At 43.0% G+C, this 111761-nt stretch overlaps 1 protein-coding gene across 2 annotated transcripts; it reads right to left on the bottom strand.

Moving 5' to 3' along the window:
- Nucleotides 1–18672: 18672 nt before the first annotated feature.
- SHC2 (SHC adaptor protein 2) lies at nt 18673–66917 on the bottom strand. Of its 2 annotated transcripts, none has more exons than XM_082262092.1 (13): nt 66225–66917; nt 50794–50864; nt 50145–50205; nt 48306–48425; nt 47925–47978; nt 47789–47840; nt 36072–36198; nt 35341–35527; nt 34581–34647; nt 32366–32530; nt 29502–29794; nt 26927–27061; nt 18673–18992 (listed from the first exon to the last, which is right to left on the bottom strand). In XM_082262092.1, exons 1-12 carry the CDS (start codon nt 66897–66899, stop codon nt 26927–26929), a joined length of 2007 nt encoding a protein of 668 aa, XP_082118218.1. In that variant the 5' UTR covers nt 66900–66917; the 3' UTR covers nt 18673–18992. The 2 variants fall into 2 exon arrangements, with proteins under 2 accessions (XP_082118218.1, XP_082118219.1); XM_082262093.1 differs by lacking the exon at nt 36072–36198 and adding an exon at nt 36470–36551 and having other exon boundaries at nt 66225–66909.
- Between the last annotated feature and the right edge of the window lie 44844 nt (nt 66918–111761).

A 111761-nucleotide genomic window follows, 5' to 3' on the forward strand; every position in this document is an offset into this window, starting at 1 on the left:
TCTGAGTATACTTTTACAAGTGTATTTGTGTCCTGCAACAATATTGCCTCTTTTGCTGTGTTAACTCTGCTACACACAGTGCCAAACTCACTGGCAAATTTTTTGAACAACTGGTGTGATAGACCAGTGCCCCCCCCCAATACCACATATTGAAGTGGGGTGTTATCTGAGTACACTTTCATAAGTGTATTTGTGTCCGTCAACAATATTGCCTCTTTTTCTGCGTTACGTCTGATACACACAGTGCCAAACTCACTGGCCAATTTTTTGAACAACTGGTGTGATAAACCTGTGGCCCCCCAATACCACATATTGAAGTGGGGTGTTATCTGAATATACTTTCATAAGTGTATTTGTGTCCTGCAACAATATTGCCTCTTTTGCTGCGTTAACTCTGATACACACAGTGCCAAACTCACTGGCCAATTTCTTGAACAACTGGTGTGATAAACCAGTGGCCCCCAATACCACATATTGAAGTGGGGTGTTATTTAACATTATACTTTTCTAAGAGTGTATTTTAGTCCTGCAAAAATGTGGCCTCTTTTGCTGTTTTAACTGTGCTACACACAGTGACAACAGTTACTGGCCAATTATTTTTAGAACTGGTGTAATAAACCTGTGGCCCCCAATACCACAGATTGAAGTGGGGTGTTATCTGAGTATACTTTTACAAGTGTATTTGTGTCCTGCAACAATATTGCCACTTTTGCTGTGTTAACTCTGCTACACACAGTGCCAAACTCACTGCCCAATTTTTTGAGCAACTGGTGTGATAGACCAGTGGCCCCCCAATACCACATATTGAAGTGGGGTGTTATTTAACAGTATACTTTTCTAAGAGTGTATTTTAGTCCTGCAAACATTTGGCCTCTTTTGCCGTGTGAACTCTGCTACACACAGTTACAACAGTTACTGGCCAATTATTTTTAGAACTGGTGTAATAAACCTGTGGCCCCCCCAATACCACAGATTGAAGGGGGTGTTATCTGAGTATACTTTCTTAAGTGTATTTGTGTCCTGCAACATTATTGCCTATTTTGCTGCATTAACTCTGATACACACAGTGCCAAACTCCCTGGCCAATTTTTTGAACAACTGGTGTTAAAGACCAGTGCCCCCCCCCCCAATACCACATATTGAAGTGGGGTGTTATCTGAGTATACTTTTACAAGTGTATTTGCGTCCTGCAACAATATTGCCTCTTTTGCTGTGTTATTTCTGCTACACACAGTGCCAAACTCACTGGCAAATTTTTTGAACAACTGGTGTGATAGACCAGTGCCCCCCCCCCCCAATACCACATATTGAAGTGGGGTGTTATCCGAGTATACTTTTACAAGTGTATTTGTGTCCTGCAACAATATTTCCTCTTTTGCAGCATTAAGTCTGATACACACAGTGCCAAACTCACTGGCCAATTTTTTGAACAACTGGGGTGATAAACCAGTGGCCGCCCAATACCACATATTAAAGTGGGGTGTTATCTGAGTATACTTTCATAAGTGTATTTGTGTCCGTCAACAATATTGCCTCTTTTGCTGCTTTAAGTCTGATACACACACAGTGTCAAACTCACTGGGCAATTTCTTGAACAACTGGTGTGATAAACCAGTGGCCCCCAATACCACATATTGAAGTGGGGTGTTATTTAACATTATACTTTTCTAAGAGTGTATTTTAGTCCTGCAAAAAATTGGCCTCTTTTGCTGTTTTAACTGTGCTACACACAGTGACAACAGTTACTGGCCAATTATTTGTACAACTGGTGTGATAAAACTGTGCCCCCCCCCCCCCATATCACATATTGAAGTGGGGTGTTATTTTACAGTATACTTTTCTAAGATTTAATTTTAGTCCTGCAAAAATGTGGCCTCTTTTGCTGTGTTAACTGTGCTACACACAGTGACAACAGTTACTGGCCAATTATTTGTAGAACTGGTGTAATAAACCTGTGGCCCCCCAATACCACAGATTGAAGCGGGGTGTTATATACCCTTTTCCAGATATACTGCGATTCTCTAGAGACTTTTGTCACAGGGTAATTTAAAAACATGACAGGCAGAGGAAGAGGCAGACACTTACGCAGGGGTGGTAGGGGTAGGGCAGGAGCAGTAGGCCGGAGCCAAAGTGTGAAGTTTCAGAAGGTGCGTTCGATTATGTCAAAGGACGCACCAGACTTGGTTGAGTGGCTCACTCAGCCTTCCTCTTCTGCACCCTCCTCATCCTCTCTATCTACCCCTTCTTCACTCTGTGATGTGTGCACCCCCAAAGACACCACCACATACCCTCCGCTTGAGCCACTGGAATTATTTTCCGGTCCATCACAAGACATTTGAGATGTGCAGCCATTCTTGGCATCGGATCAGGAAGAGAAGGTAGCAACAGCCACCACTCAGCAGTCTAACGACAGCACCCAGATCAGCCCAAGGAGGTTGGTCCCCGCTGTTGCTGCCCACTCCGAGATCTCGAATGTTAGTGGTGGGGAAGGTGACGTGGATGATGACGTGTCTATGGACGTCACGTGGGTGGCCACAAGAGAGGAAGAGGAGTGGAGTTCAGAGCGAGAGACGGACCGGCATAGATAGGGAGGAGAGGCAGGCAGAACTTGCATTGCACAAGAGGTACAAAGCAGACTGCAAACATATCAAGAGCGAGCCATCAACCATGTACAGTCACATCTGGCGCTCCCAGGACGCCGGCACATGGCTCCGCAGTGTGGGCTTTTTTCAATGTGTCCGTTGCTGACAACAGTGTTGCCATCTGCAGCCTTTGCAGTCAACGCATCACAGCACTCACCTAGGGACAACCGCCTTAAGAAGGTACCTGAACTCCCATCACCGAGCCCAGTGGGAGCAATACCGTCAGAACCCACAAAGCCACACTCCAGGCTCTCACCATCCATCCTCTTCTCCTTCTCCTCTCTCCTCACAATTGTCCTCCACTCCACCTTCCATCATGCCGTTGTCACGTTGTTCTGGAAAAAGGCAGGCTTCTGTGGCCCAAATGTTGGAGCGGAAAAAAATGATGACGCCGGATAACCCTCTTGCCCAACGTTTGACTGCTGGCTTTTTGGAACTGATAGCCCGCCAACTACTGCCATATCAACTGGTGGACTCTGAGGTCTTTCGTAAATTTGTGGCAATTGGAACACCCCAATGGAAGGTCCCAGGCAGGAAATATTTCTCGCAGAAGGGCATTCCAGAGCTGTATGGCCATGTTCAGCGGCAAGTGAATATATCTCTGGCACACAGTGTTGCTGCCAAGATACCACAGACACATGGTCTAGCAAACATGGGCAGGGAAGGTATATCACTTTTACTGCCCACTGAGTGAACCTTCTGACGGCCGTCAAGCATGTAACCCATGGCACCCGTGTAGATTTGGTTGTACTACCGCGGATTGCATGCAGGCCTGCCTCTTCTGGTCCTGCACTCCTTTCAACTTTGCGTTCACAGGCAGATCAGTGGCTGACACCGCTCAATTTGACAGTTGGTAAAGTGGCGTGCGCCAACTGTGCCAATCTGCTAAGCGCGCTGAAACAGGGCAAAATAACACACGTGCCATGCATGGCACACGTCCTGAAATTGGTCGTGCAGCGATTCGTTGCCAAATACCCTGGGGTCCAGGACGTCTTGCGACAGGCCAGGAAAATCTCGGGCCATCTCAAAAGATCTTACCAAGCCATGGCTCGCTTGGCTGACATTCAGCGGCGATACAACATGCCCGTCAGGCGTCTTATTTGTAAAAGTCCGACGCGATGGAACTCAATGTTGCATGACTACCTGTACAAACTGCGCGGCAGGACAGGTTCTGGGGAGCTTGGGTTTTTTTCACCTCGCCAGTGGCTGCTCATGCGCAATGCATGCAGACTTCTGCGGCCATTCGATGAGATCACCAAACTGGTCAGTCACAGCCAGGGTGCCATCAGTGACATCGTACCTTACGCCTTCTTTCTGGAGCGTGCATTGCGTTGTGTCATTGATCAAGCCGTCGAGAAGCAGGAGCAGGAAGATGAGGAAGTCGCAATGCTGGATGAATTCCCAGTGGGTGCTACTCCATCTGAGACAAGTCAACAACAGGAGTCTGAAGAGGAGTCAGAGCAGGATGGTGCCGGGGGGATGAGGAGGAGCAAGAAGAGCATGCTTTAAACCTTTCTGGGATCCCTGATGTTATCCGTGGATGGGGGGAGGATAAAAAGGATGACATTATCCTGGATGATGAGCTGGAAGCAGGCCACTACACCGCTTCCAGTTTAGTGCGAATGGGGGCCTTCATGCTGCAGTGTTTTAAGGGGGACCCCCGTATAAAAAGCATAAAGGCCAAGGACCAGTACTGGGTGGCAACGTACTTAGACCCCCGGTACAAACAAAAAATGGCGGAAATGTTAGCACAATCACAGAGGGCGGTCAGAATGTAGCACTTCCAGGCCTTGCTGCGGGAAATGCTGCATTCTGCTTTTGCGTGCGCTGGCAGAGGAATTTCCAGTCATAGAAAGACAGTTGCGGGTAGCAATCCAACAGCGCCTGCAAGAAGAGGGTGGTTTGAAGATGTCTTGGTCACTTCAGATATGAGATCCTTCTTTCAGCTGAACCATCGACAGCTGTACTCCGGATCCAGCATCAGGGAACGCCTAGACCGACAGATTTCCGACTGCATCAGGTTAACGGCCGATGTGGATGCTCTGAGGAGTGATGAACCCCTGAACTACTGGGTGGGCAGGCTTGACCTCTGGCCAGAGCTCGCACAATTTGCAATGGAACTGTTGGCTTGCCCCCCATCCAGTGTCCTGTCCGAAAGGACGTTCAGCGCAGCAGGGGGATCGTGACCGTTAAGCACACTCGCCTAGCTCATGACAGTGTAGACTACCTCACATTTATAAAAATGAATGAGCCATGGATCTCTGAGGAATTCAACACATGTGACCAGTAGACCATGTTTCATTGAAATTCCTCATGACAGGCCACAAATATCCTCCAGACCGCCATCCACCCACAACAATTCCTGGTCCTTGTCTTCGCTAAATACAGCGGCATAAAAGGCATTTCATGTCCATGGAATGCCAAATTGTTGGGGCCTTTCATGGCCGACAATTATTTTTTCTGTGAATGCCTAATGTACCTCCAGCCACCAAATACTACGTTCTTAGCTGTCAGGTAAACCCACGTGGGCTAATTTTTGGGGCCTATACTGGCCGACACTTACTTTTTTATCCTGTGAATGCCTAATGTACCTCCAGCCACCAAATATTACGTTCTTAGCTGTCAGGTAAACCCATGTGGGCTAATTTTTGGGGCCTATACTGGCGGACACTTACTTCTTTATCCTGTGAATGCCTAATGTACCTCCAGCCACCAAATAATTCGTTCTTTGCTGTCATGTAAACCCATGTGGTCTAATTTTTTAGGCCTATACTGGCTGACACATACTTCTGTATCCTGTGAATGCCTAATGTATCTCCAGCTACCAAATACTACGTTCTTTGCTGTCAGGTAAACCCATGAGGGCTAATTTTTGGGGCCTATACTGGCCGACACTTACTTCTGTATACGGTGAATGCCTAATGTACCTCCAGCCACCAAATACTGCGTTCTTTGCTGACAGGTAAACTCATGTGGTCTAATTTTTGGGGCCTATACTGGCCGAAACTTACTTCTGTATCCTGTGAATGCCTAATGTATCTCCAGCCACCAAATACTACGTTCTTTGCTGTCAGGTAAACCCATGTGGGCTCATTTTTGGGGCCTATACTGGCCGACACTTTCTTCTGTATCCTGTGAATGCCTAATGTACCTCCAGCCACCAAATACTACGTTCTTAGCTGTCAGGTAAACCCATGTGGGCTAATTTTTGGGGCCTATACTGGCCAACATTAACTTCTTTTTCCTGTGAATGCCTAATGTACCTCCAGCCACCAAATACTACATTCTTAGCTGTCAGGTAAACCCATGTGGGCTAATTTTTGGGGCCTATACTGGCCGACACTTACTTCTTTATCCTGTGAATGCCTAATGTACCTCCAGCCACCAAATACTACGTTCTTAGCTGTCAGGTAAACCCATGTGGGATAGTTTTTGGTGCCTATACTGGCCGACACTTACTTCTGTATCCTGTGAATGCCTAATGTACCTCCAGCCACCAAATACTACATTCTTAGCTGTCAGTTAAACCCATGTGAGCAAATTTTTGGGGCCTATACTGGCCGACACTTACTTCTGTATCCTGTGAATGCCTAATGTACCTCCAGCCACCAAATACTACGTTCTTTGCTGTCAGGTAAACCCATGTGGGCTCATTTTTGGGGCCTGGAATGGGCAACACTTGCTTCTGTATCTTGTGAATGCCTAATGTACCTCCAGCCACTAAATACTACGTTCTTAGCTGTCAGGTAAACCCATGTGGGATAGTTTTTGGTGCCTATACTGGCCGACACTTACTTCTTTATCCTGTGAATGCCTAATGTACCTCCAGCCACCAAATACTACGTTATTTGCTGTCAGGTAAACCCATGTGGTCTAATGTTTGGGGCCTATACTGGTCGACACTTACTTCTGTATCCTGTGAATGCCTAATGTACCTCCAGCCACCAAATACTACGTTCTTAGCTGTCAGGTAAACCCATGTGGGCTAATTTTTGGGGCCTATACTGGCCGACACTTACTTCTTTATCCTGTGAATGCCTAATGTACCTCCAGCCACCAAATACTACGTTCTTAGCTGTCAGGTAAACCCATGTGAGCTAATTTTTGGGGCCTATATTGGCCGACACTTACTTCTGTGTCCTGTGAATGCCTAATGTACCTCCAGCCACCAAATACTACGTTCTTTGCTGTCAGGTAAACGCATGTGGGCTAATTTTTGGGGCCTGGAATGGGCGACACTTGCTTCTGTATCTTGTGAATGCCTAATGTACCTCCAGCCACTAAATACTACATTCTTTGCTGTCAGGTAAACCCACGTGGTCTAATTTTTGGGGCCTATACTGGCCGACACTTACTTCTGTATCCTGTGAATGCCTAATGTACCCTCCAGCCATCAAATACTATGTTCTTAGCTGTCAGGCAAACCCATGTGGGCTAATGTTTGGGGCCTTTCATGACCGACACTTACTTCTGTATCCTGTGAATGCCTAATGTATCTTCAGCCACTGAATAAAATGTTCTTAGCTGTCAGGTAAACACATGTGGGCTAATTTTTGGGGCCTGAAATGGCCGACACTTACTTCTTTATCCTGTGAATGCCTAATTTTTCAGACTGGAATTGAAAATCAATGGGTCTGTAAAGGTTCCACCAAATTGTGGAATGGATGCGGACCCATTTTACAGATGTGTGAATGGACCCTATATGTATTTGACAAGTATTTACCGGCTGCTGTCAGTTCTGGCTGATTTATGAAAAAAAGACTATTTGTGCACAGCTAGTAAGTCTTTTGTGGCTGCAAATATGACCTAAAGGTTTTTAAAGTTCGTCTCCCATTAAAGTCAATGGGGCCCGTGGCGAACTTGCGGTTCGCAGACTTTTGAGAACATTTGCGGCTGACGTTCGCGAACCGCCCCCGCCGATGTTCGTCCATCACTATAGAGGAGTAGCACATGGTGTGTCCTCTGCCTACATATGCTAAAAAGTGTCCTTCTTTGAGATGTATAATTTCACTTGTGTTTTACATGCATTTTTAGACTGTTTTGAAATATTTTCCAGTTCTGCTGCTTCTCAAGTCTTTATTAGAAATGCATGTAAAATTCACTTACAAGCATTTTCATACATTTTACAATCATTTTAAATTATAGCCTTTTAGATTAAAAATTATTTTGAGAGTATAGAATGCCTTAAAGGTGAAGTAGGGTCAAAGCTCTTTTGGCCATGCTTCTCCTGGGGTTCACAGAAGTGCTGTTCCTTCTGCACTCCTGTGACCAGGGTCGGGACAAGGGGTGGGCAGCAGGGGGTGGTTGCCCTGGGCGCAATAGTTTATTGCAGAGATGGGGGGTGCCTTAACCCTAAACCTAAGGGAAGGGGGCGCAGTTTGGCATCCTTGCCCTGGGCACTGGATGACCTTGTCCCGGCACTGCCTGTGACCTGTATTCAGTCGACAGCGGGCTAAAACCTGCTGTCGGCCGACATTTCTCAGCCAATCTAGGCCATGGAGAGGTCCTGACTTTATGTCAAGATCCACCCAGATGCCTAACTGGCAGCTGGCTCAGCCTCTCAGTGTGCCGATGAGCATCTGAGCCAGCTGATAAATAGCTTTTATTTGAATATTTACAGACATAAAGGTAAATAAATTAATTTTGTTATTAGGGTTTAGCCTCAGCACATGAAAAAAACATACCTGCGCTATTTTTGGCTAAAGCAGTGCACCACAATGTACAGTGCGATTGGCATCACACAATATTTACAGAACAATTAGCAATTTATATGTACCGCATGTACTATTTCTTGCGCATGAGCATGTATCATAACTGATGCACAAACACTTGCATTGGTGTAAAGCCACACCTAAATATTAGGTAGGGTGGGTAGGCATGAAGAGAAAATGTACTTTATTTCAGTTAACCAGTTTGCCGTTCCCGTGGCAATCTGATTTGGTTCAGAACTGATCAGTCATCAGGTCCAGGTCAATGATTTATGGCCTGGACCTGGTGATCGGTTCTGACCAATTGCAGAACGTCCTGTGCCTGTGTAATGTAAACACAGGCACAGGAAATTATGCAATCTCCTCTCCTTGAGCCCTTTTCGGTTCCAGTGTGAGAGGGGAAAGCATCACAGTGAGTACACAAGCACTACACTAGCACCAGAACACATAGGCACATATTTAACCCCCTGATCACCCCCCCCCCCATTAACCCTTTCACTCACTGTCACAATGTCAATATATACAGTATACAGATAATTTACTGATCACTGTATTAGTGTCACTGGTGACGCCAGTTAGCACCAGCGGAAGTTAGCGGTAGTTATTGTGAGTCCCAGATAGGTTTAGGGTACCAGCCATAAATCCCCTAATAAAGGTTTAACCCCTTAATCACCCCCAGTTAACCCCTTCACTGCCCTGTCACAGTATCACTATATACAGTGACAGATAAGTTACTGATCACTGTATTAGAACAAACAACAAAAGTACCTCTATGTAGAGCGCTGGGGGATGTGAGTATGTCTAGGCCAATCATAGTCAATGTGCTCACACTTGCTGGCTGTTACAAGTGGGCTGTTAATTGTAGTTCCACAAAATGTAAACAGTCACCATGAATGATAATGATAAAAATAAAAGATTTATTGTAAGTCAAATAGAAATGAGAGTTCCAAAGAAGCTGTGAACAGCTGTAGGCAATATATAGCAAAAAAACAATTGCATAAACCATCACCATGAACAATGATCCCCGTAGGACTACACATATCAGAAACCCAAACACTGAATGGAAGGCAGGAAGTGATCTGCCCGGGAAGAAACAGACCTGTTTCCACAATGTGGATGCTGTGTCACAGTGAGCTGGAAAAGATGATAAAAACCAGAAAGGGGGAGAGCAGCTGTACTTCCCTGGCTGAATGTCCCGCTTAGCTCAAAGCGCTGTCTTTATCATTATCATCCATGGTGACTGTTTCCATTTTGTGGAACTACACTTAACAGCCCACTTATAACAGCCAGTAAGTGTGAGCACATGTACTATGATTGGACTGGACATACTCACATCCCCCAGAACTCCACATAAAGGTTCTTTTGTTGTTTGTTCTGAGTATTGGGACCGTTAAGGTACCCAGGTGTTCCTCTCAGTTGCGGGTGGATACTCAGTGAATGCTTTTTATGGTCCACTAGAAAGTGCAATAATCATTTGTTTTTTGTATTTGATCACTGTATTAGTGTCACGGGTGACGCTAGTTAGCATCAGAGTCAGTCTAGTATAGCGTCAGGGTCCCGCCACATATTTTCTAATAAAATTTTAACCCCCTGATCCCCCCCCCCAGTTAACCCTTTCACAGTGTCACTAGTAAAGTGTGCAGATCTTTTTTCTGATCACAATATTAGTGTCACGGGTGACACCAGTTAGCGTCAGCATCAGTGTCAGTTAGGGTCAATCCCATATAGTGTCAGATTTTAACCCTTTGATTGCCAGTAACACACAAACACTATACACCCCTATTACTAGTATATTGTCTGATCAGAACTATACTAGCGTCCCCAATAGTTTAGTATTCCCAAAAACGTGGCGTTAGCAGGATCAGCCCTGACACCTGCCAGCACCTGTGTTTAGCCCCTCCGCCTAGCCCCCAAGAAGTGCAGTATCACTAGATCACTGTTAATTCCAATACACAGCACACAAAACCGCAGCGTTAGCAGAGTCAGGCCTGATCTCTGCTAGCACTAGCAGTTTATTTTTGTTTCGTAGTGGTCTCAACAGTCCTCGACAACCAGGTGCTTTTTTTACCTGTGAGTCACACTAGGTACCTGTAAATTTAGTGGCCAAAATTTCAAACGAAAGGTACACTAGTGAAGAGGCCTACAGGATACTGAGCATGACAGATGAGAACGATGGGGAGTCCTCACTGTCAGAATCAGACTCAGTATACGAGTAGAGAGCAGCGGCACCCTGACAGATAGCTCTGATGACGGAGTAGTGGTACCTGCTAAGGTCAGGTGTACCCGACCCCGTTCTTCTGATGCTGAGGTGCAACAACTGCATGATTCTCGTATGCAGCAGAGTGTTGGTACTAGTGTCACTGGTGAACTGGCGAGCACCGGCGGCCTAGTACACCCTGGTCAATAGACAAACTAGCACTGCAGTATCACTTGGTGACGTGGCGAGTCCCATAAGTGCAGTTCAAGCTGGTGCAGTGGCTAGCACAAGTAGTGACAAGCAGCCACCAAGAATGCAGACCCGTAGAGCCCATATTGCCCTTCCTGATGCACTTGCAAATTCTGAGTGGCAGCCCACAGATTCTGCAGCGCCCCTACTTCCCCCATTCACTAGCCAATTTACTCCCCTTGATTTTTTTTTAGCTGTTTTTCATGGAAGATCTGTATGGATCTATTGTGGACCAAAGCAATTTGTATGCAAATCAAATTATTGCCGCAAACCCAAATTTGACCCTTGCCAGGCGATTTGGCTGGAAACCTATAACGGTTCCCGAATTTAAATCCTTTCTGGGCCTATCCCTCATCATGGGCATTACTAAAAAGAGTGAGTTGTGGTCACATTGGTCCACTGACCCAATTCATCATATGCCCGTGTTCTCTGCTGCCATGGCCAGGGCTCGATGTAAGCAAATATTGCGATTCATGCACTTCAGTGATAATGAACACTGTTGTCCTCGGGGTAATCCTGAATATGACCGGCTCCACATAATTGGCCCCTCGTAAACCACTTCCAGCGAAAATTAGCAGCCTTGTTTATCCCCCAACATGTCTTCGTTGACGAGTCCCTGATTGGCCGCCTTGCTTTTAGTTTCTCCCCAGCAAGTGTGCCAGATATGGGGTCAATATGTATAAGCTCTGTGACAGGGCAACAGGCTATAAATGTAGTTTTCTGGTTTACAAGGGAAAATATAGCAGCGTGGAGCCCCCCAACTGCCCAGACTACATAGGGAGCAGCGGCTAGATTGTGTGGGACTTGGTGTCACCCTTATTCGGAAAGGGGTACCATTTATACGTGGACAACTTCTATACAAGCATGCCACTTTTTAGACACCTCTTTCAATTAGGAATTGGCACATGTGGCACCATGCGATCGGCTTGTAAATGCCCCACATAGTCAGGGGGAGAGAGCCTTCTTTAGGAGCAATGAATTGCCTTCAAGTGGTGTCGACGGACAAAAGGAACGTTTTCGTTCTGTTTTCCATTCACACAGATACGGCAGTCCAAATTACAATGGCGACTGGTGTTGTTGAGAAGCCCCTCTGTCTCCACAACTACATCTGAAGTCCACCCCTCCCACTGCTTATACACCCCAAAATACATTCTGCTGCTGCTTCTCCTGAGTATGAGGATACCACATGTGTGAGACTTTTTAGCAGTCTAGCCGTGTACAGGACCCTGAAAACCAATCACTGTCTTCAGGCTTTCTAAGGGCGTTAATTGTTGATTTCACTCCTCACTACCTATCACAGCTTTTGGAGGCCATGAAATGCCAAGATAGCACAACCCCCCCCCCCATGACCCCTTTTCAGAAAGTTGACACCCCAAGGTATTTGCTAAGAGGCATGGTGAGTATTTTGCAGCTTTGTTTTTCATTTGTTTTGGAAAATTAAGCCGGAAAAATATTTTTTTTTTCCTTTTTATTAAATTTCAAAACTTTGTGACAAAAAACAAGATTTGCAAAATACTCCACATGCCTCTCAGCAAATAGCTTGGAGTTTTTACTTTCCAAAAAGGGGTCATTTGAGGGGATTTTGTGCTATCTTGGCATTTCATGGCCTCCTAAACTGTGATCGGTAGTGAGGAGGGAAATCAACAATTTATGCCCTTAGAAAGCCTGAAGGCGGTGATTGGTTTTCAGGGTCCTGTACGCGGCTAGACTGCCAAAATGTCTCAGACATGGGGTATCCCCATACTCAGGAGAAGCAGCAGAATGTATTTTGGTGTGTAATTTCACACATATCCATGGCATGTGTGAGCAATATAGCACTTAAATGACAACTTTGTGTAAAAAAAAAAAAAAAGAGAATTTTGTAATTTTCCCGAAACTTGTGGCAAAATATAAAATATTCCATGGACTCAACATGCCTCCCAGCAAATAGCTTGGAGTGTCTTCTTTCCATTAAGGGGTCATTTGGGGCGAGGGGGGGGGGTTGTGCTACCTTGGCATTTCATGGCCTCCAAAACTGTGATAGGTAGTGAGGAGTGAAATCAACAATTTACGCCCTTAGAAAGCCTGAAGGCGGTGATTGGTTTTCGGGGCTAGACTACCAAAAAGTCTCACACATGTGACCTGTACTCAGGAGAAGCAGCAGAATGTATTTTAGGGTGTCATTTCACATATACCCATGATATATGTAAAAAATATATAATTTAAACGACAACTTTGTGTAAAAAAAAATTATAATAATAATTTTAATTTGTCATTTTCACAAAACTTGTGTCAAAATATAAAATATTCCATGGATTCAACATCCCCTCAGCAAATAGGTTGGGGTGTCTACTTTCCAAAATTAGGTAATATACCTGTGGATGTTAATTTGTTACTTTATTTGGTGTGAATCCTGTTACTCTGCAGGTCTCTCCTATTTGAGATTCAGTCGGGTTCCGACTATAGTACATGTTTTTCAGCACTATTTATTGTACAATGAACTCATTATTCTTAGGTACTTTGTGATCACTATTTTATGGTTTTGTACCCAATAAACTCTTTTTGACTTTTATACTCTGTTTCCTGCTTTAGAAGTCCCATGGTGGAGTTCCTCTCTTGGTTTCTACACTATGCACATGTGGCTCTCTGGAACAACTTACACCATATTCAAATTTTAAAAGTTGTGCCTTGCAACTAATTCAGCATAGGACACTCTTCACTGCTTACGGTGTTCATGTCATTATCTTGTGAGTGTGTGAGTTACTTATTTATGTAATGCAGTTGCTACTATACAAATATCAGCCACTATCCTAAATGATTATGAAGCTAAGCTGCAGAAAGAAAAATGTTATAGCAATCCAGGTGTCAGAAAAATTTCTCCATGCTCCTTGGTGCTATTCTATTATGCTGTAATTGTGTTTCATCCCTCCTGTTTTTTCCACTTTTCTTACATCAGTTTTCTGTTCTTTTTTGCTGCCCCTCCTGCATTTGCTAATGTATCTATATTTTACTTACATATTTATATTTTCTGTCAATCATAGTTCCCCTTTTAAACAGATTGAATGCTTGCCTGTCTTCTATTCCATTGTAGTCTAAAAAACACAATTTTATCACACGAAAGGATGCCAAGATTTACACTCTCATTTAAATAACACCACATACTATTAGTCCTTTTTTTTTTTTTTTTTTCGGATAACCACATTATTTACTGTTCTCTTTCAATGAACGTGCTGGGATTGGTATATGGTACTGTCAAGACTGGCTAAATTCACCCAAGGCGCCTTGGAACACTGCTTCCAGGTATGTGGTTTGGCTGGCATTTTGGCACATGTGTTGTGGGACTGTCCGTGGATGAAAAGATTCTGGATGTACCAATTGATCTACATGTTTTTGGATACTAGTATCCATAAAATTTGGTATGAAGCATTATTCAATTTGAAATCTGATCGATGCACTGCAAACTGATATCCATTATTTTCACAGCCGCCACGCAAACTTTTGCTAGAATATGGAAAACAGGGGTTCCAACTATAGCACAGGTTAATACTAAGATGACATAGTACTTCATTAATGAAAAACTGCCTACTATCCTGCAAGACAAAGTCAAGAAATTTAAAATAATTTGGAACCCCTTGATCTCCAATTATTGGGGGGAGGACCCAAATGACCCATTGTGGTCGCTTTAACAGACATTGATCTACCATCAGGGGTTTGCCCTAGAGTGTGGGATCTTCCCAAGCCCTTTTCCGACCCCATCCCTTATTCCCCCCTTTCCCAACCTCTCCCCCCACTTTTTTTTCTTTTTCTACTTTCTACCTTCTCTTCTTCTCCTTTATCTCAATAGATCTTTTTCTCTTCTACCAAGTCTTCCATTTCACGTTACATTTCACAGGGTCCATTAATCAACATCAGTATTTTTCCACCCCTCCCTTTGAAAGGTGCTGGGAGCTTTGAAGTAGATAGTGCCCCTCTCTATACCCACAAACTCTTCGGGGGGATTAGTTCCACTCATGATGTGTGCCGTTCTTGATAAGGAACACACATCCTCGCTCTGCACCAGTCAGGGTTAAATAAAACTCTTGTAGCCCTCTGTACAGATTGCTTATCTTTGATGTAAAATCATGAACAATCTCTGCATTGTGAGTTATACTGTATATAAGCCATTGTGAACTGTTCTATTTCCTTGTTCACTGTATGACTACTTTTCTAAAAACCTTAATAAAAACTATTGAAACAGAAAATAATGTGATTATAGAGTTTCCTCACCAGCTACAAGAATTTGTAGAGCATTAATAAAAATGTTGTGTACTACTTGGTCCTTTCACGTCTTAGTTTTAGCAATTCTTTTTCAAGCTTTTTCCTATGGCTTGATTCCAGGCAAACATAAAAAAACAATACATCATGCATAATAAATTATGTTTTGCTTTAAAAATAATCAAATGTGTTTTACATACAACTAGCTCGAAGCTGAACTCCAACCTCCAGCTGACATCTTTGGGTTTAAATAAGGTATATAATTAAGATGGAAGGGACCTCTTTGTAATTTTTTTTTTTTTAGCATTTTGATGCGGGGGTAGGGAGGAACAGACAAAAGTAAAATATTAGCAGATTAAACTTCAGCTTTAGGTACCCGAATCTGACTTGATATCTGCTTCCGCTCACCCCTTACACAAGAGAACTCAGACTGGTGGAGGGAGAAAAAGCACTACCAATCAATCAGGCTATGCTGCATGCACATCTGATAACAAGGAACATATTTATAGGAGTGGAGTAAGAAGAGTGGATGACTTATCAGTTTTTGGCATTCCTACATTCTCCAATCAGCAGACTGGGGGTAAGGAAGTGACTCCATGAAATTCCTTAACTCAAACAGAGAAGGTATACATGTCACAAAAACAGCTGGACAGAATTAAAAACTATTTTGCACATAAGACAGTTCACATAAGTGTATTTCAATTGTGTTTTTTGTTTTTTGCCTAATGTAGCAATAGGTAAGAACATCGATAATTGAGATAATAAACTCTATATGTAGGTATGTATGACAGTGCCTGGCAGCCAAGGCCAATGGATGATTAAAAATCAGATGTCTCCTTGGCTTTGGTATTTGGCAAAAATAAATCGTCATCAGAGTGCATGATTAACCCAGACTGCAGTGAACACCATTAGGCTACGTTCACCCTGGCATTAAAAGCTGGCGTTTGAGGGACGTTAACGCCCCTTAAATGCCTATGCAAATGATACAATGGACAGCACACAGTGCTGTTCACATTATCGAAACATGAAGAATTAGCATTGTGTCAAAATTGAAGCCTTATGTAGAGTGTCAGAAGGCGTTTTAAGCCTTTCATCGCCTTCCATTCAAGTCTATTGTAAAGCGCCGCAACCGCACGCATACGGTTGCAGCACCTTAGTACAGTGTGAATTTTAGCTGGTTGTTAAGGAGCGGGCCGGGAAGCCAGCTGCGGCGTCCTTAACAACAGAGAGGTCATCAGCTGCCAGCCAATAACCAAGTTATGTTTGTTATAGTGGGCTACTAAACTTTCAACAATATGACTGCCCATTGCAACATTTATCATAATAATCCTTTTTTGTGTTTAAACTTCAGAGTGTTATTTTTAATTAAAAAAAAAGTATTGCCAATATTTAAAGTGCAGTAGTACTTCAATTATTGTAGGCAGAACAGTGAAAATTGATTACAGATTACCGACCTTCTTTTAGTGATTTTTTTGCCTTATTAAGTACAAACCCAAATCCAAAAAAGTTGGGACACTGTACAAATTGTGAATAAAAGCAGAATGCAATGATGTGGAAGTTTCAAATTTCAATATTTCATTCAGAACACAACATAGATGACACTTTAAATGTTTAAACTGAGAAAATGTATAATTTTAAGGGAACAATAAGTTGATTTTAAATTTCATGGCATCTAAACATCTCAAAAAAGTTGGGACAAGGCCATGTTTACCACTGTGTGGCATCCCCTCTTCTTTTTATAACAGTCTGCAAATGTCTGGGGACTGAGGAGACAAGTTGCTCAGGTTTAGGAATAGGAATTTTGTCCCATTCTTGTCTAATACAGGCTTCTAGTTGCTCAACTGTCTTAGGTCTTCTTTGTTGCATATTCCTCTTTATGATGCGCCTCTTTATTCCTCTTTATGATTCTATGGGTGAAAGATCTGGACTGCAGGCTGGCAATTTCAGTACACGGATCCTTCTTCTACGCAGCCATGATGTTGTAATTGATGCAGTATGGGGTCTGGCATTGTCATGTTGGAAAATGCAAGGTCTTCCCTGAAAGAGACGACGTCTGGATGGGAGCATATGTTGTTCTAGAACTTGGATATACCTTTCAGCATTGATGGTGCCTTTCCAGATGTGTAAGCTGCCCATGCCACACGCACTCATGCAACCCCATACTATCAGAGATGCAGGCTTCTGAACTGAGCGCTGATAACAACTTGGGTTGTCCTTGTCCTCTTTAGTCCGGATGACATGGCATCCCAGTTTTCCAAAAAGAACTTCAAATTTTGATCTGACCACAGAACAGTTTCCCACTTTGTAACGGTCCATTTTAAATGAGCCTTGGCCCAGCGAAAACGCCTGCACTTCTGGATCATGTTTAGATATGGCTTCTTTTTTGGCCTATCGAGTTTTAGTTGGCAATGGCGAATGGCACGGTGGATTGTGTTCACCAACAATGTTTTCTGGAAGTATTCCTGAGCCCATGTTGTGATTTCCATTACAGTAGCATTCCTGTATGTGATGCAGTGCCGTCTAAGGGCCCGAAGATCACGGGCATCCAGTATGGTTTTCCGGCCTTGACCCTTACGCACAGAGATTGTTCCAGATTCTCTGAATCTTTGGATGATATTATGCACTGTAGATGATGATAACTTCAAACTCTTTGCAATTTTTCTCTGAGAAACTCCTTTCTGATATTGCTCCACTATTTTTCGCCGCAGCATCGGGGGAATTGGTGATCCTCTGCCCATCTTGACTTCTGAGAGACACTGCCACTCTGAGAGGTTCTTTTTATACCCAATCATGTTGCCAATTGACCCAATGAGTTGCAAATTGGTCCTCTAGCTGTTCCTTATATGTACATTTACCTTTTCTGGCCTCTTATTGCTATCTGTCCCAGCTTTTTTGGAATGTGTAGCTCTCATGAAATCCAAAATGAGCCAATATTTGGCATGACATTTCAAAATCTCTTACTTTCAGCATTTGATATGTTATCTATATTATATTGTGAATAAAATATAAGTTTAGGAGATTTATAAATTAGTCCAATCCTTTTTTACTCACAATTTGTACAGTGTCCCAACTTTTTTGGAATCGGGTTGTAGACCAAAAAGCATTTTGATGGATTTTAATCAAAATGCTATAAAGGATAGGCCATTTCTGTATTTCATCCGAGAGTTAAGTAAGCTAAAGAGTTGTGGCAGCACTCCAAAATGCAAACAATTATTATGTGATATTTGAATGATTTTTTCTATAGTCATTAACCATGATGATTAGATGTGCAATTTATGTAACTTATTTTTCACAGACCTTCCAGCAATTCTGTCGGCCACCACTCTTTCTTTGTTTGGAAAAAAAAAACTATCCCATCTAATGGTTAACCTAATATACAGTATCAGAATAATTGAACTATTGTATATGAAAAAATAATCAAAGCAGCATCTTGTTGGTTTTTTTTTTTTGTTTTGTTTTTATGTTTTTTAAGAAATGTCTATAATACAGGTTATACTGCAAACATGTCAGCCATGCATGGAAGACACAAAGGGATACCTGAAAATGGTGGTGAAAAGGTATAAGCTTGTACAGCAAGATGAGAAACGAGACAGCAATAGATTGTTTTGACAGTTTAAAAAGAATTGCACATTTTTATACAGAGGTAACATTGTTTCTCTTGGTGGGGTCTAGAATGTATCTTTCATTTTGTTTCATAGTTATTTAACAGTGATGGTTTCCATGTCACATGCCACCAACAAGTGTTATTTGAAACGATCCACTTCTTGTAAACTCTTCTACTTTCTCTGGTGTAAGAAAAATAAAGCAGTAGAATAATCCAGTTGTGACTACACATAGTCTCAGGCAGAAAAGAAGAATAGAAGGCCACATGTATGGCGAGTTGTTAATATTCGTGACCTCATTTAGGTAAAGCTCCTGCGCACTTCCCTTTTTATTATTGTTCATCTCCAAGTGTAGGTAAGCCTGAAAGACATACAACTTACTAATAAATTGCCAGAAAAAACAGTTATCATCTAAATAACAATAGAAAACGCCCATATTTAGGCAAAACCAGATTTTTTCTTTATTTCTTTATTTGTAAAATCTGTTACTTTGTAAAATCTTGGAGTACAGTACAGAGTCTCAGACAACTGGGTTATTTGATCACGCCTTAAGGTAATTGGACACTGGTAAAGCAGAGCTGGCAGGACCTCCACATAACCCCTCCTACTTCCAGCAATCCCCAGCAAGAATTTAAAGGATACACAGACAGAGGGGAGGATCTTGTGTACTATATGCCATGAAAAAGATTTTTTTAGGTAAGTCAAAAATCCTGAGATGGCTGGGACAAGTAATAAAAAAACCAAGGGGTAAGGAACACAGCAAACAAACTCCAACAGGTCCACGGAACAGAATGGTCAAAGACTCCTTTTAGAACAATAGCCTGTAGCACCTTATGGCTGAATCTGGTGTAAGCAGATGGCCGGAGAATTCAAATGGTAAAAGTTTGAACAGAGGACTGAGAGGCATAGGCAGTCATGAAAATCTGTGAAACAAATGGCTGATGCTGAAAAGCTTAAGAGGCACCTGTGTGAAGTGGAGTGTTCCTTAACAGGAAAGGGTTGAACAATGACTTGCTAAATCCACTGTGCCATGATGGAGCAAAATCCAATTGTCCGTACTGGAGAGGTAAGCTCACACAGTAAAGACCATGCCCAAACAGTGAAGAGAACCTCCTTGGGACATTCCGGAGCCAGACAAAGGGCAGCAGGATAGATGTCTGGTTAAACAAGAATAAAGAGATCACCCTAAGAAAAAAGGTCTTAGGTCTCAGGTTGCTCCTTAAGGGTACTCAAGGATAAACGCTTATCCAGACCCCACTGTAATAAGGTCAGAATTTGTCCCAACTTCTTTTGTTTACACCAAGTAAAATAGGCTTTCCAGGTGCAACATTAGCCAATGCGAGAAGTCAACTTCCTAGCACAGAGGAGCATAGAAATGACCGAATCCAACAAGCCACGGACCCTCAAGATCTGGGCTTCAACAGCAAAGTAATTTAAGCTAGTGGCCAAGAAACAGTATGGAGGACCAGTCTTGTCACAGAAGGTCCGGGAAGTCCAAAAGCAGCAGCACGGTGTCTATCAGGAGTCAAATTACATCTAAGTATCACGCTTACTTGAGCCAATTTGGTGCCATGAGGATCACTGGAAAGCCCTTACCTAGAAAATATCTTTATGCAAAGAAAGGCATAGATAAGGGAGAACCAGAGTCACCAGAGTTTCTGCAGTGAAGGCTTGAGGGTCCCTGGACCTGAAAACAAATCTATCCAGTTTGGTGTTGAAACAGGATGTTAGGAGGCCAATGTCCACTTATCCCACCTGTGACAGAGGTCTTGCAACACCCTGGGGTGAAGAGACCACTCTCCCGACACCAGCCCTTTTCAGTTTAGGTATTGATTCATGAATGTGCACGCCAGTCAGGGATGGAAGATGCTGTGTTGCCTACGTCAGAATCAGATCTGCCTCAGTTTAAGCTGCGCAACTTCTGGTGCATTGTTGGTGGTTGACGAAGGCAGTGCTAAGTCTGACTTTACCCTCATTGGGAGACCCTAAAGCTTAGGAGCCTGACATTAAAGGGATAGCTGAATGGCAGTTCATTTCAGAATGCAGATGGGATGTTCAGTTTTGCTTTCCTGCTAGGTTTCTTGGAGTGAAATGGAAATAATAACCGTGCTAATGGAAAATTAAAATAAATAAGCTGCAACTTCAAGTGTGACCACACCCCAGTGAAACAAATTATAAATCAAGTCGCGCTAAAGCAATGAAAAATGGAACAACTAAAGTCCATATAAAGTCCATAAAAAAAGGTGCAATCCGTGATTCTCAAACCAGGCTCCTCATGGATATATGCCTACCAGAAAGGTAAAATTTTAATGCAGGTTCACTGTGATTTTCAGTGGTTAACACAGAAAAAGTGCTCAAAAATAGTGGAAATGGTGTAACCACCACCAATTTTACTGCTTACAAAACAAAAAATATTTTAAAAAATGTGTAAAAATTAGGCGTGCACTAAAAATTAATAAAGGAATGTGAATCCCATATAGAAAGGCACCTTAAGGTACTCCTTACCAAAGTAAATCAAGGCAATCACATATAACACCCAAATGACAGTGCTATCCTTCACCAGGTGAACTCGCCTCTTACCAAACAAAGGTAATAAAAACGCCTGCAGGTAGATCAAACTCCAAAGATGGGAACAATTGTGTCCAATACTTTTTGTTAAGGAAGGTTCCGACCCAGATTTCTCCAAGAAATGACCCCAAGCTTTTGTTGCTCTGAATAAAAAGATGATTGTTTGTCTGTGTCCGTGCACAAGAGAATCTGAATAGGAGTGACTTTCATTTTCAATCAGCTGGGTATCAGCAAGGTTTCTTGGACCATCAAGATCCTGAGGACTGCACCCCAGTGAGACAGGCTGACATCTGTTTGCAAGTTTCTTCCAGGTCAGAGGCAGGAACAACTTCCCTAATTCCAGTGCCAGGTTGGAGATCATGACAGAAACAATTTGGCACTGGGTGACTGGGTGACAAACCCAGTCCAGAGACGGGTTTGTTTTATTCTGTGTCTTCAGAATGCTGAGTTGTAGCAGTCTGGAGTGAAAAATGGGCAACATACATGGCCTTATAAGAGGCTACCATCAGCCCTAGTACGCTCATGCAAAAGGAAACAGAGGGACAACTTCTGGACTGAAGAGTTCACATCTAAAAGCAGAGGAACTAGATCTTATCTAGAGGAAGATCCAAGCCTAGTTTGTGTAAAAAAAACAGTCCAGGTATTCCAGGTAGTGAGTGGAATCCAACACAAATTTCTGAAATGTGAGGATCCAACCAAAGTTCTGCAACCCTCATACCACCCACTGCCCACTGGAAGCAAGAGCATGGACAGAATGATCCTAAAGCAGCAGATTGTCTAGATAGCCCACAAAGCCCTGTAAGTGAAACCAAGCCAGGATAGGGGAAAGCATTTCTGTGAAGACCCAAAAAGCTGGTGACAGGCCAAAGGGAAAAGTTGCTCGCCCACTGCAAAAAGCAAAAATCTCTGGTGTGGGGAAAAGATGGGGAAATGCAAATAGGAATCCTGAATGTCAATGAAAGCTAGGAGATTCCTCTGTAGAAAGGAAGCAATGACTGACCTGGCTGTTTTTATGCAAAGCTTCTGAACATGAAGGAAGAAACTCAGGGATTTTTGGGCCCAGGATGGGAATGTAGCCCTTGGTATTCGGAACTATAAACAGGTTGCAGTACAAACCCTGGAAAGTGCTCCTCCTTAGGAACTGGAATAATGACTCCTAAGGTAGGTAGCTGTTGCAGCGCAATTGGCAGATTTCCCAGCCTTTACAGGGAAGAAAACTGACTGGATGGCAAAAAACAGGGTGGAGGAAGAGAACGAACTCCAGCTTGTTCCACTAGAAGATGACTTTCTGAGCCTAAAGACCCAGGATGTCCCAGACCCAGAAAGCTGCAAAGGCTGATAGATGTCCCCCTGCATGAAGAAGTTGGGGCAACCTGCCACTGTTAGGGTGGCTTGGAGCTGGACTTAGCTGGCTTTAAAGTCTAGTGTTTGTGACAAGACTGGGTGCCAGAGACTGGACCAGAGACAGGACTTGGAAGCAAAGATCTGGGAGGGATGAAAGGAATCCTTCCCAAATATGAAGAATATGACCTCCTAATGAAAGAATCTAGCAGCTCACTCTGTAGAGAATTTCCCCTGTAAAGGACATTTGCTCCAAGTATAACATCTGTCTCCCACGCTGTCTACACAATACCACGAGGCACCTGGAAGAATTTACCAAATGCCACAGGACAGAAGAATCTGTCAGAATCTAACCCAGTTCCCAGGCTATGCACTTAGACCAGACTGCAAGTGTCTGCCACAGATTCTAAAGAGGACACTGCCACCTCTTTTTTCCCTTCTTTCCTCTTCCTCTTTCTCCTGTAGCAAGACATTAGCCAGGACAGAGTCTAAGACTGGGAAAATGAGTGGTGAAATAACAGCTACATTATTAAACACTCTGTGACAGGCGGAAACAGGATCTATAAATAGAGGATGGGTGGATGATTGAAAGGTCCATCGCCTCCAATTATAGATCATGTTTCACGTGTAGCAACAGCTTCTCTGAATGGAGGAGTTGGGCTGAAAAGCTTGGCATAGTTTAGCACTCTTGTTGAGAGCTTGACAGCTCCTCAGTTCTATAACGCCTGCTACACCAGAAGATTATTGTGGCAGAGGTGGGGAGTCATCAGAGGACAGAATATTTCTACTGAACTAGAAGATAGGGGATAGATCACAATAAGGCCTCTTGTACACAATACTCCTGTATGAGCATCTCCTTTTGGCCTCTTGCACACAATACTCCTGTTTGAGCATCTACTTTTTCCAGACCTTTTTTTTTTTTGTATGTATTTGCGAGTATTTACGAGTATTGGTGCGTATTTGCGTGCATTGAGGCTTAAATTACTGACCAAAAATGCAGATTTTTCTATTTTGTTCTTACTGAAGAATGCACAGCGCTTGTTTACACGCCTGTGTGCACAGGCACATTACAATTAATGGGCTGTATTTTAGCTCAGAAAAAAAAGCTGTACTGAGCTGTTTCAAGCTGCTCAAACAGGAGTATCGTGTGCAAGAGGCCTTTATGTAAGTAATGTCCCTTGTGCCTATTTTGTATTTTTTTAAGTAAACAGAGACTTTAAAATAGGTTTTCCTCCTTTTTCTACTTCCAATCCAGTGTTTTGTACTGGTTCTAATAAATAATGGGCACACCCTTCATCATAGGTGAACTTAATCACTGTTGCAGTGCTAAGGAACTAAAACTGGAAAAAAAAAAAAAAAAACCTTTTGGCCAGAGTGGAACTTTAGGAACTACAAATTTATCTTATCAGTAGGGATGATCGAACTTTTGAAAAGTTTGGTTCGACCAGAACACCCGAACTTCCCAAAAGTTCGGCCCGGATTTCAGAACCCCATTGAAATCAATGGGACCCAAACTTCGGTAATCAAAAAACACCATATTGAAGCCCTAAAACCCAATAAATGCCCCTAAAAAGTGCCTAGGGTTCTGGGTCATGCCCCAGGGACTATTAATCACACAAAAAAAAGTTCTTAAAAATTGTCATTTTTAATAGAGAGCCAATTATTGAAAGAATTATTGAAAAAAAAATGAGATTTCTTTGGATTTAGTGTCTGTGGGGTCTAAAAAGTGTACCTGTGAAGTTTCATCTCTGTAGCATGTCCAGAACCAGAAAAAAAAGGTTGTTTGTATTAGAATTAATATTGAACAGGGATATGGCTCCGCTATTTTCACACCTTGCCGGTTTTGTAGCAAGCGTTTTTTTGGGCATTTTTTCGGGGTTATTGGAGGCAGGCATAACATCAGAACTTCTGTGTAGGGGTATATATATACACACACACACTTATATGTATATATACACATACACATATATAGGTGTGAAAGTAGCAGAACACTATACTTGCGCTAATGAAATAATTAACACCAATATGTCTCCGCTCCTATCACACCTATATATGTGTATGTGTAAAATACATATAAGTGTGTGTGTATATATACCCCTATACAGAAGTTCAGATGTTTTGCCTGCCTCCAAAGACCCCCAAAAAAATGCCCAAAAAAAACCCCTGCAATAACACACCTGGGCGTTTTTTTTGGCTCAGGCGGTTTTTTTGGGCATTTTTTTGGGGTCTTTGGAGGCATGCAAAACATCTGAACTTCTGTATAGGGGTATATATACACACACATGTATGTATATATACACCTACACACATATAGGTGTGAAAGTAGCAGAACACTATACTTGCGCTAATGAAATAATTAACACCAATATGTCTCCGCTCCTATCACACCTATATATGTGTATGTGTAAAATACATATAAGTGTGTGTGTATATATACCCCTATACAAAAGTTCAGATGTTTTGCCTGCCTCCAAAGACCCCCAAAAAATGCCCAAAAAAAACCCCTGCAATAACACACCTGGGCGGTTTTTTTTTGTTGGCGCAGGCGTTTTTTTGGGCGTTTTTTGGGGTCTTTGGAGGCATGCAAAACATCTGAACTTCTGTATAGGGGTATATATACACACACATGTATGTATATATACACCTACACATATATAGGTGTGAAAGTAGCAGAACACTATACTTGCGCTAATGAAATAATTAACACCAATATGTCTCCGCTCCTATCACACCTATATATGTGTATGTGTAAAATACATATAAGTGTGTGTGTGTATATAAACCCCTATACAGAAGTTCAGATGTTTTGCCTGCCTCCAAAGATCCCAAAGAAATGCCCAAAAAAAAACCCTGCAATAACACACTTGTGCGGTTTTTTTTTTGGCGCAGGCGTTTTTTTGGGGTCTTTGGAGGCATGCAAAACATCTGAACTTCTGTATAAGGGTATATATACACACACACTTATATGTATATATACACATACACATATATAGGTGTTATAGGAGCGGAGACCTATGCCTGTTAATTATTTCATTAGCGCAAGCATAGTGTTCTGCTACTTTCACACCTATGTATGTGTAGGTGTATATATACATACATGTGTGTGTATATATACCCCTATACAGAAGTTCAGATGTCATGCCTGCCTCCAAAGACCCCAAAAAATGGCCAAAAAAAAAAGCCTGCAATAACACACCTGCGCGTTTTTTTTTTTTGGCGCAGGCATTTTTTTGGGCATTTTTTTGGGGGTCTTTGGAGGCAGGCAAAACATCTGAACTTCTGTATAGGGGTATATATACACACACACTTATATGTATATATACACATACACATATATAGGTGTGATATGAGCGGAGACATATGCCTGTTAATTATTTAATTAGCGCAAGTATAGTGTTCTGCTACTTTCACACCTATGTATGTGTAGGTGTATATATACATACATGTGTGTGTATATATACCCCTATACAGAAGTTCAGATGTCATGCCTGACTCCAAACATGTCCTCAAAAAAGCCCTATGAACGCCTGCAGCAAAAAGCAGGCTGACCAGCGAGAAGCCATATCGCTTTTCTATAAGTGACCTAAGAGAAACGATCTTTTCTCTATAGCGGTCACCCTGGCATGGAAGGGTTTTGTCACCCTGCCATAGCAGTCAGAGTCAGTTAACCCTACAACGGTCACCCTGGCACTTAACACTTTCCCTACAGAAACTAGATTATTAAAGCTAACTAAAGTGGAAAATAGCACCCTAACTACACTAGATATCCCTTTCCTCACATTAAAAATTGCTAAATAACACTTTGAAGCAGAAGTAACAGAACTGCTTCCACTCTCTTCCATGTCCCTGTATTACAATGCTAGGAATTTGGCGGGGCTATCTTATATACTGGGGGGCGTATTTACTAATGATTGGCCTCTGGACCCCCTAGTCACTCCAATCACATTCCTAGCATTCTCCTGCCCCCTCAATTGGCTTTTACTGATGGTTCTGGTCCAATCACGGGCTTTTAAAGCCCATTTCCTATCCCATTGCATTTTGGTCGGTTCTGGTTGCCGAATTCTGAACTTTTTCAGCAAAAAGTTCGGAATTCGGCCGAATTTCGAACAGCCAATGTTCGGGTCGAACCGATGGTCGACCCGAACCGTTCGATCATCCCTACTTATCAGGCACCGATAGTATCCGTTCCATTATATAAAATGCCATGCCAATTACTCAATTTCTCTGCACCAAAAACAACTGTTTCCTATATTTGGGTAAAGGTAGTTTATTATATCTTTTTTGCTGTTAGTAACATTTTAATATAAATGGATGCTATAATCTACCCCGCTATTATGTGTGACTTCTGTTTTCAGATTTTTTTTTTTTTTTGCTATGCTATTTTACCTAGGATGTTGTTCTCCGTGCTATCACCTCCCGTAAGTGCAGTTCGCTCTCAGCTGCCACAATCGGTTGTTGGTTATGTAAGTGGTAGGAAATTAAATGACTGATACTCTCAAAGAGCACATCTTTGGTCCGGACCTGCAAAAAGTCAGAAAATGTGTAAATTTCCAGTTCTTGACAAGTATTTTTGTGGGTTGTTAGGTTTCTCAGAGCTTTTAAGTATATATGTTTGCCAACATCCCTAGAGTTTATGTGGGGAGTTTCTGGTGCCTCAGACCAGGGGTAAGTGGGACTTTTTAGGCAAAGATTTAAATAAATTGTATATAGATAAAACAAATTTATTTATACAATTTGCTAGAACAATAGCCCTACACACACATGTGTATTGTTCTAGCAAATTGTATGAATACATTTTTTTATCTATATACAATTTATCTAAATCTTTGACTAAAAAATCCCACTTACTCCTGGTCTGAGGCACCAGAAACTCCCCACAGTTCTTGACAAGTGTGACAAAGTTCCAAGTACAAAAAAAAGTTACAATACATTGTAATTTTGTACTACACTATTAATGACCAAAAAACAATTTTTGGGGGAGATTTTTCAGCTCCCATGTCAGGATCAGGTGGAAGAGTGAGGTAGTACTGTAGTCTTTTTACCGCCACTCTTGTCACTCTCCTGTCAATCAAAAAAGTTTAATCAATCATAGTATTGCCAAGTACAATTGACAATAAAAGCAGATGGTCCGTTTTTATCCAGAAAAAAATGTGTACTGTGTGGTTGAATTACTAAATGTAAATATGTTTTTCATTTTGCAAGGGAGATTTCAATTATCTTAGTGAATGTAGTGAAAGTTTATTTTTCAAAGAATACCCAATGACATGCAAAGAAAAATACAGTATTTTGCTTGCACGTGATTGAAAGATGGATGTCAACCAATCAAACTCCATTTAAAAGTCATACAGTCAGGGCATAAGCTAAATGTCCAGTTTGGTTTATGTTTACATTGAAGTATTTACATATTCTGAGCAACCAGTGAAGATACTTTAAAATAAGCCTCATTCACATCTGTAGCTAGAGGCATTGTGGAGAAAATTATCTTTAAATCATAACTGAAGCACTTAAAACGTTAGCTTTTTTCCTATTACTGTGTACTGCACCACAATCTTGGCAGTTTGCCAGCCTTTAATGTAATCAAATTATAGGCTGACAGTCTTTGTTTTGATCTTTGTAGATTTTGAGAAGATTATGTAAAGAAATGTCCATAGTCTCGGCACAGCTGCACTTTAGGCAATATTTCTTAAGTAATGTTAACCTTAATAGCCAGGTAGATTCCATCTTGTAAAGGTCTGATTTCAGAGAGTGTAGAGTAGTTGCTATGGGTTACTGCACTTAAAAATTACTAATATGCATAAGAACCCTTTAATTTACTGAGGCAGACAAGTTAATGCATGCAACAGAAAATAGTAACAAAAAAACAAAAAATAAATAAATAAAAAAATAATACCTGGATAATAACAAATAATCAATGATTGTTCACAGCGGTAGTCACGTTTCCCTAAAATATCAGTTTTTAAAGAACTAACCCTTTAAAAATCACAGTATTGGTTTGTCTTGACTGTGGAATTGTGTCAGTCTACCAAATGATGCAGGCACCTTCCATCGCAAGACGTTAAGGCACCAATATAAAACCAATAAACGCAGTGAGTGAGGTTCCTTTTGCTATACATGTTTTCAATACACTAAAACACCGCAGTGACCAGTCAGTGTTGGACATCACAAAATGATAGACTTACCAAAGTATATGAATAGCATCAAACTGTTTCAGATGTTAGCAGTTTGATTAACCTCTTGGCGCTGACAGTACCCATATATGCGGCCTCTCGGTGCATAGGCCCTAATACTGAGCGGCCGCATATATGCAGCTGTGTGTAAACAACTTACCGTGCACACTCCCAGCACGGTCGCCGCTTGGGATCAGTAGGCTCCCAATGCATACTTGCGATCGGAGCTTTCTAATCATGTGACCTCTGTGACAGCCCATCACAGTGGTCATATGATCTGAATTCCCGCCTCCACTTCCCGGCTTTTAGAACTCCTTAAGGACCAATAGGCAGTCAGCGCCAAGGTGTTAAAAGCAACCAAAAAGTATGACTCCAAGTCGCAGTTAGACACATTAAAGTCAATGGGGTTGATTTACTAAAGGCAAATAGACTGTGCACTTTGCAAAGTGCAGTTGCACTCAGCAAGTGCACAAGCTCCAGAGCTGAGTAAATAAGCAGAAGCTCTGCTGACTTGCATCATCCAATCATGTGCAAGAAAAAATGCTGTTTTTTTATTTTTCCTTGCAAGTGATTGGGTATTCTTTGCAAAGTGAAGCTTTACCTCATTTACTCAGCTCTGGAGCGACTGCACTTTGAAAAGTGCACAGTCTATTTGCCTTTAGTAAATCAACCCCATTGTATATTAAAAAGGCCTCATATCTCAATGATAATAGTAATATTTAACTTTACAAAGAGCCTAGAAGCTTGGGAATAGTAGTTCCAAAATATGTTCTAATCTCAATAAAGGTTCTTACCACTCCCTCTGGATCCACCAAAAGCAGATGTTTGGGCTGTCCATTGTGCATTCCTGTTAACACATATTGTCCCGGGTTGGTGATGCTGTCCCTCACTAGAAAGTCTCCATCTTTTTGAAGACGTTTCTCTGCTTCCCTTCTGCTCATTTTTCCCTGGTACCATGGCTCTCCTTTGAGTTGCTCTTCTGTGGGTGCAACAGGAGCTCTTCTGGTTGGTGGACTTGGCCATTGATCCACTTTATGAGACACTGAGAGGTTGGACTCATGGAGTTTCAAAGCATCCTCAAATGGTCCTAACACCAAGTAAAAATAGGTAATTGCATACTGTCTGCATACTTATCTACAGACCAAATATCCCTATTCACACAGTACAAACCTTGCTGACACTATCACACATCACTATATCACACTACACCGCATCTGCCCTTGTACAGTAGCCCTTGTTTACTGATGTGTTTTACCATGATATAGGAAAAGAAGGGTAAAGAAACAGTGTTTCTCATGAGTAACTTGTACATGTTTTGTTGTTTTTGTGATATGCCTACACTGTGTTTATTTATGTTGTGTATGCACTAAGAAATTTAACATGAATGCAGATGGAAAAGAAAGTTGCCTGGAGAAAATGGGAAATTGGGCAAAACATTTTAAACAGTTGAAATCATTTTTATTCTAAAATTTGTGTTCCAGTGTTGTGCTGTAAATTGTCCCTGTATACTATTCATTTGCTTTACAAAGGCACTGAATTCATTTTCTGACAACTGTACTCTTTATGTGTACAAGTGCTTTTTCTCCTTTGTGTTTCCTGAACAACTCCCTAGGTATATACTGTATACAATGAGATATGTGGCTAATGCCGATAATGAATAAAGTTAATTGCACATTAACTAAGGATGCAGCTACATTATAAGATTATTGGCTGTTGCATTCTGTTTGTTTCAAAAGTAACACACGCACAGCACTATCATTTTCTAGATGCATGTTACAGGCCATGAAGCTGTATAGAGGTGTAACATTCAGAGCTATCATCTCAGTGCCCATATTTATCATTTCTAGATGTAATAATGTTCAGTGGAGGAAGCATCATATGAATAGAGTATAATAATATGCTGGGGGCTTCATCCCAGTACATATAACAAACAAAAGCAAAAAGGCCTACCAGGATATCATATGAAAAAACAAGCAAAAAAACGTTGCTAAATGTATATTGTGTTCATAACAAAAGCCATTATTTTTCTCATTAAAAATGCAGAGGGAATTATCCCTGAACAATTATAAACATTAAAAGAACATGTTTGAAGATATAACAGTATGCGTCTTGATATAAGAATATCACATTGTTCTTTGGTCTACACGTTTCGCAGACAATGCCGCTTCCTCAGGACCTTTAGACATTGCTGTCAGAAAAGTTTCCTCTATAAGAATAAACAGAACATTACACAGTTTCGCCAAATGTATATCATATATAAAAAAAAACAATAGAAAATGAACATCAATTCAACCGTAATAATAAAAACATAAAAAAAAAATCAAAAACAAATGAACCATAACGGTCCATAACATTAGGGCATATTTACTGGGAACAAAATGCACAACACAAACAAACCTGTGTACAAGCATACATAATGCTTCTAAGGTCCTGACGAAGAGGTGGCCACAAAATACGTAGATCAAAGAGCAATGCAATAATTTTATCAAGATGCATACAAATATACAATCTTGAAGCATGTTATTTTGATGTTTTAAATTGTTTAATGATAGAAATAATGGCCTTTTTAATAAAAACAATATACCTTTAGCAACAATTGTTTGCTTGTTTTCTCATATGATCTCCTGGTAGGCCTAATTTAAGTCCCGAATGTTTTGGTTTTGCTTTTGCTTGACATATTCCTCATTTATTTTTTTCTCTCCCAATATGAACATTTTGATGCACTTTTTTATTGTGTAGTTTGTATTATTGGAATTACTATAACAGCACACACGTCACACATAAGACAATGGGCAGCATTGCATTCTTTAACCTTTCAATTTTTGTAATGATCACAGTCAGATATACACTACCTTACCAAATGTATTTGGATGCCTGCCTTTACATGCACATGAACTTTAATGGCATCTCAGTCTTGGTCTGTAGGGTTCAATATTGAGTTGGCCCACCCTTTGCAGCTATAACAGCTTCAAATTCTGTGAAGGCTGTCCACAAGGTTTAGGACTGTGTCTATGGGAAAGTTTGACTATTCTTCCAGAAGCACATTTGTGAAGTCAGGCACTGATTGGGACAAGAAGGCTTTGCATCGCAGTCTCCGCTCTAACTTATCCCAAAGGTGTTCTATCGGGTTGAGGTCAGGACTCTCCAACATCAGTGCCTGATTGGACATTTAACACAGTTTGTACATGTGACATAGGATTCCCAAAACATTATAGACTTTATAAAAAGAAAGAGCAGTAGCTGTATACCTTCAAGCTGTATACCCTTAACTTAGTGTTAAGCTGTTTCTCACAAGGAAAGGGTGAGGGGGAGGTGTCTCTAATCTGATTATCTTTGTTTATAAATTTAGTCTTAAGCTACTGAGCTTCATAAACAGTAGCATTTTGTTAGCAAACATATTCAGTAAGTATAGTAAAAATGAACTGAAGGCTCCACTTGCAGACACTATTCATGTACAACATTTCATATTTACCTAGATGAAAACAATAAAATCATTTTGGAATTTGGAATTTTTAGCCCTGACCATGATAAATAAGAAAAATATACAAAGTCATTATACATACCCTTAAAACATGCGGTGATCAACAGACAGCTTTTATTTTTAACCTACATTTTTACAGTTATTGGCTAATAATTTAAATTTCATAAGTTCACCTACTCATGTCAAACAGATCTTTCTTTGGACTGTCCTCTGGGATCATATAGGGCTCTTTGTCTACAATGAGTCCTTCGAAACTCTGTGTATTGACATACATGTGTTCCTCATAGTCTCGAAGTCCCGGGGCACGTCCATTTGACCCTTGCAAAACATCATTAGCTGTTCCTGATACAGAAAAGCAATGTAAATCAGTAAATAAGTAACCCCTGCACCACAAGTTTTTATATATAAAATACATTATTCCTTAAAGAAAACCCCATGCCCTGAACAAGGAAATTCCAACCGCTTTTCCAAAGATAAAAATTTAACATAAATGCCTTGAAGATACTGTATACTGTTAAATCTTTTTGCTCCGAACTTTATTACAGAACCATGTGGGTCTGATTTCCTCCAGGAGAGCAAGGGGTATGTGAGAGTTGTCAATCACTGCCCACACTCCCTATATTCCATAACTGAACATTTCTGCTCTTCAATGCTAATAGATAATGAATTGCTTGTAAATTAGGACTCTGTTGCTAGACCATTCATTTGAATAACAATCCACTATTAACTTAAAACTGCAGCTATGACTGAAGATCTGGAGGTGGTAGTAGTGAAGCACAAATGTCACTCCTTCACCATTTGCATGACTACTGTTACAAACTACAATTCCCATAATTCATTCAATGGGAATTGTATCTACAATTGGCATAGGTGGGGGGGCAATGGGCGTAAATGTGGGAATAATTAAGTGGGTGGGTCAAAGTGTAAAATAATGCTGGGTGGGACAGATCAGGAGTTTCCAGGCCTGTCAATCAAACCACGCTAAGCTAGTTGGCACTAGACAGGTCAAACCATGAATCTGAGACTCCTGGGCTCTCCAAATACAATGGGCAGTGGTATAATTACGTTGCTGCTCATTTATGAATGAAAATACACAGAGGATGTTACAACACTGGTAACCAGGGAAGGAGGGGGCATAGCAGCCACCAGTATTAAGAAGTGGAAATAACAACGAATGACCCCTTTTTATGATTTAAGTTGGGATTTATCTATGGCTAGGTGACTACATAGAAATACATTAAGATGTTGCTTTAGGTTGAGAAATTATCTCTCCGAATATGGGGAAAAATTATGCCCAGGTTTCAGCTTTACTGTTTTTATGCATTAAATAAATGGTAACCGCGCTAGATAATAATCAGAACAAACCACAAATGTGAAAAGCAGCAACTTAAAATGTGACAAACATCCAAAAAGCGTAATAATAAAAAAGCTGCGCTATAATGAAAGGACTAATTGAATACAAAGTCCTAAAAAAGTCCCATAATCAAATCATAATTTAGATAAGAAATTAAGTGAAGTGTAAAGTCCATATGTGTTCAAATGATATATGGCTCTTCTAGAAGGATTGATTCTAGATGTATATACTACTTACCTGTTTTTATGCATGTCATTTTATCTGTAAAAGTATCCAATTTGTTGACATCCAAAAACCCAGAGACTACTGCTGGAATGTGAGGTCAACAGCCCCAGCAGATTGTCACTCTAGTGTTTATTAAAATATGGGTTAAGACCCTAACTGAGTGGTCGAAGTGTTTGTAAAGGGTGACCACTCAACTGTCTAGCCCAGCAAGTACATAAAAGGTAATGTAAGTAGGTGTGGTGAATGGTGGAGGAGCTGGGCTAGCACAGAGAGTATTTAGACACTAATATAGAGAAGAGTGCTCTTAATTTTTTAATAGAGAAGAGTGCTATTTTGCACAAAAAGGGAGGGGGCTATTCCATGCGAATTAACTTTTCCTAGGGTAGTCAGATTTTCTAGCAAGTTCAGTCACTGCAAGCAAGTATTTAAGATAATTTTTAAGTGCTTTTACCTGCAACTTGATGACAAGGTATCTTTAAGTAAACACAAAGTCAGATCAGTTCAATGTGCTCCCTTGACAAGTACTATTTAAATTCTGAAGCCTGTCAGGGAGATTGCAGAAGACTATAAGAAGATCAAAAAATATCCAGCATTACAGATAAAAGGGAAAGTGGGTGATGTTAGCAGGCTACGCAAACAGACTTGAACTGAAGTTGCTCTGGCTGAGAAATTCCATAGTGAATAACTTCCTTTGTTCCTGCGCCGTTTGAAATCAGGGAGTGTTTGTTTGAGATGTACTTTTGTGCTTGTTAAATAAATGAAATTAGTTTGGCCGCAGGTTCACTTTTGGCTAGAGACCTATATTATGCTTACCCTGATCTTCTAGCTCCCACTGGGATCCTGAATGAGATACTGGTGGCTTTCTGGCTGGAGACCCCACCTACAAAGCGTGAAATTAAAGTAATTTATAACATGGCAAAAAGTAAATATATGGAAATTTGTGTGGTTATATAGAAAAGTGTCTAGAATGAAAGCAATGACACCTAAAAGGTAACACCACTTACCTGAGTCCTAAAATTTATTGGGACCCCTAAATAATGCCAAAATTCCTTTCTTCTCCTACTTACCCCCTACTTAACCATTACCAGTTCACCTGACCCTTAACTTAAACCTAATTGTAACGTTTAACATTTTAGAAATCCCCTTAACAGTTAAACCTTTTAACCTAACTTAATTCACCCTAACTTTTAGCCTGAAGAATCCTAACCCTAAATGTAACTTTACCATATAACTTGACCCACATAGGCCCAATGCAAGGACAAGCTGAAATCCATTGTTTTATTAGCCCAGTTCACTTGAATAGGCTGTGTTGATGTTCACTGGGTGAAAATGGAACATGTTGCATTTAAACATAGAAAAATATACTGCAACATGCTACATTGAGTCACAGTGGGCTGCAGTGCAGGAAAACAAAATAACGTATTTTGGCTTTTGTGGTGGAAAAAAAGTTCATCAACACAACACTACACATTAAAATATAAACACTGTTAAGCCTGTGTCACAAGTATTAGCTCTGAATACCACCAGCCCCATGTTAAACATTATTGACACCAGGAGCCCAATAGTGTCTTACCTGTGCCCAATGTCCGTTGGCAACTGTTTGAGCGTTGACATGGTTTATTGTACTTGGATCTCTCACCCTGCAATCCTGTATCCCTCCAAGAGGAGGCTCTTTGCCTGGGATACTATTGTAATAGTTGTGTTCTGAGTTGTGATCATCCTCAGCACCCCACGTAAGTTCTTCACTCCCAATAACCACTCTGTTCGAAAATAAAGGCAGTGGGAAAAAATGTAGGTACACACAAACTGCGAACAAAATATATATTTACTTTACATGATCAGGGACTGAACAAGTAGTTTGTTACAAATTTAAGGTAATTAAAAAAAATGACATGCAAGTTATTTCTTAATGTGTAGTTGTGGTTTCTTAGCTATACTCTGGGAAGAATAAAATAAGATTGGAGGTGGAGGTCAGAAGCACCCTGCCAATACCTCCTTCATTTCTTACGCTACTTAAAAAATAACAGCTTGGATATGACTGCTTTGGGGAACACAGATGTGTCCTTTATTTATAATTCAGCCACAAATAATCCAAGCAATAATAGGTATCAGTGTAAAGTCAGAGCCTTACCTATTTTCTAAATATTCCATTTTTATATCTCCAGTACAAGTATACCACCAAGATAATGTGATATTACTTTATGCAGCATAAGAACTTATAACATTTTTAAAATTCACAACAATGTTTGGTTTAAAGGCCAACATTAAAAACAGTGAGTGGGTTAAGCTTTGTTCTCAGCATACCTGTCTGGGGGTGCTGCCACTTTGGGGGGGCTGTGCAGGAACTGTTTGAACCTCAACTCAAAGGCTTGTCCTACAGTGCTGATCACACTTTGGGCCAACCCATCACAGCACTCCAGAATGTGACAGGCTGCGGATGATTAAGGGACACCAGGGGACAGATGGGAAGACAAGGATGGTTCAAAGTAGGACAGCAAGGGGTATAGCAAGAGACAAAAACACACATTAACACAAGGATGAAATCCACAAATGGTTTGAAGAGTGAAAGAAGGAAAGGAATAATGGACAGACTTTTTAATGTTAACCATTATCATTTTTTTAGACCATATCAGATGAGCAGAATAACTGAAAATACCATTATTTTTTAACCCTCTCTTTCATGTCATTTGTTTTCTGAATACCTGTCAGTCTGTCCAGCTATCTCTTTACAGTTGGGGGGCAGGTAATTTCTTGTTTTTACATTTACGACTTCTAGAATATCATCTAAATTTCACTAAAAAATAATTTAAAAATAACATTTTTATGACAGCATTGCTAAATAAACAGGTTCAACAATCAAGGTGATAGAAAAGTATGTGAATCCTTGTATTAAGTACCTTGTGGAACTTTCCTTATTAGTAATAACCATAACTACTCCTCTGGATCAACCTCAGGATCACTATCCATGTCTCCTCAATATAATAGAGGCCCTGGTGGGGTTGCACCACAGGTGTTGCTGACCTTTGCAGGTCTTCTTGTTATGGTAAGAGGCCATCTTAACTTGGTGGAGGTACTTTACTTTGGGTGATGATAATCACACATTTGCGGGAGGAATACGTTTGAAGATATTTTTCACTTCAATAATGAAAATCTGCCACTTTACTGTTGTAGGAGGAACACACTTATCCTGTTAGAACCCCAGCTTTTCATAAAGCTAAGTCCCCTACCAACCACAGCCAAGACACAGCTTGCTCAACAGTTTATCAAGTAGTAATGTTCTTTGCTTTCTGTTCTGTTCCTAATGAACCATGAAATGGTGATGCTGCAGCTCAGCCTTTGACCAAACTAGTTGTTTCAATTAACTATGAATGAGATCATCTTGAAACTATTTTCTTAAAATGTAACTCCAACCCAAACCTTTTTTATCTAGTTTGGGATAGAATGTGGAAGGACTGGAAACTCTGTTGGTTATTTATGCTGTGGCCCCATTGGGAAGCATTCCCCCCTTACTTCCTGTACCAGTGACCCAACATAGAGTGAGAAAAAAATGGTCAAATTTGAGCTAATACCTTTCTGAGTTGTCATTGGAATGGTCACCAGGTCAGGAGATTTTACTGGCAAATGTTTCCCCAACTCTTAAGTTGACCACACACTGATTGAAATAAGGCTGGTCGTTGCTTAACCGGCCAAATCTCGATCAGTGTCCCTGCTGGACAGAAGTTGATTGTTAAAACAACTTATTTTGAACGGGCAAGTTAGAAAACCTTTGTTAGTCAACGGCTGATTAGTAAATTCTGCCGGGGGTACAGTGTCCTGGCATGGGGGGGGGGGGGGGTTCCTGGTGTGTATGAAGGAACCTGTTTGTATTTTTCATGGCTGAACAAAAAAAAAAAAAACTGTCCTTCGGCTGCTTTATTTTGAGACAATTTAGAGTTTTCCAGTCACAAAGGCAGGAAGTGAAAGTAAATCTTCACACTGGGGACACAGACAGTAATTAACTCCCAACAATGGTTTTAATGGTTTCCCATTTTACAGAATACTAGAAAATAAAGTTTTGCCTGTAGTTACACATTAACTATCATTTTTATGGATTCAAAGATATAAGGATTTATTTGCACATTGATCCAACTACAGCAAGGTAAAAAGTATTTGATCCCCTGCTGATTTTGGAAGTTTGCCCACTGACAAAGAAATGATCAGTATATATTTTTAATGGTAGGTTTATTTCACCAGTGATAAACAGAATAACAAAAAAATCCAGAAAAACGCATTTAAAAAAAGTTATAAATTGATTTGCATTTTAATGAGTTAAATAAGTATTTGATCCCCTATCAATCAAGATTTCTGGCTCCCAGGTGTCCTCTATACAGGTAACGGCCTGAGATTAGGAGCACTCTCTTAAAGGGCGTGCTCCTAATCTCAGCTTGTTACCTGTTTAAAAGACACCTGTCCACAGAAGCAATCAATCAATCAGATTCCAATATCTCCAACATGGCCAAGAACGAAGAGCTGTCCAAGGATGTCAGGGACAAGATTATAGACCTACACAAGGCTTGAATGGGCTCCAACACCATCGCCAAGTAGCTTGGTGAGAGGGTGACAACAGTTGGTGTGATTATTCACAAATAGAAGAAACACAAAATAGCTGTCAATCTCCCTCAGTCTGGGGCTCTATACAAGATCTCACCTTGTGGATTTTCAATAATCATGAGAACAGTGAGGAATCAGCCCAGAACTACGCGGGAGAATCTTGTCAATGATCTCAAGGCAGCTGGAACCATAGTCACCAAGAAAATAATTGGTAACACACTACGCCGTGAAGGACTGAAATCCTGCAGTGCCCGCAAGGTCCCCCTGCTCAAGTTAGCACATGTACAAGCCCATCTGAAGTTTGCTAATGAACATTTGAATGATTCAAAGGAGAACTAGGTAAGAGTGTTGTGGTCAGAGGAGACCAAAATCAAGCTCTTTGGCATCAACTCAACTTGTTTGGAGGAATGCTGCCTATGACCCCAAGAACACCATCCCCACCGTCAAACATGGAGGTGGAAACATTATGCTTAGGGGGTGTTTTTCTACTAAGGGGACAGGACAACTTCACCGCATCAAAGGGACAATGGACGGGGTCATGTACTGTCAAATCTTGGGTTAGACTCAAGAAGAAGCACATTAAGATCCTGGAGTGGCCTAGCCAGTCTCCAGACTTTAATCCAATAGAAAATATGTGGAGGGAGCTGAAGGTTCGAGTTACCAAATGTCAGCCTTGAAACCTTAATAACTTGGAGAGGATCTGAAAATAAGAGTGAGACAAAATCTTTCCTGAGATGTGTGAAAACCTGGTGGCCAGCTACAAGAAACCTCTGTAAATGCCAACAAGGGTTTTGCCAACAAAATACAAAGTCATGTTTTGTGAATAGGGATGATCGAACTTTTGAAAAGTTCGGTTCGACCAGAACACCCGAATTTCCCAAAAGTTCGGTTCGGATTTCAGAACCCCATTGAAATCAATGGGACCCGAACTTTGGTAATCAAAAAACACAATTTTTAAGCCCTAAAACCCAATAAATGCCCCTAAAAAGTGCCTAGGGTTCTGGGTCATGCCCCATTAACTATTAATCACACAAAAAAAAACGCTAGCGTCAAAAAAGCAAAAAATGCCAGCAAAAACAAACCTGGGCTAGCGTTTTTTTGGCATTTTTTTGGATTCTTTTGAGGCAGGCAAAACATCTGAACTCGTGTATAGTGGTATATATACACACATAATTATATGTATATAGACACCTAGCCATATATAGGTGTGATAGTAGCAGAAATATATTACTGTAAATGATTTCATTAGTGCAAGCATTTATTTCTGCTACTATCACACCTATATATGTCTAGGGGTATATATACACATATATGTGTATATATACCCCCTATACACATGTTCAGATGTCATGTCTGACATCAAACATGTCCTCAAAAAAGCACTGGCAGTGGAGCCCCTGCAGCATAAAAAATGTTTGACTGGTGAGAAGCCATATGGGTGTGCCGAAGCAATTCAGAGAAATGATCATTTCTCTATAGCGGTCACCCTGCTATGGAAGGGTTTTGTCACCCTGCCATAGCAGTCACTGCCAGTTAACCCTACACTACACTACGGTCCCCTTACACTTAACACTTTCCCTACAGAAACTAAATTTTTGAAGCTAACTTAAGTGTAAAGGAGCACTCTAACTACACTAGATATCCCTTTCCTCACACTAATAAATAGCTAAATGACACTTTTAAAGTAAAATTAACAGAACTGCTTCCACTCTCTTCCATGTCCATTATAACAATGCTAGGAATATGGCGGGGGCGATCTTATATACTGGGGGGCGTATTCACTAATGATTGGTCTAGGGACCCCCTAATCACTCCAATCACATTCCTAGCATTCTCCTGCCCCCTCAATTGGCTTTTGCTAATGGTTCTGGTCCAATCACGGGCTTTTAAAGCCCATTTCCTGAAGCATTGCATTTTGGGCGGTTCTGGTTGCCGAATTCCGAACTTTTTGGGCAAAAAGTTCTAAATTCGGCCGAACCTCGAACACCCAATGTTCGGGCCGAACCGATGGTCGACCCGAACCATTCGATCATCCCTATTTGTGAAGGGGGCAAATACTTATTTTACTAATTAAAATGCAAATTAATTTATAACTTTTTTGAAATGCATTTTTCTGGATTTATTTTTCTCTCACTGTTAAAATAAACTTACCATTAAAATTATAGAATGATCATTTCTTTGTCAGTGGGCAAATGTACAAAATGAGCAGGGGACCAAATACTTTTTTTCCCTCACTGTATGTGCTTGAGAGCATTTGTGGGCATCTTCAGTTAGAAAAAGGTCATTGTACACTGCTACTATAAATATACATGTGTTATACAGATATTCAGTGGCACAATATTTTAATGAAATTTATTATCTAAGGTAATGATGCATTTCTGGCAGCACAGACACTGGCCCTCTGGTTCTCCCTTGGCTGAGGCCCTCCCAGCTATAGAAAAGTAGTTTTTTCCACAAAAAAAATATTTTTTTTTTTGCATTTAGTTTTTATAAGACTTCAGGCAGAAAGTAACTAAAACATCTGTAATGTTATAATGCACATGTTACTAAGCAGGCATATTTGGTAGAATTGATATTTTCAGATGCAAAGGTATGAACTAGTACAATTAATATTCATGGATCTTTTTACTTTTTTTTTATCTGGTTACTTACAGTCTGATTTTGATCAGCATTAAAACTCAACAGTATAGGACAACAATCAGTCGTATACTGCACAAATCTGGCCTTTATGGAAGAATGGCAAGAAGAAAGCCAATTCTTAAAGATATCCATAAAAAGTGTCGTTTAAAGTTTGCCACAAGCCACCTGGGAGACACACCAAACATGTGGAAGAAGGTGCTCTGGTCAGATGAAACCAAAATCAAACTTTTTGGCAACAATGCAAAACGTTATTTTTGGCGTAAAAGCAACACAGCTCATCACCCTGAACACACCATCCCCACTGTCAAACATGGTGTTGGCAGTATCATGGTTTGGGCCTGCTTTTCTTCAGCAGGGACAGGGAAGATGGTAAAATTGATGGGAAGATGGATGGAGCCAAATACAGGACCATTCTGGAAGAAAACCTGATGGAGTCTGCAAAAGACCTGAGACTGGGACGGAGATTTGTCTTCCAACAAGACAATGATCCAAAACATAAAGCAAAATCTACAATGGAATGGTTCACAAATAAACATATCCAGGTGTTAGAATGGCCAAGTCAAAGTCCAGACCTGAATCCAATCGAGAATCTGTGGAAAGAACTGAAAACTGCTGTTCACAAACGCTCTCCATCCAACCTCGCTGAGCTTGAGCTGTTTTGCAAGGAGGAATGGGCAAAATTTTCAGTCTCTCGATGTGCAAAACTGATAGAGACATACCCCAAGCGACTTACAGCTGTAATCGCAGCAAAAGGTAGCGCTACAAAGTATTAACTTAAGGGGGCTGAATAATTTTGCACGCCCAATTTTTCAGTTTTTTATTTGTTAAGAAAGTTGGAAATATCCAATAAATTTCATTCCACTTCATGATTGTGTCCCACTTGTTGTTGATTCTTCGAAAAAAATTACAGTTTTATATCTTTATGTTTGAAGCCTGAAATGTGGCAAAAGGTCGCAAAGTTCAAGGGGGCCGAATACTTTCGCAAGGCACTGTATATATATATGTATATATATATATGTATATATATATATATATATTTCTACATATATTATATATATATATATATATATATATATATATATATATATATATATACATATATATATATATATACGTATATATATATATATATATATATATATATATATATATATGTATATGTATACATATATATATATGTATATATATATATATATATATATATACATAAAAAGTACAGTAAAACTGCAGGAAAGGGCACTGGGGGGCAAACTAATGTGATTTTTTTTTATTTTGAATAGTATCAGTGTGTTTGGTGTGTTTTACTATTTGAATTTGTCGCCGGTTCCACCCCCCTGTGAACGTCACGTCGCAGGAGACGGAAGCCGGGGGAAAAAGAGACGATCGGGAGGAAGAACCGCCGCTAAACACCGTCGGGACACATCGCTGGATCCCGGTGACAAGGTAAGTGACCCCGCTTTCAGGATCCAGCGATGTTTCTGGCGGTACCCCGAGTGTGGCTCGGGGTTACCGCTTTTGGCTCTGAAATTTAACCCCGAGCCACGCTCGGGAATACCGCTAAGAAGGTTAAATGAGAACTGTCTAAAAGGGATATCCCCTTTGATGGGATCTCCCCTTACGTCCTTTTTGTTTTTTTTTTTGTTTTTTTTTAAAGACAGTTTAGCTTAGATATACGTTAAACATTTTTCATCTTTTGCAATAGCCAAGGCTTTTAACAGGTTTACTTTACCATAGGGAAGAGTAAGGACCCTTTCCAAAGTTTTTATTTGAGGTATTTATGTAGCTCCAACAATTTATGCAGCACTTTACATTATGTACATTCACATCAGTCCCTGCCCTTGAAGATCTTACAGCCTAGCAGTGGTGGCTGGTGCTCCATGGGCCGGGGGGGGGCGTCAGACTGATCACACCATACCCCCCCGGACCACACCAGCCCACACACCATACCCCCCCCCCGGTCACCGGCTCACTCACCCTCAACATGTGGAGGGCAGACAGGCAGCGGCGGCGGCCTCTCCTCAGTCTACTGCGTCTCCTCCCCCCTCGGCCAATGGCATGGCTTTTCCTTTTTTTTGGCCAATCGGGAAACGGGTCTCAGGACCTGCTTCCTGATTGGCCAGGAGGAGGATTCGTGTGACAATAGCGAATATTCATTCGCTATTGTCACACAATAGGGTGGGCTCAGGGCGCAGTGCTCTTTTTTGAAGCCTATTAGAGCCTATGGCTCTAATCACGTACTTCAAAAAAAAAACCCCATTGGAATCCATGTGCCTGGCGCCCTGTATGTAGATTAGGGGGCCGGACGCACGGTGCCCCTGCTCCCCCAATGGACGGGCCACCACTGAAGCCTAGAGTCCCTATTTTGCAAAAATACACACACAGCCAATTTAGATGGGAGCCAATTAATCTTTTAGCATGTCTGTAGAGTGTGGGAGGAATCCAGAGTACCAGGAGGAAACCCACACAAGCACAGGGAGAACTCAGCACCCAGTGCTGCAAGGTAGAATTGCTAACCACTACACCACAATGTTGCTCAGTGGTCAGAGACTGCAGACACATTACAGGAGATGGTCAAGGATTGCAGACACATTACAGGAGATTGTAAGAGATTGCAGACATGATACAGGAGATGGTCAGAGATTGCTGACATGATATAGGAGATGCAGACATGGTGCAAGAGATGGTCTGAGATTGCAGACATGATACAGGAGATGGTCAGAGACTGTAGACACATTACAGGAGATGGTCAGAGACTGCAGACACATTACAGGAGATGGTCAGGCAGAGACTGCAGACACATTACAGGAGATAATCAGGGATTGCAGACACATTACAAAAGATGGTCAGAGATTGCAGACATGATACAGGAGATGGTCAGAGACTGCAGATATGATACAGAAGATGGTTAGAGACTACAGATATGATACAGAAGATGGTCAGAGACTGCAGGTATAATACAGGAGATGGGCAGAGACTGCATACGTAATACAGGAGATGGTCAGAGACTGCAGACATGATTCATACAGGAGATTGTCAGGGACTGCTTTTTTGGCTAAACCCAGTGTAAAATTGTATAGTATCGCAGGGCTGCTCCACTCTATTTAAACCAGCTCTGCAAGATCAAGTCAGTAATCGTCCTTTGAAAGTACAACCAAGTTACAGAAGACAGCAGCACATCCAATTTCCAAAATAAAAATGGTCTTACAAACAGTTAGCTACTCAAGATTAGTGGAGGACAGTAAACAGTTAATGGGTCTGTGAAGCTTCTAGCCTGAACCAGCAGTAAATCCTAAAAAAAAAAAAATTAAAAAACCCATGCAGCACACACAAAGCTCTGGCTAAATAGCTGAATATAAGCTGAAATGGTGAACAGCCATGTGTTCCTGGTCTCACAGAATGCTGCTGCAGTGTATTTAAGAGATCTTAATCAGTGTATTCAGGCAATGTGCAGGTTGTTAGGCAGATAAAAAAAAGAAAGTAAGGAGGTGAGACAAGAGGGAGAGGAGGCTGATCAGTAACCTGTACACTGCCTGAACACATAGACATTTGGAAAACACTCCAGCCCACCAGCATTACATGTGGCAGTCCTTCCGATGAATCTGTTGTTTCCATTCAGCTAGAGATGTGTTTGCTGCAGGATTAGTATTGCTGTAGTTGTGATCATACATTCTTCTATCTCCCTCCTGGCTCCGCTCCAGCACCTGTCTACAGTCAAATGTGGCGGGCTGGAGAGGGGTGGGGGGGGAGGAGGGTTATACTGCTTGCTGACTGGCTGTGGATGAAAGAGAGGAGGAGCTCCGCATATCGGCCCCGTCCATCCCAGACATCAGAGCTTCGATTTGACAGCTCTGCTTCACCCACTCTCACTGCGGCCGTATGCCCCCATCTTGCCCACCAATCCCTGCCTGTGCTGGATGGATGGTCACACTGCTGAAGTTCCTGCTAGGCTGTCAGCAATAGGTATGGGCACCGCCCCTGAATCCAGGGACATACTTGGTACGGGGACAGTGTCCTCAGTCCGGGGACGTCTGGTCACCCTAAGATAAGTGGGGAAAACGACCAGGAAGCGGCGGGAGGGGAGGGGGGCACCTCTCCCGACACCCATAAATCCACCACTGGGACCACTTTTATGTGAAAGACGTCCGCCGCCCTGTAAGAAAATCCCAGGGTTCTGGCAGCTATGTGCTGCCATAACACCGGTATTTAATGTCAAAGTACCGACGTGAAACTGAGGCGCACGGTCTGGAAGTGGCTAAAAACCAAAAACAAAAATTGATTGAATTTCAGCTTACCAGTTCTTAGAAATGGTAGCTGCATTCTTCTTTATGATTTTTTCCCCCTTTAATTTCACATAGTGATCCTGTGAGTATGTCTGTTACAATGAGTACAATGGTCAGCTTTTATTCATTTATGTAAAACCTTTATCCCAAAAGGAAACAAAACTGATTGCTGTAACTGCTTATAAAATGTTATGTGGAGTTTTGTTTAATTTTTTGTCAAGTCCTTATTAATCTGCTAGTGCATCTAACACTACCCTTTCCCATGATTGACAATGTTGCTGTTGGACACAGGTGTCTCCATTGTTTCCTACAGTATATCAAAAGTGGAGACACCCTAAGGGCTCTTTCACACGGTCGCTCCGATTTTTCATTCCGCTGCGGCACTTTTTTTTTTTTCTTTCACGGACACGGATGACACTTGTGTCATCCGCTCCGTATGTCCGCATATCATCCCATCCGTTTGCGGATGATATACGGACATAATGTATGTCTATGGGGATTGCGGATGTCAGCGGATGACACCGCTGACATCCGATTTTGCGTCCGTTCCGTTTTTCTAACGGAAGAAAAATAGGGCTCTGTTCCGTTCCAAAAAACGGAACAAAACTGAAAGGACGCAAATCGGATCTCAGCGGATGGTCATCCGCTGACATCCGCAATCCCATTGCCATGCATTATGTCCGTTTTTCATCCGCAAAAAATGGGATGAAATACGGACATGTGAAAGAGCCCTAAGACAAAAAAAACAAGACAGTGAAAAACAACAAAAACAAGCCTAAAATAGGAAACCTAACACAGCCACCCCATTTAAGGCTGCAATATATTAAAGTTTTGTTTTTTGGGTTTAATAGCACTTAGATCTAAATGCATCACGGAGCAACAATGCAATCAAATAACTACCATAAAAATAGTTTGACATAAATATGTACACAGAAAACATTAAATTATTGTTCAAGAACAGGAGAAAGCTTTGGATTGTCACTCATTCCAGTCATTGTTATAGTGTACAATCTATTATGTATGCTGTGCTACAGAGAAATGGGTAAAACCATTATATTCATTTGTACGTTTCTAAATTCTTCACATATTTTTTTCAACAGACTGGCTGGAAAACACAGTTAGGCAATGTCTGGATTTAATGAGAGAAGCAGAGAGCAGCAATCTCTTTCCTGTGGTTGTCTATTGATTTATTTTACTAAAGCAGGAGCTACTTTTGCTCCATATATTAGAACTGTCAGGAGCATCAGAGATAAACAGGTATATTCAATAGTATTAATCCAGCCTGTATTTCACACAAAAATAGGGCTTTTAAGAACAACATTCAGATAGACATAATGTTTGTACAAAAAAGGTTGAGAAAATTGGTCTAAATTTGGTCTAAATTTGGGGCTATGTCCAAAAAGCTTGTCTGAACAACAGAACATTCTAGAACATTTTATAAGCACAAGTTCAATTCAACACCAAATCTAGGAAATTACCAACATAAGTGGAGGATAAATGAAGGAACTGGTCTCACACCACCAGGAAATTTGATAGAGAAGAAGTTCATGGTAGTGAAGAAGCATGTTGAATTAGTGGGAAACGCGTCTACCAGTGGCGGCCCGTCCATTAGGGGCGCAGGGGCGCCGCCCCCTATCCATGCACCCACCCCCTTAATCTATATGCAGGGCGCAGGATGCATGGATTCCAATAGGGGATTTTTTTTTTTTTTTTTGAAGCACGTGATTAGAGCCAGAGGCTCTAATTGGCTTAAAAAAAGGGTGGGCTCGGGGCGCAGAGTACCCAGTTTTATGGCGATAGAGAATTAATATTCGCTATTGTCACACTGATTCTCCTCTCAGCCAATCAGAAACAGGGTTGTGAGACCCCTTTCCCGACTGGCCAAACGGAGAAGCGATCTTACTGGCCACTGGCCAGGAAGAGGGAGGAGACACATGGCAGGCGGCTCAGCCATCAAGCACTCCCCAGCTTGGACAGGAGGAGGTGAGGAAGCAGGCAGGCCGGCTGGCTGTACCGGGGGCACCCCGAATTACCCCCCGAATAACCCCAAATTGGTTTGCTGAACCCCCCCAATTTACCAAGCACCAGCCGCCAATGGCGTCTACCATATCCATTCTGCTGTACCTTGTACCTGTGTATGCACGAGTAAAGAACTTCTTCTCTATCAAATTTCCTGGTGATGTGTGACCAATTCCTTAATGAATTCTGTTTATTCTATTCTGGGGAGCCGGGTATCAGCACCCACCATGGATCGAGGATACAGACCCACCTGAGCGGTGTTACTCCTAATCACATAAGTGGAGGATAAACTATATAAGGAAGAGTAATAATTTACAGTTTTAGAGAAGAAATGTTAAGAATGTATGGACAGTTCCTTGCCAGTAATATTATTTCAAAATATTTTATATGTTTAGCAGAAGAATTCCTGTAGGATTCAGAGCTGGCTCTTGTCAAAGTTATCATCGATGCATAGTGCCTTATCTTAAGTAGGACAAAAATATAATTAATTACCTCTCTGGTTTATTGGGTCCTTGGCCACATATGCTACATAGTCTGTGGTGTCCTGTTAGAGAACAGAAAAGTATCACTGACACTGACCTTATTCATATTCAAACCTAGGAATGACCCAAACATATGTAAGCCTTACCACGTCCCCTCCTGATGCAAATGAGATAGCTTGCATGTGATGATTAGCGATAACCTGAACATAAAACATAACATACATATCGCAGTCATTTTACACAAATCTCAGTTACTTCAAGGATATTATAACCAGATCTGTGCTTTCAGGCATACAAAAAGATACGTTTTCAATGCCAGATTAAGATGAGATTTAAATAACATTTTTAGATTTTATTAGATTAGATTTGGAATAAATTGTATATAGCAAGACTAATAACATACATAATTGACAAATCTGTGCATGGTGACATTGCAAATGCAGAAACGAACTGCACTCTGGACATAAAAAATGAGTTACAGTTTGCTTGGGAAGAATGTATAGATTCATATTTTGGCTTATGCTTACTTGTCGGGTGGTTGGAATACTAAGATTGAGTCCTTCAATGGATATATTTACAGCGATACTAATCCCTGCAAAACGAAGGTTACTTCGACCCAAGATAGATGCTAAGGGTTTATTTGGTGCCTAGGAAAAAAAAAACTACAATAAATAGCAGGTTGTGGTACTGTAACTACAACGTATGTAGAAGGATGCATTCAGTAATCATAGTTCACTCAATGGCATTCTGATAATTAGTTTATATCTGATAGACTTGGTCCAGCGATGGCTTTTTCCTCCTGTACGAAGCTGCTGACACCGCAGCCAAGCATTGTCCTAAAGGGCTAGCACACATTTTGCTCTGCATTCAAGCAACATTTCAGTATGTTGGCTGCTAACCTCGTGTCTGCAGAGATCATCCCTTGTTCTTGTGAATCCTGCACCTGTGTGCTCCTAGTAAGTTCCCAGTGTTTCTTTCTGCTTTTCCTGTGTTCCTGTGAACCCAGCACCCCAGTGCTTCTAGTGAATCTTCTATGTACCAGTGTATCCAGCTCTGTAGTTTGTTGAGGCGAGTCAAAAGGCCGCAACCTGAGAGCATTCCTTCAATAAAGTCTATCATCCTTTGCAGGATGCTTTGGTAAAACCACTTGACTTCTTAAGCTCTGTGTTTTTGCACTTCTTAGGGTTGTGAGTAGGGCTGAGAGTGCAGGCACTTAGAGTCCTGTTCCCAAAAAGTCAGTGGAGTATCCTGTCTCCATTGTAGCCAATGTCACCCTGTGCCTCTCTGAGTCATATCAGCCCCTGCTGGCCTCTGTTTCTCCATTGCCTTCTACCAATCTATAGCCCTGGCCTCCAGTGTCCCCTTAGTGACCCTCATGGAACTAATATCTCTCGTTGTTTCTTCTGGGCCCTGAGCCATCTTGCAGCCTCAATTACAACCACCTTCCTGGTCAGACCTGTTCCTAGCAGATATGGACTTTTTTTAATCTGGCTGCACAATTTCTTTAAAATTTACCAACAACATTGTAATGCAAAGACCTGCCTGATTAGATATATTTTGAATGCAGGGGAGTAGAGTAACTATAGGGGGTCGCAACTGCAACCAAGCCCCATGCTCCAGGGGGCCCATGCGACTTCACTGTACACGTGGATGGGAGAGACGGCAGGGGCGGTAGATAGAGATAGCGGAACCGATCACCCCCCCCCCCATTTTCTTCCTGCAGCTGCTGAAAGCCTACTTCTCCTCCTCTCCCTCTCAGAGAAGGAAAATAGATGCAGCCATTGCTTCAGTTTGTGAATGAATAGTAAGCTTTGTACAGAGAAGTTCCTGTCCATTTGTTCTGTGCAGCTGAGGCTACAGAGATGGAGATTGAGGGTTTTGAGGGTTTTGTCCTCAATCACCTTTCTTTGTCTCAAACATGAAACATCAAAGGTCTGTTTAAACCCCTGATATTTCACCAAAGCCCAATGGGACTCCTACATTTTTTTTAAAAAGAAGAATAAAAAAATAAAATTGTAAAAAAATAAATAAATAAAAAAGCTAAAACTACCAGGATCAAAAAGGTCCCAACTGTGACCAGCCATGGCAATTCGTCACTGTGGGGGAGGGGGGGAAAGATGGTAGGAAGGGGGCCCGCTGCAGAACATGTGAAAGGGTCCTGTTGCAGGATCATAATAAAGGGCTCCCAGGCCCCCAGGCCTGGAGGGAAGGGCCCCAGCCAGGAATCGGGGGACCCTTCATGGTTTCTTGCACCAGTGCCCTAAAGGTTCTAGTTAAGCCTATGTTTGAATGGATAGTTTAGGTAGGTAAAGTATATTACATAGTTTGATATATAGTAAATGATGAGCTTTAGTCCCCTTCCTCACCTTTTTTTTCCAGGTTCCCCTTACTCCTGGGACAGCTTCATATAACCTGTTGATAGCCTCTCTGTTGCAAAAAAAGACAATTAGCATCAGCGTACTGCTGTGTTCTGTTACTTCTTCAACATTTAACATGCACTTGTGACAACCACTTAGACAATTCAGGATGGGTTTATTGGTTTACAACTTATTTATACACTAAACTAGTAAGGCAGCCCCATACATTATTCTTTTTTTTTTCTTTTATTTGCAATCAACCAGTCTGTCAAATGAAAAAAAAAAGATCCAATTCCTCCATCCACACACTTGATGTGGATGGGGGAACCACTCCCGCTATGCTATTGTATTCTGACCTTTCGGAGCCTTTCCTACCATCAGAATACAATTATCAGTGCTGCCAGCAATAGCCAGCAGCACTGATCGATCAGTAAAAAAACAGGCCAGGCTGAATCAGAAGATCTAGTTCTGTACAACCAGGGTGCCCATACATGGATCTAAAATTTGCCTGGTCCCTGCTGAACCAGACGAATTTGGATCCATACATGGCCGCCTTAGCTGAACACCTCCAATTCTTAATTAATTTTATATTGAGGAATATATGTAAATAGCAACCTATACCAAAAAACTGTACCCAAATGTAATACATGATACCCACCTTGTCACTTGTGTTCTTGTGTTAAAGTCTAGAGATCTCATGGAACGAAGAACCTCAATGCAGCCCATGTACTGACATGTGAAAAAGAGATCGAGAAAGCACAATACAATTTCAGAAACCAGTAACACCAAAAAGTATAGACAGTCTTGACATATCCATTACTTTCAATGAGAAAATTAAAAACTTGGCATAGTTGCCTGTAGTCTTAAGTAATTTTCAGCAATTATACCAGTGATTTCAAGCCTGATATGAGCTTTAAAAGGTATAGATAGCAATCATTCCATTTTAAGAGTTTTAAAATCCATTCCTTTAGCATCGCTCTAGTAGTGATTGGTGAGCTCTTACCAGCTACCTAATTCTACAGAAAGATCTACGAATGCAATGGTATCATGCTCGGAACTCTCCCCACAGCTTCAACCTTCTTTGTGGTGTGGCTAAGGTAGAGGGCTTCTAAATTGGTCTAAAAGCTGCAGTTGTGAGCTTCATCACTCATCATAGAGGCACACAGGTGGTGTAGCAGCTACAGTTCTTTTTCCATTAACCGGGACTAATAATTATCCCTTGTCTTCTTTTTAATAAAATATTTGTTGGTAGCTGCCAATGCTCTCTTTAACCTCACTGTGGCATGGAATTGCTGATTTGAACTGACATTCTTGATATACAAGAGCTATTTTTACTTTTCACTCTTGCCAAGATACTGTGGGTATAAGAAGGAAAATTCAGATGCCAACATTCTGTTACTTAACTTAGTATGACAGACACCAGAGGGCAAATGTACGTTAGACCTAGGTATGTCTCTGTGTATGAAAAGGTAAATAAAAAGGTATTAGACATACCTAAGTAAAGTAAAAATGTTACCTTACACCTCATCATTGTAGGATTAGCAGCTGAAGGATCCCAAAGAACAGTATTCATTTTTCTTAGGGCCAAATCCCACTCTATGTTCACCTTGCTCAGCCTGCTTCTGAAGGTTCCACCATATATGAAGTGAAAGTAAAAAAATATTTCTGCCTTTTCCATGTCACTTGCAGACTATTTTCACTGCAAAGAGTACTGAACATTCATTTTACATAATGCTATTTTGAATAGTAAAGGCTCATTTACACTTGTTTTGACTAACACACATTAAAGCGCCTATGCCCTATGGCAAATGCCAAGTGTCTGACTTTCTATTTGTTTTAAAGCGGCTCAGTAGAACCCCGAATCAGTAGTGCCCCCACTCATCAGATCCCAAGGATGTAGTACTCAGGTTGTCAAGATATGAAAATATATGAAGAGCATATCGTTATATAGTCAAAGAGTCCCCTTTAATATACTAAAAAAATATATTCTTCTTAATGCTTAGAATTCTAGTTGGTATGTTTTAAATACTATGTCTCACGTTGTCCCAGAGGATATGAAATGTTCTGCCAAAAATGATAAAGTTCCCGGAAAGAGATGTTTATGAAAATAAGCCCTTATTACCGTAAAATGTTATTTATCCTAACATATTCAATCTTTTTTAATTGTCAGACTAACCTGTCACTACGCCCTTGCTGGGTCAAGATGACCCGATGTGTAATTGGGATTTTCCACAAGGAATGTATTGTCATCCGCCTAGACTGTATTGTGAAATCTTGTGAAACCTTGTGTAATCTGTAACTTGGGATTGTGCCCGTTTATGTACTATAAAAGCTGTAACCAAAATGTAATCTGGGTCACACATCCATTGAAGGAGGATGTGAACCGTTGTACGGCCGCTGTATGGCGTATATTCTGAGTAAACATATGGAGACGAATGCAAACCTGTTTGGCGTACATGTCCGTTATTTCAAGGCTCAAACTTAACATTTGAACTCAACAAGGTCAAGAGCCCTCAGCCCTGATGCAGATAGTGAGCTGGCTTCTAACAGGATTGATGCAAGTATCAAAATGCCTTGATGAATAGTTGTTAGTCTGAAGTGTGCATTCCTAAACAAACTGTATTTGCATGTAGACTGCCCCATGGAACGTGCAAATGTGATGCTGAACCTCCATGATTGAAAGAACTGAAATCCAAAATAATTAAATGGGTGGGCCAGGGACAGTAAGCCTGGGAAGAAAGGGGCTAGATGATGCTGAATGTCTCCAGCCAGGAAAAAAGGAGGAATCTATTTAACTAGCTTCTAAGACACCATACAACACAGTCTCTTTGAGGAGATTACCAGTCCCATGTTTATTTGTAGGCACAGTTTATTTGGAGGCATAGCAATTCTGATATTAGTATAGGCCATAGTTACATAAATACATACTGTATAGTATGTGCATGGTGATTATAGCTTAAGCTGGCCTTAAATGGTTGGAATCTGGGTCGGTTCAGCAGGGACCAGCCGAGATTCAATCTATATATAGGCAGGCTGATTATACCCAAGTTGATCCAATGATCAACTTAGGCACAACCTGCATGTCAAATTTTTAGCATGTGATTATTGACAGTGGCTGTAGCGGCTTCCTGCCTCCTGACGGGGAAACACAGTAACTCCGCAGGAATTGACTGTGTTGATGAAGGATTTGAGCAATTTTCTTTCCTGCAACCCGTGGTTGCAAGAAAGAAAATCGCATAATCGCATATCAAATTAGATTGAATCAAAGGTTCCATCACAGCTCACCATGTCTGTATACAAGTTCAGTGTTGAGACTTGTGACTGAGCTAAGACTGGCCATGCACATGTTAATTGATGAATCTCCCACTGTGGCTATGCCACTGATGCCACTACCCAGTGACTACTTTTGATTGGATGCAGCTTCTATTTTCCGCTTGGCTCTCTCGGTTTTTCAATAGAAGCATGTCAGGCGGCAGGTTGCCAACAGGAACACCCACAAAGTGAAATTTAATCAGTGTATGGCCAGCTTTAGGGCAAACAGAAGCAGTTCCCACAGTTTGCTTTAGCTTTTAGATGAGTTCATTGTGGCTATACAGGGAAGGCCAATAGCAAATAGATATAATAGACTATCACTCTATGTTACAAAGATCAGTGTAATATATGGCAGCAAAAAAATCTACAGGTGTCTCTTGCAATCTCTTACATCATTGAGACTACCTTTCAGAAAACAGAAACCGATGTCCATGACAGGTTACCATGGAGTATGCTGTCTCTTCATATTTTCTGAGGACCTCTTGATCAACGGGAACACTGAAGCAATGTATGAACAGATAAGAATTTTTGGTTTCATTTTTTTTTTTTGTGAAAGCATGACATATTATGTTTGGGAAAAAGTACAGCACTAAAACCAAGTGTGAAGCATGGTAGAGAAAATGTATATAGATCTGGCATGCATGCAAAGTAATAAGTTCATTAATGCCTATCTGTCTATCTATCAGCATTGCTAATACATTCCTCAGTTTACAACTGCTTTCCCTAGACATTTCTATGCAAATATTGACTTGGATTGACTCCTAAAGTGGTAGTAAACTCTGCATACCAAATTGTACCTACAGGTAAGCTTTCAAAAGGGCTTACATGTAGGTACAATGAACATTTCCTAAACATGTACCATTTAGGAGCTATTCACATTGGCACTAGCCAATGAGGCTACCCTGCATGTGTCACTCTGCTCTGTATTCATAGCACACAGAGTGTGCCATGGAATGCAAATGCTGTGCTGCGGTTGTGACTCCAACACACGGATGCGCAGGAGTGACATCATCATGGGCCAGCCATTTAAATGACCGGAGCCCGTGAACCCGGAAGGAAGACCCGGTAAAGATGTGAGCCCCTGCAGCAGTGACTGTGTTCTGCTGGAGGGTTTTGTTTGAAACGTAAGTTTGTCATAATGTGCTAGTTTGAGGTGCATATCTTACTGCATTCATTGTATTAAGGTAAAAAAATGTTTAGGCATTGGTTTTGGCACCTCACTCTCCCTTTTACATACCTGAGCCCTCATTCGACCTAGCACTGTGTACGTCTGCAGCTCTTCTCTCCCCTCACTTCCATTTCTCACTGGCTTTGCTAGGGCACTGGGAGCCATTGGCTTCTGCTGCTGTCACTAAAAGCCAGTGATGAGGGAGCGGGTGGCAGGGCTGAGCCCCACTGTCTGTGTCAATGGACGCAGCAGCTGGGCTCAGTAGCAAGCACTGGACAGAGAGGAGGGGACCCGAAAAGAGGAGGTTGATGGCCGTTGTGCACAATTTAGAATATAGAGATGTTTGCTTTTTATTTATTTTTTTACGTTTTTTCCCTTAAATTCACTTGATGCTCTGTAGCCATCTTCTTCAGCTCTAATCTCTCTGCCAGCACAGCCTTCACCTTTGCACACATGATCCTCCCCATCCCTCCATTGTCCCCACCTGCTCAACTCTCAATAGCTGCTTGGCTACTGTGGTGTTTCTTGGCTCTACCTTTTTCCCAGTGACCAACACCAGCAGAACCAGCAAGGGGCATTGGTGTTATCTGGACACAAGGCTGAAGCTCAGCATGAGATACCCTCCCTTTCAGCCTGTATCACACTGTGAGCCAGCAGCTGTCCCTCCCATGGCTCTGGAAACCAAAAAGAAACAAATCACCGCTCTGAAAGCAGCCAGCTGAGGCGGATGGATCCCAAGTAACTGTGGCAGTCCTGCAGGAATGGGTGCTCACCAAGGTCCGCAACCTGAGAAGTCCATGTAAGTAGAAAAGAAAGTGGCATTTCCAGACCCAGGAACTTGGAAACTTGACTTTTATTCTTCAAATCAAAGGTACAACATTAGACAGGAACACAAGACAAACTGGACAGCAGACGCGTTTCACACCTTGGGCTTATTCATTGCTCCCATGCAGGGGCGTAACTACAGGGGTTGCAGGGGTTGCAATCGCTACCGGGCCCCATGCTCCAGGGGGCCCGGTAGCAAACCAGTGGGTGAACTTCTAGGATCTCGAAGGTCACACTTGCGACCGGGCCCTGGCATTTCACCACTGTGGGGAGGCCCCAAGATTGCAGGAAGGGGGCCCACTGCAGAACTTGTGAAAGGATCCTGATGCGGGACCATAATAAAAGGCCATGCAATGAGATTAAAGAGCCCCAGGATTAGTGGGAAGAGCCCCGGGCTTGAAGGGAAGGGCCCCGGCCAGGGGTCTGGGGGGCCCTTCATGGTTTCTTGCATCGGGGCCCTGAAGGTTCTAGTTACGCCTCTGCTCCCATGGCTCTGCTCTGCTGGTCAGTAAGCATTCTGTTTAGAGCTGGTGGTAGAAGAGCGCTGTCACCTATAACATAGAAGCCAGGTGTGCACAGGGCTACTGCCAGAGGTGGCAAAAAGCCCTGGCAGTATGAATATATGCAGCCCTGGCCTGTTCCAGGAAGCAGGGCCATTAAGGTTGCTGGGAGCCTGCATAAATTCTCTGAGCCACTGAGCTTCTGGGTCTTTTCTGGTAGAGGATCAGTCCAGCCTGGAGGGCTGCTGCCCTTTAGGGCAATGCTGCCATATGCTCACTGTTCCTGAGGCCTTAGGTGGGTGGCCTAAGGGGCCTGGATGCTGAAGCTACAGAGAACTGACTGAGGGCCTGTCTGCTGAATATCTAGTCTGGTATCACTGTTGTCACTTGGAAATTGGAAGGAGGCAACCAACTGTCCCTGGACATTTTGTGAGTACAAACTGAGAATGTGAGAGATCTTAGAGACCTTTGGGCTGCTCTCTTGTGCTAGAGAGTCAGCTGTGTGCTTATTCATCATTAGCTGGGGCATTGGCTGGAATCCTGAAGAGCTCAGTCTATCTGATTCTTTGTGAAGGGACTCTGCTCTTGGTGTTCTAAAGAAACAAGTCTGCGCTTAACTGTTTCCAGTACAAAGTCCACAGTTTGCTTCTTCAGCTTTTCAGAAAGGAGTTTATTATCCCTAAATCTGTACATAGTTCTGTTTTTGGAGTATCCCACTCAATTCCCTCAACCCTATCCAAGTTCTCCAAAAATAAAAACAACAAAAAGAAGAAAAGAGTATTTGGGAGCGTGTGCCTGGCTGCAGGGCAATCCACTGGGAAAGAATCTGGGCAATTTTCATTGGCTCCTTCAGGAGTAAGTGATATACTAGGAAATATAGCTCTCAGCCACCAACCCATGCTCTGTGGGGTGCAAAAGGGGATGAGCCTAATCTCCCTTAGTAAGAAGTGGCATTCTTGGGACCATATTATGACTAAGAACTACAGTATAGCAAACATTTTTTTTAACTTCTTCCCGCCCGCGCTATAGCCGAAAGACTGCTACAGCGCGGGCTCTAATTTCCAGGAGGCCGTCTTTATACGGGCTCCCCGCGCGCTCCCGCGAGCGCGAATCGGGGAAAATCTGTGTCGGCCGTGTCCCTTGGACACAGCCAATCACAGATCGTGGTGAATGGCCAATCACAGGGGCAATTTACCACGTGATCGGACCGTGCAATGAGAGATGATCTCAAATGTAAACATATGAGATCATCTCTCATCGCCAGCTCTCCTTCCTCACACAGAGACTGCGTGTGAGGAAGAGCAGAGCCGATCAGCGGTTAGGGGACACAGAAAAATGTAATCAGGGCACTGATCACCAGTGCCCCGATTACACAAGAGGTAAATAAAATACAATAACTGCCCACCATCAGTGCCCACAGTGCCCGCCATCAGTGCCCCCCATCAGTGCCCACAATCAGTGCCCATAGTGCTGCCAGTCAGTGCCCATCAGTGCCTGCTCATCTAGGCACTGATGGGCACTGACTAGCAGCACTATGGGCACTGAGTGTGGGCACTGATGGTGCTGCCCATCAGTGCTCATCAGTGCCGCCCATCAGTGCTCATCAGTGCCACCCGTCAGTGTCCATCAGTGCCACCCATCAGTGTCCAGCAGTGCCCATCAGTGCCGTCCGTCAGTGCCACCTCTCAGTGCCCAGCAGTGCCACCTCTCGGTGCCCAGCAGTGCCACCTATCAGTGTTCATCAGTGCGGCATATTAGTACCTCCTCATCAGTGCCACCTCATCAGTGCCCATAAGTGCCACCTCATCAGTGCCCATCAGTGCAGCCCATCAGTGCCGCCTCATCAGCGCACATCAGTGAAGGAGAAAAATGTATTTATTTTCAAAATTTACTCGCATAAAATAAGAAAAACTTTTTTTTTTCAAAATTTTCTGTCTTTTTTCTTTTTTTTGTAAGAAATAAAAAACCCAGAGGTGATTAAATACCACCAAAAGAAAGCTCTATTTGTGTGAAAAAAATGATAAAAATTTCATATGGGTATAGTGTAGCATGGTCGCGCAATTGTCATTCAAAGCATGAGAGCGCTGAAAGCTGAAAATTGGCCTGGGCAGGAAGGGGGTGAAAGTGCCCGGTAGGCAAGTGGTTAAATGAAATTTTTTCATGTATGAAATGTAATGGTTTTATGGAGGAGGGGATATCTAGCACAATCTCGTTATTTGCAGATGATACCAAACTAAGCATGCCAATATCTTCTATGCAGGATGTGGAAACCTTACAAGCGGACCTGAACAAAATAATAGGGTGGGCAACTACATGGCAGACGAGGTTTAATGCTGAAAAATGTAAAGTAATGCACTTGGGGGCCAGAAACACGAAAGCTACTCACTAGGAGGGAAACCTCTGGGTGAATCTAAGATGGAAAATTACCTGTGGACAACAGGCTTGGTAGTGGCATGCAATGCCAAGCCGCTGCAAGCAAAGTCAATAAAATACTGGGATGTATAAAAAAGGGGATTCACTCCAGAAATAAAGAAATTATTCTCCCACTCTACAAGACTCTGGTCCGGCCACATCTGGAGTATTCCGTCCAGTTATGGGCACCGGTCCTCAGAAACGATGTGCTGGAATTGGAGAAAGTCCAGAGAAGGGCAACGAAAATAATTAGGGGAATGGAGGACATCAGCTATGAGGAAAGACTACAAGCACTGAACTTATTCTCTCTGTAGAAGAGACGATTAAGGGGGGATATGATATCAATTTACAAATACTGTACTGGTGAGGACCCTAGCATAAGGAACAAACTATTCAGAGAAAGGGAATACAATAAGACACGTGGCCACTCACTAAAACTAGAGGAAAAACGGTTTAACCTTAAAATACGTAAGGAGTTCTTCACTGTAAGAGCAGTAAGGATGTGGAATTCTCTTCCACAAGCAGTAGTATCAGCAGGGAGCATCGATATTTTCAAAAAACTATTAGATGGGCACCTTAAAGACCACAACATACAGGGGTATACAATGTACGGTTAACAGAAAACACACACACACCATAGGTTGAACTGGATGGACGGATGTCTTTTTTCAACCTCACAAACTATGTAACTATGTAACTAAATATGTATGAAAAACATAAATTTTTTTGTGTGTTATTGGTAAAGCGATTATAAAGGCAGAAGTTTTTTTTATCCTATGATTTCTATGCATTAAGATAAAAAAAAACTTCTGTGTGTAGCAGCCCTCTTCAGCTCCCCTAATACTTACCTGAGCCCGTCTTTGCAGGAGTGTCTAAGTTGCCTAGGATTCAATCATTCAGGCAATCAGGAGAGAGAGGGGGCAGGTGAATGAACGCAGGGAGCTGTGACTCAGCTCAAGTGCCCCCACAGTAAGCTGCTTGCTGTGGGGGCACTCAACAAGAGGTAGGGGCTAGGAGAGTTGAAGAGGGACCCGAGAAGAGGAGGATCCAGGCTGCTCTGTGCAAAACTACTGCACAGAGCAGGTAAGTATAACAGTTTGTTATTTTATTTTTAAACAAGACTTTACAATCACTTTAAACAATTCTGTCTTTATGTATGATTCTGACCTGATTTTCAAGCTGTTCATGCATATTTCCAGGAAATGTAGTTTAGTGATAATAGGGGACCTTGTATTGTTTTTGGGTAAAGAGGTGGTACATGATGCCTATACCAACCACTCAAGTTCTTTACCCTGCATATATGTCAATTGTCCCAATTGTCCATGTTCTGAGGTTTGTTTTTAGAAATGTACCTGGTTTTAAAACTCATCAAAATTTACCTATTTTCAATTCCAGTTTCACTGCTGCATTCTGAACCTAAAGTGATATTAAAGGTTAAGTGGTCCCTTACCTTGTCTTTGGCACTGTCTGCTCCTTCTTCCTATGAGTGCCCCCTTAGCAAGCCATGTGCTAGCGCTCCTGTGCTGGGCTATGTGCGTCCACGACACAAACAGCTTTGATAAGCCACATCCCCGTTCCCTCTTCACAGTTTGACTGACAGCAGCAGGAGCCTATGGCTCCCACTGCCCTCAGTGTCTCCTGTGAGACTAGGAAGTGAGAGGACAGTGGTGCTGCAGCTGGAACAGCAGTGGATCGGTGAGTGGAGTCAAGTAAGACTCAGAGGCGGCTCTAGGCTTTGTGAAGCCTAAGGCAAAACTTGGACATGAGGCCCCACTCACGCCCATAATGGGAAAAATAATTCAAGTTATAAAAATTAACTGTATAAATTGCATATATTAGGAGCCTTAACCTTCGTACTATGAATTCACAGTTTCTAGAATTTTCTCTAATCAATTCTTCTTTAATCAAAGATCATTAAACATTGGGTAGGTATCTATATATATATGTCTGCTCTTACATCACAGTCCCCAGCATTTCCCTATAGGTCATGATTCCCTGAGTCCCTCCTTACATCAGAGTTCAGTGTCCCCCCTTACATAAGAGTTCTCCTTTAAATCAGATTCCCCCCAGCATCTCCTCCTTACATCAGAGTCCACAGAATTCCTCTTTACATTAGAGCCCCCCTCTTAAATCAAATTTCACAGAGCTTCCTTTACATCAGAGTCTCCAGAGTTTCCCCCTTACACTGTAAGAGGGAACTCTGCAGACTCTGATGTAAGAGGAGTTCTGGAAACCCTGATTTAGGAGGAATGTTGGAGACTCTGAAGTAAGGGGTGTTCTGGGAACCCCAATTTAAGGGGGGATGCTGGAGACTCTAATGTAAGGAGAGTTCTGGGCACCCTGATTTGAGGGGTAAAGCTGGGGACTCTGGTGTAAAAGGAAACTCTGTGGTCACCAAAGCTCCACCTTGCATCAGAGTTTCCAGAGACCCCCTTACACTTCCCTTCCTCAGTCCGCCACAGTCTAGGGCACGACAAGTCCCACTCAAGAAGGCTGCCATACCTGAGTCCCCACAGAGGGCACTGTAAACTCCAGTATAGGACACTGTAAACTCCAGTATAGTGCACTGCCATTCCTTCCTGAGGAATGGAAGCCTGCTATGCTTGGACTTGTACTGCTCTCTGTAGGGGACTGAGGAACTACTGCCTGCTATGCTAAGACTTGTAGTGCCCTCTGTGGGGACTAAGGCATGGCAGCCTGCTATTCTGGAACTTGTAGTGCCCTCTGTGAGGGACTGAGGATTCCTCAGTCCTCCACATTCTAGGGCACTATAAGTCCCAGCATAGTGGGCTGTCATTCCTCAGTCCCTCACAGCTGGGGGGAAAAACAACAGAGTTAAACATCTAAAGGACAACTCCAACCAAAACTACCAATAATGTACAGAGTCCATGTGCTATATAATGTCACAGCCTCGCTACCCCTCACCTCCCACCTCGGGTGCTGTCATTGTGTAGGGCAAAGGGCTCCAGCTCCACCATGTTTGGCTTTGATGTCAGATATGCAGGACTGGCTCTGCTCCACTCTCTTCCCTGGCAACTGACTCTGGCATCACGAGGGGGCCTCTCCTCCTCCTCCAGCCACCCAGGGGCCCTCTCCTTCTCCCCCAGCCACCCAGGGGCTCTCTCCTTCTTCCCCAGCCACCCAGGGGCCCCTCTCCTTTTCCTCCAGCCGCTCAGGGGCCCTCTCCTTCTTCTCCTCCAGCCACCCAGGGGCTCTCTCCTTCTCCTCCAGACACCCAGGGTCCCTCTCCTTCTCCTCCTCCAGCCACCCAGGGGCCCTCTCCTTCTCCCCCAGCCACCCAGGGTCCTTCTCCTTCTCCCCCAGCCACCCAGGGGCCCTCTCCTTCTCCCCCAGCCACCCAGGGGCACTCTCCCTCTCCCCCAGCCACCCAGGGGCTCTCTCCTTCTCTTCCAGCCACCCAAGGACCCTTTCCTTCTTCTCCTCCAGCCACCCAGGGGCCCTCTCCTTCTACCCCAGCCACCCAGGGGGCCTCTCCTTCTACCCCAGCCATGCAGGGGCCCTCTCCTTCTCCCCCAGCCACGCAGGGGCCCTCTCCTTCTCCCCCAGCCACCCAGGGGCCCTCTCCTTTTCCCTCATCCACCCAGGGGCCCTCTCCATCTCTCTCGGCCACCCAGGGGCCCTCTCCTTCTCCCTCAGCCACCCAGGGGCCCTCTCCTTTTTCTCTAGCCACCAAGGGACCCTCTCCTTCTCCCCAGCCACTCAGGAGCCCCCTCCTTCTCCCCCAGCCACCCAGGGGCCCTCTCCTCCCTCAGCCACCCAGGGGCCCTCTCTTTCAGCCACCCAGGGGCCCTCTCCTCTTCCCCTAGCCACCCAGGGGCCCTCTCCTTTTCCCCTAGCCACCCAGGGGCCCTCTCCTTTTCCCCTAGCCACCCAGGGGCCCTCTCCTTTTCCCCTAGGCACCCAGGGACCCTCTCCTTTTCCCCTAGCCACCAAGGGATCTTCTCCTTTTCCCATAGCCACCCAGCCAACCTCTCCTCCCCCCAGCCACCCAGGGCCTTCTTCTTCTCCTCCTCCTCCAACAACCATTCTAAGACTCCTCCAACTTCCCTGGGGCTACTCACCCCCTTTGCGTAGTAGACACCACAAATCTATGACCAGCCTGCAGAGTGACAAGTCGGCGCCTGGTTACCTGTATGTTCCTGGGCCAGGGCAGAGCTCTCCTCCCAGAGCAACAACCGATGATAGCAGAGTGAGCTGACCGGGCAGTCACTTCCTACTGATGCAGGTACACACCCACAGATTCCTCCACATCTTAGGTTTACATGATCAGACGGCCAATCCCCAGGCAGAGAAGGTGGGGGAAGTGTCAGTGGACAACAGACACCTGGCAGCCGCAGTGAAGGGACTGCAACACACTGCTGCAACTTTTATATCCGGGGATTTAAAAAAATCTTTTACTTAGGAGATTTCCCTGACTGCGCCCTTCTAAATGTTGTCGCTCCCCCACTGGACGCGAGGCCCCTGTAGGTGCGAGGCCTTAGGCGACCGCCTAATTTGCCTAATTAGAGAGCCGCCTATGTAAGTGTTTCAGGATGGGAGGTATAAGAAAGATAATAGGGAGTTTTTTATACCTTAAAGTGGTTCTGATTCAAAAACATTTTTTAACTGACTGCATTCCCTGCATTAATGTAAAGAATGTCCTAGTATCAGTATAGACCCCTTATTTCCCTCACCCCCCTTTAAACCCCTACCTGAGTTCTCCTTTAATCCAGCGCTGTGCAAGTCTGTAGCAGCACCCTCCTCTCCTTCTGCATTGCCTCCTGCTGCTGTCAAACAAATCCTGTAAGCAGAAAGTGGGGGGTGGGGCTGAGCTGTGCTGTGTGTGTGTCTATGGATGCACACAGCCTGGCGCAGGAGTGGATCTGCACTTCAGTGGTACTCACTACAGCAGGGATCCTCAAACTATGGCCCTCCAACTGTTGCAGAACTACACATCCCATGAGACATTGTAAAACTCTGACATTCACAGACATGACTAGGCATGATGGGATCTGTGATTTCTGAACAACTGGAGGGCCATAGTTTGAAGACCCCTGCACTACAGTGATTGCTGCTGGATTCTGAGTCATGTGCTGAATGGCTGCCTCACTGCTTAGTGAATGCAAGAGGACACAGTGTAAACATTTGCCAGGACACCACAGATTTTGAGGATAAGTCTGAAAGTTTTTTTGTTGCAAAAGGATCACATCACATACAAGAAAGTGCAACGTTTCGGATCTGCACAGGACCCCTTCATCAGATATGTGATTGCTCAGCACAGGCGCCATCCAAATATCATTTTGCATTTTCTCAATTAATACAAAGTGTGATTGGATGCGGTGGAAGATGGTAGGTGACATCACTATCTCCACCTTGTCCAATCAGAGAAGGCTTTGCATTAGTTGCAAGAAAGTGTTCTCTGAATAGCGCCTCGCTGAGCGAGCAACTCTTTGTTTTCACTAAGCAGCAGTGCAGCTGCTCAGCATGGGACCCAGATGCAAGTGGCAATCAGTATAGCAGTGATGCCAGGTATAGCACATGCATACATCATTGGTCCAGACTGGGTAATGTAACTGGAATTCACTTTTAGAGTAAACTTGGATCTAATTGGCTGCCAAAAGACAACACATCTACTTTTCATCTATCCAGGTTTCATATGAATATAAATTTAGAGGATAAAAACTGTAAGAGTGAGGATGAAAAATAAATTGATATTCTTCACAGAAAAAAATGTTGACCCTGACTTTACTGCTTGCATTTTATACCTAAACTACTGTATCTTCTAATAGGTGGATATACTCTCGTTCAACTGGAGGACATTTAGTAAGCAAGGCTTTGTCATCCTCAAGTCAGGAAAGTCAAGCCCCTCATGACAAAGTGAAACTAGAGCAAAGGGGTAAACGGAGTAAACTCTTCTAGCTCACATATTTATTAGCACTTTGTTGTGCCTTAAAAGTTAAAAATGCCTGACCCTTTCACTAATAAGCTTCGGTTAACTATGAAAAAACTATACCCAGTTAAAAGCAGACATGGAGTCCACCTGATATTTGCATCTTTAGCCTCTTGCATTTTGGGCCTTTGGGGCAGCTGATGAATATAAAGAAGGCATGTGCAGGTACATGATTTATCCTTATTGGGTCAGCTTTTATATAGGTTACATTTATGACAGTTTTCCAATCTGGAAACAATCGTTTGGTTGTGCAGACTTGTCAAAGTAAGCTTGAAAAAATAACTGACCACCAATTCACCATACATGTTCCTTGTAGGTTGTTATTGTTCCACTGATTTAGGCCAGCTCAAAGGGCATAATCATACGTGCTTGGCCAGCATGGTTATACATGTTTATGCCAGGACTGTGCAAAAGATTAATCTTGTGGCGGTTGGGTCTTCCAACCATCATATTATGTCTGTAATTACCTTCACTAGATTTCTCTGATGTTAGGACCTGACCTGAACTGCTTTTCATGGGGAGTGCTAGCCCTCTGTAATGTACCTATATGAAAACAATGACCTAATGCAATCTGTTGTAAGCTGTTTGTAATAAGGATACTGCAGGAAAACAACTCTTTCTATAAATTATAGATGTGCATACAATGATTAATGTAAAAGCAAAAGATGCAATTACCCTTATGTAACCATCTACATTTTTTTCTGACATTCTTGAATGCCTTAGGCATTGTCTGGCTAATGCTTTGTTCTATTTCCTTTTCTCCTTCTTCCTTGCTTCTTATAATTAAATGCACTTGAGTCACAACCAAAATATGCAACAGTCCAGAATGGATGACAGAAGGAGGCCACTCCTTGGCTCAGAGGATTACCCCTGGGAAAGGCAGGAGAAAATGCAGACCTACTTTACAGACATTGAATATTGCATAAAAATACAGCAGAGGAGGTAAGGCAATTAAGGGTAAGGAGGCTTTAGATCAGTTTCCACTTTAGATGTCAACCTAATTCTCTACTGAAGCAAGAGAGTATTAAGCCCTTGGCAAAATTTTGACACCTCCCCGTTACCTTTAGAAAATCTCTCTCTTGCTGTCTATTTCTCTTGACTTATCCATATATCTATATCTAACCCATCTATAGTAAAATTAGATAACCATACAGATTTTTACCTCCATGCAAAATTCACAGCTGTATAGAAATTAGGCAGCTATAGTTCCATAATGTATGCATTGGTTTTGCTAGAATGGTCCTATGTTTTAGACATATTTAAAGGATTGCTACATCCCAAACATACATTTTATTTTTACCCCCAAAACATTTGGATCAAAATGATATTCTTTCTTCATTTGGCAGTACTGGTGATACAGTTAATGGCCTTCTAAGACTCTTTAAGAACAACTATTCTAGAAGGTAATATGGTTACAGTATCATCAGCAAGCCCTTCCTTAGTTCCTTCAAAACAAAGAAGTCATTAGCCAATCAGTGCTCAGCAAAACAAAGAAGAAAAACATTGCATCAGCACTTTTACAAATCAGCACCAGACAAGAGAAAATAGCCAATCAGGTAACAGGACAGAACACCCTGCGCACTGCTCTTACTGCGCCGAGCCATTAGTTAAAGAGGCATGCACATAATTGTGGTAAGACGGGGTGTATCACTGAAAGTGTTATGAGCCAGGGTGAAAGGGGTTAATTTGATTTATTAGACAGCTGTTCGGAGCAGAAAGCTATTTATTTGTATTTGTTTTCTGCAATTTTTTGTGTTTAACATACCTAGTGCAAATTATATGCTCTTTTGCTTCCACCCATCATTTATTTTGGTATAATGCTGCATCTTTATTATTTGCAGAAAAGCTGCCCCACCCAAAATTCTTTCATTTTTTTAATTGCTGCACATGCTTCTATTGATTCTTGATGCAACATGACTTACCCTTACAATATAAGAAACCCCAGGACCATGAAGCCGGTCATCAGGATGAAGCCATCCCTGAGCTGGTTTACTGATAAAATTTCCTTTACGGGTCCATTCCTCTCCAGACAGTTTAAATGTCTCTGCTCTTGGAGTCTTTCTACCTCCGCCTGATGCTCCCCCTCGCAACCGGTTTATCACCTGCAGAGTACAAGGTGTGGAACAAACTGGATCACAAGCTCCGAACACTGATCCCAGTCCCCCAGAAGCCCCTGATTTCTCCAGTGAAAGCTCCTTGCTAGCTCCAGAAGGAGATCGGCTCAGGAAAGCAGCAGGACTCGAGAATTTCCACTGCCCCATCCGGGGTATCATCATGCAGAAGGTTGTAGCCACATCCTGTTCTTCTGGGCATTGCGATTCAGTAAATGGCTGACCCAGTGCCGGCGAGGTGGATGGGGAATTTGGGGCCACTTGTCCACTCATAGCTTCAGCTGCCAGAGGTATCTGCTCCTCTGCAGAAGTTATGGAGTCATTGCGAAAGCGATCATACTTGGAGTCAGCCAGCATGCCGTGTGCTGGGATCCATCCAGAGCTTTCAGAGTGATTGCTCCTTTCTCTCATCCCCTCCTCTTGCTTACCCCTTCTCCCTGGGGAGGATCCACTCTCACAAGATGATGTCATTCTCATATTACTCATGTACCCCCACCACGCACATCATCCCAGCTCAGGTCAGCAGAACCTGCCTCTTTATCAACACATCCCCCCAGCCCTCTAAATAAAGGCACAGGACGATTGTTTATAAAAGAGGTAGTTTAAGTTCAAGATCCTCTCGTGCCATAAAGTATTGGTCTTACATGCACGGCTTAAATTGAGGAACTGATTTATCTTTCTCCTGCGCTGTTTCTAAGCAACCACTTTAAAAGGATGCAAAGCTCTCCAGCCAAAAAAATAAGTAAAGTGGCTTATCTGAACAAGAAGCCTGCATCATGACATCAGGGAATTACAATACAAAACTGTATATTAGAGGCGTACATTTATCTGTATAATGAAGAGAAAATGTTTCCTAACTTGATTATTCAGACTGAAAAAAAAAATGCTTTAACATTACACAATTAGGAGATTGGTGTTAATGTATTTTAAGAGAATGTAATGCAAGGTATGTATTTCAGTGCCTGTGATTTCTTATTACTGTGTCAAAGGAATACAATAACATTGATATAGCTAAATATGTTATCTGAGGTATGTGTCTCGTCATTGTAATTGAAAGTGTCATGATGCTTGCAGAATAATAAGATGGATACTCTGCAGAAGGATGGGGAATAGTCTTCCCCCTCCACACTCACATCAAGGGTGGATGCAGGTCATATCACGCCGTATCTTTTTTTTGCGGAAAAACAAGGAATCCTGCATTGTGCTGAACTGTGACCTAGGATCCAGATGCATGACTGGGTTTGCTAATACTAATTTAAATGCAGGCTGCAGACACACAGAAACATAAGTGCAGAGCAAGAAACGGGAGCGTGCTCCATTTGAAGAGACCATGTGCTCGGTTAATTAGCACAACTGTGAAAAAAAAGTACATCTTTAGTGTTGGCAAAAGTATGGCAAAAGAAGATTAATCCACCATATAATTAGAAGCAAACGCCACACTCCAGGTTCAGTTTCAAACTTGTTTTTTACATTTGGATGCTCCGCACTTGGAGCCACCTAGGATGTTCATTCTTTTACGTTGGCCCAAAAAAGGCTCCATCTTACCCAAGGTGGATAGCTGACAATTAAAAATGGGCTTTGAAGTGGTATTGTACTATTGAAAGAAGCAACATGTCAGTATCCTTATTCAGACTGCCACAAACCTAAATGTATTCCCATTATGATCCGGTCATGTGCAAAGCATACAGAAACCATTACTTTTAATTAATTTACAGTATTTAGTGCTGACAAAATCAGCAATACTTCATCTTTTATGCTGTAGAGAGTAGGCAATGCCAGTGGAGTAATGGGCCCATCACGCTGGACATTGGTTGTGCTGTGCTAATCTGCCTTCGCTGTGTCAATCCTTTATGCTAGAAATGTGGTCATTAGTTTGCAGTTTGTTTTGAATACTTTTTTAACTGTAAAGTACCGGGATTTCATTCTGAATTTCTGTTAACTGTGTTGAGTGCAAACAGGAGGAAAGGGGCCAAGGAGCTGCCCCAAAATGGTTGTTAAGCCACTGATATAAAATCACCCCTACCCCCTGTAATATAAAAATAAGTGCCCCTGTGTCTGTTAAATAGAAAAAATATGCCGATCTGCACCTAAATCAGAGCGGCTCCCAGTGCTCAGCTGACTCCTTAGCTCACTCCTCTGCCAGGCTGACAGCTACAGTTACACTGCCGCTGACGTCAGCCGGGGAGGAGGGGAAGAGAGAAAGAGAGCCGAGCGGTCACGTGATCACCGGGAGCCGCTCTGATATAGGTACAGATCAGCATATTTTTTTCCATAGCACAATCACAGGGGCACTTGTTATTTTACAGAGAGGATGGGATGATTTTATATTAAATATGAGAGCAGCAGGAGGGAAGGGGGCAGGCACTGACACAAGCAGACAGGCAGGGAGGGGAGGGGGAGAGGAGGACAGAGAGGACAGAGAGGACAGAGCAGGGCTGCGGATGACGTAGGCACATAAACTGACCATTGTGTCCAGGCTAAGCAGCCATGATATACCATGGTCAGTTTACAGAAGGGGGGCAGAACCAGGCAGGATCAGCCAGGTATTTTAGGTGATACAGGGGTCCAAATTACACAGCACAAGCACTGTTTTTTTTTTAGGGTAACAAACCCTTTTAGCTTGTCACATACTTGTAGATTTACATTTGATGACTGGATGAATGTCTTCAAAGTTATGTTTGTTTTGAACATTAGATTTTGGAATGAATGTGATCTCCCAAACAAAAGATTCAAACAAACATTCACTGTTAGAAATTCATTAATTCGAGAAAAAAATGTCATCCTGCCCTTTAAATTTTCTCCTTTGAACATCAATTTGACCACACTAACAATTAAAAAAATTAAACAGGGGACGTGGTCTGGACATGGCCGTGTGAAGATGTACAGCACTTGTGCTCCCAACTCTCCCCCAGCCCTTGAACGATCTCAACATCCTACAACAGTGGCATGTTATCAGCTGAGAAGTGTAAGACCAAGACCCCTCACAAAGACATCTAAATCTAGTGGATCTAAGTCAGAGATCCAGCCCTTTTTCCCGCATGCACACAAACACATCTCCAGGACCAAGATGGCAGATCCACAAAGCCGCTCCATCGAAGCCGCCTCTTCTCAGGCACCTCTGGCCTCTCCTGCTTCCTCAATATGATCAGACACCTTCCCTTAGCATCAGATGGGCAGATCTCCCAACCGCACACTGGCTCCCCACCGTCCCGACCAGTTGATGAGGACTTACTGGCCCTTATTCAAGAACTCCCTACCAAGACAGACATTGAAGCCATTATCCACAGGGTGGAGGACGCCCAATGCAGGGAGCTACAGTTGGTCCAGACAAAGGTCCAGATGCTGGTGGATTGCCTCACGGCAGATGAGACCACAACCACCACCCTGGAGCAGAGGTTTGTGGCCCAAGAGACAGCTTGGGACTGCCAGGCAGAGGCTGCCTTTGCCCTACAGTTACACCTGGAATACCTGGAAGATCAGAGCCGCCAGAATAACCAGCGGCTCTATGGTCTTCCTGATGCCACGGGCCCAGAGAAACTGAATGATGTCCCACCTGCCAAAATGGAGTTGGATAGGGTTCACAGAGTGCTGGGTCCCAAATCAATCAAATCATCAGACCCGAACCATCCCCGAGATGTCGTCTGCCATCTCTACCACTACAAGCACAAGGAAGCCATACTCCGAACGTCTTGGGAGGCAGGCACGGTAGACTTTAATAGCGCCCAAATTAAAATTCTTCCAGATATATCAAGGGTCACGCTGCAGCGCAGAGCTCTCCTTCGGCCAATACTGGACCGGGCCTGTCAGCTGGGTCACACATACCCGGACGGGGCGGTTTCCCATCTCTGTCAAAGCTTGAAGGGTCCCTCCTCCTTCACACTTCGCTCCCAGTCTTACCTACTGGATCTCTTCTTCTTTCTAGAATCAGAGCCCTTGCCGGTCCCCAAATGGCTTCAGATGTTCCCACAGATTCCAGGTCGCACAGGAGTCATGCGACCCAGCATTCCCCCAGCCCGACCTGCCTTCATGAAAAACCAAGGCCCCCCCGCCAGTCCAGAGCCCTAACTCCTGATGGACCATGGGAGTCCTAATTTTCAATCTGATTGCAGCCCTGTACTGAAAGATGGGCTATTTCCTTGTCGCCTCACCTGACAAGTATACCCTACAGTCTTAACTATCAGTTGTATCTACCTGGTCCTGCTTTCCCATTTGCTGGACCCTTACCTTTCCTTCACTTGCTACAGATAGCGGATGATTTACAACCCACAATCCTTGTGGTCAGAGGGCTTTGCCCCTTCATTTTTTATACTTCCTACCGGAAGACATAGCCACCTGTAAGAAAGCCGTCAATCTTACGTACCACTTCAGTTCCGGTTTCTGGTTTCCGGTTTGCACGGGTGGAACGCACGGCCATGTTTGGCGTCCCGTACCAGGAAATCTAACTGCATGTGATCTTCTGAACGTTGTAAGTGCAACCTTTTTAGCTTTAAAATAAAGTTCAAATATACTGCATGATGAAGGCTTTTCTCTCTCTCTTTGTTAATCCCGGATGGGGAAATCGATCCTGGATGCTCTGAGCTGGAGATCGCTTTAAAAAATTATGGTGTATGGTGCTGCTATCGGGTGACAACCTGCGATCCAGACCAGTGAGGATTATAATACAAAGGCTGTTTTTCATTGTTTGTCTGGTGAGTAGTATGTTAGGCAGGGAGAGGATTGTGTTTTTTCAGGCAGGGAGAACAAAGTGTTTTGCAGTTTTTCAGACAGTTCAGTGTAGTCTAATTAGAGACATTGCTAGCAGTGAGTTAGGTAGGGAGAGAGATTTGTGCTTTTCACAAGTTAAGAGATCAGATTGTGAAGTATATTTAGTAGTGCATTATATATCATAGACCATATACCATACATTGATCTCTATATATAGTGCAATTGATTAGATCATATCAGGCGATGTTGTATCTATCGGTAAGTTGCGTATACCCTATATTTATCTCTGTCTATATATAGCGCTATTGATTAGATCATATCAGGCCATTGAGTATCTATCGGTCAGTTGCGTATACCCTATATTAATCTCTCTCTCTCTCTCTATATATATATATATATATATATATATATATATAGCAATTTGGTTAGATCATATCAGGCCATTGAGTATCTATCGGTCAGTTGTGTATACCCTATATTGATCTCTGTCTATGTACAGGGCTATTGATTAGATCATATCAGGCCATTGAGTATCTATCTGTCAGTTGCTTATACCCTATATTGATCTCTGTCTATATAAAGTGCTATTGATTAGATCATATCAGGCCATTGAATATCTATCGGTCAGTTGTGTATACCCTATATTGATCTCTATCTATATATAGGGCTATTGATTAGATCATATCAGGCCACTGAGTATCTATCGGTCAGTTGCGTATACCCTATATTGATCTCTATCTATATATAGGGCAATTGATTAGATCATATAAGACCATTGAGTATCTATCGGTCAGTTGCGTATACCCAATATTGATCTCTGTCGATATATAGGGCTATTGATTAGATCCTATTAGGCCATTGAGTATCTATCGGTCAGTTGCGAACACCCTATATTGATCTCTATCTATATATAGGGCTATTGATTAGATTATATCAGGCCATTGAGTATCTATCGGTCAGTTGCATATACCCTATATTGATCTCTATCCACATCATGTCCGAAAGGCCGACAAGGAGAGGCAGACGCTTACAGGCCACGAAAAGAGGGCAAGCAGCCTCCATGTCCACAGTGAAAAGTGGTGGTCACAGTCGACATGGTGCATCCTCTGCAGGTGGGGCACGCCCATCCTTTATTTCCAGTGCTGCCCGTGTTATTCAGCCACAACATGTGGAAGAGTTGGTGAAGTGGATAAATAAGCCATCCTCATCCTCCTCGTCCTCTGAAACCCACGCTCACAGTAGTTTGCCATCCAACACAGCTGCCAAAGCGGCCCGTTCCACAGGCTCCTTCTCCACAGCTACTCCTTCTGTTGCCCCACCATCATTCTATCATAGTGTCAGTGATATGCTGCTGGAAAATGCGCAGCAATTTGAAAGCTGTAATGTTGGTTTGCAGGTTGATGAAGAGAATAACGTGGGCCTAGAGAGAGGGGCTAACAATGATGGACAAGAAACTAGCAGTCATGTTGCCACAGCTGCAGCATACTACCAAGTTTGCTCCAGTGACGAGGAGGGAGGTGATGATGAGGTCACTGACTGTACTTGGTTGCCTGACAGGATAGAGGAGGAAAGTGAGGGGGGAGGAGGAGGAGGAGAAGGAGGCACAACTCCAACAAGGCAGGATGTGCTCCAGGGGCCGCCATAGGAGTAGCCAACCTATTGCATCACAGCACAGAGCGCCACAGTTGCAGGGTGCTGCAAACTCCCGCGTTCAAAAGTTCAATAGTGGGGGATTTTTTCAGCACATGTGCAGTAGACAGCAGCGTTGCTGTTTGCAACATCTGTCTGAAGCGGATCAAGCGTGGCCCGAACACCAGCCGCTTGGGCACCACATGCTTGACAAGGCATATGATGACCTGCAATGCAGTCCATTGGCAACAGCACCTGAAAGAGCCACAAGATCAAAACAAGAATACTGCACCTTGCTCCTCATCTGGGATCTCTAACCCTATACCTCATGTCTTCTCAAATACCTGCATTGAGAGGGATTATGGTATAGCAATGAGTGCCACAGAGACTTGCACCCAATCTGCTAGCAGTACACCACCGCTTGATTTGAGCAGCAGGCAAATTTCACTACCCCAGTTGCTGAACCATAGAAAGAAATACTGTTCCATCCATCCACATGCTCAGCATCTTAATGCTAGCTTTGCCAAATTGCTAGCATTACAATTGCTGCCTTTTCATCTGGTAGACTCTGCTCCCTTTCGCAAATTTGTGAAGTGCTGTACCACAGTGGCAGGTACCAAAAAGGCATTTATTTTTGCGTAAGGCCATTCCGGCTCTATACCGTCATGTGGAAGGTAGTGTTTTGGCCTCGTTGGACAGAGCAGTAAGCAGGAAGGGTCACATTACTGCGTTCTCTTGGTCCAGTAGGCATGGACAGGGACGTTACATTTCTTTCACGGCGCACTGGGTAACTCTGCTGGCAGCTGGGAAAGATGCAGGACAGGGTTCAGTGTTGCAACTTGTTTTTCCACCACGCCTCCAAAAAGCTGGTGCTGGTTCTCCCATATATGGCTACTCCACAACCTCTTCTTCTTCCATGTCCTCTTCTGCTCAATTGTCATCTGAAGCAGCAGTGCTCCCGAAGTGTTCAAGGGCCTACGCAAGCAGTCAGGCTCAAAGATGCATGCATGGTCCTGTCACAATTTGAGGAAGCCACAAGGATAGTGAGCCAGGATGATGCATGCATCAGTGACACTATCCCTCTAGTCTACCTGCTGGAACACACGCTTCGTGGAATCATGGACAGGGCACTTGAGGCAGAACAGCGGGAGGAAGAGGAGGACTTCCTTTCCTCACAAGGCATGATACAGTATCTGCATAAAGGGGGCCTTGTGAGGGCTTCCTTTCCTCACAAGGCCCCCTTTATGCAGATATCCTGCCTACAGGGACACAAAACACACAGGAGGAGGATTGTGGCAGCATGGATGTAGAGGATAGCATACAGAAGTCTTCAAGGGATGGTTTTGATTCCCAAGAAACCCCAGGAGTTGTACGTGGTTGGGGAGAGGTTGCTCCTGACAATGTCATCCTTAGTGTGACAGGAAGTCAGGTAAATCTGGGAATGTAGTCACTGAGAGGAGACACATTCCCACCTGCTTTGAAAAGTTCACTGATACTATAGGGTGTTGGCTGCAAAAAGAGCCAGCAGGAAGTTGAAAACCATTCAGCTGTTCAGAATGAGGAGATCAAGGCCTCTATAATTTGTCCAGAGAAAATCTATTGAGTGCTGCCTCCTGTCGCCGTGTGGGCTGGGAGAGGAAGGCAGACATACGTGTACCTCCCGACGCCGTGTGGGCATGGGAGAAGGACTGCTGCCTCCTGTCGCCGTGTGGGCTGGGAGAGGGGGACAGTCGGATGTGTGCCTCCCGACAAGCTGGTGAGCATGGGAGAAGACCCCCTACAGCGATGTGAAGCTAAGGAGGGTAACCACGAGTGAAGACGTCTCAAAGGTGAGAAGACAAAGTGTTCCATGTGAAGAGTGTGAAGAGTAAAGGGACCTGTTAAATGAACTGTGTTCAATGTGAAGAATCTGAAGAGTAAAGGATCCTGTTATAAATGAACATGTGCTGTGTGAAAGAAAACAAAGGGACATGTTCAATGGACAATGTTTGTGCTGTGTGAAAAGCAAACAAATGGACATTTGAGTGTCTGCTGTAGGATCAGCAGTGTCGGCCCAACAGTAGGTTGGAAAGACTTCTTAGGTAGGTTCCAGCGTGAGAAGGTAGCCGCCCACAGAGGCAAGGATTTATTTTGTCTTTTATTTTATTTTGGCTGTTTTGACGCTTGCAATTGTGTGAAGTAAATTGCATGAATAAATCAGTCTTGTTTTCAACCTCTGCTCGGCTATCTCTCTGTGAAAACGCACCCCCAAAGGGGTCATCCACGCCTACCACCGAGCTAATCCCTTACATTAGTGACCCAGAGGACTCAGAAGCTCATGCCTCCTCCAACTTACGTTGCATGGGCTCCCTGATTCTGCAAAGCCTGCGAAAGGACCCGAGGATTCGTGCCATCAAGGAGAGGGATAATTACTGGTTGGCAACCCTTCTTGATCCACGTTACAAGGGTAAATTTGCAGAGCTCATCCTGCCTTCGCAGAGGGAGCAGAGGATGAAACATCTTGAGGAGGCCTTGAAAATTAATTTGTGTACCACCTTTTCAGGAGGTTAACATTCTCTGGAAGTGTTTCTGCGGTATCGTTCAGCCAAAGGAGGAGTGGTGTAAACAGTTCTTTAGTCCTCAGTAGCACCCAGGGCTGTTATGTTTAAGCAACCATCGGCAGCGTCTCCATCATATCGTGCATGATTATATAGGCGCAAGAGCAGACTTGGAGACCTTTCCAGCTGAGCATCCACTGGGTTACTGGGTCTTGAGGATGGACCACTGGCCAGAACTTGCTCAATATGCAGTGGAGCTACTAGCCTGTCCTGCTTCCACCGTGCTTTCCGAACGGACATTCAGGGCTGCTGGAGGTTTTGTGACAGACAAAAGTGTGCGTCTGTCCACAGACTCTGTTGACCAGCTGACTTTTATCAAAATTAATCAGTTCTGGATCAATAACAGCTGATGTAACTGATTGAATTTGCTAGGGGTCTGCCATCCCTTGCCTATCCTATTCCTCAACCTTGATTCTGCTAGCTTCCAACAATGTTTTGGTTTAGGTCCCTACCAACCCCCAAGGCCTAATTTCTTTGCACTTGTATGACAGGTGCATACAATTTAAATTTTGTATGTAAATTTTTAACTGCAGGCCCTGTCCCTGTGCCCTGTGCCCAGCAAGAGTAATTGTGAGGGGTTATGGTGTTCAGGCACCACCGACAGCAAAGGCCCAATTTTTGGCACCTGTATGACAAGTACATGCGATTTCAGATTTGTATGGAATTCTTACCAGCAGGTCCCCGTTCCTGCGCCCAGCAAGAGTAACTGTGAGGGGTTGGTTATGGTGTTCAGGCACCACCAACACCAAAGGCCCAATTCTTTGCACCTGGATGACAAGTACATCCGATTTCAAATTTTTATGTCATTTTTACCAGTAGGTCCCATTCCTCTGCCCTGTCCCTGTGCCCTGTGCCCAGCAAGAGTAATTGTGAGGGGTTATGGTGTTCAGGCACCACCGACAGCAAAGGCCCAATTTTTGGCACCTGTATGACAAGTACATGCGATTTCAGATTTGTATGGAATTCTTACCAGCAGGTCCCCGTTCCTGCGCCCAGCAAGAGTAACTGTGAGTGGTTGTTTATGGTGTTCAGGCACCACAACACCAAAGGCCCAATTTCTGTTTCAGTTCCTGCCGATACTAACCTTCCAGGTCCCCATCACTCCAGCTGGTTTGCATAGCCGCCACCCAACCTTGGCCAGGTCAGATGACAGCACAGTGCTCCCACTAGATCATTGATAAGAACACATACAACACTTGATCTTTGCCAATTTCAAATTGGTATGGAATTTTTACCAGCAGGGCCCCTTCCTGCGCCCAGCAAGAGTAACTGCGAGGGGTTTGCAGCATTCAGGCACCACCAACACCCAAGGCCCAATTTTTATGCACCTCTATGACAAGTTCATGCGATTTCAGATGTGTATGGAATTCTACCAGCAGGTCCCGTTCCTGCACCCAGCAAGAGTAACTGAGGGGTTGGTTACGGTGTTCAGGCACCACAAACAGCAAAGGCCCAATTTTTGGCACCTGTATGACAAGTACATGCGATTTCAAATTTGTATGAAATTCTTAACAGCAGGTCCCATTCCTGCGCCCAGCAAGAGTAACTGTGAGGGGTCGGTTACGGTGTTCAGGCACCACCAACAGAAAAGGCACAATTTTTGGCACCTGTATGACAAGTACATGCGATTTCAAATTTGTATGGAATTCTTGCCAGCAGGTTTCCGTTCCTGCACCCAGCAAGAGTAACTGTGAGGGGATGTTTACAGTGTTCAGGCACCAGCAACACCAAAGGCCCAATTTTTGGCACCTGTGTGACAAGTACATGCAATTTCAAATTTGTATGGAATTCCTACCAGCAGGTCCCATTCCCATGCCCAGCAAGAGTAACTATGAGGGGTTACGGTGTTCAGGCACCACCAACACCAAAAGCCCAATATTTCTGCACCTGTATGACAAGTACATGCGATTTCAAAATTTGTATGGAATTTTTAGCAGCAGGGCCCGTTCTTGCATGCATTTGTATGTATATTTGTATATGACATTTTTTCCTTTAGAAATGTCAATACTGCCGCAGCAGGCTACATACATCGTAGAAATGCACTACTTTACAGGCACATTCAGGGGACCCCCCAGGCACGATATTTGAAGGAATTTTTCATTTTTATAGTTTCACTTTAAGCCTCATAATCAGTAAATGACTGCTCCTTTAAAAACGATCGCTTTTAAAAACTTTTTTTGCATTGGTACATGTTCCCCAGGTCAGTACCCAGACCCCCATACACCTTTTTAGGGCAATAACTTGCATTTAAGCCTTCAAAATGAGGCTGTTTGATTTTTGACGTTCGAGTCCTATAGACTTCAATGGAGTTTGTTTGTTCGAAAAAACGTTTCCTCTGTTCGCAGTGTTCTGGTGCGAACCGAACCCGGGGGGTGTTCGGCTCATCACTTATAGTGTCCCACAATGCTAAGGGACTGAATATGACCAAAAAGCAGTGTATACTTCTTTGCGACCTAAAGCGCTCATGTGCAGATATAGCATTCCTATGGGAAACACATTACCGCCTTCCCCTGCTTAGAAACTGATTTTAACCCTCAACTTATCATGCTACTAATACTACTGCTAAGTCTAAGGGAGTGTCTATTATGATTTCTGGTAAAGTTCCATGGACATACTGTAAGATCCTGGCACTCTCAGTGCCTTTCTATCTCCTCACTTCCGGGTTGCCTTCCACCACTCAGGTAGGTGGAACGCATATAGGTGTGTATTCCTTTAACAGTGCTGACGTCATCATCAGGCGCCGCACTGAGCGGCTATTTCAACTGACAGTCTGCACTCACACATTGTTTGTGCAACCGCTCCTGATACCTGCCTAACCTGACGCTGCCGAATCTTCCAGCTACATACCCTATACCTGGATTGACCGGAGCCTCGCTACCTTGTCCTGCACTCCCTCACTACTGGCTATTGATAAGTACCCCACAGGGGACCCCCTCTTATCAACAACACTTGCTAACTAATACCTGCATTACCGAACTAAGCTTAGCAACTCCTGTATATCTTGCTTGCTATTATCTATCACCTGTTGATTATACTAGATTGCTAGCTCTTGTGATTGCTATCTATCATCATCTACTATCATTCCTGTAACATCACTATCTGAGTGCTTATCATCATCTACTATCACTCCTCAGAGCCTATACCTTCAGTGTAACATCTCACTACTACTTGCATAATTACTATCACTCCTGCAACATCATTATCTGAGTGTTTGTATATGTGCATACTGAATCAGGCTGAACCACTATGATGAGTCAAGAGAGTTGGATCAGGTGATTTAACAAGATCTCTACAAGACTACTGAGTGGAATTCTGCAGCTGCAAATCCAGTATCCTTGAGCTAAAACCCAGAGCGTTACACATACTCAGGTACTCTTTTGGATGCTGGGGGTCAATACCTGTAGGTTTTATTTTGTATTCCTGTTTACCTCCCTCAGGGAGTATATTTATATTGTACTACTGTACCTAGGGATGATTGTCACCTGCTCTTATCTTGACACGGATAAAGAAGCTGTTTGTGTACTCTTGTTAATGTGCCACAAAATGAATATAATGTTATTCTTTAAATGAAAAAGAAGTACACAGCCCTATAGCCTAAGGTGGTAAAGGCTGTTCCTTCCTACCCTTTCGTCTGCCCCTTTTGTCCAAGATAACAGACTGACTGAAGACTGCACTGTCCACTGTTTACTTTTACTCCTGTGAAGACTGGACATTCAGGAAAGCAGGACTGAGAAAACAGAATCCAACAGCTTTGAGAGTTGCACATTACAAGTGCTAGAGAAAGAAGTTTACCAGTTTACAGGGGAATGATTATTTTATTGCGCTTAATGTGTTACTAAAAAATACTGAGGTTTTAATACTACATTAATGTCAGCCCTCCAAGATCTGGCAGAACCTAAAGCGATTATGATGATGCATTTCCAATATTACAACAATTTTTTTTCTCCTGTCTCAAACTTTTTTCAATGGAATTGGTTTCCGATATGCCTAATTTTCATTACAAGTCTGTTTTTAAAAACTGTTGGTTATGGGTATGGAGGTAACCTTTTAGTTTACAAAGAGACTAAGGCATTTATACTGTCCATTAGCCTATAAATAGTTAATGATACAACTCCCTAGTATTAATATTGCATACTGGGAACCTCTAATTAACCTGCTAATCACAAGTCCTCAGCTGTTAGCTCAGAACTCAGTATGAACTAATCAACGATTGAGCTGTACGGTATCAGCCATGCTATAATGTCAGAGAAACAATTAACCCATCTAATCTTCACTGTCAGCCAAGTCTATTCTTACACCCATTGCTGATTTCTCCATCACTGCTATGGATGGCTTGTAGCCAAAGCACAATGGAATGTAGTGACATTTGCATAATTAACCCATTTGGCTTCTGTCTTGTCTCAAGATGAGATACATGGAACATGGCAAGAGGTGCTGTTTTGGGTGAAATTGACTATCAGCTGTCAAAGCATCAGCACAGATACTTGAAATCTAATAATATTTCTAGTGAGACGTGAAGCTTTGGAAAATGTATTGGTAATGAGCAGAGGGAGGTAGAATCTTATGTAAATGGATGCATGGAAAGAGATGGTTTGGTGCTGAAGAGAACCAAGAATAGAGATCAGAGAAAGGATGGAAGATAAAGAAAGGTAAATAGCAAGATAATTAGAAGCAGAAGGGCAAGGAAGATAAAATACAGAGATGGACACATTGGCTGCCTGCCTTAATCCCATAGCAGGGAGCTAGAACCCTGTAGTCGATGATGAGTTTTGAAATAAACAAGATATGGTCATTTGTCTTAAAGAGGAACTTCGTTTTTAAGGAAAAATAAAATAAGAAGCTACAAATGCTGTAGCTGCTGACTTTTAAAAAATAGGTACTTTCCAATCACTGAAGTCCAGCACTGTTTCCCCAAATCACCTATGTAGAGCCACCATCTTGTATTTCAAAGCCAGTTGCGATGTCCTGAGGAATTACAGCTGGCTCCCCATTGTGCATGGGGGAGATTGTGCTTAACAGGTAGACTGGTCTTACAGCATCCTGGAATGTGTGATGGGTCCCAGTAGTCTGCTGTGGCAGGAAGGAGGAGGGAAAAATGAGGAAGTGACTGCAGGCACTCGTTCAACAAAGGTAGCAACTCCCCGTAAAAAGAAAAACATTTTTTATGGGCAGGGTTGGGAGAATAAACAGCACTTTCACTTTTGAGTGAATGTACAGTTTAATACCACCCAATTCCAGACCTCCACCTTCTTAACCACTTTACCACCGGAGGATTTGTCTGTCCTACGTCCAGGCCACTTTTCGCGATTCGGCACTGTGCGACTTTAACTGACAATTGCGCGGTCATGCAACGCCGTACCCAAACAAAATTTACGTCCTTTTTTCCCCACAAACAGAGCTTTATTTTGGTGGTATTTGATCACCTCTGTGCTTTTTATTTTTTTATTAATAAAAAAATGCGAAAATTTTGAAAAAATAATATTTTTCTACTTTGACAGTTAAAAAATATCCATTATATTCAATTTTTGTCATATATTTAGGCCAAAATGTATTTAGCTGCATGTCTTTGACAAAAAGACAAGACCGGAAGATTTTACCCCATTCCTGACCAGGCCATATTTTGTGATTTGGCACTGCGTTACTTTAACAGACAATTGCGCGGTCGTGCGATGCTATACCCAAATTAAATGTATGTCCTTTTTTTCCCCACAAATAGAGCTTTCTTTTTGTGGTATTTGATCACCTGTGCGATTTTTACTTTTTGCGCTATACACAAAAAAAGAGCGACAATTTTGAAATAATAACAATATTTTTCACATTTTTTTTATATGAAATTCCCCCAAAAAAATGTAAAAATTATTACTATATTAATGGTGATCAAGGGGTTAATGTATGCCTGGTGCTTACTAACGTCTGTGGGGGGAGGGGACTGAGTGACACAGGCACAGATAGCAGGCTCAGCTATGCTGAATCCTGCAATCTGTCCCTGCCTGTCACTTAGGAGATCCGCCCGCTTTGTTTACACACTCGATCCCCGACGATCGGGGAAGAGCGGCCTCTCTTCCCCTGGCCCGACTCCCGCTGTGACTGAAAACAGCGGTAGCGAGCCTCCAAGAGGAGGAGTCCAGCGACTTAGGTCTACGTCGCTGGACGATATTGAGCCACTTTGCCGCAGTACGGTCAACGTGACCGGTCGGCAAGTGGTTAAACTTGTAGCACCCTCCTAGTTAGGCTGCTATATACATTTGGTTTTTTGACTCCTACTGTAGCCAGAGGAGCAGTGATTATTTATTCTGGCCTGCCCAAGACTGCACTGGCTGGAAGTTTGATTGTTTCCCCCTGCCTCTAGAGGAGGTTTACTAGAGTTTATGGAGGGAGAATTTAGATGACCAGCCTGAATATTTATTAGGGCCCAGCCAATTCCTGAGGAGGTGTGCCCAGCTGGTGGATGGGGGAGCTGTTAAATAGTTTGCAGCCCTGAGAAATTAATCTTTTCTCCCCCTGAGGGGATAGATCAGTGAATTGAGAGGAGAGGGGCTGCTTGCCCCTGGGACTGGATGCCAAGGTACTTACAAGAGGCTGCACCTATGGACTGATCCTGTTCCATGTTTCTGTGAGCAGATCCCTCCTAGTTTACTTCATGGTCCCCAGCTATCAACCTATGGACTGTTCCAGTCTAGCCTACCTGTTCTACAAGCTGCTTCATGGTTCCCAGTCATGAACCTTTAGACTGTCCCAGTCTATCCTATCTGTTCTACAAGCTACTTCATGGTCCCCAGCCATGAACCTATAAATTAGTGTTTTTCAACCTTTTTTACTAGGGATGGGCGAACGATTCGGGCTCAGCACAAGTTCGGCCCAAACCATCTATCCAGCATGCACCGATCGGTGACATCACAAGGGGGCAGTGCCACCAGGTGATGTCACAACATGGCCCCGCCTCTTACCTATTTAAGAACTGTGAGATGGAGAAGCAGGCATTTGGCAGTTAGCCTTCATCGCACGTAGAGCGTTTTTTATTTCAGGTGTGGCGGTGTCGTAGTTGACGATGGATCTACATCGGGGGACATTGTTTTTTTTATTTTTTAATAAAGGAATTGTCAAAAACGTCCATACCATTAGGCCTTGTATGCATGACCCCACGCGGTTTTCTTAATTTTTTTGTTGTATTGCCAGAAATGGCTTGCAGCCACGAGTCGGTTTAAATGTCATTTTTTTTTCTTTACTAATGTCAGTTTTGCTGCAGCAGGTTCTATACACAGTACAGATGTGCCACTTTACAGGCAGACTAAGGGCCTATATACATATAGACCCCAGGCCCTATATTTAAAGGAATTTTTCATTTTTATTGTTTCACTTTAAGCATCATTAAAATCTCAGCTCCTGAATAAAGGATATTTTTTTAAAAAAAATTTGCATTTATACATGTCCCCCAGGGCAGTACCTGGGCCCCATACCCTTTTAATAGACAATAACTGGTATATAAGCCTTCAAAATGGGGACTTTTGATTTTTCATGATCCGGTCCCATAGACTTTAATAGAGTTTTCAGCTTGGGTCTTTTTTCACTGTTTTTCACTGTTTGGGACTGAGTTCTGGTGCAAACCGAAACAGGGGATGTTCAGCCCATCACTACTTTTTACCTTTGAGGAACCCCTGGCAAAAAGTTTAGGATCTCGAGGAACCCCTAAAATAACGTTCAGATCTACACGGAACATATGGTGTGATCAGCGAGCTGTGATATAACAACAATTATTTTAAGAAATAATATTCAATAATAGAAACAAATTTTAAAACTTACTTATTTTATGTGAAACTTGTGCTGTTTTTTCTCTTCTGCACAGATGCTCAATTGTGGATTTAACTTGAGATAAGCAGTGTACAGGGGGCAGCAGGGCAGAGTACAGGAGACCAGAGGGACACAATACAGGGGACAGCAGGGCACATTATGGGGCAAAATAGGGCACATTATATGGAGGGAGGGGCAGCAGGGCACATTATGGAGCACAATAGGGCACATTACAAGGGGGCAGTAGGACATATTATGGGGCGCACAGTACAGTATGGAGCACAGCACAGGGCACACAGGAGAATATGAGGCACACAGCAGAACATGGGCCACATCATGGGGCTCACAGTAGAACATGGAGGTCACAACAGAAAATGAGGCACATCATAGGGCTCACAGCAGAACATTTGGCACATCAAGGAGCACAAAGCAGAACATGGGGCACATCATGGGGCACACAGCAGGGCACATGGAACAATATGGGACTTACAGCAGGGCATGGGGCATACCATGGGGCTCACAGCAGAACATGGGAAACATTATGGGGCACACAACCGAACATGAGGCACACAGTAGAAAATGTGGCACATCATGGGGCTCACAGCAAAACATGGGGCACATCATAGGGCACACAGCAGAACATGGGGCACATTAAGGGGCACACAGCAGAATATGGTGCACATCATGAGGTACACAGCAGAAGGGGCATACCATGTGGCACACAGCAGAACAAGGGGCACTTAGCAGAATATGGGGCACATCATAGGGAACACAGCAGAACATAGGGCACATCAAAAGACACACAGCAGGGCACATCACGGGGTTTAAAGCAAGGCATGGGGCACACAGCAAGGCATGGGACACACAGCAGAACATGGGGCACACAGCAGGACACATCACGGGGCTCACAGCAGAACATAAGGCACACAGCAGCGTACAATGAAGTAGCAGTTTCCTTCAAATGCAGAGTAGCACGGAAAGCGTTTACATATGTGGCGTGGCCTATGTATGCGTTCACCGCTGTGCACACACAGGGACGCGGGCGCTTTAAAGATTTTTTTTTTTTATTTATTTTTTTACATTTTTTTCATTTTTACACTGTCCCTTTAAAAAAAAAAAAAAAGTTTTGATCACTTTTATTGCTAAGAGACCCCAAAACTCTCCTCTACCCTTAAAAGCAAAAGTATACATTTTTTTCAATCATTTGCTTTAAAAAATGAGAAGTGACGTCATTACTTCCCTCAAGTCCTCCTAGGCCATAGAGAGAAGCAGAGGCCATCTTTCCTTCGCTCATCTCTGTGCCTAGCCGTTGCCAGTGCCAGATTGGTTCCCTGAGCTACTGATCGCCCAGGTAAGCCCAGGAACCACCTGAAAGCAGTGGGGGGGGGGGTAGGGGGACCCCTCCCGCTGCTTCTAAAAGTGATCCAGCAGCAAATAAGCCACTCAGACCACTTTTACCAGAAAGACTGGCGCCCACAGGCATGCGCAGGGGATGTGCCGAGTGTGCCTGGGCATACTCTAATCACTCTGTGTGGTTCCGGTTCTCCCTATTGCCTAAGCTTCCTTCCTGTGTTGCGCGCCCCCCACCACAGTGCTGCTGACTTCCCTCCTCCCCTCTCCCCCCGGCTGCTGCTGGGGATGTTTCAGGATGCAGAGTGGGGGAAGAGGCTAATCAATATGTCATTTACCGGCTCCTTCCTTTTCTAAATGAACAGAAGAGGAAGCTGCTCAGCACAGAGCACTTCCCATTCATTCATTGTCCAGTGCAGCTGAGCCTGCAGAGAAAGGTGTGTGTGTTTTAGCTTTGAGGTGCACACCCTAATGCAAGAGGTTGCACACACCTATACCGGCGCATGCGGAAAAAAAATGATACCAGGGTTATGGCATCAAGCTGCTGTCATAACCCCGGTGTTAAACATCAAAGTAATGATGTATTTTCCCAGTTAGGTGGTTGGCAAGTAGTTAAAGCGGAGCTCCACCCAAAAGGTGAAACTCCACCTGTCTGCCTTATCCTCCCCTCCGCTGCCACATTTTGGCACCTTTTGCGGGGAGTGGGTACATGGTTTAGACAGCTACCCACTCCCACTTCCAGCTCAGTTAGCCACGGTGAGTGGAGAAGTTTGGCCCCCCTCCTTCCCCCCACAGCCGGCCCATTCAGAAAGCGCAGTGTATTTCGTGCATGCGCGGTAGGAAACTGGCTGTGAAGCTGCAAGGCTCCACTGCTGGTTTCCCTTAGCCAAGATGGTGGCACCAGCACCTGAGAGCTGACTCAAGAATCGGTTTGGGTGAGGGCACAGCTGGATGCCTGGACAGGAAAGTGCCCAAATAATAAAAGTCAGCAGCTACAGAATTTGTAGCTGCTGACTTTTATTTTGTTCCCGTTCATATATCATAGCTTTAAAAAATATGCTGCTCACTTTTTTATATGCTCTTTTCTGAAAATGACGAAACCACAAAATCGTAGCCACCGGTATGGGACCCGGATGCTCCTGGAGATCACTGTAGTAGTGGTACCTACTACAGCGATTTCCAGCTTCCAGTGGATACCACAAGTATGGTATATGCATAGTTACAAGTTGGTCCAAGCTGGACCAGTGTAATTATGGAAAATATCTATACCTGGGATTCTTAAAGATATTAAAGGGATTGTAAAGGTAGAAAGTTTTTTTTTTTTTTGCATTCTATGCAGTAAGATTAAAAAAAAAAAACTTCTGTATGGAGCAGTCCCCCCAAGCCCCCCTAATACTTACATGAGCCCATCTTTATCCAGCAATGTTGCAGGAGTTTCTCAGCTGCCTGGGACTCCCCTCCTCATTGGCTGAGACAGCATGGCTGTCAATCAAAGTCAGTCAGCCAATCAGGAGAGAGAGGGGAATGGGCTGGGTCACGGCTCCATGTCTGAATAGACACAGTGCACTTTAACTCGGCTCAGGTGCCCCCATAGCAAGCTGCTTGCTGTGGGGGCACTCAACAGGGGGAAGGAGCTAGGAGCAAAGAAGAGGGACCCGAGAAGAGGAGGATCCCGGCTGCTCTGTGCAAAACCAACTGCACAAAGCAGGTAAGTATAACATGTCTTTTATTTTATTTTTTTTAAACAAGACTTTATAATCACTTTTAGGCCTCAGGCACACTGGATGTTTTCAGAGCTGCTGTTTTTGGTGTCAGACGTTTTTTTCTGCAGCCAGTAAACTCCCCAGCATGTTATCCTATGTGTCCATGCACACACAGGCTGTTATCAGCAGTTTTTGGCAGGGGAGTTTTCTGGCTGGAAAAAAAAAACAGAACTAGACTTTTACAGCTGTAAAAACGCTCTTACTCTGATAAAAGCTGAAAAACACTAAAAAAAACACGTCTATTCGGGGTATGTCAACGTTTTTGAGCCATAAGCTTTTGTGTGAGTATAGTTTTGCTAAAAAAAGCAAAAATACAACTGAAAAAACGCTGAAAAACACTACTGCAAAAAAGCTGAAAAACTCCTACAGCTACAGCTTTCTACTAACGTTTTGATAACGTCCAGTGTGCATTAAGCCTAAGGCCCCGTACACGCGATCAGATTATCGGAAGACCTGTCGTCCGTTTTTTGTGGCATGCTAGTCTGATGTGGAAAGTGAAGAGGGTTTTTTCATACGAATTTTCCCGTACGACAGAATTCTACTTCAGAAGTGATGTCATGTGTCAGATTGCTTTGTATGTGTTCTTTCATCTCTGAGCATGCCTGTTCTTGCTCTTAAGATTTTTTTTCGTCGAAATCTGTACTAATGAGACAAAAATCGGACGTTGTATTACGGACAACAAAAATTTTATAGCCTGCACATCAGGATTTTGTCAGCCGAAAAATCGGAGTCGGCTGTCGAAAGCACCATACTAACAATCCGAAAATCGGTCGTCGGACAAAATTTCCCTTCAGATTTTCTTATCGTGTGTACGGGCCTTAAGGCTTGGGTTCAGCAATGTATGTTAATGCACTTTTAATCCATTCTGTCCCTGAAGTGTTCCTATATAAGTACATTACAAGTTACTCTGAACAATACAAAATGCCTATAGAGTTCTGTGTATAATCATGCATGAAAAAAAATCAATTGGAAAGGTAATAAATATTTTTTAATGATTCCTAGATATGCTGTATGAATTGGAGCACATCAGAAACATAAGGCGGGGGTTATCAAAATTTGGCTACAAAGGTGGAAACATAAATAGGGAAAAGAAAGAGAGAAATAACCGCGCTATAGGTGAAAAATAAACAAAAGCTGCATCTTCAAGTGTGACCACACCCTGAAGAATTCAAATATAACAAAAATCGCGCTGAATGAGATAGAACTAGTTAAAGTCCAAAAAATGTTCAATAATGTCCAATATTCCACAATATGAATGTTGTGAAATCGAAGAAAAGTGTTGTCAGTCCAAATTCCCTCTAGGTAATATGCTTACCAGAACATGGAATATCAAAGGCCCAGAATCCAAACCGGCAAACTTGATGACGTAGTAGATATCCTTTGATAAACCTCCGGATTTTGGATATATGAAATCATAAAAAATAGAAAAACGCCATAGCGTAAAATCCCACAAATAAATATATATATTATGTGCTGATAATTTGTGAATCACCATTGGTGTGTTGAACTGGAATAATAATGGTGAAAGGAAGAGTAAACGAATCCGCCACCAACATTAATACTGCTACTAATACATTTACTTCTGGTAAGCAGTAATTTTATCAGGAGGTTTATCAAAGGATATCTACTACGTCATCAAGTTTGCCGGTTTGGATTCTGGGCCTTTGATATTCCATGTTCTGGTAAGCATATTACCTAGAGGGAATTTGGACTGACAACACTTTTCTTCGATTTCACAACATTCATATTGTGGAATATTGGACATTATTGAAAATTTTTTGTACTTTAACTAGTTCTATCTCATTCAGCGCGATTTTTGTTATAAATAGGGAAAACACCACTCCAAGTGAGTAGGAAAAACCAATCCTGTCACTAATCCCTCCTGGCAGGTGCTGGCCCGGCTCGCCACCATGATGAACCAAAAGGATAGAAAGAGATAGCCACACACACTGCAATGGGATACTGTACAATGCTTTTTTATTACAAAAAATGACAGGTAATACAGCACAGGATTGCAAAAATGTTAACAAGTTTCACACAAAATAGTGCTTAATCATAAAAACCAAGGTAGAAATACACTAGTCCTTTCTAATAGTCCACTGGGCTAGCACTGGTATCCAATAAATCTATCTCCTCCAGCTTGCTCATCGCTGTTCACTGCTGTTGCTCTACTTTGCCTATTTCAAACACAGAGATCGTATATCATATTCCTCAGAGACACTTGTTTGCATAAAACGAAACTAGATTCTGCATAATTCATTTTCTTTACATAGCTGGGGGAAAGGCTGTGTGACGCAAGCAGTGGGGGAAGGTGGGAAAAAATGTGTTTGAGAAGAGTGCTGTACAGCTACAGTATCTGGGAAAACATACACTGATATAAAACAAGGCAATGCAAAGATTTAATGATGATGTGCAATAACTAAGAGCAACCAATAAAACATGAGTATACTGTAGTCTGGACTCCATTTTTTATAATTGCACTTCTGCACAAGTGCCTAGGGCAGCATTATCAGAGGGAGCAGCCACAAGTCTGCAAATGTAAAAATTATGATACTTTTTTTTTTTCCTTATTTTATTTCCCTCTTCTGTCCACTTCCAAAACATTTATGGCTAAATTCAGCAGGAGAAATGTATCTGTAAGGGATAGAGGGTGCGTTAAGGTGAGTTTCCCGGTTTCTTTTTTCGTTTATTTTTTCAGTGATCTTTACAGTTGAATACTATATATATTATATATACACACAGTAGGGATAGACCAATATGATTTTTCAGGGCCGATACCGATATATTGGTCACAACGTATCGGTGTCGGCCAATATGGGGTCCGAGACTAGTCCTCTCCTCCTCCATTAGGTGGTGATGCTCATGTAAGGGTAAAATTATGTCACATAGCATAATTCCATTTACAAATGTTATTGAATATGCCACTCACATATGTACAAAAGATATAAGCAATTCCACATTAGCAGATCTGCTGGCAGATCAGTATCTCTCACCCACTTGCCGTACGTAATACCCGGGTGATACCGCTCCATCCGGCACCCACTCGATACCGCTCCATCTCTCACCCACACCGCCTCTCACCCGCTTCATCTCCCACCCACCCAATACTGCTCCGTCTCTCACCCACTTGCTGTAAGTGACACCTCGGGTGATACCGCTCCATCCGGCATACGATCTCGGAGGTCACATGGTCACGCCATGACCACGTTACCTCTGAGATCATATGCCGGACAGAGCGGTATCACCCGGGTGTCACTTACGGCAAGTGGGTGAGAGACGTAGTGGTATCGGGTGAGTGGGAGATGGAGCGGGAGAGGGACGGAGTGGTATTGAGTGGATGCCGAACGGAGCGGTATCACCCGGGTAATATCGGCCCTCCTATAATCGGCTTTGCCGATGACCGGTTGATCCCTAATACACAGTATATAAAACAGTGTATCCGCAAAGTATTCACTTTGTTCACATGAATTCAATTCATTATTTTCTTCAAAATTCTACAAACAAAACTTCATAATGACAATTTGTTTGAAATCTTTGCAAATTTATTAACTATAAAAAATGAAAAAAACCACATGTACATATGTGTTTACAGCCTTTGCCATGACACTCAAAATTAAACTCCTGTTTCCACTGATCATCCTTGAGATGTTTCTGCAACTTGTGGTAGATTCAGTTGATTGGGCATGATTTGGAAAGGCACACACCTGTCTATATAAGGTCCAACAATTATCAGCGCATGTCAGAGCACAAACCAAGCCATGAAGTCCAAGGAATTGTTTTTAGACCTCCAAGACAGGAATCTATTGAGGGACAGCTCTGCGGAAGTGTACAGAAAAATATCTTCAGAATTGAAGGTTCCACTGAGCACAGTAGCCTCCATCATACATAAATAGAAGAAATTTGGAACCACCAGGACTCTTCCTAGAACAGGCCGCCCAGCTAAACTGATCGATCAGGGGAGAAGGGCCTTAGTCAGGGAAGGGACCAAGAACCGATGGTCACTCTGACGTAGCTTCATCATTTCTCTGTGGAGAGAACAGAAGAAGAACAACCATCTCTGCAGCAATCAGGCCTGTATGGTAGAGTGGCCAGACGGAAGCCACTCCTTTAGTAAAAAGCACATGACAGCCCACCTAGAGTTTGCCAAAAGGCAACCGAAGGACTCTCAGACAATGAGAAACAAAATTCTCTATTCTGATTAAACAAAGATTGAACTCTTTGACCAGAATGACAAAAGTCATGTCTGGAGGAAACCAGGCACTGCTCATCACCTGGCCAATACCATCCCTACAGTGAAGCATAGTGATGGCAGCACCCTGCTTTGGGGATGTTTTTCAGTGCCAGGAACCGAGATCGAGGGAAAGATGAATGCAGCAATGTACAGAGACATCCTTGATGAAAACCTGCTCCAGAGTGCTACGAACCTTTAGACAGGGGCGAAGGTTCATCTTCCAACAGGACAAGTACCCTAAGCATACAGCCAAGGTAACAAAGGAGTGGCTATGGGACAACTCTGTGAATGTCCTTGAGTGGTCCAGCAAGAGCCCAGACCTGAACCTAATTCAACATCTCTGGAGAGATCTCAAAATGGCTTTGCATCAATGCTCCCCATCCAACCTGATGGTACTTGAAAGGGCCTGCAAAGAAGAATGGGAGAAACTGCCCAAAATAAGATGTGCCAAGCTTGTAGCATCATACTCAAAAATACTTGAGGCTGTAATTGGCACCAAAGGTGCTTCAACAAAGTATTGAGCAAAGGCTGTGAATACTTATGTACAGGTGATTTTTTTTAGTTTTTTTTTTTTAACCACTTTAAGACCAGAAGAATTTGCCTCCTTAATGACCAGGCCACTTTTTTCAACTTGCGTGATTTTAACTGACAATTGCGTGGTTGTTCGACGCTGTACCCAAACAAAATGTAAGTCCTTTTTTTCCCACAAATAGAGCTTGCTTTTAGTGGTATTTGATCACCTGTGCGATTTTTATTTTTTGCGCTACACACAAAAAAAGTGCGACAATTCTGAAAAAAATCTATATTTTTCACATTCTGCTATATAACATTCCCATAAATTTTTTTTAAAAAATCTGTATTTTTTTAACATTTTAGGCCCATTTGTTTTCTGCTATGTATTTTTGGTAAAAAATATTGCAATAAGCATATTTTGATTGGTTTGCGCAAAAATTATTGTGTCTACTAACTACGGGAAAGATTTATGTCATTTTTTTTTCTTTTTTTAGTAGTAATGGCGGCGATCTGAGATTTTTCACGGGTGTACGACATTGCAGCGGACAGATTGGACCCCTAACTGACATTTTTTACACTTTTGGGGGACCAGTGACATTACTACAGTAATCAGTGCTGAAAATATGCACTGTTACTGTAATAATGACACTGGCAGGGAAGGGGTTAACATTGTGGGTAATCAAGGGGTTAAATGTGAGCCTAGGGTAGTGATTCTAACTGTGGGGGGGCATGGCTTGTGGAATGACCATAGAGACCTGTAATCCTATATAGAAGGATCACAGGGGCTCTATGATCATTCCAGGGAGAAGAGCGGTCAGCTGTGTTTACAACAGCTGACTGTTCTTCTTTCTCAGCGGGGAATGGTCGCGGGTGTCAGGCGGCAATCGGAGCTGCCAGCCCGCTGCATCGGCTTTGCCGCTGACGGGAGGATGCCGGCGGCGGCGCGCTCGCCTTCTGCTCGCGCCCGCCGTACATCTACGGCAATTTGCACAGGTGCGGCTGCCTGCTGCAGTACATCTGCGGCGGGCAGTCGAAAAAGAGGTTATTTAATAAATCTGCAAAACTTTCAAACAAACTTCTTTCATGTTGTCATTATAGGGCATTGTTTGTAGAGTTTTGAAAAAAATAATGAATTCAATCCATTTTGGAATTAAGCTGTAACATAGCAATATGTGGAAAAAGTGAAACGCTGTGCATACTCTCCAGATGCACAGTATATACTGCATATATATAGATATATATTTATATTGTGTACACATTTCCAGTTATAGTTACCGAATACATTAGAAGATTAGAAGAGATTCACCCAGAATGTGCTGACATCAAGTATGCTGTTGGTGGTCGAGACACTCAGAGGCCATGCAGAAGGAGAATTGTATTTATTATAAAAAAAACTTGGAAAGCAATTCACCCAGTGAAAGTGCATGTACACTCAATCTGTATAAAATGGGGTAAAAAAGGAATTTTAATAGGTTATTTTCTGCACAGCACAAATGCTTTTTTTTTTTTTTTTTTAAGTGGAAATACTTAATCTGGCCACTTGATGGAGTTAAGTATTATAGGAAATTCCTATAATCTAGTGCTCTCTTGTGGCCAAATGCAGTATTTTCTTTTTTAAAGCAATGAAAACATTTTGACAAACACATGAAAAAGCCAAATAATATTCATTGGTATACAGGTTCATCTTAAAAAATTAGAAATGCAAACAATACTACACCGACCTGAATCGATGGATCAGCGCTCACTGCAATCATATGTTAAAGGACTATACATAGTGTTGTGTTAAGCACATAGCCAATAAAATCCAAAAACCTGTCTGCAGATGTGGTGCTTCAGTGAGGTCTCCTGAGTAGAGAGATTGTAATGGTCTCTGTTGTGTATATAGGAGAAGGAGGCTCTCTGCCTCGGATGTGGCTGCGCTAGATGCTCCTCTAACGGAGGACGATATCTTTGCCGCTTTGAAATCCATGCAGAATGGTAAAGCTCCGGGGGCGGACGGTTTCCCCTCCTAGGTGTATGGCAGGTATGCTGAACAACTGGTTCCGCTCCTGCTGCGGGTTTATACGGAGGCGTTTCGCACTGGGAGCCTTCCGGCTTCTATGTGCGAAGCGATTGTGGTCCTACTGCTTAAACCCGGCAAGGACCCCTTATTGGCAGACTCGTATCGCCCCATCTCTCTCCTTACTGCTGATGTCAAAATTTTAGCCAAAATCCTAGCCACGAGACTGTCTCAAGTTATACAACAAATCATACATAGGGACCAATCGGGTTTCATCCCTACTCGCTCGACTGCGCTAAATCTTAGACGTCTTTATCTTAATCTTCAGGTTCCTGTGGATAATCCGGGTAATCGGGCAGTCTTTTCGTTGGATGCCGCTAAGGCATTCGACAGTGTCGAATGGACCTACCTGTGGGCGGTATTGCGGCGGTTTGGCGTGGGGGAGAATTTCCTGACCTGGGTCCAAGTACTTTACGCGAACCCGACGGCTAAACGACGCATTAATGGGGAACTGTCTGAGCCCTTTTGTCTACATAGGGGCACCAGACAGGGATGCCCACTCTCACCATTACTATTTGCTATGGCGTTAGAACCTTTGGCGGCGCAAATCCGCACCTCTCCTGAGATTGTGGGCTTTAGACGGGGTGCACGCATGGATGTGATCTCGCTTTACGCGGATGACACCTTGCTTTACCTCTGCGACACCCTGGGGTCCCTTCAAGCAGTTATGTCCCTCATTAATTTCTTTGGGTCTCTATCGGGATTTTCCATCAACTGGGACAAGTCGGTCCTGATGCCACTGGATCCGCTGCCTGCGCCTCTCCCTGAATGTGCCTCAGCGGTAGGGGTAGTTGAATCATTTAAATACCTGGGAATCGTTGTAACTCCGGATACCTCTGACTATATAGCCCTAAATTTAGTGCCTCTGTTGCATAACTTTCGTTCCAAGTGCGCAAGCTGGTGCAAGCTGCCGCTTTCTGTCGCAGGATGTGTGAATTTGATTAAGATGGTCTGGGCTCCTCAGCTCCTGTATGTCCTTCACAATTCCCCAGTGTGGATACCCAGGCGATGGTTTCATAAGATAGACTCCCAATTCCGGGACCTTATTTGGTGTAAAAAGGTTGCTCGCATTAAACTCTCTACGCTGCAGCTGGGAAAGGACTTTGGGGGTTTGGCGGTTCCGGATCCTAGGGTTTATTTCCTTGCCTACCAGGTTCAGCACATGGGGGGCTGGGATCTACTGGACCCCCTGGACCCCATTGGTTCCATTCTTATACCTCCGGACTCCCCCCACCCGGTACTGGTCCACCTGGAGGCAGGCTTCGCGAGTGTACGGTCGGGGCTTCCGACGATTAACCTGCTGCGGATGGTCTGGCGCTGTGTCAAGGGGATGCTTCGGATCGGGGGATTCCTTGCTAAGACCCCGATCTGGAACAACCGCAACTATAGGGAATTGCTTAGGCTGGAGGGCAGGGAACTATGGGAGGAATTTGGTGTTAGCTTCATGTCACAACTGTTTAGACATAACGTGTTGAGGTCTTTTCTGGAGCTCCAGACAGAGTTTGGTTTACCTAGGCATTTCTTTTTCAGATACTTGCAGCTACGGCATGCTATCTCAGCTCAATCTCAGCTCTCCACTCTACAATTCACTATGCACCGATTGATTGATGAGGTCTTCAGGACCTCGGACAGGAAAGGCATGATCTCTAATGTTTACACTATTTTGCTGAGCTCAATGCAGGATCCGGCCTCCTTGCCTGCTCGGGCTGGGTGGGAGGGAGACCTCGGCCCCATTGATGGTGAGACCTGGGACCTGTGTCTCTCTTCAATTCCGATGGTGTCGGTGTCTGCATCTCATAAGATCTCACACCTATTAATGTTTCATAGAGCCTATAGGGCACCGGTTCAGTTGTTCTGATGGGGCCGCAGGTCTTCCCCACTTTGCCCGAAATGCAATAGGGATCAGGGAACACTTATTCATATGATGTGGAGATGCCCCAAATTGTTTCAGTATTGGTCCACTATAATTGATACCATATCTAGGATATATAACTTTCAATTGCTGAGGGATCCGTTGGTCTGCCTACTTGGAGCCCTGGAGGTGGAGACCTTGTCTCCTAATGCACATGTAGCTGTCTTGCGATTGTTATACATCGCACGCAAACTCATTGCTCGATACTGGATATCCTCCCGGGTCCCGGGTGCGGGACAATGGGTCACTCAAGTCAACGCTTCTCTGGTTAGAGAAAAATTGACATATCAACACCGAAAGGCACATAAGAAGTTTTCATCACTGTGGCAGCCGTGGCTGGATGATCCGGCCTTGGCCCCGCCTCAATTGGTTATGGACAGGCTTTTAACAGGTTAAATACTTGTAGTGCTTATAGTGTTTGCTGGCGATACTGCAGTGGACTGCTCCTTCATGGGCATTGACATGCTACCTTCCAGTACCTTCCTTTCTTTGTTTCCCTCCTTTCCCCCCCCCCCTTTTTTTTTTTTCTCTTCTCTCTCTCCCCCCTTCTCCTTCTTTTGTTTCTGCCACTGTTCTTCCCCTTTAATTGACACTGTCCATCTTACTTTGGGTGCTGAGCTATAGGTCTTGGTAACGACGATATTTGTATGATGCACCGATTATTGTTTTTCTTTTTTATTCTCTTGCTGAGCACCTATGTCATGTGATTTCTGAAATGACTTTCATGTACCCCTTCTACCCTACTCCCCAGTTTAGTATTTGCGCCTCCTTTACAGATGTCTGGTTTGTCTGACGTTTACTTTGACATGGTATGACATGACTGCATTCAGTGATAATGTAAGGTTTATTTTTTATGCTGCTGGCTCACTGCACTAATGTTCAAGCTGAATAGTTTCTTCATGTACTGAATTATTTCTACCATGTAATGTTTATTCTTCAATAAAGAATTATTTTTTTCTGAAAAAAAAAAAAAAGTTGATCCAGGGAATATCCGATTGTCTCTATCAGGAAGGAATTTTTTCCCCTGCTGTGGCAACTTGGATCATGCTTTGCTGGGGCTTTTCTCCTTCCTCTGGATCAACTGTAGGTATAGGATTGTGTATATGGAATTGTATGGTTGTGGTTTTTTTTCTTTTCATGGTTGAGCTTGTGTCTTTTTTCAACCTGACTATCAATGTAACTAACTATGTAATCATGAGTATACAATTTTCTAATTTTCTACTTTCTAATTTTCACAATATTCTAATTTTCTGAGATGCAGATTGTAAGCCATATTCATCAAACTTAAAAGAAAGAAATGCTTGAAATATATCACTTACATGTGTGTAATGAATCTATATTTTTGAATTGAATTACTGAAATAAATTAACTTTAGGTATACTGGACAGCCACTGAAATATCTAGCGAATATTTAAAGGTATACAGACAGCCACTGAAATATCTAGTGAATATTTAAAATGAGCAGACACACCAAGAGCAGTTTTGATAAAAAGCATAAAAGAAAACTTTATTGGACATCAAAATACATAAAGCTTCTTACACATAAAAGTTACCATAAACATTACACAAAATACCACGACTTAAACTTACACTTCTATATCCCAAAATATCAATTAATACTTAGCTCTGGTAGTTGAATGAATGTCTGGATCACTGGGGGAACAGGACAATAAGAAACCCTGGCTGCATTTTTGGTCTTTCCACGGCTCCAAAAAACAGACTATTCCTCATGCTATGGACTCTTTTTATAGTCCTGTATTCCAGAGACCACACACAGGATGTAATCATTCCTCTTGACCACTCACAGGTCATTTTGCAGGTGAGGTCATCAGAACATGGTTGCACTTCCCCCAAAACCACATGGTCAATTGGATATGCGTCAGCCATCTTTAAATACACAACATAAAAAGCTCACAAAACCACCTGTGGGTGAGAGATATTATTATACATGTATAGGAACATTAGTCATGAATCAGTTAAAACTATCCACAGCTGATACAATCCACCTGTTGTTCCCATACATAGGCAATAATTACAATTCATACCTTTCTACATTTCATAGGGGTCTAGCTTTCCTCAATGCTTTTTTCCCTATATACATCACACACATTACAGAATTCATAGTTACAAAAAAATGCCTACAACATGCACAAGCTAATTATCTTCAAATAAGCATGTACAACGTGTATGCAATAAATATTGTAACCTGGGGTAGCTCTGGAATGACCACCAGCCAGTTTGGTAAAAGCAAAACAGTTCATTTATTTTAATCGCAGCAAAACAAAACACAGCTTACTTCAGCCAAAGTAAATAAACAGTCCAAATTCTGGTATTTCTAATAAAGCAGCTAGTCTTTGGTGCCATACAGGGGTCAGGCTCCTGCAAAGTAAGGGTGCCAGGCAGGCCACACAGGGGGGTTAGCAGCCCGTGTCTCACCTGGGACTTAAGTCCTTCGGGACCAAAGTGTAATGTTCCGGTACCTTTGGTACCCTAAATTACACTTTCCACAAGTGTATGCGCCCTACCATTTACTTTTGGAAAGGTGCGCATACACCTTTAAGACTGGAGCTGTCATCACTCAGCGCCGGACTAGATGGCTATTTAAGGCGTCGGCTCTCACTCACATGTGTTTGTTCAAACACCCTTATCTGGATGCTAACCTTGCTTGAAGCTTCCATGCTTGCAAGCTTACTTCGCTGACGGAACCTCGCTGCGCTGATCCCTGTATCCCGCTACTGGATCATCCGCCTCTCCTGAACCACCCTTCGGCTGTATCGCTAATAGTGCTAAGTACCCCGCAGGGGAATTCTCTATAAACTTATACTAAACTTACACTATCTAGCTCTGCATAGTAGAGACTGTTTATCACATCTGCATAAACTAGATTGCTAGCTCTTGAGACTACTGCTACTTTTCTGCACTGGGTTGATCTCTTTTGTATGTCCACCTGCTATTCTATCATCTGCTATCATACAACATTGTTAAACCTTCCTGCATCCATCTGCTACTGTCTCACCTTCAAGTGTCTATCACCTACCACCTCCACTCAACCTATCCCTCAAACCTTCATCATTGTGTTACCACATATATAAAGTCACTCTAGGAACCAGCTTGCTAATTGTGTGTATTTACTGGCTGAAATAAGACCTTCCACACATGATGAGTCATTGAGGTTGGGAATGGTATCTCAGCATATCTCTTACATGACAACTGACGTGGAACTATTTCTGCAGCTGAAAATCCACACCATATAAGAAACGCAGGAGCGTTACAGATTGAACGAACCTAAAAAATGGATTCAGCAGAAATAGCCACTCAGGTGACACAATTAAAACAGCAAGCATCTGCGTTAATACACGCACTTGCTGAATTAAAAGAAGACAATCAGGCTCTGTCGCAGCAGGTAATTAGACTGACACAACTTACCTCTGCTCAGTCCCCTGAACCCAAGATAAATCCCCCTTTGGTATTTACAGGCGATCGCAAAAAATTTCGCGAATTTAAAAACGCATGTGAGTTACTTTTTTTGCTAAAACCTCGTACCTACCTTACTGATCACATTAAGGTTTGTACTATTATTTCTTACCTATCAAGCGATCCTCGAGCCTGGGCAGATTCTCTTTTTTAGAAAAACGACCAGCTTCTCAACTCCTATGCCTTGTTCCTGGCAGAGCTCACTAGCCTATATGATGACCCCAATAGGCAGAGTACTGCTGATCTTCAGTTAAGATCCTTGAAACAAGGAAGGAGGCCTGTGGAAGACTTTGTCGCAGAGTTCAAGAGATGGACCCTTGATTCAGAATGGAATGATGCATCTCTGAAAACCCAATTTAGGCTTGGCCTATCAGAAGCCGTTAAGGACGAGCTCGCCCGAGCGGATCTGCCAAAAACCCTGGATGCATTAATACAACTCAGTATTACCATAGATAGAAGACTACGAGAAAGAAAGGCTGAAAAGATGGGAATGCCATTATCCGTTTCCTCTCGGAGTCTGGCCGTTGACCCCGTTCCTATGGAGATAGGAACCATACGCCCACCGCTATCAACTATGGAAAAAGCCAAAAGACGAAATGAAAATCTCTACTTGTACTGTGCATCCCCGGATCACAAGATAAACGTCTGTCCCCTAGTCAACAAAAAGAAGGGTGAGTGTTCACATGTCTCTCTAGGAGGATTGACAACTTCATTCACTAACCCCTACATTTCTGTTTTTTTGACATTACAGTGGGACCAGAACAGGATTACTACTAAGGCCATGATTGACACAGGATCTTGTGGAAATTATATGGATATATGTTTTGCTGCTTTAAATAAAATTCCTATTATTTCTAAACTCAAACCTGTCTCAGTAAGTCTTATTACCGGTGTTCCGTTATCCTCTGGTCCGATCACCGATCAGACACAAGCACTTCTAGTCACTATTAACGAGTCTCATAGGGAGACTTCTACCTTCGATTTAATACCATCACCCCACTTTCCCATTGTGTTGGGACTTCCCTGGTTGCACACACACCAACCAACCATAGATTGGAAGAAATGGTCCTTGACCTTCCCTTCTTGTTATTGCGAGGAAACGTGTAACCTCCCGTTTTCCGGGAAGATTCTGTCTGTGGTGACAGATGAGATTGCACCACTATGTTATCAGGATCTTTCTGAGGTTTTTCTTGAAAAAAATGCTCAAGCATTACCTCCTCATCGAGACTATGATTGTAGCATTGATCTACTCCCAAATAGCAAATTGCCGTTCGGTCATGTTTATCCTCTTTCACAGGATGAACTTGCCCATCTCAAAACCTATTTGGATGAGAACTTGGAAAAAGGTTTTATTAGACCTTCCACTTCTTCCACAGCAGCAGGACTCTTTTTTGTTCGCAATAAAGATTCAAGTCTCAGACCTATCATCGACTACAGGAAATTGAATGCTATCACAATAAAAGATCGCTATCCTCTACCACTTATCCCTGAGCTCATTGAGCAGGTGCGTGGAGCTACCTATTTTTCAAAATTAGACCTGAAAGGAGCATACAATCTCATTCGAATCCGTGATGGACACGAGTGGAAGACTGCGTTCAGAACTAGATACGGATTGTTCGAGTATCTTGTGATGCCATTCGGCCTATGATATGCCCCTACAGTTTTCCAACGATTTATAAACGATATTTTTAAAGACTTACTAGATGTCTGTGTTGTGGTATATCTGGACGATATACTTATATATTCACGGACCCTGTCTGAACACATAAGACATGTAAGACTTGTATTATCGAGATTGCTTGCACATAATCTTTATGTGAAGCTGAAGAAATGCTTGTTCCATAAAGATGAGGTACTCTTTCTAGGCTACATCATATCCAAAACAGGAATCGAGATGGACATGAGTAAAATATCCTGCATTCAGGATTGGCCTACACCAACTACACGCAAGGCGCTACAGCGATTCCTGGGATTTTCAAATTTCTACAGGAAGTTCATAAAAAACTTTTCTGCTATTGTGAGACCCCTCACACAGCTCACTAGCATAAAAATACCATTTAAATGGTCAGAAGAAGCAAATAAGGCTTTCCACTTGTTAAAGACAAGGTTTACTTCCGCTCCCATATTACGCCATCCAGACCCATCCCTCCAATACATTCTGGAGGTAGATGCGTCAAACCTGGCAGTAGGAGCAATACTCTCCCAACGACCTACCCCCACTTCACCACTTCATCCAGTCGCCTTTTTTTCTAAATCCCTGAGCAGTCCCGAGATAAATTACCCCGTGGGTGAGAAGGAACTGCTTGCTATAAAATTGGCTCTGGAGAATTGGCGACATTTACTCGAAGGCACCCAATTACCAATAATTATATACACGGACCATAAAAACCTCCAATATCTTCAGACTAGCAAAACTCTCTCGCATCGACAGGTACGATGGTCACTATTCTTTCTAAGGTTTAACTTCCTAGTGACCTACACACCTGCAGATAAGAACAAAAAGGCGGATGCACTATCACGACTAACTGAAGAAAATTACTTTGAAATTCCTTCCGTTCCTATAATACCTCACAAACGCATTATTGGAGTTGTCCGTTCCTTGAAGGAAGAGGTTCTGCATGGTATAAGGTTGGATTCACCCCCATCACAACTAAATACCGATGCAGAAGGCTTCCTCTACTACAACGACAAACTTTACATACCACCTACCCTACGCACCAAGATCTTGGAATTATCGCATGATGTGCCTATGGCAGGACATATGGGTATGACAAAGACTTTCAATTTGATTTCTCGGCAATTCTGGTGGCCTGACATGAAAACATCTATACAAAAATTCGTCTCTTCATGTAATGTCTGTGCCAGGTCCAAAATTGACACTACGAGACCATCCGGCCTACTATGCAGTCTACCAATACCCCAAACTCCATGGGAGGTTCTGTCATTGGACTTCATCGTAGAATTGCCTCCTTCCAAAGGATTTAATACCATCTTGGTGTCAGTGGACCATCTGACAAAGATGGCACATTTCATTGCTATTCGCAGACTACCTTCGTCCAAACAAACGGCAGAACTCCTGATGAAACAGGTCTTCAGATTACATGGTATCCCAAAAACTCTTCTGTCTGACCGTGGATCCCAATTTATTTCTAAATTCTGGCAAGAACTATGTCACATACTACGGATTGAGCGGAAGCTCACTTCTCCTTACCATCCGCAGACCAACGGACAGACTGAAAGAGTCAACCAATGCATCGAGCAGTATTTACGTTGTTACACTTCTTACCAACAGGATGATTGGTTGGATCTTCTCCCCCTGGCAGAATTTGCCTACAACAACGCAACTCACAGTACAACCAAGCAGAGTCCGTTCTACTTGAACTATGGGTTCCATCCCTCTATTCTCCCTCCACGCATCCTTCCTTCAAATAACCCAGTAGCCTCAGACTATCTTTCCCAAATAAAGGATTCTCTGGGTTTACTAAATACTACCATTGCACACGCTCACAGTCAACAAAAGAAGTACTATGATCTTCGTAGAAGACCTTCTCCACAGTATACTATCGGGGACCTCGTTTGGCTCTCAACAAAAAACTTGAGACTGAAGATCCCTAGCAAAAAGCTTGGACCTCTGTTCTTGGGACCTTTCCCAATCAAGAAACTTATTGGAAAAGCTGCAGTGCAGCTTACATTGCCAATGGACCTAAAAATCCATCCCATTTTCCATGTGTCGCTACTAAAATCCCATGTTCCGGACCAAGGAATAAGGCCTAATATTCCACCTCCCCCTCCTGTACAAGTTGAAGGTGGAGAAGAATACGAGATAAAAGAGATTCTGGATTCTCGTATCTACAGAAGAAGACTTTAGTACTTGGTTAGATGGAAGAACTATGGGCCCCAAGACGACACCTGGCTAAACACCTCTGACATACATGCCCCTAGATTAATCCGCAATTTTCATGCGAGATACCCAGACAAACCAGCTCCAGAGGCCTTCAGGAGCAGGCCTTAAAGGGGGGGTATTGTAATGTTCCGGTACCTTTGGTACCCTAAATTACACTTTCCACAAGTGTATGCGCCCTACCATTTACTTTTGGAAAGGTGCGCATACACCTTTAAGACTGGAGCTGTCATCACTCAGCGCCGGACTAGATGGCTATTTAAGGCGTCGGCTCTCACTCACATGTGTTTGTTCAAACACCCTTATCTGGATGCTAACCTTGCTTGAAGCTTCCATGCTTGCAAGCTTACTTCGCTGACGGAACCTCGCTGCGCTGATCCCTGTATCCCGCTACTGGATCATCCCCCTCTCCTGAACCACCCTTCGGCTGTATCGCTAATAGTGCTAAGTACCCCGCAGGGGAATTCTCTATAAACTTATACTAAACTTACACTATCTAGCTCTGCATAGTAGAGACTGTTTATCACATCTGCATAAACTAGATTGCTAGCTCTTGAGACTACTGCTACTTTTCTGCACTGGGTTGATCTCTTTTGTATGTCCACCTGCTATTCTATCATCTGCTATCATACAACATTGTTAAACCTTCCTGCATCCATCTGCTACTGTCTCACCTTCAAGTGTCTATCACCTACCACCTCCACTCAACCTATCCCTCAAACCTTCATCATTGTGTTACCACATATATAAAGTCACTCTAGGAACCAGCTTGCTAATTGTGTGTATTTACTGGCTGAAATAAGACCTTCCACACATGATGAGTCATTGAGGTTGGGAATGGTATCTTAGCATATCTCTTACATGACAACTGACGTGGAACTATTTCTGCAGCTGAAAATCCACACCATATAAGAAACGCAGGAGCGTTACACAAAGTCCTGGTAGCCAGGGTTTGAAGGCTCTTCCCCCCCTTAGCAATCCAGAGAGTACTGGAAGTCAGTCCTCTCCAGCAAAACTTAACCCGGGACACCTCACCCTGCATGGGTGATAACTTATGAGTACCACTTGAGCTCCTTAACTGTCCCCATTAAAGGGACCACAACTCAAATATCGGGGCAATGTACCTGCCATCCAGGACACATTCCTGATGTCCTGTACATATCCCCCCTCTGCCTCAGCGCAGAGGTGTCGGAGGCAATGTGGGACACCCTGCTGTGTACCCTAGAGAGCGGGTCCACGTTCTGGTGTTGCTTTCCTGGCCTGTGTTCAACTACAAATTTGAACTCTTGCAATGCCAAAAACCACCTGGTAACTCTAGCATTCGTGTGTTTTTATTCTGTCCCATCCAGGTTAATGGGGCATGGTCTGACACTAGCTGAAACTTCCTACAGAGGAGAAAATAGTGTAGTGATGTAAGATCCTGGTACTTTCAGTACCTTCTAGCCTCTTACTTCCGGGTTGCGTTCCACCATTCAGGTAGATGGAACGCATATAGCTGCATGTCTCTTTAACAACTGATGACGTCATCACTAGGCGCCGCTCTGAGCGGCTATTTCAACCGACGGTCTGCACTCACAAGGTGTTCGTGCAACCGCTCATAATACAAGCCTGACTGACGCTGCCGTATCCTCCAGCTATCTTCCCTATACCTGGACTGACCGGAGCCTCGCTACTTGATCCTTTACCTCGCTACCTGATACTTTACCTCGCTACCTGATCCTTTACCTCGCTACCTGATCCTTTACCTCGCTACCTGATCCTTACCCTCGCTCACCAGCCTGTGATAAGTACCCCGCAGGGGATCCCTTCCTACCAAACCACTTGCTATATCTTTCTGCATAATAAGAACTGTTACTAAGCTCTAAGATACATGCTCTCACCATCTATCACCTGCATCGCTACCTAGAGTGTTAGCTCTTGAACCTACTACCACCTGTAACCTATATCCTTGTGTTTCCTTAGCATATCCTGTACACTTCATCTGTTATCACCTATCACCTATTACCTGTACATGGTTGCTATCTCTCCTGCATACTATCTATCACCATCTGCTATCACTCCTGCAACATTACTACCTGAGTGCTTATTATTAATTGCTATCACTACTCAAGCCTATCTCTTCAGTATATCACCTCACTACTATTGCATAGACCTCTATCACTCCAACAACATCATCTCTGAGTGTTTGTGTGTGTGCATACTGAAGCAGGCTGAACCACCATGATGAGTCAAGAGAGTTGGATAAGGTGATTCAACACATCTCTACACGACTACTGAGTGGAAATTCTGCAGCTGCAAATCCAGTTCAAAAAATCAAACCCCAGAGCGTTACAGATTGCACGAACCCGAAAAAATGGATTCAGCAGATTTAGCCACTCATGTGATGCACCTAACACAAAAGGTAGATGCATTAATTGTTTCTCTTACCGAAGTGCAAAAAGAAAATCAGACTTTGAGACAGCAGGTAGCCCGTGTATCACAGCTCACTGCTGCTCAACCCCGTGAGCCCAAAATAAACCCTCCACAAGTGTTTACAGGTGATCGGAAAAAATTTTGTGAATTTAAAAACGCATGTCAATTGCTTTTTAATTTAAAACCTCATACTTACAATACAGACCAAATTAAAGTCTGTACCACTATATCATATATGTCAGGTGATCCACGGGCCTGGGCAGACTCCTTCTTTGAGAAAAACGACCCTCTTCTCAACTCCTATCATGCGTTCTTAGCAGAACTTTCTAGCCTGTATGAAGACCCAAACAGGCAGAGTACTGCTGACACCCAATTGAGGGCTTTAAAACAGGGAAGAAGACCTGTTGAAGACTTCGTAGCAGAGTTCAAGAGATGGACCCTAGATTCAGGGTGGAATGACGCATCTCTACGAACCCAGTTCAGGCTCGGGTTATCCGAAGCCTTAAAAGACGAGCTCGCCCGAGCGGATTTACCTGGCACTTTGGATGCCTTAATACAACTCAGCATCAATATCGACAGACGGTTACGAGAAAGGAAGGCTGAGAAAATGGGAGTACCATTAACCAATCCTTCTCGATTTTCGTCCTCCGACCCTACTCCTATGGAGGTAGGAATTATACGTCCACCATTGTCGTCTGTTGAACGAGCCAGGAGAAAATCTCAAAATCTCTGCATGTATTGTGCATTCGCTGATCATCTGATAAGCGTCTGTCCCCTTGTCCTCAAAAAAGAGGGTAAGTGTTCACATGTATTACTGGGGGGATTAACGACTTCTTTTTCTAATCCCTATCTTTTCATTCATTTGATCTTACAGTGGGACCAAAATAGAATCACTACTAAGGCTATGATCGACACAGGATCTTGTGGGAACTACATTGACACTAGTTTTGTTGCTTTGAATAAAATACCTATTATTTCAAAACCTATCCCTGTCTCTGTCAGTTTAATTAACGGTATTCCGTTATCTTCTGGTCCAATTACCAATCAAACACAAGCACTTCTTGTTACTACTAACAAGTCTCACGTTGAGACCACCACCTTTGATGTATTACCTTCACCACATTTTCCCATTATTTTTGGGCTTCCCTGGTTGCATATACATCAACCAAACATTGATTGGAAAACACGGACCCTAACTTTCCCCTCTCACTATTGCGAGACCACGTGTAACCTCCAATCTTATAAAAAAATCCTGTCCATGGTGTCGGATGAATTCACACCACCACCATGCTATCAGGACTTGTCTGAAGTCTTCCTTGAGAAAAATGCTCAAGTATTGCCTCCCCATAGGGACTATGATTGTTGTATCGATCTACTCCCTAACAGTCAACTACCTTTCGGACATGTTTATCCTCTATCTCAGGATGAACTTTCTCATCTTAAGGAATACTTAGATGAGAATTTAGCGAAAGGGTTTATTAGACCCTCTACTTCTTCCACAGCTGCAGGACTTTTCTTTGTCCGCAATAAGGATCTAAGTCTTAGGCCTATCATTGACTATAGGCAGTTAAATACTATTACTATAAAGGATCGCTATCCTCTACCTCTCATTCCGGAACTCATTGAACAAGTGCGTGGAGCCACTTACTTTTCAAAGTTGGACCTAAAAAGGGGCTTACAATCTCATCCGCATCCGTGATGGGGATGAGTGGAAGACGGCATTCAGAACTAGATACGGACTATTTGAATATCTAGTGATGCCCTTTGGATTGTGTAATGCTTCCGCAGCATTCCAACGCTTCATAAATGACATCTTCAGAGACCTACTCGATGTTTGTGTTGTGGTATATCTGGATGATATACTCATTTACTCTTAATCCTTGTCTGAACATGTAAGACATGTACGACTTGTGTTGTCCAGATTACTCGCACACAATTTATATGTAAAGCTGAAGAAATGCCTATTCCATAAGGAAGAAGTATTATTCCTAGGATACATCATATCAAAGAATGGCATTAAGATGGATATGAGCAAGATATCGTGTATTCTGGATTGGCCTGTACCAACAACTCGTAAGGCATTACAACGATTCCTCGGATTCTCAAACTTCTATAGGAAGTTCATCAAGAACTTCTCTTCTATCGTAAGACCGCTCACACAACTCACAAGTGTGAAAAAATCATACAAATGGTCTGAAGAAGCAAATAAAGCTTTCCGCTTGTTAAAATCAAGCTTCACTTCTGCTCCCATACTACGCCATCCAGACCCATCCCTCCAATACATCCTAGAGGTGGATGCGTCAAATATGGCTGTAGGAGCAGTTCTTTCCCAACGACCAACAAACGCTTCTCCACTTCACCCAGTTGCTTTTTTCTCTAAATCACTAAGTAGCCCAGAGGTGAACTACCCAGTGGGTGAAAAGGAGCTGCTTGCCATGAAACTGGCACTTGAAAATTGGCGACATTTACTCGAAGGTACCCGGTTGCCAATACTCATATATACAGATCATAAGAATCTCCAATACCTTCAGATCAACAAGACCCTTTCCCATCGGCAGGTACGGTGGTCATTATTCTTCCTAAGATTCAATTTCTTAGTGACTTACACTCCTGCAGATAAAAACAAGAAGGCGGATGCGTTATCACGGTTAACCGAAGATAACTGTGCTGAAATCCCTTCACTTCCTATAATACCCCATGATCGTATTATTGGTGTTGTTCGTTCCTTAAAGGAAGAGATTCTGCACAGCCTAGGACTGGATTCACCACCACCACAACTAAGTGCTGATGCAGAAGGCTTCCTCTATTTTGACAACAAACTCTACATACCTCCTGGTATGCGTACTAAAATTTTAGAACTATCACATGACGTACCTATGGCAGGACATATGGGTATGACTAAGACATTTAATTTACTCACCAGGCAATTTTGGTGGCCTGGAATGAAGACGTCTGTACAGAAATTTGTTTCCTCATGTGACATCTGTGCAAGGTCCAAAATTTACACTACAAAACCATTTGGTCTACTTTGCAGTCTACCAATACCCAAAGTTCCATGGGAAGTTGTGTCTCTAGACTTCATAGTAGAGTTACCACCTTCCAAAGGATTTACTACCATCTTAGTGTCAGTGGACCATCTGACAAAGATGGCACATTTCATTCCTATTCGCAGACTACCTTCATCTAAGGAAACAGCGGAATTACTGGTGAAACATGTGTTCAAACTACATGGAATTCCAAAGACTTTCCTATCTGACCGGGGATCACAGTTCATCTCTAAGTTTTGGCAAGCTCTATGTCGCATATTGCGTATTGAGCGGAAGCTTACTTCCCCTTATCACCCACAGACTAATGGGCAAACTGAAAGAGTCAACCAGTGTATTGAACAATATTTACGTTGCTACACCTCATACCTACAGGATGATTGGGTGGACCTCCTCCCTTTGTCAGAATTTGCTTATAATAATGCAACCCACAGTACTACTAAGCAAAGTCCGTTCTACCTAAACTATGGGTTTCATCCCACACTTCTTCCACCACGCATCCTACCATCAAGTAATCCAGTAGCCTCTGACTATCTCACCCAAATAAAAGACTCTCTGGATTTACTTAACACCACCATATCACATGCTCATAGCCAACAAAAAAGGTACTACGACCTTCGTAGAAGACCTTCCCCTCAATACACTATTGGGGATCTTGTCTGGCTATCTACAAAAAACTTGAGGTTGAAAATCCCCAGTAAAAAGCTTGGACCTCTGTTTTTGGGACCTTTCCCAATCGAGAAACTCATAGGAACGTCGGCGGTTCGACTCACATTACCGGCGGATCTTAAAATACACCCCATTTTTCACGTATCGCTATTAAAGCCACATATACCCAACCAAGGGATTAGACCTACCATCTTACCTCCACCTCCAGTACAAGTTGAAGGTGGAGAAGAATTTGAGATTAGGGAGATTTTGGATTCTCGTATCCACAGAGGAAAACTCCAATATCTCATCAGATGGAAAAACTATGGACCCCAAGACGACACCTGGTTGGATGCTTCTGACGTTCACGCATCCAGGCTTATACGAAGATTTCACTCCAAATACCCTGAGAGACCAGTGCTATAGGCCTTCTGGAGCCGGCCTTAGGGGGGGGGGGTACTGTAAGATCCTAGTACTTTCAGTACCTTCTAGCCTCTTACTTCCGGGCTGCGTTCCACCATTCAGGTAGATGGAACGCATATAGCTGCATGTCTCTTTAACAACTGATGACGTCATCACTAGGCGCCGCTCTGAGCGGCTATTTCAACCGACGGTCTGCACTCACAAGGTGTTCGTGCAACCGCTCATAATACAAGCCTGACTGACGCTGCCGTATCCTCCAGCTATCTTCCCTATACCTGGACTGACCGGAGCCTCGCTACTTGATCCTTTACCTCGCTACCTGATCCTTTACCTCGCTACCTGACCCTTACCCTCGCTCACCAGCCTGTGATAAGTACCCCGCAGGGGATCCCTTCCTACCAAACCACTTGCTATATCTTTCTGCATAATAAGAACTGTTACTAAGCTCTAAGATACATGCTCTCACCATCTATCACCTGCATCGCTACCTAGAGTGTTAGCTCTTGAACCTACTACCACCTGTAACCTATATCCTTGTGTTTGCTTAGCATATCCTGTACACTTCATCTGTTATCACCTATCATCTATTACCTGTACATGATTGCTATCTCTCCTGCATACTATCTATCACCATCTGCTATCACTCCTGCAACATTACTACCTGAGTGCTTATTATTAATTGCTATCACTACTCAAGCCTATCCCTTCAGTATATCACCTCACTACTATTGCATAGACCTCTATCACTCCAACAACATTATCTCTGAGTGTTTGTGTGTGTGCATACTGAAGCAGGCTGAACCACCATGATGAGTCAAGAGAGTTGGATAAGGTGATTCAACACATCTCTACACGACTACTGAGTGGAAATTCTGCAGCTGCAAATCCAGTTCACAAAATCAAACCCCAGAGCGTTACAAGTGAGTCCATAGCCCACTTAATAGCCAGGCACTCTTGCTCCACCACAGCGTAATTTCTCTCGGCGGCTGTAAATTTTCTGCTCAGAAAAACTATGGTGTGTTCCTCCCCAGTAAGCCCTTCTTTCTTCAGAGAGTCTAAGACTGCCTGCACTCGGGGAAGATGGGATTCCCAGTCAGTAGAAAAGATAACAATGTCATCTAAATGCACTGAAGTGTATTTCTGATGTGGGCGTAAGGTTTTATCCATAGCTCTCTGGATGGTAGCTGGAGCGGAATGTAAGCCGAACGGCATTCTTTTATACTGGAAATGGCCATCTGGGATAGAAAAGGCAGTCTATGGCTAACAGAGGGTGAAATCAGGGAAAGGCCGGATAAATCACCAGGCCCGGATGGCGCACATCCGAGAGTACTGAAAGAACTCAGTAAGGTTATATCTAGACCACTGTTCCTGATCTTTGCTGACAGTATTATGACAGGAACTGTACCAAGTGACTGGAGAAAAAGGGCAGAGGCATATCCCGGGAAATTAAAGGCTGGTCAGCCTGACGTCAATAGTATGTAAACATCTGGAAGGGATGATAAGGGACTATATCCAAGAGTTTGCTAAAGACAATAATATCATCAGCAGTAATCAGCACGGGTTTACATAAGGGCGTTCATGTCAAACCAATCTGTTAACATTCTACGAGGAGGTTAGCTGTGAGCTAGACAAAGGGGAGACCTGTGGATATGGTGTACCTAGATTTGCTAAGGCGTTTGATACAGTTCCCCACAAACGCTTAATTTATAAGATAAAGTCCATAGACATCAACTACAAGGTTTGCTCTTGCATACGGAACTGGTTAAAGGGGGCGTGTCCAAAGGGTGGTAATAAATAACGCATACTCGGACTGGTCTGGGGTGGTAAGTGGGGTCCCCCAGGGCTCAGTCCTGGGAGCAATTTTGTTCAATTTATTCATAAATAGCATTGAGGACGGGATCATTAGCTCGATCTCAGTTTTTGCAGATGACACAAAATTAAGCAGGGCAATAACTTCACATCGTGAGGCAGAAATCTTACAGAATGACCTGAACAAAATAACAGAGTGGGCAACTACATGGCAAATGAGGTTTAATGTGGATAAGTGCAAGGTATTGCACTTGGGGACTAATAGCATAAAAGCACAATACACGCTAGGGGGGAACCTCTGGGGGAATCGAAAATGGAGAAAGATCTGGGAGTCTTAGTAGATGATAGACTTAGCAATAGCATGCAATGTCAAGCTGCAGCTGCCAAAGCCGGCAGAATATTAGCATGCGTAAGGAAGGGTATGTGTTTCAGAGATAAAACTATAATCCTACCACTTTATAAAAAACTGGTCCGACCGCATCTGGAGTATTCTGTCCAGTTCTGGTCGCCAGTCCTCAGAAGGGATGTGTTAGAGCTGGAGAGAGTCCAGAGAAGGGCAACTAAACTTATTTGGGGATTGGAGGACCTTAATTACGAAGAGCGTTTAGAAGCACTTGATTTATTCTCCCTGGAGAAGAGACGCCTGAGATGGGACATAATAGCAGTTTACTAATACCTCAACGGTGATCTGAGCATAGGAAAAAAAAAACGATTCAGTTGCAAGGAATGCATGAGGACACAAGGCCATACAATGCGTTTAGAGGAGAAGCGTTTTAACCTCAGGCTACGCAGGGGGTTCTTTACAGTAAGGGCTACAAGACTGTGGAATTCTCTGCCCCAAATGGTAGTAACTACGGGGAGTATGACTACATTTAAAAAACTCTTGGATGTACATCTCAAGGATCAAAACATTCAGGGGTATGAGAAATGATTATGGCCAAACACACAGGTTGAACTGGATGGACTATTGTCTTTATTCAACCTCAGCTACTATGTAACTATGTAACAATGCTGCTGTCCAAAAGGGCCCCACCAGAGTAACAATGCTGCTGTCCAAAAGCGCTCCTTCATCCAGAGTGAGGGCACTCTAA

This window comes from Pelophylax lessonae, assembly GCF_965119305.1.
Source record: "Pelophylax lessonae genome assembly, chromosome: 1".
NCBI classification, from domain to species: Eukaryota; Metazoa; Chordata; class Amphibia; order Anura; family Ranidae; genus Pelophylax; species Pelophylax lessonae.

What these genes read in the sequence shown, in the direction of transcription:
- SHC2 (XM_082262092.1), bottom strand. Translation starts at nt 66,899, where the DNA reads ATGAGTAATATGAGAATGACATCATCTTGTGAGAGTGGATCCTCCCCA. An exon ending in GGACCCAATAAACCAGAGAG is followed by an intron (nt 36,199 to 47,788) that starts GTAATTAATTAT and finishes AATCATCCGCAG; the next exon opens with CCTGTCACATTCTGGAGTGC. An exon ending in GTGGGAGCTAGAAGATCAGG is followed by an intron (nt 32,531 to 34,580) that starts GTAAGCATAATA and finishes TTTCTGTATCAG; the next exon opens with GAACAGCTAATGATGTTTTG.